The following is a 143,736-nucleotide window of genomic DNA, read 5'->3' as shown; positions in this document are numbered from 1 at the left end:
TTGAAACGTCAAAAGTATCGACCAACTTTAAGTCGCAGTTTGTTGACAATTTTCTACCTCTAAACATGTGAGGTTGGTGTTGAGTTGGGAAGTTTTTCAATTAATTTGCTAATTTAGGCCAACCACGGCTGTAAAATGACGGAAACCGACGACAAAAAGCCGCTTAACTTCCATCAGATGGAATTGGACGACCGGATACTGAAGGTAAGCTGGTTGGATCGTTCGGTGGTTTTTTTTTTTGTGCTGCAAACATAACCTCAACCATGGCGCTTTTGTTTACAGGGAATCGCCAAGCTGGGCTGGCTCTGTCCGACCTTAATCCAGGAGAAGGCCATTCCGCTACTGCTGGAAGGGAAGGACGTATTGGTGCGGGCGCGCACCGGTTCCGGCAAGACGGCAGCCTTTTCGATTCCGATCATCCAACAGATTCTGACGCGCAAAGTTGAGGCGAAGGAGCAGGAGACGACGGTGATCGTGTTGGCCCCGAGCCGGGACCTGTGCCTTCAGACCGCTAAAGTGATGGAAGCGCTTACGATCAAGTGTGGCCGGTTGGTTCGCTGCGTGGATTTGTCTGCCAAGGTGGACAAGGCGGCGCTGAAGCACATGCTGGCGGAACGTCCGGATGTGGTGGTTTCGACTCCGGCCAAGTTGCTGGCCCAGCTGCAGGAGGGAACGTTGAACGTGAAGGACAGTTTGAAGACGCTGATTGTGGACGAGGCGGATTTGATGTTTTCGTTTGGGTTCGAGAGTGACTTGAAAGCGGTGCTGGATTTTATGCCGAGTGTCCACCAGTCGGTGCTGGCCTCGGCCACGCTCGAGAAGGACGTGCTCGAGCTGAAGAAAATCATCCTGCACAATCCGGTGATTTTGAAGCTGGAGGAGCCGGAGATTGCACCGGCGTCACAGCTTGCTCATTTTCACATTTTGGCGGAGGAGGTGGACAAGGCGGCCGTTTTGTACACGCTCGTGAAACTGCAGCTGGTCAAAGGAAAGAGCATTATCTTTGTGGACTCGATCGACCGGTGTTACAAGTGAGTGCGGATGTTTGATGTTCAGAAGCATCTTATAATCCATTTATGATGAAACTACAAACTGTTCATTGATGCAGCATTCAACGTTTTCGCGAACGTTGATTGGCCGAAGCATGATACTGGACTAATCTTCTCTCTGACTTTTAATCTCTGTTGTATTTGAATGAAGTTTAATTCAAAGATCAGTTTATAACAACAATTCCGCTTATTTCAGACTCAAGCTCTTCCTCGAGCAGTTCAGCATACGTTCGTGCGTGCTAAACTCGGAACTTCCGGCGAAGATCCGGTGCCACACGGTGAGCCAATTCAACCAGGGCCTGTACGACATAATCGTGGCGTCGGACGAGTTGCACGTGCTCGATCCGGCCGTGAAGGAAAAGAAGGGCCAAAACAAAAAGAAGATGCTGAAGCAGATTGCCAAACAGAAGGAATCGGAAGCGGGAGTGGCGCGCGGAATCGACTTTCAGTTTGTGTCCAATGTGATCAACTTTGACTTCCCGAAGGACATCAACTCGTACATCCACCGGGCGGGACGGACTGCGCGCGGTAACAACACCGGCAGCGTGCTGTCCTTTGTGAGCGTCGCCGAAAAGGACATGATGGACAGCGTGGAAGACCATCTGAAGAGCGGCTACGAGCAGAGCGAAACGGTCATGAAGTATGTAGTTTGAGTTTTTCTCGGTTGAAATGTCTTGCTGACGATCATTCACAATGTTCTAGGAGTTACCAGTTCAAAATGGAAGAAGTTGAACCGTTCCGGTACAGAGCACGGGACGCGTGGCGAGCGGTGACCAAAATCTCCATTCGTGAGGCGCGAATCAAAGAAATCAAGACGGAAATGTTCAACTCTGAGAAGCTAAAGGTAAATTGTTGCTGTCTCAAATTATGAACTTGACTTCAACTCAAACCCATCTTCCCCAGAGCTTCTTCGAGGAAAACCCGCGCGATCTGCAGGCCCTGCGGCACGACCGCACCCTGCACACCGTCAAGATCCAGGAACATTTGGGCGACGTGCCCGAGTACATCGTGCCGGATTCGCTCAAGCACGTCACGGCCCTCACCACCAAGCGCAAGAAGGGCTACGTGCCCCGGAAACGACCCGCCGCCAGCGACAAGTCCAACAACCCGCTGATGGTCGAGGGAATCGACTACGGCAAGCAGAAGCGTGTTTGAGGTGGCAATAAAGAACAAAAAAAAAGTGTTTCATTCAACTCTAGTTTATTCTATCCCATCCCAAACCTCACACGAACCTGCTGGCAATGCCCAGCAGCTTCGTGTAATCGGCTCCCTTGGCCTGGGTCTTCTCCTTCAAAATGGTCCGCAAAATCGTCGGAATAGGCACGTGAATTCGCGTCCCCAGCGGCGTCCCATTATCGTCAATCAGCACGACGTTGTTGCTATCAAATTTGGGAATCTTTGGCTGCTGTTTCTGCTTGCATCCGACCAGAATGGCCTTTTTCTTTTGGCCCTTGATCGCCACCAGAACCTTATCGCCCACCTTGGCCACCATCTGCTTGTTGTACACGTGGATGCACTTGGGCGGTTTTCCCTCGGCCATGGCCCGTTTACCGATGTCGCTGTTGTCCACCACTCGTAACCGGGCCAGCTTGCGGATTTCGTTGCAGACGGCGCTCGTGTGGAACCGGCTCGACTGGGTTACATAATTGGAGATTGCCGGTGAACGCACCGACTGCAGAAGGTTCTTCAAGGACATTCTGTTTTCTACGGATAAATATGAATTAAATCAAGACCTTCATAATATATCATTATTTAATGCAAAATTTACTTTTTCGAGTTAATTTCCAATGAAAAAGTCTCTTTCAAAAAAGCATCACGTTTTTTGTTTTTAAATTTGAAACGTCAGGAATATCGATACACGACAAAATGGTAATCCAATATTTTACACGATTAATGTAAAAAATATAAACGCATACGTTTTAGGCAAAGCCTGTGAAGCAAGCTCAGTTGAACAAAATTTTTGAGAAAAAAAAAGGCAAATACGAGTTCGACCAGTAAAAAACCTAAAGCCCCAAGTAAATTTTAATTTAAAACGAGAAATAACACGATTAAAAACCTGGGTGCTGAATAATGGTTCGCAAAATGGCCTCAATTTTGAACTGTCAAAGTGGAACCAATTTACTGTTCGCCAAAGTAGGGAGTGTTGTTATCGATCATTAAAACTTAGTTTTTTTTTGCAAGAAAGAAAAATATGTGGCTTTTGAGGACCTGAAGTTGAAGTCGAGAAATCTTAGGAAAGTTGAAGGCGAGATTGTCCTTTTTGGATTATTAATGGAAGTTGTTTATGGAGTTGATGCGGTTGTATCCATACAGAAGCTGTCTTTATCGTTTGGTTCCGTTTGATTTACTGGTTTAGTGAAAATCTTCGCTGTTTGTTGGATCAGCTTCGCTCGAATTAGCGATGTCTATTTGCTGGATCAGGAAGAGCTGCAGGATTTCAAAATCAGCTAGGGAATTTATCTGCGACATCGCAGAATGACACTCTCGCCGCAGTTCTGCGTCACCCGTAAACATGAAAAACCTCTTCTAACCGATCGAAACTTGCAAACACACGCAATTTTCCAGCGAAAATGTCGAAAACTAGACAAAATAAAACACATACTACTGATTATAAAACAGCCAATTTATCAGTAAGAAAAAAGTCATGCTTATGCTTCCTACTTTGTAGATGTAAACAAAGGGGATCATTCGAAAATCACGTTACGAATTTCCGCTATTCATCACCCAGTTAAAAACCATTTCTGGAAGTAGGACTTTTTCTGTCAAGAAGGGTCGCGAAGTTATTTTTTTTAAATTAATTTTAAATTTAAAACTCTATTTTAAACCCATTGCGGTCGTAGAAAGAATCATTTTGCTCAGAAAAATAAGCTTTTAATTTAGGCTGTTGTACTAAAAAATACGTTGCATACAATCTTGCATCAAAAAATTCTCTGTAAAAATAGTCGCAGTTATTATTTTTTTAAATTAGTACCCATGTTTGCCCACATTTGGTAAAAAAAATACGTTTGAAAAGTTGAGAAAATTCCAGAAAATTCTCTATATTGCGCGTATTCCCGAAAAAGACACGCGGCATACCAGCCGTGAAACGACGCGCCGCACTTTCAGCAAATGCGCGCTGTCAAATCCCATACTGCGCGTTTTGTTTTTGTTGATCTTCTTCTTCAAATTGCATGGAATTGTTGCCGGGTATGTTTTTAATGCTCCAAAAGTGGAGAAAATCGTTGGCAACGTTGGCAACAGTGTCTGCGGCACATTCTGAAATAACGCGCGGCGTGTACCTTTGAGAGGAATGGACAATAATTTGCTTTTTTGAACTTTGTTGATACGACCCTTAATTGGAGCCTAACATTTCAAAAGGGCACACAACTTTTGTAAACAATAATGTATCCCTTTCACTCAAATGACAGTTTGCATAAGATGTGCGAGGGATACACTCTTGTTTAAAAATGTTTTGTGCCCTAATGAAATGGAAAGCAGGAATTGCTGATATATTGCCATGCAAAGATTTAAAAAAAATTCTGTGCAGCAACACAAGAAATGGGCGGCTAATCATTTTGACAGTTTGAACTATTTTGCTATTTCTCAAGCTTCAAGGAACTTTTTCTCAAAATTCAAGGTGGGAAACAATAGCTGGCCTCCCCAGCTACCGTTTATCATATTTGATTTTGGAAAATAGTTGCCTATTGCCTGAGAAATTGCATTTATTGCAGCTGCACACAAAGAAAAAATACTCTAAATTTAAAAAGATCGTTCGTTGGTTTGAAAGTTCGCGTTGGTGAATATTCGTAGAAAGCTCAAACTTTTTAATTTAAAAGTTAGAAAGTTGTTGATATTTCCATGCATTTCTGGAACAAAATCGTTGTATCGGTAAAAGTTTTTTGCTATTAATTTAAGAAGAAACTTTTTATGGCATGAATAAATAACATTTAACATTACAGTGATGATTTTCGAAAAATGTGATGGATTTTATTTTAATGTTTTAATATTAAAACAGTTGCTTCCGTTTTTTTTGTATTCAACGCATCTGCTTATGGTAGGCTAACTTCCGCGTCCAAGCTGAACCGATTCTTACGGTACGCCACCGGTCACGTCCGTGAGCCCCATGCTGAGCAGGTTACGGATGGACGTTTCGTTGGGCAGCAACATCGCGGCCTTCATCTTGGAGCGCGACAGCGTTGAAGAGAACAGGGTGGTCTCGTTGCCGGCCATCATCAGGACAGGCTTGGAGGAGTTGGCCATTGGTTGTTGATTCGGGAAGGGAAGTCGACGTTTTCCGGCTGGGAAGTAAAGCGCCTGAAGGGATAGTTCCCGATCACTTCGTCCTCCTTCGAGAATGACACAGATGTTCCAACTCGCCGTCAAAGTTCATCCCGCCGAAGCTGCGTTTGTGGGCGGTAGTTGCTGAAAGAGTTTGAAAGTAAATGAAATTGGTGAGACACTGAGCACATTCTCAATATGTACTCACCGGTATTCCAGGTAGATGTTCTTGATCAGGTTCGTCGGATCTCGCTCCAACCTCTGGAAGTAATCCGAGTACGTCAACTCCAGGACTTGCGGCTTTCGTACAGACGGTCCATCCAGAATTGGTGCAAACTGTTCTTCTGGATGTTTAGGTAATAATCGTCAAACATGTCCCGCAACGAGAAATGGACTGCGAACCCTCAGGACATCCCACACTGTCCCGTCATCACTTCCGGCACATATTGCTATAATGCTGCTGATGGTCGTAAACCGCCGGCACCGAGTGCAACATCCGCGCTGACCACCTCCGATTATGGCGCTTCTCGTCGTTTCTCTCTTCCGTCGGATCCTTCTCCTCACCGTTAAAATTTACTTTATCGTACTTGTTCGAAAAGCGGATGTAAATCTGCTTCAACTTCAATTTCGTCCACCTGGCCACCACCACCGAATACAATCGGTGCAAATCCACATCCCGACCTCCGATCTTCGGCAACCGCATAAACTGCGTCCTACAAAAACAAACAAAAATAATCACATACATACCATACCAATCAGCATAGCGCACCAGGTACGCGTGCTGTAGCAAAAAGACGCTTCCATCTTTCTCGGTCTTGGGCTGCTACTCTCCAATTTCCCAGGTTACAGATCTTCCGGATATCACCATTCACTTGATCTCCCCACCGTGCGCGCGGTTTCCCTGCTCTCCTGTCTGTACCGCCAGCTGGTTCGGCGCGGTCAAAAAGCAGTCTGACAGGCTGGTTCTCGTCCATTCGGGCGACATGGCCGGCCCACCTGAGCCTCCCGATCTTCGCCTGGGTGGCGATGGTCGGTTCTTCAAGAAACGCGTGCAGTTCGTGGTTCATGCGTCTTCGCCACAATCCGTCAGACACCTGCACTCCACCGTAGATCGTTCGTAGCACCTGCCGTTCGAAAACTCCAAGGGCACGTTCGTCCTCCTGCCGCATCGTCCAGGTCTCGTGGCCATAGAGGACTACCGGTCTAATCAGTGTTTTGTACATCGTCAGCTTCGTGCGGCGTTGCACTCGATCCGATGTGAGGGTCTTCCGTAATCCGAAGTAGGCACGATTCCCAGCAAAAATACGAGTCCGGATCTCTTTGCTGGTGTCGTTGTCGGCGGTTACCAGCGATCCCAAGTACACGAACTCGCTCACCTCCTCCAACTCATCACCATCCACAGTTAGAGGAGAGAGACTTGGGGGGCCGACATCCTTCGAACCCCTTCCTCTCATGTACTTCGTCTTCGTCGTATTCATGCCAAGTCCTACACGCCTTGCTTGTACCTTCAGTCGGGTGTATACATCCTTCACCGTCTCCAGGTTCCTTGCCACAATGTCGATGTCATCGGCAAAAGCAAGCAACTGGTAGGACCTGTTCATGATCGTGCCACTCGTGTCAATGCCCGCTCTTCGAATGATGCCCTCAAGAACGATGTTGAACAGCGAACAGGATAAGCCATCACCTTGCCGCAGCCCTCGACGTGATCCAAAGGGTTCCGCTAAATCCCCCGAAACACGCACGTGACACTTCACACCATCCAAGGTAGCCTTGATCAGCCGAATCAGTTTATCCGGAAATCCGTTCTCGTGCATTATCTGCCATAGCTGCTCGCGGTCGACTGTATCATAGGCTGCCTTGAAGTCGATGAAGATGTGATGTGTGGGCACGTTGTACTCACGACATTTCTCGAGGATCTGTCGGAGACAAAATATTTGGTCCGTGGTGGCGCGCGCGCCAGTGAAGCCAGCTTGGTAGGGCCCCACGAACCTCCATGCATGGGGTGACAGCTGACGGCAGAGGATCTGGGAGAGGATTTTGTAGGCCGCGTTAATAAGCGTGATGCCGCGGTAGTTTCCGCAGTCCAGCTTATCGCCCTTTTTGTAGATCGGGCACACGACACCATCCATCCATTCCTCCGGTAGCTTCTCCTCCTCCCAGATCTTGGAGATCACGCAGTGAAGCGCCCTCGCCAGTTTCTCTCCTCCATATTTGAAGAGCTCACCGGGTATCCGATCCTTGCCGGCAGCTCTGTTGTTCTTCAGCTTCCTGATCTCCCTCTTCACCGTCTCCAGATCAGGTGCTGGGAACTGTTCATCAGCTGCGGGCGCTCCAAGGTTGACTCCAACGCCGTCTCCGTCCGCTTCATCGCCGTTGAGGTGCTCGTTGAAGTACTGCTTCCACCTTTCCAACACATCGCTCTTGTTTACGATCAGGTTTCCACCGTTGTCCCTGCACACGTCGGCTCGCGGCACGAAGCCTTTGCGGGACCGGTTCACCTTCTCGTAAAACTTCCGCGTTTCGTTAGCTCGGAATAGCTGCTCCATTTCCGCGCAATCTCGGTCTTCTTGCTGGCGCTTCTTAAGCTTGAAGACCGCGACCTGCCGATTCCGAGCCTGCCTGTATCGTTCCACGTTCCCTCTCGTCGCCTTGTGCAGCTTCCTGTCGTAAGCTGCCTTCTTCTCGGCGGTAATCCGTTGGCACTCGTCGTCGTACCAATCGTTTCGGCTGACTCGGATCGCACTACCCAGTGTGGCTTCCGCTACACTGCCGATGGCTGAGCGAATACGGCTCCAACCATCTTCGAGCGAGGCTGCGCCAAGTTCCTCCTCACCTGGCAGATTCGCTTCCAGCTGCTGCGCGTAACCGAACCGAGCGTTCATGTCCCCAATGATGATCTTTACATCCTGCCGCGGACAGCCGTCGTACACCTCCTCCAGCGTCGCGTAGTATGCTTCCTTCTCATCGGTCTTTTCTTCGTGGGGGCAGTGCACGTTGATGATGCTGTAGTTGAAGAAACGGCCTCTTATCCTCAACTTACACATCCGCTCGCTGAACGCCGTGAAGCCGAACACGCGATCCTGCATCTTGCCCCCCACGATAAAGCCGGTACCCAGCTTCTTGTCCGTACCGCCGCTCAGAAAAAAACGGGAATTGGTCTGCCAACCTGGCCAGTCGAGCACCTGCTCCTCCTCCAAGCACACCTCCTGCAGTGCCACAACATCGAAGTTGCGAGGTTGCAACTCCTTCGCTAAGGCGAATTCGAAACCCAAGAAATTTAAAGACCTGCAGTTCCAAGAGCCGAGTCGCCAATCGGTGGTCTGCTTTTCTATGGGCTTCTGCCGTTTGTTCCGGATTTCTAGCCTTCTTGCCATTGCGATCCTCTTTTTCGGTAGGCAGCCTTATCAGGGCTGCGCTACCTAGTCTCGGGGTGGAGAACCACCTGGCCTTGTCCTTTTTCGAAAACCAACTTTCCCCCCGACCTCGTCCCGCACCTGCACCACCCACCTTCCGCTGCTGCTGTTTTGGCTCACAAAGGTGTCCGCGTCCGACTCCTGGCTGTGGCCGCGTCCGGATTTGTTTCGCTTCGTGGACAACTCACTCACCCTGTTTGAAAAATGTCGCACGTCGTACGAGTTGTCGCACGGTTTTGATTTTACCGTTACGATATCGATTGGTCGAAAGGACGACAAACGTACGACAAACACTCGACCTGCCCGACATTGTTTTTTCCATCGATTAACCTTCAATTCGACGTCGATTATCGTCGACGCAAACAGTTTGACAGTTCTCTTCAGTTGATCTTGTTCGGACTTGATTGCAACCGAGCCGAACCAGTTGTTGTTGGTTTTAGGCTTTGGGAGGATTTTGGACAGTTTAAAAGTAAGTTGTGTTCTAGGTTGAATTACTTTTTCTGCCGGAGTGGGCGAGCGACCGAATCAAAGTGTCTTATATTCCAGATTTCGATGTTCGTGGCGGTATAGGAGAGAGAGGAGGAGGACAGGAAATATGGTTTACTCGGCGGGCCATTCCAGAAGACGGGACGGGAAGGAACCAGTTTGCGATCGAGGAAGCGGTTGGTGAGTCATGTTTTAGAAACGATGACGGAGGTGTGCTGGAAGTGCGATTGGACGATCGAAATTAAAAATAGGATGAATGGAACATCGCAAATTCTAAACTTTTCAGTCCAATAATTCCAAACTGAAAAATTAAAAAATCTAAAATACTAAAGTTTAAAAAAACTTCAATGCTGATTTGATTTGATAATTGTAAAATTAAATTATAAAGTTTTTCTTTCTTATTTAAAATTCTAGCATTCCAGAACTTAAGAATGCAAGAATTTGAAAATTCTAAATTTAATTTCTTGATATTGTGCAAATTGTTAAAATTCTCAAATTTCTTGAATTTAAAATTCCTAATAACTAAATACTAAAATTTTACAATTCATAAATACAAAAAATCTAACATTATAAAGTTCTTAAATTCCTAAAACGTTAGTCGCCCGAGTTAGAATTTTGAATTCGAAAATTCTAAACATTATAAGTTCTAAAATTCCAAAATTGTAAATTCTAAAAATGCAAAAATACAAATAATTTATATTTTTAAATAAAAAATACAAATTCTAAAAATTAAAAAAAAAAATAAAATGAAAAAAAAAATACAAAGTGCAAAAATTATACAACATTAAAAAAATACAAAGTAATTTTTTTAAGTTTTAAAAATGTTATAGTTTATTATTTTTTTATATATTTTAAACTTTAAAAAATCTTTTATAAAATCTAAAAAATCTTAAATTTAAAAATTTTAAATTGGAGACAATCTACAATCTATGATTTTTGAAAATTTTCAAGGATTTTACAATGTTTTTAAAAAATGGACTATTTAAAACAGGAGTTATAAAAATATCACAAATTGAAATAAATGATTTTGGTATGAGGTACTCTAAAACTTTGAAATTCAGAAAATTTGAATTTTAGAGAATTTTAGAATTTTAGAATTTTAGAATTTAAGAATTTAAGAATTTAAGAATTTAAGAATTTAAGAATTTAAGAATTTAAGAATTTAAGAATTTAAGAATTTAAGAATTTAAGAATTTAAGAATTTAAGAATTTAAGAATTTAAGAATTTAAGAATTTAAGAATTTAAGAATTTAAGAATTTAAGAATTTAAGAATTTAAGAATTTAAGAATTTAAGAATTTAAGAATTTAAGAATTTAAGAATTTAAGAATTTAAGAATTTAAGAATTTAAGAATTTAAGAATTTAAGAATTTAAGAATTTTAGAATTTTAGAATTTTAGAATTTTAGAATTTTAGAACTTTAGAATTTAAGAATTTTAGAATTTTAGAATTTTAGAATTTTAGAATTTTAGAATTTTAGAATTTTAGAATATTTGAATTTTAGAATTTGATGATGATTTGATTGATGAGATTGGGTCATACAAAAATGCTGAAATTTGTAAACGTTTGATCATTATTTTTTTAAGCATTCTCAAATTTGGTACAATTTTTTAATAATGATTATATTTTCGGATTTTGAAACTACTTGCAATAATTTGAGTTTTATATGTTTTTAAATTAATATTTTTTAGATGTCTTCATTTATAATTGTTTTTAAATGTTTAAATTTTGATATTTCTAGATTACTTTTTCATAACAACCAATGCGCCATGGGTTTCCTATGTACATAGGACCTTTTGTAAAAGTAAGCGAGAATTTATAAATTTAGTTTTCCTTTTACGGTTCAAAAATAATAATAATAAAAATGAAATTTTATTGTCTTGAAATTATATTGTTATTATTTTTGAAATCAGAATTCAATTTATAAATTCTTGCCAATTGTTGACTGATGATATATTTTTCAGGCAACAAACATATTCCAATCTGATCCTGCCGGAAACGTGTCGTAGAACCCACGGAAGCAGCCACGTTTTCTCGGATTCGTACTCCGAGTCCGTTATCTCGTACTCCGGTAAACATCAATCCATCGGAGATCCAAGATTGGCGTCGCAGCCGGGTTTTGATCAGCTCGTCGAGGAGTAAAAGTCCAACACGACAAAGATGCTGCCACAGCCGCCTCAGAAGAACACCAACATCCAAGCCGGAAGCTGCGGTCAAGGCAAATCCCGAAGGAAGCCAAGTTGGAGAAGAATCAGCAAAACGTAAGTGAAATCAGGTGAACAAGTGAATATTTTTTGTAAATTTTTGACAGCTTGAATAAAAAAAAAACAATAAAAACAAAACAAACAGTTTTTCAACTGCAACATAACCTAAAAAACCGAAATGACAGCACACGACAATAGCACGACATTCTAAATAACAAAACCGTACGACGTCGGTCGAATGTCGTACGACAATGTCGTACAATTTCGATCATCGATCGCACGACAAATACGACATTTTGGTGCAAAAACGTATGACATTCGTGCGAAAGTCGCACGACATTGTCGTGCGACGTCGTTTGATTGCACGGACGACAAACGACGGACGTCTGACGGACTTTTCAGTCAGGGCACCACCGGCACTACCAAACTGTTTGTTTACATTTTGTACTTAGGCGTACATGCGAGGGGTGGTTCACTTCCACCTTGACCGAGCGATAAAGCTCCTTTTACAAGACCTTTCGGTATTCGTTCTTCTTATTTCGCCTTCTCTGACCTTTTCTTGTGCTAACGCGCGTTAGCTCGCCTTTTCTGTTCCCTTTGGTCACCTTTTCTCATCAAACTGCTCGATTTTTTTGACAACAAGAACTGTCAAGTGCAATTGACAGTTCTCGCTGTCAAATGATTCAAGCAGTTTGTTTGGATAGATTTTGTACCTTTTCACAACTGTATTTCGCGAAACGGATTCTTTTTCCGGAAAAAGCAACCTTTGCGCGAACCCTGACTGAAAAGTCCGTCGGACGTCCGTCGTTTGTCGTCCGTGCAATCGTACGACGTCGCTCGACAATGTCGTGCGACTTTCGCACGAATGTCATACGTTTTTGCACCAAAATGTCGTATTTGTCGTGCGATCGATGATCGAAATTGTACGACATTGTCGTACGACATTCGACCGACGTCGCACGGTTTTGTTATTTAGAATGTCGTGCTATTGTCGTGTGCTGTCATTTCGGATTTTTGGGTTATTTTGCAGTTGAAAAAACTGTTGTTTTGTTTTTATTGATTTTTTTTTATTCCAGCTGTCAAAATTTCACAAAAATATTTATTGTACACTTAATTTCACTTGCGTATCGCCGATTCTTCCCCAACTTGGCTTCCTTCTGGATTTGCCTTGACCGCAGCTTCCGGCTTGGGTGTTGGTGTTCTTCTGAGGCGGCCGTGGCTGCATCTTGGTCGTGTTGGACTTTTGTTCCTCGACGAGCTGATCAAAACCCGGATGCGACGCCTTGGCGACGATCTTGGATCTCCGACGGATTGATGTTTACCGGAGTACGAGGAAACGTGGGCTTTGTGGAGTACGAGTACGAAAAAAACGGGACTGCTTCCGTGGATTCTACGGAAGCCACGAGTGACCACACGGGAACGCATTCCGGTTTCCGGCAGAATCAGATTGTTGCCTGAAAAAAATATATCATCAATCAACAATTGGCAAGAATTTATAAATTAAATTCAGATTTCAATAATAATAATAATTATAAAATTTCAATTCAATAAAATTGCAAATAAGTTTTTTTGAACTATGAAAGAAAAACTAAATTTATGAACTTTCAAAATTTAAACATTTAAAAAAGAATTATAAATAATAGATGCCTAGATAGATGATAGATTTAAATTTAAGATTATTGCAATTAGTTTTGAAATCCGAGAATATTATTATTTGAAAATTGTACCTGATTTAAGAATGCTAAAAGAATCTCAAATTATAAAATTCAAAAATTGAAAAATTCAAAAATTCAGAAATTCAAAAATTTAAAAATTCAAAAATTCAAAAATTCAAAAATTCAAAAAATAAAAAATTCAAAAATTTTAAAATGCTAAAATGCTAAAATTCTAAAATTCTAAAATTCTAAAATTCCAAAATTCTAAAATTCTAAAATTCTAAAATTCTAAAATTCTAAAATTCTAAAATTCTAAAATTCTAAAATTCTAAAATTCTAAAATTCTAAAATTCTAAAATTCTAAAATTCTAAAATTCTAAAATTCTAAAATTCTAAAATTCTAAAATTCTAAAATTCTAAAATTCTAAAATTCTAAAATTCTAAAATTCTAAAATTCTAAAATTCTAAAATTCTAAAATTCTAAAATTCTAAAATTCTAAAATTCTAAAATTCTAAAATTCTAAAATTCTAAAATTCTAAAATTCTAAAATTCTAAAATTCTAAAGTTCTAAAATTCTAAAATTCTAAAATTCTAAAATTCTAAAATTCTAAAATTCTAAAATTCTAAAATTCTAAAATTCTAAAATTCTAAAATTCTAAAATTCTAAAATTCTAAAATTCTAAAATTCTAAAATTCTAAAATTCTGAAATTCTAAAATTCTAAAATTCTAAAATTCTAAAATTCTAAAATTCTAAAATTCTAAAATTCTAAAATTCTAAAATTCTAAAATCCTAAAATTCTAAAATTCTAAAATTCTAAAATACTAAAATTCTAAAATTTTAAAATTCTATAATTCTGAAATTCTTAAAAATTTTAAGTTCCGAAATTCGAAATTTTTGAAAATGAAAATTTTCTGAATTATAAAATTTTCGAATTTTAGGGTGCCTCAATACCAAAATCATTTATTTCAATTCGTGATATTTTTAAAATTTTGACTTTGTAAAATCCTTGAAAACTTTCAAAAGTTAGAAGATTTTTTTTACTATTTAAAAATTTTTAAAACTTTTAAATATAAAAAAAAAACAATTTTTCAAACTTAAAACAAAACTTGAACTTGTATTTTTTTTTAAATTTTGTAATATTTTTTTTTAATTTTAGTTTGTTAAAGTTTTTTAAATTTGTATTTTATTGAAAATTAAAAAAAAAATTAAGATCTAAAAAATCATTTATTTTTATTTTGAAAATTTTAAAGAACATATTAAGTTTTCAAATGCGTAATTAAAAAAAAAGATCTTTGAAATTTTAGAATTTAAAAATATAAATTATTTCAATTTTAGAATTTACAGAATTTACAATTTTTTAATTTTAGAACTCATAATTTTTTGAATATTAGAATTCAAAATTCCAACTCGTGCGTCCAACGTTTTGGGAATTCAAGAACTTTATAATGTTAGATTTTTTGTATTTATAAATTGAAGAATTTTAGTACTTAAGAATTAAGGAATTTTAGTGTTTAAGTTTTTGTCAATTAAAAAAAAATCTTATTTTTGAATTTCAAATTTTTTCAAAAATATTTGAAAACTTTGAGAATTTGAAGAATTAATAAATTCTAGAATTTAAGAAAAGAATACTAACAATTTGCACAATATCAAGAAATTCAATAAATTTAGAATTTTCGAATTCTCACATTTTTAAGTTCTGAAATGCTAGAATTTTACAACTTTACAATTTCAGCTTTTAAGTTTTTTAAAAATTTTAGTATTTTTAATTTTTTTATTTTTCAGTTTGGAATTATTGGATTGAAAAGTTGAGAATTTGTTTTGTTCCATTCATCCTATTTTTAATTTCGATCGTCCAATCGCACTTCCAGCACACCTCCATCGTTTCTAAAACATGACTCACCAGTTCCATTAGGTATGCGTCGCAACATCCCGCGGACGGTAAAACACCAAACACCAACCGCTTCCACGATCGCAAACTGGTTCCTTCCCGTCCCGTCTTCCGGAATGGCCCGCCGAGTAAACCATATTTCCCGTCCTCCTCCTCCTCCGCCACGAAGACCGAAATCTAGAATACAAGATTTGGTCACTCGCCCACTCCGGCCGGAACTTTCCGGCAGAAAAAGTAATTGAACCTAGTAAACAACTTACCTATTAACTGTCCAAAATCCTCCAAAAGCCTAAAAGCAACAACAACTGGTTCGACTCGGTTGCAATCAAGTCCGAACAAGATCAACAGAAGAGAACTGTCAAACTGTTTGCGTCGACGATAATCGACGTCGAATTGAAGGTAAATCGATTGAAAAAACCATGTCGAGCATGTCGAGTGTTTGTCGTCCGTTTGTCGTCCTTTCGACCAATCGATATCAAAACGGTAAAATCACAACCGTGCGACAACTCGTACGACGTGCGACATTTTTCAAACAGGGTACACAGATTCTGTGTACTCCTGGTTTTGGGCGATCTGCGTAAAATTCACACAGATCTGTGCTTTATGGATTTTGAGTGTGCATCAATGTTTGTTTTCTCCAAAACCTATATAACTTCAAATCAGAGTGTAGCCTTCCAACCTTTTGTACACCATCCTTGAACCCGCAGTTGTCAACGAGGAAGAAGCACCACAAAACCTGACGAAATTTACATCCAGTTGCTGCGGAGTGAACTTTTGCCAACAGAAAAGTGTCCGTAATTCGCACGCAATCAGCGAAACTTGTAGCGCAAACCCGTCATGGCAACCCTCAGCACACGAAATCTGTCGAAATTCGCCTCGCTCGTGCCGGCCCTTTCGAGAATCGTCCTCCGGTAAGTAGTTGCACCACCGAATGACGTAATTAACCTAGAAAATCGCACAGTCTGCTACTGCTCCAGTTGTGTTGACTTGGATTACGAAATTGTTATCTTCCTGCTCTCAAGGCCATCATCGGGGACGTGTTCCGTCAGCGGACGCCGATGGTTCTCGAGCGAAGAGGCGCCCAAAAATACCGAAGAACTCCCGGAAAGCGAACGTAAACTGGTCGGCGAAAATGTCGAGCTGAAGAAGGAGCTGGAGGCGGTCACCGCCAAGACGAAGGAACTTGACGTAGGTTACGGCCTTGAATAGGGTTGTTTTGGAATTAACCTTTATGTTTTGATTACGGCAGGATAAATACAAGCGCGCACTGGCCGACGGAGAAAACCTGCGGAGGCGGCTCACCAAGCAAATCGAGGACGCAAAACTGTTTGGCATCCAGGGCTTCTGCAAGGATCTGCTAGAGGTGGCCGATATTCTGGGACACGCGACGGAAGCCGTTCCGAAAGAGGAGATTTCCGACAGCAACCCGCACCTGAAGAACCTGTACGAGGGTCTGACGATGACCAAGGCGCAGCTGAACCAGGTCTTCAAACGGCACGGCCTGGAACAGGTCAACCCGTTGAACGAAAAGTTTAACCCAAATCTCCACGAGGCACTGTTTCAGCAGGAGGTGCAAAACGTCGAACCCAACACGGTGGTCGTGGTTAGCAAAATCGGGTACAAATTACACGAGCGTTGCATACGACCAGCCCTAGTGGGAGTTTCAAAGGGATAAATTAACGCTGAACAGCAGAATTGGTGTGCGCACATTTGCCGAGAACAACGCGGAGGGCGATTAGAGTTAGAACCGTTATTCACTAGATCAGCAGCACCGGCACCGTCGTCGTTAGCAAGCATCGCAAATCATTCCAAGTCCGTTGCTGGTCTGCAAAGAAGCAGCAGGGTGGAGAGCCGAAATCACACGAATATGATTGCATTTGTGATTAGATCGAATCATATCCATTGTTTTCGGAGAGGCTCTTCGGATTAGTATTCTTTTCGTTGCAATGGACCTGGAGTGACTTAATTCCAGTGACAAACTGTTACTTTTTTTTAGAGCTGGAACTACCCTCGATCGTAACGCCGACGATAGTGGTCGAATGTGTTGAGATGTGAAGAGCAAAACATAATAAGTTAAACTAATCGAAAGAGTGTGAAATTCTTATTTTGAGAACGATCCCTTTGTAATAGTTCTTTCAAATAACGCAACTTCTGTCGGTTTCACGTTTGCAAAAGTGACACGTTTATTATCTGTTCATAATTCGTGAGTTTAGAGCTGGATCCTTTGTTGTTGCCTGCAGCAAATCCTCTACTTTTAGTCAGCTGAATCATTTGCGTTAATTTGTGTTGATATTTCAAGTGGGTACACTGATTTATGCTAAATGTATTTACCACCTACCAGGGCAAACCGAGAAGGTACTTGAATCTTAAAAACAAAATATCAGGAAACAGTGTGCAAAAAGGTACACCAAATACGAAACTGAATCTTAGTGCAACTAGTTAAAGTCTAAAATCCTTGCTGGTACTGTTTCGTCTCGAGCTTGGCCGCTATGACCGTCAGCTGGCGCTTGGCCTCACACTCGGGGAAATTGTTCATGTCGTAGTACTGTGGCGCAATCTGCAGTAACCATTCCGCTAAAACGACAACAACAAAAAAGGACGGTCAAAACTTTCAAGCAATTTCCCAACAGATTAAACTTACGTTTCACGTCGGTGACGGTGCGAATGTAGTTTTTCGTGGTCAACACAAACTCGTTGTACATCACCCAGTTGGGTCGGTGGCCTAGACAGGTCGACGGGTGCAGCTGGACGATCTGGTTATCCTTGATCGTAACGTAGTGCTTCGTTTGCTCCAGGTAGGCAACCTGCAGGGAAAAGAACGGAAAATGGCACTCTTAGCTACTTACAATACTTTTTTTCAATTCAATTGGTTTTATTAGATTTTACTAGTTCTGCTCCAGGATGTTAAATTTGCAATTCAGAGATTTGGAGAACCTTTCAGCTGATCTCTTTTAGGGAAAATAATTTATGAGAAAAAAAACCCTAGATCTATGTTTGGCTTAAGCCTAATATTACAGTTGTTGACGGAGGAGCCTTTTCGACGTCGAGAAGGATCATGCCGGTCGACTTCCCCGCCAGGAAGCCGCGCTTCACAATCTCCGAGATACGGGCGAGATGGTGCACCGTTGAGTGCCCCAGCTTGAAGCCGAACTGCTCGTGTGGGATGGTTTGCTCCGTCTCCACACGCAACGAGTTCGAGCCGCTGAGTGGTGACGATGAGGACAACGAAGACGACTGCAGCACCAGCAGTAGCGGCGACGATGACGACCCTGCACGCGGGTCGAAGAAAGCAGAAACCAGCAAAACTGCGGCGAAGGAAAGAAGACCTCCGCCGATATTTGTCGTCGACACACTAGCCGATCATGTGGACGAGCTACTGGAGGGTCAAACCTACTGTTTGAAGATCGGTAAGAAGAATGTGCAAGTGATCACGTTGTTAAGAGCGAATTACGATAAAGTGTTGATGGTCCTCAAAACACACAACGTGAAATACTTCACATTCGATCCGGCTGAAACGGTGCCGGTTAAAATAGTCCTGCAAGGATACACGGACCGGCCAGTGGAGGACCTGGCTGGGCACCTTGCCGACGTTAACGTTCACCCCCGGGACATCAAGGTGCTCTCAAGAACGACTACGGTCACGGGTACTCACGTGCTGTACCTACTCTACTTCGATCGTGGTACCGTCAAGCTCCAGGATCTCCGACGGAAAAAAACGTTGGACGGTTTCTGGGTGACTTGGAGGTATTTCTCAAAGAATTCGACAGACGCAGCCCAATGCCACCGTTGCCAAAAATTCGGCCACGGCTCAAGAAATTGCAACCTCCCGCCGCGCTGCGTTAAGTGCGGTGAAATGCATTTCACGGAGAAGTGCAAACTTCCCCAGAAAGCGAGGCTGAGTGAAAGCGACGCTCAGCAGCACCGGTCGCGTGTCAAGTGCGCGAACTGCGATGGCAACCATACAGCGAACTTCCGCGGCTGTACCGCGCGTAAAGCATACCTCGAGGAGCAGGCTAAGAAAAAAAAGAAGCTTCCAGCGACCCGGCCGCCTCCAAGATTAAGCCCAACCATTCCTGTAGCTGGACAAGGCGCGGCAGATCGGATTACTCCAGCGATTCCTCCCGGCTGGGGAGGTTCCTACGCAAGCGTGACCGCGGCGAGCGGTACAGTTTCGGAACAAGCAGCTGTGTCCGGAGATGACCTATTCACTCTGCCAGAGTTTTTCGCCCTCGCGGGGGAAATGTTAACTCGTTTTCGTGCCTGCCGGAACAAGGCAGAACAGTTCATGGCTCTGGGAGAGCTCATGATCAAATACGTATACAACGGATAAGCTGCCTCGTGCAGCGCTGCTCTTCGGCGTCAACAGACAAAATCATACTGTGATCTAGATTTAAGTTTTCCTCTAACTATCCCCTTTCTATAGCAATCTTGTAGGTTTTTTTCTTGAACTTTTTTCTACTTGTGATTAGCCTTTAGAATAACCAATTGTGTCGAAAGACAAATTTATCAACACATAGCTGAAAGGACCTCCAAATCTCTATTAGGTTTAATTGTAAAGAAAATTGTGAATTGATTATTTACTTAATAAAAACTGAATTGAATTGAATTGAAATTTTAAATGCAGTTCGTACTTGATGATTTTCGCCACTCACAAAAATCAAAACACGAAATTTGTATTATTTTCGTCTCAAAATTTCTCGAATTTAAAATATGTCTCCGAAAGTACTCCAATATTATCAGTTTTTCTGTAATCTATGATGGTGACAAAAATAATATCATTTAAGAATTTTGCAGTTCTTTTTTCAAAAGGTTCTGAATTTAAAAATTTTGAAATGTAGGGATCTTCTAATTTAAGAATTTAAAAAAAATGAGAATTTAAGAATTCAAGAATTTAAGCATTTGAGGATGTATAATTTTTATGCTCTTGGTGGTTTTAATTTTCAATTTTTAGAATTTGAAAATTTTGACTCTTTAAATTTTTAAAATCTAAAAAAAATTTTTTAATTTCTGAAATTTCGAGCTTTGAGTATTGTTGCTTTCATTTTTGAATGTTTGATCTTTTATTATTCTCTAAGAATGCTGAAATTTAGAAAAAAAATCTTTCTGCGGGGTAGATTTTACTAAAATTCAAAGGCAAAGAGCCAGCATCAGTTACGTCCAATTAAGCTCATAATTGTGATTTGAGCACAGTACGGCCACCGAAAAAAGCCCCAATAATCATTTTTGTTACATCCTAATGTAAAACTTCGAGAAAAGTTTGAAATATGATTCAACAGATTAAAATTTTAATGGATCCTTTAGGCTGGTACAAGATTTTTTAAAAGTTTTTGTACCGATTCTTGTCGGCATCGCTGTTGTTCTTTAGCTTCCAGATCTCTCTTTTCATCGTCTTCAAAACTCCAAGATCGACTCCAACGATCAGATGGACTACAGACCAGAAAGGGGAACCCCGCCAACGTTCCGGAGCGGAGAAACTTGACTCACCTGCATGAAGAAGCCCTGCACCAGCGCCTTCCGGATGTTGAAGTAGTAGTTTGTGGTGTTAAAGTCGGTGCTCGTGCGCTTCAGGTTGAACCGGTCCATTATTCGGGCGAGCTGCTGGCGCACATTGTCGGCCGACTTGAGCGAGCGGAAGTTGATAAAGTTATCGTAGCACCAGCTCGGATCCTCATTGTCTGTTTTTTTTTCGGGGGAAGAAAGTGGAATATTCTTTTTGTAGATATCTGAAGATTGTTTTTGTTTACAACTGTGCGACTTACTCTGCTTGAAGGCATGGTACACGTTCAGGAGCGTCAAGTGGTCGCCGTCCAGGTGGGCGAACCGCTTCTTGGCATCGTCGGCGGCCTTTTTCATCTCGTTCGGGCGTACGAAACACTGCGGGACTAAACACAAGTAGGGTTTGGGAGGCACACCGCAATTAAAACCGCGCGCGTCCCATCAAATAGAGTTGCATTGTGGGCAATTTTTGGTTTAACCTAAGACTTTAATTGTTTAGTTCGCTTCGAATACGATCCGAGTCCCGCGCTTTGAATGTGTGATGTCGACATCGATGTGGAAGGATTCAAATCGTATTCGATCGAAACTAAGCATTGTTACGGCTACAATTTCCAGTTTCTCTCGCGCTTGCAAAGCAGAGAATCCTTTCAACATTCAATTGTTTTGTGAACACATGGGAAGGGGGAAGGGTGTAAAGGGACAAGGAGTGGCATTCTCACCCGATAACATGGCCGTGATAGAGAGGATCTCGTTGGAGCAGTTGTGCTGGCAGCTGGCGATCAACATCTTGGCAAGCTGCGGATCCAGCGGAAACTCGGCCATCACGGCGCCCAGGTCGGTCAGGTTTCCGTCGTCGTCCAGGGCGGCCAAGTAGTTCAGCAGCTCGAGTGCTCGCATCAGCGTTTCCGGTGCTGGTGGGTCCATAAAGTCAAAGTGCACCAAATCGTCGATTCCGAGTTTCTTCAGCTGCAAGACGACCGTTCCTTTTGAGGGGGGAAAAAAAGCATTTATTAGTATTTGTAGCAACTTGCTTCATGAAATCGAAACGAACCCAAATTGGACCGCAAAATTTCCGGGTACGTGTTGTCCTGCATCTCGGTTTTGTATGCTTTTTCCGTGTACAGCCGGAAACATTTTCCCGGTCGTGTTCGGCCAGCTCGACCAGCTCTTTGCTGCGCGCTGGCCTTACTTATAGGAGAAACTAGAAGCGATTCGACGCGGATTCGCGGGTTATAAACCTTTTGCTTGGAAAAGCCCGGATCAATCACGAACACTACTCCGTCGATGGTGAGAGATGTTTCGGCAATGTTGGTTGAAATGACCACCTTGCGCCCAACCGCTCCGTTCGGGCGCTTGGGAGGCGCCGGCTCGAAAATCTTTTGCTGCATGTTCGGCGGCAGAGACGAGTACAGCGGAATACATTTGAGCTCGCCAACCTCCGGACCGAGATTATCGATCTCTCGCTTGACACGCTTGCAAGCCTCTTCAATTTCCTCCTGACCGGTCAAGAACATTAGAATGTCGCCCTCGATGTCCTCGCACATGTGAATCTGGATCACCGTACGGATAGCGGCCTCCAAATAGTCCCGCTCCGGTTCCGGGGTGTAGAATATCTCGACCGGATGCGTTCGACCTGGCACGTTCATCAGCGGGGCATTGTCAAAGTACTGCTGGAACTTGCCAGCGTCCAGCGTGGCAGACATGATAACCAGCTTGAGATCCTTGCGCTGCCGGATAACCTCCTTCAGGACACCCATCAGCAGATCCGTGGCCAACGTACGCTCGTGAGCCTCGTCAAGCAAAATTACTTGATACGTCTCCAACATCGGATCGCTCATGCCCTCGCGGAGCAACATACCGTCCGTCATGTACCTAGAACGGAGTGAAAAAAACAATTTCAATTTATTACATTCTAGCCATCAAAGTATGCTGATTCCAAAAGCGATCGCAGCAAGCCGGGACAATAAATCCCCCCACGCACTCACTTGAGAATGGTCTTGGCCGACGAGCAATCCTCGAAACGGATGCTGTAACCGACTTCCATGCCCAGAATCACGTCCATTTCCTCGGAGACACGCTGCGCCACTGACATGGCCGCCACTCGACGGGGCTGCGTGCACGCGACTCCCTTCGAACCGCTGCACCGGGCAAAGTCAACACACCACTGGGGAATCTGGGTGGTCTTGCCGGAACCGGTCTCACCGACCAGCACGATGCACTGATGTTCCGACAGCAGCCGCATGAAGTCCGCGCGGTACTCAAACACGGGCAGTGTGATGCGCTTCTTGTACAGATTGTAGTAATTCTGCGTGTACGGAATCCCGTTAAGTGGATTCATCTTCCCCGAAGAACCTCCCGAACCGCCACTACCGGACGAACCGGAGCCGCCACTTTTGCTGGAGGATGCACCGGAATCCAGCATTCCCTTTTCCTCCCTAAAAAAAAAAACAAACACACACTGATGTCAAAACGAGGCAACAAAAACGCTCGTGGCCGCCATATTGGCTTCTTTCTTTCTCGACGCACGAATCATCCGCAGGAGCAAAAAACGCAGAATCCACCCACCTCAGCTTCTTGATGAAGGGATCCATCACTTCGATGCGGCGCTTGGACATCTTGGATCGGCAAACGATTGTCCGGCGTTTGGTTTGGAGCAAAAACTCAGGTGGCAGCAGGCCGCGATTTTTTTATGGAAACGTTGGCCGTGAATGCGCGCAGCACCACCTTTTCGCAAAACTTGAACTATAACCAAAAAAGAAGTTTGACGTTCGTGTTCGTGCACGACAGTGATGCACGCCTTTTTCGTTCTAGCCAAGTTAGGGATAATATTTGGACGACTGCAGCTGATGTTTTTTTTAATTTTCAACGGGAAGCTTGGTTACTCATTTCTGGATAAATCGAAACGATTTAATTTTTGAATCAACTTCGTGTAGGTACTGTCTAGAGGGCCTGGAGCTTATTAGAGAACGGACATCTCAAACCAAAAGTACCAATCGAAACACGAGAACTGTCAAACGGAGGTACCAATCGAGCATAAGACAAAGGATTTTGCTCGATTGGTACCTTCGTTTGACAGTTCTCGTGCTTCGATTGGTACTTTTGGTTTGAGATGTCCGTTCTCTAATAAGCTCCAGGCTCTCTAGTACTGTCGTGATCGGGGACTTTCTTTTATAATAAAAACACAGATATTTTGCAATTAACAAACAACACGTCTTATTCCACAGAAATTAACCACAAAACTGATTGGCAATCTTCATTCTCTCTTTCGCCGGCCGCGCGCATCTCGTTGTTTTCTCGCTCGTTGTTCTCTCTCGCAGCTCGCTAGCGCGCTCTCGCACTCAATCCACAATTAGCTAACAAGGCAATATTCATGAAGGTGCGCACTTTTTGTTGCGCTCTTAACTCTTATTTATGAATTATATCAATCTTATAATAAATACTCATTGAATAATTTATTACATATTCAATCCTGCAACCTATAATCCCTACAGGTACGTTTTTGTTGATGGACAAACTTGGCATCATCGTTCTCACGCACAACTAAAAAAAATATTTTTGACGTAGACTTACGTCTTTGTCGAAGGTACTGGGGTGTCATTCCTAAAAACCCGGGCCGAAGGCCCTGGATTACTGCGTCATCCGTCAAACGCTTATATCTCGGATTAGTTTTCAAAAAGCCGTAAGAGCCATTGTTAAACAAAGTCCTTTTTGCATCGGTATTCGACCTACTTACGAAAAACCAATATCAAAATGCTCGAGATTGTTCATCTACACGTCCTTCAAGTGCCCCAAACTTAAAATAAATGAAATTTTGTTTCATTTTCTAGAAAAACGAAAATTAGTGTCAGAGGTCACAATGGCTCTTACGGCTTTTTAAAAACTCACCCGAGATATCTTCCTTCCCTCTAATCGAATCGACACGATTTATGTTCCATTCGATTCGAAAATTATTCAGCAATTTGCTATAAAACTTTCATTGTTGGCAAAATAGTTTAACTATTGAAACAATTGAATGTTTTAAAATGTTTTCAAAATGCACAGATTTTGCAAGCAAAATGAGCGCTTCCCACTCACGGACGGGAATGTCAAGTACCTATTTTGAGGGGAAAATTATCCGAGCAACGCGACCGAGTGTCGGTCGCGAAAAGGAGGGGAAGTAGCGGGCCGAAAGGCTATATAAGAACGCGCGCCAGAGCCCATTCTATCATTCACGTCTCAGACGTCGGACCGGCAGCAGCAGCAGCAGCAGCAGGAAAGCTCAGCCCAGAGCAGCAGCAGCAGGAGAGACCAGAGCAGCAGCAGCAGGAGAGAGGGACCAGAACTGGAAAAGAAGCGCACATCGCCTTCTCGTCGTCACCGTCAGCCAGTTTCCTCTCGATGGCCTGACCGTTTGGATCTTTCGTGGTTGCCGTGGTTCGGAGTTGCCTCACTCCCCGTCCCTCGTCCCACCCGGGACGAGGCATCAACGAGATGAGGCGCACGCCTGCTGCCTTCCGCTGAAGAGCCTCTCGTGGGTCAAGCCGTGGTTGTGAAACAATAACTAGCTCGTCGCATTCGCGGCGAGCGCTTCTAAAAGAATTGCGTCGTGTCCAATTCCAAACTGTTGAAAGAGTTGCCCTCATCCCTCGTTCCACCCGGGACGAGGCAGCGAGCTACTTTCAATTTACTTTTCAGGAACAAATTTTAGTCTTCGGGGGCGACGGAATGCACAGCTTTCTGAGGCTGCTCTCGCCCCCAATGACCGGACCGTTTGGATCTTTCGTGGTAAGGGGTGAGGATTTCCCAACTCTTCGGAGTTGTCCACTCCCCGTCCCTTGTCCCACCGGGACGAGGCAGCAACAGGATGAGGCACGCGCCTACTGCCGTCTCACCAAATAGTTGCCTCTCGTGGGTCAAGCCGTGGTTGTGAAACAATCAGGAAGGGGGTGAAGACTTCCCAACTCTTCGGAGTTGCCTCGCTCCCCGTCTATCGTCCCACCCGTTATGAGTCGGTGAAATGCCTTTCAGGAACTAGTGTTGGTCTTCGGGGGTGACGGATTGCACAGCTTTCTGAACCCAAGGGAATGATGGAAAGAGAGGAATCACAAATCCGTATAAATAATTCAAGATTTTTCAGGTGTAAACCGAAAACGCGATAAAAAATTCAAGTGGAAGAATAAGGCTTTTAATTGCTTATTGAATTGTCGATGTACAGGACGCCGCACTGTTTAATGATTTTCTGACGTACATTCAATTTTGCAGTCCAAATCCAGTCATTGAATTGGAAAAATAAAATTATTTTTCAAATTTTCTTTTCTTGATTTGTGTGCACCTACGTCGAAGACCAAGATTGTTTACTTTTTGCTCTTTGGTCTGACAGTCTTGGTCTGACACATTTGGTCTGACAGCTTTATCATGGATTTTGCGGATTTTGGTCTGGTCTAGGCGAGGGATAGGACACAGCACCTTCCTGTCTGAACCCCTCTCTCTCCACCACATTATGCTACCAAACTTTCATTCGGTTCGCGAAAAAATCGTTTTTCGTTCATCTCTCCTCCATTCGATGTTTCCATTGTTTTTTAAATAAGGCTTTCTAGTCAAAGATTTGCCAACACATTCAAAGTATGGTTACATGGCATTTGCGGTCCGATTGAGTTGACTGGAGTGTGTAAGTTCTGTTATGTCGGGGGGTCCATTTCCCATTTACGATCTTATTCCGTTAATGTATTTCAAGTATCTAGCTTATTCTTCAAAATTAAGATATGGAAAACTCTATGTCCACATCTCAAAACTTTACGTAGTCTACGCCATTCCGGTTATGTTTGTGACCTAACTACTTTGACTTTTTTTTAATATTTTTTTACAACTTTATTTTGTATGATAAGGTGCAGGAATTGTTTCGAGAATGCTCTTCGAAAAACATGAACAAAAACATAATTTGATCAAGAAAAATATACCATTCCATTCAGCAGGAACTGTGAGGACCTCGGGTTTTCGTCACTTTTTCTTTATTTCACATTCACATTTACAACGTTTGTCATAGGTTTCATCCGCCATAGAAAAAATGATCACAAATAACACTTTTTATTCTCTTATTAGTCGATCACCTAACCTCTAAACTGTACTGAACAAACTGAGCGTAGCAATACGTGCAACAAAATATTCATGGTTTAATTAAACCATTTCTAAAACTGAAGAGTTTTAATCTAGGTTTTAATCTTATCTTCAGGAAGCCGTTGTGAATTAAAAACATTCTTGAACAAATCAACTTATTATTGGACAAGAAAATGCCGTTTTGGAAGTTGAAATAGTTAATTTGAACGCTAGTCAAGTTAATAATTAAAAAAAAAACACATTTACTGCCTCATTAGTTTTCATCCAATGATGGATTACGAATCAGCATAGACAAGACATTGCACAACACTAATTTTCTTCAATCCTCAGAAAAAAATCATAAACTAGGAACGACATGGTTCGACTGCCCTTGAATAATTTTAACCGCAAACAAATCACTTTTCGTTTTAAATGGTTTTCACAGAGATAACAACAATAATGGTAACGGAATTTTTATTTCATAATCTGTAAATTGACACAAAATGTCTCCTGCAACTGCGCTGCTGCTGCTGCTCCATGATTGAAATGTTGCTTTTGACAGCTAAAGTCCTACGGTTTTGGAACATACCACTGCTAGCACAATTGGTTTTAAGATGGTTTTATTTGTGTCACTAGAAGAATGCTTGAAAATCTTAATAAAACCAATAAATAAAACTTGTTCCGACAGTCTTGAAAACCTACTAGAAAAGTTTTCAAGATATCTTGAAAGAAAAGCGAGCATAGAACTTAATAGGATAATTCAAAGTTGTTATGAAATATGATAACATTTTCCAAAGCTTTAATAAAACTTGTGAAGAGTATAAGGCTTTCTAGGCCCAGTGAAAAAAATATAATTTAATTCAAAAATGACGAACTCCTCGTCACAGTGTCCTGATGCAAACAATGATCGAGCTGTAGCTGTCACAGCCCTGCGAAGTATGTTGGCTGACATATCGGGCAGCCAGTCAAAAAAACCAGCTAGAAGTCGCCTGACAAAAAACTTTTGATAGAAAGAGATAGGAAACCTGATGCAAACAAACGTCCAGCTGTCATGTAAACATACTTTGAATGTGTTGGTAAATTTGTGACTAGAAAGCCTTATTAGGCAAATCGTTTGTTACATGGGATGCCCAAACACAAGCTTTTATGGACTATGTCTGTACAGGAATTTATTCAGGGGACATTAAACTATAACTTGAAGCAAGGCGACCAAATTTGAATGACTTTAGTATGATTGTTACGTGAATTTCTGAAAAATACTCGAAAAATGCACTTTTTTCATTCAAACTCCGCGCGCAAGTTGTAAACCATTTTTGGGATTTTTATGTTGTATGAAAACATTGTTACTGACATCCTAATCTATCATTCTAGGGGTGAGCACCGAAGATTTGACAACTTTTCATTTTCTTGGGACGGCCTAGTGTAGTGTTTACGTATCGAGAAATTAAAAGTGCAACATGGAGTTAAATCATCTGTCAAGCTGCTGTGAAGTTTTCCATAACACTTGCGAAAGTTTCACTCCATGTTACCGGCTCACATCTCTCTTTTTAATTTCTCGATATTTACAAGCAATGTTAACTAAATTTCAGGTACTTTTTTGTTAAGTGTATGCATGCGTGTGTCTAAAAATGTACACTGTAACTGAAAATCACACTTTGCTGAGTTCGTTTTCGCACTTTTTCATACGATTTTTTCAGTAAAAGTGCGAAAACGAACTCAGCAAAGTGCGATTTTCAGTTACAGTGTACAAAAGAAAGCGTTACGTCGTGCTTGTTTGCTCCCTTGAAATTTACCCCTGTTTCGACTCAATTTCACACAACGTGCACAAAGAAACTCACTTTCTCGTGTTTGACAGACGTTTCGTGATGGTGCTGTAGCAGTGTGCGCATAAAATGGGCAACAAATAGCCTTTTTCTGCTCTTTTGCGGTGATATTTTGTTGAATAGTGCTGATTTTAAGTGAGTTTTGTTGAGTGAAAATGAAATTTAGTTTGCAGCATCTGCACGGAGTTTGATTTTCGCAGTCCAAAGATTTTCATTTTACTCGTTTTCTTCCGTCCGTCGTCGCCTACTGAAGTTGACGTTTGAAAGTCACGCGTGGGTGTATGGGTGCGTGTGCGTGCAAGCGAGACGGAACGATCAGTGTTTTGGTTTTGCGCGTACGTAAACAAACGAGTTGTGATTTTTTTTTTTTGCTGAATGATTTTTATCGCAGCGAAGCAGCTGCAACGGAACTTGAACACTTTTATCGCCATCATTCGCAATCGGAGCTCTCGCGAGGGTGCATGAAACGTATCTGTCGTCGTCGTTCGAGTCGAGTGTTCCGCGATGAGTTTCAGCAGCATCAGCTTGCCGGGGTTGGGTGAGTTGTTATCAACGGTTGCAGAGGAGCGATGTGAAATTTGAATTTATTTATTTATTTTTGCAGACTCCATGGAGCAAATTGTGTGCAGCCTGGAGCGGGGCACGCTGATCCAAAAGTTTTATCCGCGGCGCAAACCGGAAAAGAAAACGCTGATGCTGCGTCGGGAAACACGACAGGTGAGTGTGCTTCCCACGGTGCGGAACGCGAAACCGGATGTCTCTAATCGGATTTTTTTTCTCCGTCGACAGGTTACGTGGTCATCTCCGACTCAGAACAATCGGGCCAACTTTGAGGGCGCGCTGGAGTTGCGTGAAGTTAAGGAGATTCGCCTCGGCAAGGGATCCAAAGACTTTGAAAAGTGGCCAGAGGAAACGAAAAAGATAGAACTTCGCAAGTGCTTCGTCGTGTACTACGGGAGCGAGTTCAAGCTGCGGTCGCTGTCGGTGGTTGCGCTGTCCGAGAAAGAGTGCGAAATGTGGATCAAAGGGCTAAAGTACATGGTGGCCGATACGATCAATGCGCCGTACTGGCTTCAGGTGGAGCGATGGCTGCGCAAAGAATTCTACGCCATGGAGAATCCGTACGAAACGGTCACCCTGAAGGAGGTGAAATCGTTTCTGCCAAAGGTAAACTGCAAAGTGTCGACGGGGAAGCTCAACGAAATTTTCCACGAGGTAGACTGCCGGCGGCGTAACGTGCTCGGCTTCGACGACTTTACCCGGCTGTATCAAAAATTGATGACCGCGTCCAACACGATCCAGGATTACTTCGACGGGTCCATGCAGTATTCGAAAAATGGCCAGACCGTCACGCTAAAGGAGCTGCAAAAGTTCCTGACCGATGAACAGAACGACCAATCGGCACACGACGAAAAGGCCGTCGCCGGTCTGATCCGCGAGTACGTCCAGGACCCGGTCCGAGATGTGCAGGAACCTTATCTGAAAATTCAGGAGGTAAGAAAACGGACAAATCGATATCGTTATCAGTCGTTTAGTGGAATATTACCCGCGTTGAGTGCATAAAGCAATGCGTTTGTGTGTGTGTGTGTGCGTTAGTTAGAACAACCAATTTGCTCTCGATGCTTAATCAAAGTGCGTAATTAGTGCGTTGCTCAGTCAGGCAGCAACTCCATCGCCGTGCCAACTTATTACTGACAAATTAGAAAGTATAGTGCAAACTGGGGTCAAGGTGACGTGCATCGGAACTACTTCGAATCCCCAATGGGTTTTTTTTTTATTTTGCCTGCATCGTCTTTTCCCATAAGCTTGATTAATTTGTGGTACACTCCACGACGACGACGACTACGACGATGATGATGATGAAGTGTAGGAGTTGGACTCTCATTAGCAAAATGGCCTAATGTGGAAAGGGTTGATGTTTGCGCGCGTTTGTGTGTATGTTTGTACTAGACCTTCCATGGCGCTCTTGGCTTGATTGTTTCTGGTTCTTGCGGGTTCGGGTTTAAATAAACATAATGTTTCGCATAAATTAATATCGATTAGGAGGCACACGGATTGCTTGAAAATTTGGTTGTCTACCATTCTCATCTTTCGTAAACAACTACTTGAAAAAATTACTTGCTAAACTACCTTAGGAATGGAAAGACTCATGGTATCTCAAGAGAACTTCGGAACTATCAGCTTATCGATATACCAAGACACACGACGACCTACGGACGCCTATCGTAGAAAGTTCAATCACCCGACTATTTTGGAAAATTTTGACTTTCATGTGTGTAAATCTGTGTTTAGAGGTAGAATTTTGTGGCTTAGTTGGTAAGAAAACCTGAAATCGGCAAAGATAAATAAATATTTAAATATCACTTAAGTTGCCATAACTTGAGACAGGGTTGCCAATTCTACAAATTGTTGAACTTAATGGAAAGTTCTTACATATCCAACGACAGGGCGCAGGGCGGATGATAGATTGTGGTAGAGTTTTTTTTATAAATACAGAAAGGTACATAATATCGGCATCGCTTAATAAGTGGTCATAATTTGAGATAGAGAAATCAGATTTTTTAATTTCTAAAGTATTTCAATTACGTATTACGGATGATTTGGTGATGTAGTTTAAATTGTGTTCTGACCACTTTTCTGCACTGCCGTTCTACGCATATGTTCCATGTTCAATCGCGTTAATCTCTAGAACGGCAGAGTACATGTTTTAAAAATATTAATCTTGAGACAAGTCTTATCATACCAAATTGTGAAATAACTTAAAATCCTACCAATGTCACCCCGGTTTACGGTACGGCAAACTAAACTTAAAAATGTTATAAAGTCAGAATCATCCAAAAATGACATGGGGCAATTATGGGTAGAACGGCAGGGGAGGCGACATAAACTTTGAAAAATATTTGCAACGGCATAAACTGCTGTGAACATTACCTTTTAGTTTCTAAATATTTTTAAATGCATTTATTGTTTCGGGTTAGACAAATGTCATTTCGGTACAAATTATACATATTTTTTTAAACGGTTTAAAAGACTAAAAAAAAAACAATATTTTTGATTTCTGAGCAAAGTTCAAAAAATCTGAAATTCGAAAATTCAAAAATCAAAAAGCACACAATCTACCATTAGAGAGCTTGGAGCTTAATAGAGAACGGACATCTCAAGCCTGAAGTGCCGATCAAGGCGCGGGAGCTGTCAAGCGGAGGTGCCTATCAAGCAAAATCCTTTGTCTTTTGCTTGATTGGTACCTCCGTTTGACAGTTCTCGTTCTTCGATTGATGCTTTTGGTTTGAGATGCCCGTTCTCTAATAAGCACCAGGCTCTCTATCTACCATCTATATTCTGTTTAGTTTGTTTCACTGATTCTCTAACACGCCTTCTGTTTATTATCGTCCATTTGTTTTTGATTTTATTTTCTTGATTCTCTTATTTCTCAACGCTTTTCCACTCTATTTACTAATTGATGCTGAAACAAACTGCCTGTTTTCCCTTAATTTGGCAGGAATAATTCTAGAGTACTTTTTCAAAAGGTCCTATGTGCAAAAACCTCAATCTGAGAAATTTGATGATAAAGTTTTGGTGCACATTTTTAAATCCCATTCAAACACGTTTGGGTATTTTTCGATTCTGAAAACGCCCAAATGTGTCTAGAGTAATGCTTTTCAAGTGTACATCTCGGGATTATATAAAAGACAAGATTACGCTTAGTTCTGACGCAATTTGGTTCATACAACCTGTGAGTGCACATAGGACACGTTTCATAGAACAATTTTTGCACATAAGACATTGGCATTGGACTATATTCATGTGGCATTGCACATAAAACTTTAACAAATAAAATTTAAATCTCGATTTAAACAAAAACTAAATTTTTGTAATAATAATGTATTTCCAACCCTCTCGCAACGTGTAGGCATCAGCTGATGAAGAGCATGAAATATTTCAATGCCTCCAGCGCGTGAGAGGAGAGAGAAGCCGTTATTTACCAATGAGCGTTCTGTCAGATGGGTGGCGGGTAGGATAATTTACGATGCCAAATTAACCAATGCGCCAATATAAACAATCAATATTGTTTACTTTGGCGCATAGGATAATTTGACATGGTAAATTGTCTTATCCGCCTATCGAGCTGTGAGCGCACATAATACATTTTTAATCTTTCGTTTTGAAAGTTTTTGGCCCAAGTAGTGTAAACATATTATTTAACACTTATAAACAAGTGTTCCGATAGCCCCCCAGCAGCACTGCATGCGCACAACTTTTATGCCAAAGTGATTACCACGTCACGGATTATTACCATGTCCGATTATCACGTCACAGTCTCACGTACCCCCCTCTCCCTTGTCACACTTGCGACAACTCTCCACCCCCTTAGAGCGTGACGTACTTTATGGATGACGCCTACGGCCTAACGAAGGATGCAAGATGTTGATTCTGGAGCGGCCCTGAGAACCTTGCTCTTCGCCAAAGAATTATTCCGATCTCAGGGGGATCTCCGAACGGGTTCTACGGCTGTTGCTTGGCCGAGGGGTGAGGTCAGCTTGGGACTTGAAGAGCGCAAGTCGCACAAAACTGGAATCAATTGCGTTGATCGAGATGCTTATGCGGCGGTCCGAATCGCGCGCCTCGAAGTCATGTCCCCGAGCAAGTCCAGGATCTCATCCGAGTACTGGGTAAAGTGCTCGTATGAATCGAACGCCGCTAAACTGCCAGGGCCATGAACGAGTCGGTTAGGTTGCCGACTTGATACCGTTTGGGAGGAGTCTGGAAAAACGGAAAACATCGGGTCACAAAAAAACAGAGGCACAGAAGAAAAACACTCGTAACGTGCTGTTGGCAGTTCATCAGTGGGACTTTGCCGGACAGCTCCAGATGCTGCAGGCAGGCAAATCATAGGACGAGTACGCCCAATGGACGTAATCCAGCATTGCATTGCAGACTGCACGATAAGAAAGGTAGAAACGAGTAGTCGTAGAAAGGACGAAAGGTAGTCGTGCGGAATATCCAAGATGGAAACATCCGAAAAGATCAACCACTGCAGGTTTTCGTGCTCTTAGACAGACAGATGGACTTTATCTGGTTGTGACGTAGTTCTTAAGCTGGCTGATGAGCAGCTATTAGGACCTGTCGAGCGCGAAGAGTCACAAGCGATTCTTCAGCGAGGTAAGATCGCTCAGATTAGCAGCAATTCCTCCGTAAAACCAGTTCGTTTATGGCTGGCTGTGAGAAAAGATCATCACGACGACGAAGCCGCGACGCACTTGTCGTAGTGTCCATGCTGGAACTGAAAAACCACGGCGTAGTACTGACAGATCGTGCACGGCCGCCATTCGACCGCGTATTTCGTTACGGTGACGCTGCTCCAGCTGGACGATACCCTGCGTAGTCAGGAACAACACGTCGTGATCGGAGCGCTTCTGCAGAGCCTTTGTTACATACATGTAAATCGATAAAAAAAAAGTCAGAGGTTGGTGTGAGCACACACTTAATTTTATTAAAAAACTGTTATCAGGGCATTAAAATACACATTTTCATCTATTATCAAAACATATTTGAAGACATTTGGTTGTATCACTGCCGAAATATACACAGAAAAAAATATTCCTAATCATCTTTTAGTGGATTCAAAAAAAAATCTGTAATATGACATTTTGTGATTTTCTACATGTATGTAACCCCTTAACCGCCGCAACCTCTATGTTTCCGCCCACTCCGGTGGCCTCAGAAACACTAGTCTCAGCAGCTCGTGCATTTTTGGATTCTCGGACACGTTGTCCCAAGCGGCCCAGACGACCTGCATCTGCGTGCGTAATTATGAGTTTGCCGTTGGCGAAGTTGTTGATAGCCGATCCGCCCGGGTTCCGGCAATCTTAATGTACTCGACGTTCGTCTTGAGGTTCTCTGACAGACCATGACCACGAAGCGGATGGCGCGCTCTTTTTTAAGGTTTCTAGAAGCGTCCTCCGTACCACGTCCGCCGCCGCTTGGTTGGTCGTTGTCGGGGACCAGGTACCGTAAAGCAGTGCTGCGGGTGATGAAAAAGTAGTTTAAGGTTAAGGTTTATTAAATTTAACAGCATAACATTTCCTCCTGAAATGTGTTAACCGGTACCGTGGCCATCCGAAGTCGTCCCTGGCCAAAAGGTGGGATGTTTTCTGGCCTTCCGGATGTTTTTGGTCGGTTCCGTGGCCATCCGGATGGCTTCTCTGTGCAAGAGGGATGATGCTTTTGGCCATCCGGATGGCCACGGAACAGACAAAATCTATCCGGGCGGCCAAAAGCATCCTCCCTTTTGGACAGGGACACCTTCCAGATAGCCACGGAATCAAGAAAACCCATCCGGAAAGCCAAATAATGGCCACGGTACCGGCAAACCCAACCCGAAAGGCCAAACAAATATTCGCCCTCTTGCACAGGGACGCCTTTCGGAGCCGATCCCATGGTCCTGGAATCATCTTTGGGAATCACGGTAATTTTCCACCCTACTTACCGTATTTTTTTGTTGCCGCAATCCTTCGCCCTCCGACACTTTTCTTTAAAAACTCAGACAGTCCACAACAATGATCTGTCCGGGATCCTATCAACCAAAACAAAAACATATTTTATGCTGTTTTATGAGTTGTTTTGGTATGTCATGCTGGGAGTCGTATCCGCCAGATTCGGGAGAGAGAGCTCATTGGTTAAATTTTGCTCTTCTCTTTTGCTGTGTCAGGCATTGAAACATTTCATACTCTCTTACAGCTGACGTCTACACGTTAACCGGAACCTAGGCAAACATTATTTTTAAAAAGATATATGGATATAAAAATCTATCATTACTTTCTAATTATTCAATAAAATGCGTACATACGTCGTTATTATATTAGCGTATGTGCATAATGATTGAAATATATTTAAAATTGTACATAGGTCGATTTGTTATTGTCGTATGTGCATCATTTTACTGAATGCACATAGGACACTGAGAGGTAAAACGACGTAAATTATTTTGTATGAAAATTTAAGAGAATGCTCATAGGTTATTTTGCATTTCGCTAATAATTTTAAAAATTAAATGCTTAAAAGAAATCGGGTTTGAGGATAGTGTAGTTTCGGATATGCAGAACGTCATGCATTGTATAACTCAGTTTGTTTACTTTTGGCGCATAGGACCTTTTGAAAAAGTACTCTAGAATTTTTCATCTACCCTATAAATTGCCCTTATACAGTCTAAGCTGGTTTGTTGCCTCTATTTATTAACTATTGTTAATTTCTTTATCTACTTCATAAATTACTATCTTTCTTTTACTATTGATTCTTCAAATAGTATATTTCTCTCACTGTCCATTGTTTTCAAATCTTCACCCTTTTCTTTAAAACAAATGAAGTTCGAGCTCTTACTTAATTTATGAAATGATCAAAGAATTAACACAAATGTTACTATTGTACTTTTGGTAAACTTTTATAAAATGCTTAGGACCAAAACTTGTAACAAAACACCGCGACAAAAGAAATAGCAACATATAAACACGACTTAACACTAGGAAAGATTTCAGGAGAAAACAATACACAGTAAAATAGCAACTAGTTTTTGAATTCAAACTGAAAATAAAACAGTTTTTGCTTTTTTTTTTGAATTAAATATACTTTATTGAATCTTTCTTATAATAATTACATTTGGTTTACATAATAAGTGGTCAGCTGTGGCTCTTCAGCTTTAGTTTGCTTTTCGTGATTTAAACACTGTTCATTTTTATAACTTGGAAAGTATATGATTTATCATTTTTGTAACACTAGGTACAATGAAGAAAAAAAAATGTTAAGAAAACATAATCTAACCTAAAACTAACTTAAACTTACCATAAACTAAACCAATCCTTGAATCAAGGGGTATTCAGATATAGCACATTTTCCCCTGAATTTACAGTTTTTGCTTTAATGAAAGTTAATAGGTTGACTCATTCCCTTGTGGACCATCATTCAGTGAGGTACTCCTGGATTTTAGCTCCTGAAAAGTGCTTAAAAAGTGCAAAAATGCCTCAGGGCAAGAAAAAGAGGCGGTCCTCACCAGCAGGATCGGCAGATTTGAAGAAGCTAAAGAATGCCGAAGCGCTACCTGCAAAGCCAGGCAGTTTGAGCAAGGACGCTCAAAATTGTCTGCAAACCAGTTCGCTACCCTCCCTGTGGACGTGAGCGAGAAGGAAGAATTTGAACGACGGGAAAAGCTGCCACCCATTTTTGTGAAAACATCGTCATCGGATTCGGTGCGAAAGTGGCTGACCGGGTTTATCAAATCTGGTGCTTTACGAGCTTCCATTCGCTTGTGTGCTGATGGACTCAAAATTGTGCTACCTACCAGAAAGGATTACAACTACGTTCGGGATTTCCTGAACAACACAAAGATTGAATACTACAGCCATGACGATCCAGGTAAACGCCCCATGAAACAGGTCCTCCGTGGCTTGTACGACATGGATGTGAGTGTGCTGAAAGAAGAGCTCAAAACTCTTAAGTTGAACGTTATCGAAGTCTTCAAGATGACGAGACACAACAAGGACATCAAGTATCGTGATCAACTGTACCTGGTTCATCTCGAGAAAGGATCGACAACGCCGTCTGAGCTGAAAGCAGTTCGGGCAATTTTCAACATCATCGTCACTTGGGAACGTTATCGTCCAGTGCACCGTGACTTAACACAGTGTTCGAACTGCTTGCAGTTTGGACATGGTGGAAGGAACTGTTTCATCAAGAGTCGTTGTGCAATCTGCGGAGGTGAGCACAAAACTCAAGCTTGCGAAACAATCAACGAGAACACCGAAGCGAAATGCTTCAATTGCGGCGGCGACCATTCGACCAAGAATCGGAGCTGCCCAAAACGTGCTGAGTTTGTAAAATTCGGCAGCAAGCGACGACGAGGCACCAACCAAATCGTCGCAAAACAACGCCAACTTTCACGGACGTGGATTTTCCTGCTTTGGCGTCACCAGGAGCAGGATCTACTCGAGTGGTTCCAAATCTGCAGCCATTGCCGTTGAATCAGCGGCAAAAGTTGCAGAGAATACAACACCTCCTGGCTTCAGTCAGCAACCGAGGGCAAACCAACCAGCATCAACGGATGAAGGCAGTAGTGACCTGTTTTCACCACAAGAACTTCTGAACATTTTCATCGAGATGACAACAACACTGCGTGGATGCAAAACTCGTGCAGAACAAGTAAGAACTCTTGGAGCATTCATCTTAAAATACAGTTCGTAGTTTACTCGTTCTAGTGATTTTGAATAATTCAATGGATTTATTTTTTTAAGTTTTAGGTTAGGATTAGTTGTTAAAGTGATTTTTTTCTTTTTACCCAAATGTATTCAATTCAATGCAATAATGTAAAACAATTTGAAGGAAATAAATAAATGTGATCAGTTAATAATAAAACGAAAAATACAACAAAGATGAAGAGCATTAGGCCATACCACTTATCATGTAAAAGAAATATAATTATTATAAGAATGTTCAATAAAGACATATTTAATTTCAAAAAAAAAAAAAAAAAAAAGTTAATAGGCGCACTTTAAATGGTTAGGCGCTTATACTTTCATCAACCCCTACGTAATGTGCCACCCCCGGCCGAGTTAAAATGCGTAACCGGAAAAGAAGGTGTGCATGCCTGGCACGAACACTCAAAGCGTGTTCTAGCGTGTTGCTCGTACTGACTCAGAGCAAGGTTGAGATGTAGGTTTAAGGGCAGTGCGTGTTCGTCGGGAACCTAGTGCATAAGATCGGTCAAGGCCCGTTCTTACACTGAAAATTGCGAATTGCGAAGTTAAAATTTATGAAGGTCCAATGCTGACCTACGCTGCGGCGGTCTGGGGCAACTGCGCCAAATCGCACCGTAAGCGACTCCAGGTGAAGCAGAATAAGCTGCTCAAGATGGTGCACAACCTGGACCCGTGGTACCCGACCGACGATCTACACAAGCTGGCCGGCGTCGACACCGTTGACGCAAGCATCGAAAGGGCAACGAGAACCTTCAGGACTTCGTGTGGGATGTCAACGAATCCGCTCATCGAAGCACTCCTCCGCCAACAACTGTGATATTAGTTTTTAAGCCAAACATAGATCTAGGGTTTTTTTCTCAAAAATTATTTTCCCTAAAAGAACACCCAGTTAGCAAAATCTAAACGTAGAAATATGTATCCTCCCTGCAAAGGCTTATGAATTGATCTCAGTTGAAAGGTTCTCCAAATCTCTGAATTGCAAATGTAACATCCTGGAGCAGAACAGTTAAATTCTAATAAAAACACTATTGAATTGAAATTGAAATTTAAGAAGGTAAATAGAAACTAAAATGTGAACCATCTTTACAGTTTATCGACTACCTGTTTTCGCGCCAAAACGAGATATGGAACAAAGAGTGCGACACCGTCTACCAGGACATGAACCGACCCCTGTCGCACTACTGGATCTCTTCGTCGCACAACACCTACCTCACGGGGGACCAGTTTTCTAGCGAATCTTCCGTGGAAGCTTACGCACGTGCTTTGCGTATGGGATGCAGGTGCATCGAGCTGGACTGCTGGGACGGTCCGGACAATATGCCGTTGATCTTCCACGGGCACACGTTCACGACGAAGATTAAGTTTAAGGATGTTATCAAGACGATTAAGGAGCACGCGTTTGTCACGTCGGAATATCCGGTGATACTGTCGATTGAACAGAACTGCTCGCTGGCCCAGCAGCGCAAGATGGCGTACGCGATGCAGGACGTGTTTGGGGATATGCTGTTGACGCAGCAGGTTGAGAAGAATGAGATTCAACTGCCGACGCCGTTCCAGCTGCGCCGGAAGATTATATTGAAGCACAAGAAGCTGCCGGAAAATGGGGCCAAACTGCTGGTGGAGGGTGAGGGAACGGTGCCGAATGATGGAGCGCTGATCCGGGCCGACGAGAACGAGTTGGACATCCGGAACAGCGTGCGAAACGGTATTTTGTATTTGGAAGATCCGGTGGACAAGGTGTGGAATCCGCACTTTTTCGTGCTGACCCAGCACAAGCTGTTTTTCACCGACAGTCAGAGGTGAGTCGAATTGTGTCTAAATTTACGCCATTTTATGTGTTGCCTATAAAAAAAATGCTTGTCCTCCATCGGCAGAATCGAACGGGAAGACGTCCGGGACGACGAGTTTGAGACCAGTTTCTCGCGGCCGAAAGAAAGCGTAACGAACGATGAGTTGCACTTTGGGGAGAACTGGTTTCATGGAAAGTTGTCGGGAGGCCGCGAGGAGGCCGAATCTCTTCTGCGGCAGTACGCTCATCTTGGTGATGGAACGTTTCTCGTGCGGGAGAGTGTCACGTTTGTCGGGGATTACTGTCTGTCGTTCTGGCGCCAAGGAAAGCCCAATCATTGCAGGTGCTGTTTTGTGTCTTGTGATGTCTTTTGACGGGATGGCAGGGTGATGTTACAAGATTGCTTTCGTTTCGATTACAGAATTAAGCTCAAGCAAGACAAGGGCGTCACCAAGTTCTACCTGATGGAGAACAACCTATTCGACAGTTTGTACAGCCTGATTGTGCACTATCGCCAAAACCCCTTGAGAAGTTCGGTGAGTTACGGAAAACAACGCTATAAAGTAAGTTTTGTCAAATCTTGATTCTTTTTCGCAGGAATTCTACATTACGCTGAAGGAGCCGGTTCCACAACCCAACAAGCATGAGAGCAAAGAATGGTACCACCAGAACACGTCCCGCGAGCAGTCCGAAATCATTCTGCACCAGATGCAGAACGACGGTGCCTTCCTGGTGAGACCAAGCGACAAAGGACCGAACGCGTTTGTCATCTCGTTCAGGTTGGTGTGTTGAAATCCCACTTCAAAAGACAGTTTGAAAATTGCTTTTAATTTCAGGGCACACAAAAAGATCAAACACTGTCGCATCGAAGTGGAGGGGCGGCTGTACGGCGTCGGCGGCATGGAGTTCGAAAGCCTGATTGATCTCGTAAACTTTTACATGAAGCATCCGCTGTACAAAAAGGTCAAACTGATCCACCCGATACCGAAGGACATGCTCAAGCGAATCAACACCCTAAATGTAAGAGAAATCGCACTAATTTTCAACACCCAACTAACAATCACCCCTCCAACAGGGTCCGGAGGACAACGGCGCGTACAGCTACATGGATCCGTCGTGCATGGACGAGAAGGTCACGGTGAAGGCTCTCTACGACTACAAAGCCCAGCGGGATGACGAGTTGTCCTTCTGCAAGCATGCCATCATCACGAACGTCGACAAGAAGAGCAACGAGCTATGGTGGACGGGAGATTACGGCGGCAAGAAGCAGCACTACTTCCCGGCGAACTACGTGCAGGAGATTAGCACATGTGACGGGACGAGCGACGACAGCGGCGGCAGCGATTCGCTCATGCTGGGCAGTCTGCAGAAAGGTGGGTTTCATGATTGGGGTGGTCTTTTTATTTCACTGCAACAACACTTGCGTATCTTGGGTAGTCCTCAGGTTTGTAGTTGTCAATAAGGTTCTTTGAGAAATTGTGTTTTTTTGTATCTCCGAGCTATTTCTATTCGTGGCGATCTCTCCCGCCTGCTACCTCACCAGTTGGGGATCAAGCCATCGACCTTCCGCTTACAAAGTAAAATCCGTAAATATTAGTCCACACTGCATCGATTTACAAGCCGCGTACTACTCGATCAATCACGAATAGCTATGGAAGATCATGTAGGATAAACATGATCAGACCCAATCGAACCGTGCAAGCACTGATCATTTTTTCCATTACTTATTTTTATTAGGTCCTCTTAGGTGCTGCGAGGTGTTAGGACCGAGGATCGGTTGGCCAAGCGGGTATTACAGGTCTTGAATCTGGCGCTGTACTCGAAAAAATGCGCCACAGCTCAGCCAAACTGTAGAGCACCTCCCCGGCTTCCTCCTTCGTGGCTTCACTGTCTCGGGCGCCACTGATTCCTCCGGGTTGAGAGATCTGGGATCGATCGATTTTTCGTTCGGAACTGGAGGAATTTCGAATTAATCTTTGACGAACGTACACGCGGTTTTATTTCTACTGCCCGCTCCACCTTTTAGTACGGTATGCTGATCGGAAGGAACGCGGTCAAGAAATGTTGCTCGTTCTTTTCGTGACCCCCCCAAGAAAAGTTGACAGTTCGGTATGAGCGCGATTGACGGTGTGCGCGCTTGAGGTTGTTTCGAGGAAAAAATAGAAAGATTAAAAATATTCAAAAGTTAAAATTAAATAGATTATAAATGTTTATTCAAAAACTTTTAACAACAATTATAAACAAAATGAAGAAATCAATAATTGAACATTTCTTTAAAAAAAAACAGAAAATTAGAAATTCTTAAATTCTTAAACAAGAAAAACTATAATTAAAAAAATATGTAATTATGAAATAAGGAAATTAAAAAAATAAGAAATCAGCGAATTAGGAAATTTGGAAATTATGATATTAGCAAATTAGTAAAATAAAGAAAATTAGGAAATAAGGAAATTATAAAATAAGGAAACAAGGAAATTAAGAAATTAGGAAATAATAAAATTTTGAAATTATTGCGCCTTGCAGCAATTTCTAGAGTTTTGTGTCAATCGTGCTAGGCCTATATTTTTTCATCACACTGCTTTGCAGGACTGAGAACACCATCAAAACAAAACATGTGTACTACATCGACTTCTGACCACAATCTAGTCATCAAGCTGTGGTGGCCGAGGCAGATAAGTCATTGAGATGGTCTGTTAAAGGTTCCTGGATCGATTCTTGTGGTTGCCACTGTTAAGTTTTTTTGGTGGTTTATTTTTTTTTCTAATGAGTTCGAGGGCATAATTATATCGACTATCTCGAGCTATGTTCAATGAGTCAGTAAACGGTACCATTATTATCTCGACCCGAGGCCATGAATTGACTGAAAACCTGGCTAAAAACCAATGGATTGTAGACGAAAGAAGCCTTTTTTTTATTTTTCGGTAAAAACAGTACTAAATTCTCTTAACTATCGTATTTATGGTAGAACCGGGAAGAACATTTTTTTCGAAAGACTTTATTAGACAGGATTACATGTCCTACATACTGCCGTTCTACGCATAATTGTCCCATGTCAGTTTTGGTTGATTTTGACTTTATGACATTTCTAAGTTTAGTTTGATGTGTACTTTAAGAAAAACACATAAAATCTGGTACTTTGTTCGGAAACTCATGAAAAACAACACCAAGTCTGTTTGTCCCATCGTTAAACTTCTACGCATAATTGTCCCACCAAGTATTTTCTTACACGGAATCATTAGTTTTACTAAACATTATGTCTTGTTTACCTTTTGTAAAGCAAGATAATCACAAATAAAGGTGATAAACTGCTAACTGGGATGATTAGGGACACATAGGGCGAATAGGAACCCACGGGACAATTATGCGTAGAAACACAGAAATCGGTCGAAAAATTTCAATCGCGTTTTTCTCAGTTGCACTTTTTTGAACATGGGACAATTATGCGTAGAACGGCAGTATAGCATTGGTAAAAAGTTTGAACAAACTCCAGGGTAGCCAATGATAACAAATCGCCCTCTCCGACGGCGAAACTCCGGACATCTGTCTATCTCAGATTGATCCGCATGGGTAGCTTGAATCCCGGGCAGTTGCTTCTGCTCCGCCGTCTGTCACCTTCCCATCCCCTTCCCCAGGACCATAGAGGACGATAACTACTGGCATTCATCGCCATGAAGGGACCCCTCTTAGCAGCGCCGGATCAGCCGGATGTTGTACCGATCCAACAAGTAGTGAAGACGTTCGCTGGTTGTCCACCATCCGCCCAGCAAAAAGACAAAAATTCACGTAAGTCAAGATCCCGGCGCAACACCGCTGCATCCCGGTACCGAAGACCACGATTCCTCAGTCGAAACAAGACGTTGTCCCTCCACTTAGCCGGTCCAAACACTTTTTCGAGCTTTTTGAACTTCCAAAAATAAACAAATAAATAAACAGTCTGCCATAGCAACGGATATCGTCGTCATCACTGTGAAGAAAAATCACTGTGATGAAAAAATACTGTGATGAAAATAATTGCGCAAGACTCTAGTAAAGTGCAAAATGCGCAATAGGAAACTAGGAAATTAAGAAGTTAGGGAGTTAGGAAGTTAAGAAATTAGGAAATTAGGAGTTTAAGTTAGGAAGTTAAGGAAATTAGTAAATTTGGAAAATTAGGAAATTAGGAGTTTAGGAAGTTAAGGAAATTAGTAAATTTGGAAATACGGAAGTCAGGAAATTTGGATTTATTAAATAAGGCTGGTACAAATTGGATACAAGTGTTTAATTTTTTTTCCTGAATTCTTAAATTCCTAATTTCCTAAATTCCTAAATTCTTAAATTCTTAAATTCTTAAATTCTTAAATTCTTAAATTCTTAAATTCTTAAATTCTTAAATTCTTAAATTCTTAAATTCTTAAATTCTTAAATTCTTAAATTCTTAAATTCTTAAATTCTTAAATTCTTAAATTCTTAAATTCTTAAATTCTTAAATTCTTAAATTCTTAAATTCAAATTCTTAAATTCTTAAATTATTAAATTCTGAAATTCTTAAATTCTTAAATTCTTAAATTCTTAAATTCTTAAATTCTTAAATTCTTAAATTCTTAAATTCTTAAATTCTTAAATTCTTAAATTCTTAAATTCTTAAATTCTTAAATTCTTAAATTCTTAAATTCTTAAATTCTTAAATTCTTAAATTCTTAAATTCTTAAATTCTTAAATTCTTAAATTCTTAAATTCTTAAATTCTTAAATTCTTAAATTCTTAAATTCTTAAATTCTTAAATTCTTAAATTCTTAAATTCTTAAATTCTTAAATTCTTAAATTCTTAAATTCTTAAATTCTTAAATTCTTAAATTCTTAAATTCTTAAATTCTTAAATTCTTAAATTTTAAATTCTTAAATTCTTAAATTCTTAAATTCTTAAATTCTTAAATTCTTAAATTCTTAAATTCTTAAATTCTTAAATTCTTAAATTCTTAAATTCTTAAATTCTTAAATTCTTAAATTCTTAAATTCTTAAATTCTTAAATTCTTAAATTCTTAAATTCTTAAATTTTAAATTCTTAAATTCTTAAATTCTTAAATTCTTAAATTCTTAAATTCTTAAATTCTTAAATTCTTAAATTCTTAAATTCTTAAATTCTTAAATTCTTAAATTCTTAAATTCTTAAATTCTTAAATTCATAAATTCTTAATTTTTCATTCTAGATTTTCTTAATTTTTGAAGAAATGGAGTTTTTGATTGTTATAATTTCGAGGTTTTCTTAAATTTGTAATTACGAATTTCTATGTTTCAGATTTTTAAAACCTTTGACATTTCGACTTGTACATTCGTTCCGAGTTTTAACATTTTTGAGCGATTGAATTACAATTTTTTATAATTTATAATTTTTGTTGAAATTTTCTTTATTATTTAAAAAAAGTTATTTGAAATTTCTGAAATGTTTGATTTTTCATATTTTTGAACTTGTTGTTAGGTTGGATTTCAAAATTTCAGATTATTATTGTATTTTCAGTAAGAACATAGACATTTGTATGATTATTGTCAAGTTTAATTTCACTCTGATTTACTGCATTTTGGTCCCGCGAGTGTGGATCAATCGGACAGCGCAGGGGACTCGTAATATAGAGTACTGGTGGGTACTAGCAATAAATAGTTGGTGACACGATGGCCGACATCTATAAAGACAACTTCTTTTTTTTACTCCATTTCGACCAAAAAACTAAATCTGTTCTTTAAATTTCAATATTCTGCATTTTGAGATTCGGCGGGAATTTTAAATATTATTATATCCAATACAAAATTATTTAAACGTTTGTAGTTATCAGTTGCATTCAAAAAAGAAAATGGCAACTACGTCCTAAAATGAAGCTTAGATTGCTGATATTATTGTTTACAGCGATAAAGCTTATTTTTCTGAGTACAATGACCCTTTGAACGACCACAAAGAGTTTAAAATTGATTTTTAAATCAATTTTGAAAAATTAACCTCGCGGTCCTTCTTGACAGAAAAGTTCCTACTTGACAGCTCGTTACAAGGGGACCATAGTTGATCCATCGAAAAAAAGTTGTCTCGTCATTTTTTTTCGCTTAAAAATGAAAAAAAGTTATCAGAAATGGTTTTTGATCGTGTTTTTCACCGTTATACATAAAAATTGAAATAGGGCTTTAGTACCCAATTCTTTGATTTTTCATCAAAACATATTGCAAATAAGCACCGCGCGAAGAAACGTCAAACGCAATCTTTCCGTTTCTGTTACTTTTCAGCTGCGTACCGCTTAAGAAAAATCTTTTCGTGACCCTTTCCTTGACCGTTTCTTGGGCGTTTTTTTATATGGAGTTTTGCGTTCCTTCCGATCAGCATACCAGCCATTTACAGCGTCGTCTTCACAATCCTGTAAAAGGCCGTGGAGTTCTTTACCGCCAAAGGTGGTTGATTTTGTTTACCTGCCGACTGGCCGGGTGGTGGGACCGCCGGGACGTCTCCTCCTCCTGCTGGGCTGGCGTATTGTTGTTGTTTTTGTTTTCCGCTGAAGCAGATTCTGCTCTACTTTTCCTTCTCCGACGATAGCTCCGTTGACCTCAAGGGACTTCTTCCGCTTCCGATTTCCGCCTAAAGGCTAGTCGTCGTACCGGGCAACGTGGTGCAAACCCGTAATGCTATGCTAGTAAGGACTGCTCCTTTTCAATTACTACAATTAGAGTTCAAGAGTTTTTTATTATTATGTATATGGCTTTGACAAACTTAATTCCACCAGCTCTGAAGCAATAGATTTGTCATGATTCATACAACACGCTTCAACAACGTTATTCGTAAGAAAAAAAAATTACAAATGAATTAGAAAAATAGAAACAAATATTCGTTTTCTACAGGTTCCCTTGACGTGCACGGTGCCGTAGTGGAGCTTACGCGCGGTCCACACCAGGAGTTGGAGCGCATCCTACGCATTCAGAATCCCTCGATGCAAAACGTGTTCGAGATCGGGGTGCAAACCAAGGAGCAAGCCATCGATTGGTGTAACGCTATCAAGGAGGCCGCCCAGAATGCCAGCGCCCTCGAGGACGAACGTCGCAGGATGGAGCGCAACTCGCGGGTGGCGAAGGAGATGTCCGACATGATTATCTACTGCCGAAGTGTTCCCTTCAAGAACTTGGGCTGGGTGTTTTACGAGATGTCCAGTTTTCCAGAAACCAAAGCCGAAAAGTATTTCTTGCAGCAGGAAACGAGAATGTTCGTCCGGTACCATCGGAACCAGATCAGCCGGGTTTATCCGAAAGGACAACGCTTGGACTCGTCCAATTACCACCCGATAGCGCTGTGGAACACCGGATCTCAGATGATTGCGCTGAACTATCAAACGCCAGACAAGCCGATGCAGTTGAATCAGGCCAAGTTTAGGGACAACGGCGCTTGCGGGTACATTTTAAAGCCGGATTTTATGTTTAGAGACGAGTTCGATCCGAATGATCCAAACTGTCTGATTGGGGTTGATGAGAAGGTTATTAACATTCGCATCATCGGGGCGCGGCATCTCTGCAAAGGAGGTCGAAACATTGCGAGTCCGCTGGTCGAGGTAGAACTGCTGGGAGCTTCCTTTGACAACGGAGTCAAGCATCGAACCAGGGCAGTCGGTAAGTTGAGCGTCTGTACGTGGATAATTTCAGCAAACTTAATGATCTCTCTCTTGCAGCGGACAACGGCTTCAACCCGATTTGGAACGAGATTTGCGAGTTCAGAGTTATGAACCCTTACTTTGCCATGCTGCGCTTTGAAGTGCAGGACGAGGACATGTTTGGCGAGCCCAACTTTATCGGGCAAGCGGTGTATCCGGTAAGATTGGATCCTCTGACCATTAGACTTTCACTAACTAAACTTCTATCGCACAGATCAATGCGCTGCGAACCGGGTACCGAAGCGTTTGCCTGCGCAACAAGTACAGCGAGGAGATGGAGCTGGCAACCCTGCTTGTTCACATTAGTATTCGAACCAACGAACAGGTGAGTGAAGCGTAATCGCTTATTTGTTGCACATGACTACAAACGGTTTGTACTTTCACGCTGCTGCTGCAGAACGGAAACAATGGCGTTGTGGCGGCGGCGGCGACGTTCAGCTAGGGACAGCACCACCGCAAAACTACAGTCAATTTTGATAGAAAAAGTGAATACAGTCAGGTTTCATCAAACGGATTAATTTATAGAGCGACACACGCACACTTTTATTAAGTGATTGAAAAGACTTTACAACTGCAAAGTATTATTTATTGACAGAGATGCATTTTGATTACGACCAAAATGAACAAACAGAAGTTTTTAAGAGTGCCTAAAAGTAGTGAAACTAAAACTTTTTGGATCGAAAATAACGTATAGATATATTTTCCTAAGAGTGCGCGTATTTGTTAACTAAGTGGATATGATATGTGAGACTTGTTTTTCATATGTGTTTAGATGATCTTCCAGTGTGTTGTTGTTTCATGTTATAGTAAGATAACGAAATTTATCAAACCATTGACATTTTGTCAAGTAAATATACGGTTATTGTTTTACACGAAATAAATGAATTTTAAACCCTTAACATTCTGAGTTTTTCGTTGCTTTGTTTGATATTGTTCTTCTTAGATTTGTCGAGTCGATTCTGCGTTTTCAGGCGGATTGGCTGGTCGGAACAGCGCAGCAGATTTTATCAATGATGAGCTTAGACGGGACTCCAAACGAGGAAAATAATCGCTAGAAGTTTGCAATTGGTGATGTTCAAGGAGTTACGAAAGCGACCTATTACGCTGGCATGGCAAGTATTATTTTTGAAAAGATTATTATTGTTAAATAACATTTCCTGTACATAATAATTCATCCACTGCGTACTGCTTTATTCATCAGTGATATATCCCTTCCAAATCCGGATATCGTGGAGGCTTTATAGCTTCGTATAAACCAACTACCGCTCATTTTTTTTTGAAAATATTTATTTTTCCCTCCTAAGGTTTCCTTTTGTTTTACGTAAAACTTTACATCGCTTGTTTTATGTTTTCTTGTTTAATTTTTAGTATTTTAATTTGCATTTGTATTGTTTAGTTTATGTTTGTTTTTGGTAGTATTTGGCCTATTCTACCACCGCCTATCATTACATTTTGCCTATCTATTTTTTTTTTCATGTTTTTACAGTCACTTTTTCATTTTTTTGCTATAGAATGGCACCATTATCATTTGAATTGTAAAAAAAAATGCGTAGATGCCTAGTCTGGGACACTACAGAAATGACTGCATACTTCTTTTTAACATAAAATGTAGAAAATGTTGGAAAAAAAACACAGCCAAAGTTGACCCCTAAAAAAATCCTTTTTTTCAAAAATTGGCAAATTCACATAATGCTTTTTAAAGATCAAAAATTGGTTGAAAATGGATTTTGGCGATATTTTAAATCGAAGCCCGTCTAAAGGCGGGGTTGGGTTGTAGAGAGTTAAACTTTATAATGGCGTAAAAGCCATTGGTAAACAAAGCCCTTTTTGCATTGGTATTCGAACTATTTACGAAAAACCAAACCGTAGAAGTCCTAACCCCAATACATTTCAACTGTATCACCTTACCAAGAACACACAAGTGATTGACATATATGTTTATGACATATATGTTTGTGTAACATGCCATTAGAAGAAAGTCTTTTGGTCTAATACACTGAATGAAAGGCACATAGTAATGTCACATGTTTTACAGATGAATCTGCCCCATTCGACTTCGTATGCACGCAGAAAAATAAGGCATATTTGAATCAACAAAACGTTTTGTTGATTTGAAAATCGTGATTTTTGTTGAATCAACGCTAAACGTCAAAGCAGCTTTTTCAAAACAACAAAAGACTTTTGTGGAATTGAGAAAATCAAAGTTTGTTTCAACGCAAAATTGGCGTTGTTGCCTGCAAATTACCTAAAAATTTTATATTTTTGCACTGAAGGTAAGAGAAAACAAGAGGAAATCAATACAATTGGTTGAAATTAATGCGGATTAAAATTATTTTTCCAGCAAATCAGGTTCCGGTCACAGGTCGTCAGAGTAATCTGCTCCGGACAAAAGATTGCAAGCGGTATTTTTTTTCGAGAATCACCATGGACATCAAGGGCGGCCTACGTATCCGCCAGCTGCCGGATCGAGAAGTGTTTAATAGTCTTGGTCATTTTTATTCGGCCAGCTTGAACCCGTTTTTGTATGAGGTTGACCGTGACGTTACACCGGCCTAGCAGGGCGTAATTGTCGAGCACCTCGCAGGTTATGTATGGCACAGATCAGCACAACGCCGTCGGAACCTGGTCCGCATACTTCAAAGCAGCAGTGAATGTTTATTGTCAGTGAAATGTGTGATTTTATACAATTAATCCAAAAGATGTTTTGAATTAGAAAAATAAAATTTATTTATGTATGAAACCGTGGAATAATTTAATGTCAAAAAGTAAGAAAACCCCTCTCTTTGTTTTGCACATCCGAATAACATTATAAAACCATTTGATTTACACTACAAACTCATTTAACATTAATATGAAAAGCATTTCAAATTCACCAGCATCGTCACGTGAAGTTAACGTCTTTTGCTTTTGAACTAACCGCGTCGCGCAATGAAAATTTTCCAAGTCAAGTGATTTGCACATGACATTCATATGTAAAGTCGTATGGGGCCGATTTACGTGTGAAACATGTGATATTGCTGTGGGCCTTTCTTTCAGTGAAGTTTTGGCCGTATCGAGAAATTAAAAGTGAGAGTGTGTGTAACATGGAGTTAAACTTTCTGTGCAGTTGCTGTGAAGGTTCCCATGGCACTTTGAAAAATTTAACTCCATGTTGCACGCACACAGTCTCACTTTTAATTTCTCGATTGGCCTCATTATACACTGAAAGAAACCAGCATAGTAATCTCAAGTGATTTTTCACGTGAGAGTCTCCAAAAATCAAAACGATAAATTCTCGTGCTTTTCCCATGGCCCTCACATGTTTTACATTTCAAATGGATGTGAAAATAATTTAAAGCCAGCTGATCGTTAGCGAGAAAACTTCCACTCTTTTTTCGCATGAATTTCACTTCAGGTTCAAATGAATTTCACATCGATTGGCCCCATTCGACATTTCCTTTGATTTCGAAGTGAAAAATGTGTTTGGGGAAAAATTCTTCATTAGTAAGATGGCCACGGACGATGGTGGTGCAAAATTTGCACAAATTTCCTGAATTAGTTCAAATATTGTGGTTTGAATTTGAGCTTTAGCGATGGTGGTGAGAAAAAAGAAAGGAAACCGTTTGGTTTTACGAATTTAATGCAGATTAAGTTTTTTTTTAGAAGAGCAAATTTCGGCTAACGATCATACTTGGAATCTGCTTCTGATTTGGAGTTACAAGGTTGCAAGCGGAGCTCGGTTCCGACGGTGTTATACGGATCTATCAAAAGTGGCGCAAGTTTTGGCACACGTTATCATCGAGGCGCTCAAATATTATGCCCTGCTGGACCGGTGAACCGGTCAAGTCGTTTCGAGAGGGCTCAAGCTGGCCGAGCAAAAATGCCCCAAGACAATCAAGTATTTCTCGATCCGGCAGAAGGCCGATTCGTAGCCCATCCTTGATGTCCATTGTGAATCTCGAGAAGCTCCGCTTGCAACCTTTTAATCGGGCTTATGCTGGTCCACATTCTTCAACGCAGCGTAACAGTAAACGTGTTATATTATTGAAGTGAAATGTGTGTTGTTATGTTATACAAATATTTCAAAAATAAATTGATAAAAAAGTTGTATTTAAATGAATACTTTTATTGTTTTAAACACCTAAAAACCACTAGAAAATCATTTGTTTTCCAATAAAAATCATTCAAAATTTATGAGAGAAGCTTTCCAAATTCATGTGTGTCGTCAAATGAAGTTAACGTGTTTTTCATTTGAATTTACCATGTGTTGCTATGAAAATTGTGTATGTGATTTACACATGACATTCACATGCGAAGTCGAATGGGGCGGATTCATGTGGAAAACATGTGATGTTACTATGTGCCTTTCTTTCAGTGTTTGATTCGTCTTGGGATCCCATAAGTCGCTATTGAAATTGATAAGATTTAGTAAAGCATATCAAAAGTTATGCTTAAAAACTGCTACTTATAAATTTCACAATATGCCAAAAAGAGTGGTTTTTGCATGGAAACCTGCCATATTATATATTTTTAGAAAGGTTCTGAAATGTCCTTTCTTGTGGATTAAGAATTTTCATGATTTGATTTACCTATCTAAAATTACAAGCAGTTTAAAAAATGCTCTGAATTTACATAACCTCAATCCATTTCCCCACGGCAGTGAATGTACAATCTTTACAATAAGTCTATAGGCAGTCTTTATTTTTTTACTCATCACTTATTTTTATTAGGACCTCTTTGGTGCTGCGAATACTTTAGGAGCGATCCATAAACCATGTGGACTTTAAGGGGGTTGGAATCACTCTATAAATGAGAGGAAGGCACTAACCATTAAGTAACGTTTTTAAATAATATGGTCATGACACATTCTGCCGTGGGTGGGGTTTTTTTATCTTTGCGAAAATTGAACAATTTCGATCTACCCTGTTGCATTAAACGGGAAATTAATCCTATTAGGCTGGTATGCAGATCGGAAGGAAAGGGGTCAAGAAACAGCTTTACGAACAGCAGAACAAAGGAGAGGAAACGATTTCTTGGGGCTTTTCTTCACCCTCTCTGGCTTGCTTTCGCTGCCGCTGCTGCCCATTTGATTTTTTGTTCTTGACCGGTTCCTTCCGAAGTGCGTATCAGGTTTTACGCCTACTCGATTTGGAGGTTAGAAGGAGTGCACATGGACTTAGCACAGTTCGATGCGGTAGTCGATTTTGTTCGGAGAAATTCGTCGACAATGGACCATTTCCATTCGAGCAGTTTTTGCTTTTTTCTACAATGTAATCCTAATGGGAGAACTGTCATTTCTACCACTCGAATCCGGTGTTCCATTGACGAACACCATGTAAACAGTGCACACGAGCTGTCAAATGACGTCACGGTGTAAAACCTGATACCGCTATTACCCAGTCAAATCAATCCGAATTCTGAAACGGAATCTAATTAGAATCGTATACAATTTCGTTTCAGAATTCGGATTGATTTGACTGGGTAGGTTTTACAGCGTGACGTCACGAGCGCACACGCACACACATTTTTGCTGAGACACACGTGCAAAAATGTAAACAGTGCAGCCAAGCTGTCAAATTTCTAACCTAAAAGTGTAGTCGGCGTAAAACCTTATTATCAGGATATGATCAGCTTTGGAAAAATGGTTCCTATCCACCGGGGATATGTTGGGTTTTCGGAGGTGGTTTTGAGACAACCGGACCCTAAGATGACAGTTTTCGTGAGTTGGGCGTATTCACCGACAGATGGCAAGAGGGCCTCGTCGGAGCCCGCCCATCAAATACGCAACTCAAAATTTGCATAGGAAACTTTTTTTTCGTAACGGCTTTTGCGGCACGCTCACTTTAACTGTTGTAGACTAATATTTGAACGTGGCGTATCTCGTATCTCTAAACAAGTGGGCCTAAGATGGCGGCCTTCGATATTATCTAGCCAAACTTTTGAAAATCGCGAATAGTTTAAATAAATAAAGTTTTTGCCTTGTTTTGGTTTAAAACGACAAAGTATGCATTCTGGAATCATTTTCTTTAAAAACTAGTTTAGAGATACGCCACGTTCAAATCTTAGTCTAGAACAGTTGAAGTGAGCGTGCCGCAAAAGTCGTCATGAAAAAAAAGTTTCCTATGCTAATTTTGAGTTGCGTTTTTGATGGGCGGACTCCGACGAGGCCTACTTGTCATCTGTCGGTGAACACGCGCAACTCACGAAAACTGTCATCTTAGGGTGCGGTTGGGTACGCTCAGTTTGTATGGAAGCTGTCAACATGCTCCCGGGCTGTTTTGAGATGGTTTTTTTTTGCTGATTGAGGTGCTTGAAATCATGATATTATGGTTTATTGCATTTAATACTACACTTGAGTCTAATGTGGAGTTTATAAATCATTGAAAGTTTATTAAAGTTTATTTCAGAAGCCTGAAACTATGTACACTCAACCCCCGGTGGTTGGTCACTTTATCATTTGACACTTTTTTTAGTTTGTACCCCGTTGGTTTTTTTGCTACCCCGTTGGTTGGTCAAAGTCAAACTAAAAAGTGACGAACTGTCACTTTTTACACGGCGCTCACACACACTATCAAAACAACCGTTTGGTAGTGTGTGTGAACCCCGTGTAAAAGGGGTGTCAAACTAAAAAGTGACCCCGTTCGTTTAACGACAGTTGGTGTCAAACCATCGGGGTTTGAGTGTAGAATCTAATTATAACATCTATTTTTCCATTAAATTAAGTTTTTTTTCCACTGGTATACTTGCTAGGAGAATGTATCTCATATATCTGTGATCACCTTTCAGCTTTGCCGTGGTTATTTAAAAAAGTTTGTCTTTTGAATTTGTAAGCACACGCTCAGTATCTCAAACTGTGCTACCAACATCCTCTGTGGCCGACAGATTAAAGGGCATCTGTTTGAAACCACGAACTGCGCTTTCGTTGATTTGCCAGTGCCTAAATCAATTTTAGATCGGATATTAGACTAAAGCCATGAGCGGAGACGGGCGGAACTAAACGATAATCACTATTTGACGAGCTGTAAAATCTGCATCTGCACACCACAAACGTGCGAGCTGGGCTGGGGGTGTTGAAAATTTGATGGAAAGCAATCAATTTGAAGGAATCATTCTGCGGATCAAATATAGTTATAAAGTTGTAGGTTTACGGCGATTGCTACAAATTCTCCATGCATCATTTACTCGAATTCAGTTGACCACCGGCCGAGTGTGAGGTTTGCGGCATAGTTTCCTTTTTATTGCTAAACTGTGTTGAATCAATTTGGGGGTGCAGATGCAAAAAAAAAAAAAAAACCATTGCCTACCGGCTGGTGCGATGCTGCGGATAACCCAGCCAAACCAATCCAGTAGGGGAGAGATAAATAGCGTCGTCTGTCTGATGTTCTGGGCTGGACAGCGGTCAGACGGACAGACCAATGGAAGTTCATACATCAAACATAACACCTTTTTTGCCTCGTTCCACGTGCAGCCTTCTATATCTGAATGGTGGGCAGTTCGTCGTGCACAGTAGCAGTTAATTTATAACTTCCAGTTTCCATTGATTCGGGAGACAAAAGTCAACCGGGAGTTGGCCCACGCCGCCGGCCATTGTCCGTAGAAATTTGTCAAGCTTCGTTTATTGCCCTTTTTACGCCGCATTATTATTGGATCCTTCTCTCTTTTTTGCGGAATGTTTGCCACCATGCTTTGCGAAATTTTGTGCTGGCCAATCGTACAATGATCTACTATATACGGCTCGTTTCCGATTTTTGATGAATTATGTCGCCATCAAGAGTGTGGGCATCATCTTTTTGGATTTTCTGTCGGAAGTGGTTTGATCGATGAGCTGATCAGTTTTTATGCGTCTCAATTCATAGGTGGCACGTGGTACTGGATGAATAGATTTATTGGAGGAAAATTTATTGACTGTGAAATCGTTTTCATTTGTATGAAATCAACACCTTCGCCCACAAGACCGTGTCCAAATTCTCTGTCAGCTTTGACAAAATCTGATTTTAGCCGAACCTCTTTGGGTGAGTTTTTTCGATGTTCTACAGAATGTTTCGCACATTTTAAACTAATTTTCGGCAAAATGTCTAAAGTTGTTCAATTTTCATTGTTTTCATTATAAAATGGTTATTATGTCATTGCTACTTCTCTGAATAAAAAAATAATGCTGGGAAATATTTGGACTGCAAGTTAACGCGAAACATAAATAGGGGACAACTGGCATATTAGTTTACATTAATTTAAGGTAAAAACGATTCAAAATATTTGGAGATACGACAACACTAATTCAATACAAAGCATTTTTTTTTATTTGAGCCACCATGCGTCTACACCAGTGGTTCTCAACCTTTAATTCCCTCCTTGGATGATCTTCAAGAACTTCATTCCTCCCTTTTAATATCCAGATAATTGTTATCATTGTAAAAATTTCATAATTTTGGCATTAATGTTTGCAAAAAGATTGGGTCTCTTATTTAAGTACCTGGGCACGAATGATGTATTTTTTTATCAATCATCACAAAAAAACATGAGAAAGCTATCATTATTATTATTGTTTTTTATTTGACTGGGTAGTGTAAGCTCCAAAGGTAAAAAAAAGTACAGACAAAGATTTACATATTTTACAAAAACCAAAAATTACCAAATTCCCGCCCAGGGGGGAATTCCTCACTGGTTGAGAAACAATGGTCTACACGCATGAAAATACTTTTTTGTGAACTCATTACTGATTGTCGCTCGTGCATTTTGGGCTAATAAAAAAATGAAATAACAAGCCATGCTCTCTGAAATAGTAGTTAATGCAACAAGTTGCAAAAAGAGGATTTTTTCAGCACGAGTCGTACATTTATCCAACGAGGTTCACCGAGTTGGATAAATACGAAGAGTGCTGAAAAAATCAAGTTTTGCAACGAGTTCCATACAACATTTTTTGCAATTCCAAAAAACACACACTGAGTAAATTTTATGTCAAATTTTAATGTATTTTGTCAATAAATCGTTTAAATCAAAAAAAAATTGAACAGTGTTGCTTTTCGAAACAAGTGCTGAAAAGTTCAACTTTTCAGCACCCATTTGAGTGCTGAAAAGTAGAACATTTATTTTGAAAAGTATTGCTATTCGATTCTGTTATTTTTGGTCCAGAAAAGTAGGCTATTTTGTCGTTGACAGGAAATAAAAAAAATGAAAAAAAAAAACTTTTTGCGGTACTGTTTATATCAAAAAATTTCAAAAAATCAATAGATTTTAACAAACCCAAATATGCTCAAAATGATTCTAAACGCGAGGGCGCAAGCGCTGATATTGATGCCAGCTGATTGCACTTGACATTTCATTTAAACTTTGAGGTTTTTTTTTAAAAAAAGCCTCTTGATTTTTTGGAGCGAATTGGAAGGGAGAGGCGACAAACACTTTTAAAAATATTTTTACCAGTCTTATTAACTGGGAGGGACCGTGGTGTAGGGGTAAGCGTGGTTGTCTCTCATCCAGCCGGCCTGGATTCGATCCCAGAAGGTCCCGGTGGCATTTTTCAAGAGGAGATTTTTCTGATAACGCCTTCCGCCAGACGGGGAAGTAATTGTTGGCCCCCGGTCTAGCCTAGAGGTTAGGCTCCTTGGGGTGGAGCCTCTGGTAGGCAGTAACAATCCAAAGCTAAGGTGTAAAAAGAGGTTTGCAATTGCCTCAACAATCAAACCTTCGGACACCTAGTTTTGAAGTAGGAATCTCGCAATCGAGAACGCCAAGGCAATGCTGTAGAGCGAATAATTAGTTTTTTTTTATCTTATCAACTGGAAACTATTTTTTAAACTGCGGTGTCTTTGAAACTACGAAAATTATCGATATAATTGCTCAAAGGCCGGGCCAAACTTGAGGCTCAAATGAGCTTGCGGGCCAAATTTACAAAAATAAGGATGTTAAAAAAATAAATTACGTTATTGTAATGTAAAAGATCGGACATTTCTGTTATTTAAAAAAATGTCTTTTCAAAACAATAGAAACCACAAAATAACGAGTTTCTGTCGGTATTGTTGTTTCTGGTATTTAAAAAAAAGTTCTTACCCAAGTAACATTTTCAGTTTTGTACCTATCTTGAGGAGAGATTGAAGTTATCTTAGCTAAAAATGACCATAAAGCCATTTTATCTCCAGGACAACAATAAATCAGCATTAAACCTGAGTTAAGAGCAAAGTGGACTATTTTAGGAGGTTATCATGACCATTTATTAGGAGTCATCTAAAACTCATCAGCATAGACATTGATTTTAAAACACTCTGCAGGTGTATTTAATTGCTTAAATAAAACTTATGCTCAAGCTTCTTAAATTTATAACCGCACAGAAGAGGTTTTCAAGACTGAAATAAACTTTCATTAAAGATGTTTTCTCTCGTTGAAGATCAAATTGATTTGTCGAAGGGAAATCAGTTCTAATTATAATCTCGTTAAATTCAATAATTCTTTATGAAATAAATCACAAATGGCCAATGAAAAAAGATAAAATTATATTGATAACTATAAAATAATATCAAAATAATAAATTACTGTGACTTTACGCAGCCGTTCTAACTGAAAAATTCTTGCCATCAAAATTTCACTGATCAGTTTTCTTAGATACCTCGAAAAAATATGCATCGAAGGCATGAATCGTTCAAAATTGCATCGATTTTTTATTTTGATGGACCGATTAATTATTTTTTCTGAAAAATCAACATGGCTTCCATTTTTGGCCGTTGCTTTTTCGTGTTAATATGGCTGAACTCATAAAAACTATTCTCTCTTAGTCAAAGCAGTTATTAGGGCCATTTTTCTTAAGAAGCTCTTGTACAAGAAACTTTAAGAGCTTTGTTTCTTGCGAAGCTCTTGTTCAAGATTAGGCAAGAACATGTAGACTGCAGTGAGCTTTAAGGCTATTTTAACCAAGAGCAAAAGGCGTAGTACTGCGACCGTAGCGCATGCGAATTTTAGTTAGCAGGAGGTAGATCCAAAACGTTTTTTATGGTTATTTTTTCATCGTTGGATAAAAACAAAATACATTTTTTCATATTCTTTATTCATTTATTTGATTGGGATCATCATTAGTTTTCCTCGCATAAAGAATTTACCGTCGACACAACAACACTGATTTTAATAAACAACACTAGACCAACGTTAAAACACTAGCACTCCGCGACGAATTTATCCGCTTCTCGGAACGCCTTATCCAGCTTATCCTCGAAAGGCTCTGACGGACAAACGGATGGCCTAACTGATGATTTGTAGCTTGTCGATTCTGCGCGTCGGCTTCACGGTAGCTACGGAATCGGCGCCCATGATGATTCTCGTGTTACTCGATCAACACGTGCCGGAAAAAAACATCTACTGCCCATGCATGTCAATGGACCAAATCGGCATGTACTCGATCACCCTCGGATAGGTGTACTCCGTTACATCCGCGCTGGAGCCGGAAACGGGCGAAAAGTATCACTTGTTTACCGGGATCACAAATTTTGGTAAAAGTTTCTTTGACACTAAACCGACCGACTGTACAAAAATGTGATTTGACAGATCAAGTTCAAATAATCTGAAATATGCTTTCATAGAACAGAGTAGTTTTAATTTAGTTTCAAAGCAGTTTTGACAATGCTTAAAAGTCTTATAAATAACCTCTCTGGGATAGCTTTAAGAGAAACAATGAAGTGTGATATAAAACTATGTTCCATGCTCTTAAAGTATTCTTAAAGATATTTTTAAAACTTTCGTATCATAAACCCAGCAAGTTTTGATCAATGTTTTCATAAAACAGAAAAGCAAATTTCAAACTTTTTATAAAACCTGTTAAGAAGTAAAGGCATCAAATGATTTTAAATGCAAAGGAATGCATATTTAATTAATTTCAGCAGAATGGTATTAAACTTAATTTTTTCAAGTTTTTTGAAAATATATTTTTGCTCCTGGTTTTTCGATTCAATTTTTTAATAATGTTGGAGGGGTGGGTTGACCGACGAAAGCTTTGTAAAATATTTGCTGCAAACTTGATCCTCAGAATTCCACATTTTGTCTGCCTGAATCAGTTGATAGTCAATCAGATTGGTTATCTAACTGTAATGAGTTCGAATCCCTAAGGAAGTGCAATGTAAGTTTGAGGGTGACTTGCAAATTAATAAAGAAAACTTTTATTTTTGCAACTATTACAGAATTCTACCTACGTCAAACTTGAACGTCTTTTTGATATTTCTAAAAATGTTTGATGAAAGTTTTGACGACATTTACTAGTTTCACTCACATTGAAACGTGTGAAATTGTTTTAATTATAAAATATTTTAAACATATTATTTGTATCCGAGAGTGGGGATCAAAATAATGATAAATCATAAGTTTTTCTTTATTAACAAAAAAATAAAAAAGATTAGCATATAAAAGCTTAAAATAAACCATAATTTTGAAAAAGTAAAAAATTACAAGTGGTCAACGGGCCATTTTACATGATCATTCAAAATGGGTTCGCGGGCCACAAAATAGCACCTCGCGGGCCACTTTGGGCACCCCTGATTTAGAAGAATAGAATAATTTCCCCGTACCGTTAAATGTGCTCAAATCAAAGGCAAATCAATGTTATAACTCATCAGGCGGTAATTTCGGATTGAATAAATCTCACAGTGGTTTAAGTTATTGTCATTCATAAGTATTATAATTTATTGTTAAATAATCTTGTTATTTTCATGTGTACTCATAAGTTAAAATAAAACTTTAAATCATTTTCATTTTATTTATTTTTCCTGTTTCCATACTAAAAAAATATAATGTTTTGTCATTTCGTTCGAATACTACATCTTGTCCTCTCGCAATTCTACTCACTTAAATCGATTGAAAACCAAAGAAAAATAATAATTCATTTGAAACGTAATTTCATACTATCAACTGGAAACTGAATCATAATGTACATTTATAACAATGCAAATTCCTACACCTCGTTTCCTCATGTGTTTCCTTGTTGCTACTGTTTGCTCGCATTCAACGCTGCTGTTAAAATTCAAATTTAATACAAAATATGTTCTTCCGCGCGCGCATGCATGGCGAGTTATGGCAGCCGTTCGAAATTACTGAAGAAACATCCGAGGCGATAGTCAATAAAGTAGTGGTTTTTGCAATTTGTTGCTGCTATACTGAAAAGCTGGAGTGGCTATTCCTCTGATCTGACCTGCTATGGACTTTCTGCGCTAGTTAATACATACAATACTTAACTTACTATATAGTAGGATATAAATGATGAAAAGATGTGTTGCTTTGTACAAATGAAAAGAAAAACGAATTACACCGGCTCACGAATCGACAATTACAACTTTATACAATGATACAGCACAGTTACAGGTTCGCGTTAACTGAACAAATCTTAACCAAATGACTTATTTCTTAATGTCTAGTGGAATGTTGAAGATAAGAATTAGAGTTTTTTTTTTCATTTAAATTCGCCAGATTGATTTTCAGCTCGATACAATTAGGGCAATAATTTTGGACTACCAACGAGGCTGTTCAAAGTTTGCGTCTAAATCAATAGAAGAAACGGAGCGCGCAAGAGTATTAAACCATTTGTTTTTGTTCTTTGAATCGTCTTCCCTTCGTTTTGGCAGTAATGTTTAACATAAACAACATACTATCATCGTTATCTTCCAAACTTTGTGCTCGAGAAAGATCGTGCTATTGTGTTTGTTTCTTGCTATTTTGGCTTTTTGTGTGTTTGTTAAAATTAGTGTGTAATACTTGATTTTTGTCGACTTTTATATGGGATTTTTTTTTTAAACTGGTTTTGCAAAACATTCATGTATTTTTTGTTTCCTTCTTCTACAGGGGTGATTTTGTGTTTATTTGAAACGTAGCTTATTTTTTGAATTTCTGTGGGGGGTTTGCTATTATTCTTTAATTTTTTTTCACGTGCGGCAATAACTAATACGCTCCCAGGAGCTTTAGTGAGATTCGTATTTATTTGAGATTTATGCCTGCGTTTGTTTTTTTTTGTTGTGTAAATTGTGTGGTGTTAAATGCTGTTTTTTTTGTTCTATGCAGTGGGCTTACGTCGGTTAGTTAAGAGTTAGTTTCAATGCTATTGTCCTGTGGATAATGATCCGTTATTCCGGTATTGTAAATATCGTTTTCCAAACGTGGTTTCTAGTTGTTTTTTGTTAAATACACAGCAAACTGTTAAGTCAACTTTTTTTGTGCTTGTTTAATTGCTTCAGCTTTTGAGGTCACAAATTAAATATATTTTTTTAGAAAATTAAATCAATTTATTTGAAAGTTTTGTTTTAAATAAAATATGCAATGATTTCAATCAAAAATTGTTCATAAGCTTACAAGTTGAAATTTCAAAATTGTCAAACTGCATAAAAATTGCAACATTTCCAAAAAAAAAATTGTCGAATTTGGAGACACCTGTTTGAGAAAAATGTTTACTGAAATCAACAAAAAGTACAACATTCCTTTATTTTAGGAATATTGCCTCTTTTCCATATTTAGTAATTGGGGGGTTCGAATCCCGGGGCGGACGCAAAAAATTCTAAGTGTAAATATAGGTATTCGGTGCCCTCTCCCCGTGCCCATACCTTCACACTTAGGAGACCCGGGAGGCGGAGTCTTGTCGCAAAAAGAACGATACACGCCTGTGGATCCGTTGACGAAACCGCAAGGTTTAAGAGGGCCACATTATAAGGTGTTACGTCGATTCCGTCCGGGTTTCGAATTACTAAATAAGGAAAAGAGGCAAAAAATTTTGAATAGAGGAATTTGATACTTTTTTTTGTCTTGTGTTATTTTCTAACACATTTTTAAATGGGTTTAGTTGGTGTAAAGTTGATCAAAGTATGCTAAAACATTCCAAATTTTACCAAGAATTCATATTACTCCTTAAAGATTAAATCGTCATTCTGAAGAAATGAACCTCATTCGGAGAGATTTGAAAAAATCCAACTAAAGTGATATTTAGGTATATCAACTGTTTATGTGAAAGCAACATTTCAAATTGAACACACAAAAAATACAGGGCAGAAAATTTTCTGAGAGAATCATAGCCCCAAGCTGAGAGAATAATGTTGCATTTACGGAAACAGAGAATAAAGCTCGAGATGGTCGAGAGAACCATGTCATCGAGTTCATTTACAAAATTGGTCGACTACGGGAATCGAACCAGGGATCCCCAACATAATATCTCAATGACTCAACCGGCTCGGCCATCACAGCTTTGTGACTAAAGAGTGGTCACTTGTTGGAGGTTTGTTGTTTTAATTAACGAATGAACACATTTGTTGTGTTGGTGTGCATTATTCTCTCGAGTTTAGCATTAATCTCTCAATAAGATTTGAGAGAACTAGTCCCTCGACTCTGTACTTTGGGTGTAGCAATTTACGCATGTCAGAAGTATTCTAAAGATGCTTCAAATTGTTCAAAACAAGGTATATGTTTTGAACAAACAACAGAATAATTGGGAATTAAAATCCGAAATCACACTATTGCTGTTTTATTCACAAAGTGTTTCTTTAAGATGTAAGTAAGGATGATGGTTGTAATTTGCAATCCATTCACACTTTCTGAATTCACTGGGAAGGATTAATGTTCGAAATAGAATGCTAATTTCGCTTGTTGGATAGTGGATAGAACATGCAAACCTTTGAACGTTTCTAAAAAATCCTAATAAATAATTCCACAATTCCTATGACCTGATGCGATGCACGCGTTTGCGTTCCTCTGACTATTTATTATGAAGTTGTACAAATATACACCGATTAAGGCATCTAAAAGCTCTCAGCGATTCCTAATCTTCATTTAGATTACTTTTGTTGTTGTAATGCAAAGTATGTGTCTATGTCTACGCATTTACTTGCGGTGGCGGCGGCAGCTTGTTCTCGCGATGCAACACTTAAATGTTTTTGTTTTGTTGTAGTTTTACATTCTCACATACACTCAAACTATTCGCTTAATTCTGTGTGTGTGTGTGTTTTTTGTTCGTTTATTCAACGTTCCAACTCGTGGGGGGGTCATACGTGTAATACTTGTCACTGATTTTTGTTATGTTCTAGCAAATACATTGATGAATAATGTGTGTGTGTGTGTTTTGGCAATTGTTTATTTCCCTATTACTGTGTGTGAGTGTGTGTTTATATGCTTCGAACAAACGTCTAGCGGGCTTTGATGCTTAGTTCCAAATTACATTCTAATAAAGCTTTCCCGGGGCTATAACAATCTAATACAAAAGTGCCTCATCTCTTGTGGCTTGGACGCGCAGTGCCCATGCCGGGGAGATGAACAGAGAGATAAGAGACGGAGGTGGGGTTGGGTGAGGTGTATCGCGGGGGTGATCCAGGGAAACGTGTGTGTCGAGGAGAGGAGATTCCCTGCCTAATGTCGGTCGGAAGTTCCGGTAGAGAGAAGTGTGTTTGTGTGGTTTGTCCATCCCCAATATGGCGGTCAAGATGGCGGCGGCATTATCTAAAACGCGGGATAACGATGATGTCTAATGTTGGCGGCGTTGACGTTAGCGTTGAACCCTTTCTTGTTGGCCTTGCCAGGGCCAAGGCGTTTGGGCGTCTTGATTTGCTTCTTGGTGCTGGCCATTTTCGTTGGTTTTGGCGTGGACGTAGAAGTGTGTACCTCATTGCTCATCTGAGTGGTTCTTTGTGGTGGCGCTGGTGATGGCACCCACGTTGCTGCCGGCCACGTTACGGGCCGCGATTGTCGACCGTTGGCGTTGTTTGGCGATCCTTTGCGACGTTGCCCATGCTTGTGACGATGGGCATGGGTTGTGCCGCTGGCTTGGGTCGTCGTCGTCAGATTGTTGTGACCAAACTCAAAAGATGCATTCATCCGCTGGAAATTGTAACACTTTTCATCGATGTGGCGCCTCATTTTGTAGTTGATTTGTTTACCGCTGCCGATAAAACCGAGATATTTTGTCTGACTGATGACTGACTGGAAGCGGAAGTATCCGAGAGTGGTTAGAGTTTCGTAAAAGTGGCAGCGGGATCGGTTCACAATGTTGCCTTTGACTTTCTGAAAAGATACCAAGCACACAACACAAAAACAACATTATTCTACATGAATTGTTCCAGGACAAACGACAAAATTAGGCCCAACTATCTGGTCGTCCGTCTACCTGAGGCGTGACCTTGGCAGCATCCAGTTCTTCCAACATTCCGGACTCATTTACCGCCAACGCACGCACGATGTGTGTGTCGTAATCAGTCGTGCCCTTTTGGGCACCTCTATCTATTACAAAAGATTAAAACACAAACTGGTAGGCCGTTGAGCGGGAGTCCGGATTGAGATTTATGACTTTGTTCGTCAGAAAAAAAGAGATGATTGTTCTGTGCTCCGAATTTAGAGGAACGAGCCCGGCGGACCAGCATGTTGCGTGTCACTCCCGCTGGGGCATAGATTGTTTTTCTGCTTGCGCAAATTTCACAAACGCCCCGAAATTCTCAGGTAAACGGACCGACGACGAGACGGTGACACCTTTTTGGTCGAGATTTACGGATTCTTACCATGCCTTTGATTTTCCAGTTTTTGTCGAAGCATAAGTACATATCGGTTTCTTGGCAGCGAATGGCTACTCCTAAAGTAAAATTTTTCTTCGGCAGTAGGAGTGCCTCTGTGGTGAAAGTTTCTGGAAAGAGAGGGAGGAGATAAGAATATCGATTAGTATTAACGATCGAGTAATTAAAGATAATCTACTTGAAATTGATATGATATGTCATGTCACTCTTGTGTATGTCAAGAATTCAAATTATCAATAAATCAATTTTCCGAAATTGTAATTTTTAATTTATCTATCTTAACAATTTAAACATAATGCATATTTTGAGGCATTTAAATTAAATTTCTAAATAAGTAATCTATACGAAAGGCTACCAACTCTTGCTGAGTAAAAATCCGTACACTTTGCCGATATGACACCATGGTGTAACAAAAACTGTCAATGAATTATATATATTAGGGTGGGTACGTTTTTCAAAAAGTTCTCGGATCAAGTTTTAGTATGGTTCCCCTTGTAGGGCATGCCCATAGGGACTTTCATGCCAAATATTAGCTCATTTGGTTGTAAACTGGCTGCGCGCATCAGGGTTAAAGTTTACATGGGAATTACTATGGGAAATTGGAACTTTTTGTTCAAACGCTTCTACAGGTCTGGGAAAATCACGCGCCAACTTCTGGTATGGTCAGGCCTATGGGAATGGTCTGGAGAACACTTTTCCCGAAGAGAGCATATGGATTCGTTGTCTCTAGACCTGGCGCATCGGCAAACAATCCGATGTCTCGGAATCAACGGTTTACCCTCAAAGGCATAAAATTTTCCTTAGCATGCTATGAAAGCTTGATGAACACCGCGACGCCATACGTCAGGCAGCTAACACGTGGGTGAGAAACGGCTGGAATATTTAATAGCAAACCTTCTTTTAACTAGAACATGATCATTTCGAGTAATCCTGATATTATTTAGTCGAATTCAGAATTTTTGCAGAGCAAATTTGTATTTTTTGGCAAATATTTCAACCACGTGGTAGCTGCCTGACGTATGGCGTCGCGGTGTTCATCAAGCTTTCATAGCATGCTAAGGAAAATTTTATGCCTTTTGAGGGAAAACCGTTGATTCCGGAGACATCGGATTGTTTGCCGATGCGCCAGGTCTAGAGACAACGAATCCATATGCTCTCTTCGGGAAAAGTGTTCTCCAGACCATTCCCCATAGGCCTGACCATACCAGAAGTTGGCGCGTGATTTTCCCAGACCTGTAGAAGCGTTTGAACAAAAAGTTCCAATTTCCCATAGTAATTCCCATGTAAACTTTAACCCTGATGCGCGCAGCCAGTTTACAACCAAATGAGCTAATATTTGGCATGAAAGTTCCTATGGGCATGCCCTACAAGGGGAACCATACTAAAACTTGATCCGAGAACTTTTTGAAAAACGTACCCACCCTAATATATATAGATAAAATAATTTAATAAATTTGAGAATAAAAGTTTTAAAACTGTGTCGTTTTTACAGCTAACAAATTTCAAAAATGCTTTCAGAGTGCTTATGACTTGCACGTTTAAAAGTATTCATAAAATAAACCGTGATTTGAATCAAATCATTATGTTCTTCATTTTTTTTTTGCTAAACGTTTAAAAGTTTACGAAAGGTCAAGTTTGCTTTTACGAATAATATCGTTCTTAGTGTTTTCACGAACACTTTTCCAGAGTTTTTTTTATTGAAAAGGTCCTATAACATGTGAAACACAACAGTTTATAGGACCTTTAAAAAAAACTCTAGATTTGTTAATTCAAATGTTCAAATGTTTTCACAAGTTTTAGAAAGCCTTTGGAAATGGATGAATATATTTAGTAAAGAATTTCAAAAAAAAAATTAAGAAGGTCCTGTCAACATATGAAAGACAATAGTTCAAAAACTCTAGAATTATTGATAATCAAATTTGAATTGAGGAACCCCCGGAAAACTCTCCCTTTTTAAATCAAACTCACAGAAAAATAAAAATTAAAAATTCCCTACAAAAATTCCGGTCTGTTAAAATTCCGCGAAGAGGTTCAAAAATCCGTATGGTAAGGAAAAAATCCGTACAGTTGGTAGCCTTATCTATACGATACTTCCAATTTCCACATTTCAGCATAGCTTTGGTGTCTACCCGTAGCTGCTACTTCGTTATTGACCAGGACCCCCAAACATTGCTGCGTGGACCACAGATGAAAATTAGGAACCAATCATCAAAGGTCCCTTCGTGCTGATCAATACCGACGCCGGCCACGACCAGTGGTAAGACACGGGGAAGTGGATGGGAATGACAACAAAGTATCACATGAGTTTTGAGGGGTTAGTAAGATGGGTCAGGGTTCACTGTGGTAGGTGATGCGACCATAAGCAATTTGTTTATCGGTTGAAATTAAAAGTTAGGCAGCCGGCTGCGGAAAGATAGCTATCTAGAGATTTAAATAACCGTGATTCTCCAGAAATTCTTCGTCGGCGCGCTTCCGATCAACGGTGATGTAGGAGGGGCTTCATTCATTAAAATGATTTTATATCATAAGCCTTAAAACATATTCGTCGGCGAGCCTTCTGATCATCGATGATATAGAAAGGACTTAATTCAGCAGTACGACTTGCTTGTCTAAAAAAATAATAATAATTCGGATCGTCTATATAAAGAGAACAACAAAAAAACTCATAGGACAACGAACGCGTGCACTAAAAAAATGAAAAAGAAGAAGAAGAATATCAAAAACCCCATGAACACAAACAGCGACACAAAAGAGATGAAAATAACACGAAAAAAAAACAGGTCTGCGCGTCCTCACAGGCACTGCACTATTGATCAATAATCTATATGATATTAAACAAATTTTCCAAATTTTTCAATTAAACCACAGCCAATATCTATTTACTGTTGTTTAATTAAAGCTTTTTATTTTCTAATTTTACATTGTGATAGAAACCCCACAGCTTCTCAAAAGCCACGACCAAGTTCAGCATCGACATCCTCCAGCCAGCCCGGTGTGACCTCCGGAGGGCAATAGAACCTGCCAATGTCAAACTCCTTGACGCCGCGGCGCTGCTGCTGCATCTTCTGGTGGGGTAGTCTCTTGACTATGCGATTAGAAGTGTAATTAAAGGATGAGAGCTTTTAAGTCAATCGCCCAAGCGATCGGTGTGGAGCGAACATTATGGCGACTCACAGAGATGGGAAAATGAAAAAATATCCTTTTGTTTTTGATTTCACGAAAAGGGCTTTCTATTATTTGACCAACATAATTCAAACGTTAAAATTGTACGATTTAAACTTAAATTATCAAACAATAATTTAACAACCGCAAATACCATCACTGCCGATAACAATGGACGACGAAGACGATGATGATGATGTGCAAGGCCAAGAGGAAGTTAAACTCAAGCTCGTTGTGTATTCATATAACGGAACGTTAAGACGTTGCATAGATGGAACAACACCACGTGAGCCGATAGGGACCAAATAAAAAAAATAGGGCTAGAGGTGAGACATTTATCTGCAATTACTGTCAAATAGCAGCCGTGTCTTCCTGGCATCGATAACAATGTTTTAAAGGCAGTAGAATAAAGATGTAAACGTGGAATTTTGATACATTTACACATTTTGTGTGAAGGCTCGTCCTCGGGATTGCATGTGCATGATTATTCTGGTTTTAAAAAGTTTTGACATTGAAATAATAAAAATAAGAGCACACAATGTTTGGCTGACCATTCTGTGCATTGTCCCGAAGTTTGGTTGAATTTGGTTGCCGGAATCCAGAGTTATAATTTCACATGTTTATGGTAGTCGACCTCAAACGCGTTCCGATCTGAAATCCCATTGGCCAGTTGTCGCACTCACATCAATTTCCAGGGTGTGTCAAGATAGCACGACAAGATTGAAACATCTTTCAAATGAAAATAGTTGTTGGGGCCGAAATGATGTGTGACCCTTAAGGACCCAATTCTGCACTCGCGTTGCACAAGGCAAGAGAATAGATTCTCTTGCTCTTTAGAATTGCACACGGCCCCAAGAAGATCTCTCTATTGTATCCCTAATCCCTATTGTGCTGGATAGACGCCCCTGGTCTATAAAACCCCGACCGAACCATGTAAACTCCCTCTTTCTGCAATAAAACGCCACGTTGGCAACTGATCGTGACCCCGCTCGACCTGATCGCTATCCACCATCCGGAAGTAAGTATACAGTCCACTCCCTTGTCCTGAGGACAAGCCCCGGCTGTCGAGGAGGTGTCTGGCGCAGACATTATTGGTCCTTCGAGCCGGATTCATTCCGGCGGCCTCGAAGCGAACTTCCGCTCTTCACGAGCACTGGACTGGCGCGGTGTGGAGCTCCTGTGCGAGCCGCCGTCGCTCCCGCGAGGCCTGTGGTTGCCCCACCCCGGTGGATATCGATCCGGTGTCGACCGGAAGTACATAGTGAAAGTGAAAAGAACTAGAAGTGTTGCGTTTACGGTCTGACGAGGTCGTAGACGAATCAAGTGCCGGTCTATCCCGGATGTTTCCTTGCTAGTGAGAGTGATAAGTGAATCGGATTCATTCCGAAAGCCCCCGAAGCTCATCGGAGCATTCGGAAGAGCACGTGGTTGCTGCAAGTGTTGGACGGTGAAGCGTGGCCGTACCGGATTCATTCCGGACTCCCCAGAAGCCCCGAAGGTCGTTCGGAAGAGCACGGTGGTGAGCTTTGGTGAGCCACCGTCGCTAGTGAATAGTGGAAAAAGAAAAGTGAACCAGGCTTGCTGTTGTGTTCCTGAATCGGAGTGGACCGTTTCGCGTTTTCCCAGGTTTCTCGATAAAACCTGAAGCACGTTGTCGACCCACGCGACGTTAGCACGTGTAGCTCTGCGTGAACAGTGTATGGACAAAAAGTGAGCGAAAAAAGTGATTCCTGAACAAGCGTTGATGAACGAAGAACGAAAAAGTGTGCGACGGCCGCCATTGCTGCGCGGACAGCGTGGTGCGGCCAGCTGAAAGTGTGTGGTTCCTGAGCAGTATCCGACCCGATGCGCGCGGTGCAGAAGCCGCCATTTTGTAGCCGCCATCGCTGAGCAAGCACGTGGCGTCTCTACTGCTGACACGATCAACCAAGCGGGCTGGAAATCCGGCCAGCAGTTCCTGTCCAAGTCCAAGTCCTTAAGGTAAGGACCCTTCGGCTGTACGCTCCCGCTTGCCGTTTCTCGGATTTGGCGTCAAAACCCGCACGAGCACGTGGCTGACATTGCTGGCCAGCCACAGATGGTTTGTAAGTTGGGTTGGAGCGTCTAAGGTGAGTAAAACAAACGATTTGTGTGTTTGGAGCTACCGATCGAAAGATGTCGCAGCTACGAGAGCTGTCGACGCTCGTGCGCGTCACTAGAGCTTCCATCTTAATTATTGAACGTTTTGTGGACGCATTCAATTTTAATCTTGATTGCGAGAAAGTTCCGTTCCGTATTCAACGGCTGGACGAACTTGTGAAGCGCCACATGGCAGCATTAGTCGATCTTGAGCTATCGACAGACGACACGCAAACACGGGAAGAATACGCCAACCAGAGAGTGGACATGGAGGATCGCTACAATCGGCTGCGTGACTTCTTGGTGTCACATGGGCCGACTACACCTGATCCGGCCGCTGCGCTCTGTCCGCCCCCTGTTTCTATCCCCAGAGGTTGTTCTGTGTGCTCTCAATCCCATCGCACAACTGTGTGCGTACAGTATCTACGCTTGCCGTACGATCAAAAGCTCGAAACTATCCTTCAGAAGAATCTTTGCCGGAACTGTCTGTCGGCCAGCCACCCCACTCGTGGCTGCTCCTCGAATCCCTGCTGGCGATGCAGACAGAAACACCACGTCTCGTTGCATCCTCCCTCCCCTGATGATCGACCACCTCTGACGTGGTCACGAAAGAATGCCGTCTCGCAACCCTCGGAAAGAACTCTCACCCCACTCACACAAACAGAAGCCCTCACCCTCACACCAACCCTCGAACACAACCACCTCAGCCGGCAGTCCCTTGGGAAATTCATCTTGTCCCACTGAGCGCTGCATCTAGAGCTTCCCTGTCGGAAGCTGTGGAGTTAGACTTCGCCTCGCCCCTTCCTGCCAAGGTCGAGGTTTACGGGCCTAAAAGAAAGGCCAAACTGCCCCAAGGTTCATCCTTCCCATATCGGATCGCGGTCGATCTGCATGTCGTATCGCTACAAAGCATACTCACTGAAGCGCAGCTGCGGCGCAGTCTGCGCTGTTGCTTAAGTTTCACTGGCGGCGGTCTCCTTGACTGGCTGCTTCGGATACAGTACACTTTTGGCCCTGTACTCCTCGGAACTCGTAAGTCTGAGTTACACGCGCTCGGCACTACTGGCAAGCTCTCTCAGCTCACTCCCCTGGCTGGCAGCGCGGTGAACACTCTGGCTCACTCGTGCTCACTGAATCGGCAGCGATCCGGTTCAAGCGCTCTGCGTCTCCCAAGCACAGCTCGCTTGAGGATAACGTCGGAACTCGCAAGCTGGACGTCCACGCAATGCTCGCTGGCGTCACTCCCCGGATTTCATCAAGCTCAAACTCGCATTTCTTGGACGATACTCGCCGCTGTCGAGTTCACCCTGAATTGACTCAGCTGCTCGCTGAAGCGACCTGGCGTTCCACCCCAACCTCTCCGTACCTGGCGGCAAAGGATTTCTCACCGGCTTGGAGCGTGGTTCAAGCTCAGTGCTGGCTCGAGGTCGACCGGCCAGTCGACAGAGGTGCACTCCCGTTGGTGGCCGGCGCGGTCAACCGACAAGCGCCCGGAAGCAAAAGCTGTTTCTCCTGGCAAACCGTTTTTCCCGGAAGCTGACACTGGCGTCAGCTCACAGTTCCTGCTGCACGCAGGCCCCCGTTTGTAAGCAATCCCCGTAACATGGCACGGAAGGAGTTTGATACGAACCGTCGTGACGCCCACCCGATCTCAAGCGCAAAACCTCCTCTCTCCGCCGAACCGTCGGCACCAAGTTCAACGTAGACAACGTTACACACCGTACCGTAGCTGCAGTACGGGCGCTGAAGCATCACCTCCGCCGAGCCATCGGCACAGAAGCTTTCACCTATGAAGCCATGCAGACGGTGCTCTGCCAATCAAAAGCTGTCTCAACTCGCGGCCGCTGACGGCCGTTCCGGAGAACCCCAACGATGTGACTGCTATCCCAACCGGACATTTCCTGGTCGGCTCCGCTCTACAAGTGATCCCTGAGCCCGACCTCTCCGGTGTCCCTACCAACCGGCTATCGCTGTGGCAAGCGATTCAGCGGAAGAACCAGCAATACTGGAAGCTGTGGGCAACAAACGCACCGAGGACCTGTACCGGCAAGCTGGTCATCCTGAAAGAAGACAATCTTCCCCCCTTTGTTGGAGCATGTGCCGCTCAACCGCAGTTCGTCCTGGTCCGGACGGACTGGTGCGGGTCGTGAGCGTCAAGGTTCCGTCGGGTGCTGTCTACTCCAACCCTGAAGACGACGAGTCGCCCAGCGAGTCGGCGAACTCCGAAGACAAGAAGTGATGTGCTAGCAAGTAAGGAGTGTAGTTTAGTTTAAATGGAATCGGGATTCCATTGGTGGCCGGTATGTTGGGGCCGAAATGATGTGTGACCCTTAAGGACCCAATTCTGCACTCGTGTTGCACAAGGCAAGAGAATAGATTCTCTTGCTCTTTAGAATTGCACACGGCCCCAAGAAGATCTCTATTGTATCCCTAATCCCTATTGTGCTGGATAGACGCCCCTGGTCTATAAACCCCGACCGAACCATGTAAACTCCCTCTTTCTGCAATAAAACGCCACGTTGGCAACTGATCGTGACCCCGCTCGACCTGATCGCTATCCACCATCCGGAAGTAAGTATACAGTCCACTCCCTTGTCCTGAGGACAAGCCCCGGCTGTCGAGGAGGTGTCTGGCGCAGACAATAGTCAAGGCACAAAATCCGAATATTTCGATTTTCATGAACAGATTTGGGTTCAGCGACCTGAAATTAGTTAAATTTGATCGGTGTTGTTTAAAAATTCCTAAATATTCTTCCATCGCTTTATTGGACGCCATCTTGGATGACACGCTCCTGGGTCACCGTGACCAATTTTAATGGTCATATTCGGGTTCAGCGACCCCAAATTAGTTAAAATCTACTCGTCAACAGCCTTTATAGTATGATATTGTTGACTTCTCTATATAGCCGCCATATTGGCCGCCATCTTGAACATCTTGTTTCCCTTAAGGAATCCAGCTTTATGACCGCGAAATTCGGACTCATCAGGGTTGATTTAGTCTATATCCATCATAACATGAGTTGCATTGTTAATTTGATTTTGGTTAACCGCGGAAAATTTTCTTGAAATCTTTCGGACTATCAAAAATCCAAGCAAAAAAAAAATTCCAATCAAAAATGCTCTAGAAGTGACAACAATGCACAGGATTTGAATCGCATTTTGGGGATCTGTGAAGTGGTGGTGAGGTGAGGGATTCTGAGCTGCAAAAAAATGTGTTATTAGCTCAATATGGTCCAAAATCGACGTGCAACAAGTTAGCGCGGCAGTGACGAAATAGTTGATTTTGCTCGAAAAATTAATAACAAGGAAAGTTAAACATTGATTTCCAGAGTTTTTACAAAATCCCATGGTATTTCGTACTATTATTAAATTTAGTGTTTTTAAATGTTTCTATTGAGTTTGATGTTTTCAAAATGTATTTTTGTTGATGTTTTCAAAATATATTTTTGACGTTGCAAAACACACACACACATTTTACAACGCAATCAATTGCGGTTTTCCACCAATTCGATTGGAACGGAAAAGGGAAAAATTCATTTTCCTTCAATATCCTTATTCATATATTCGACTTTTGCTAATCTGATCCGCTTTCAACGTGCACTGTCATGCTTCTTGCCGTGTATGATTTGATGTGCTCTGAGAAGGGTGAATTCATCGATTCAATCGAATTGCAAAGGTAACGTTTATGCAATGCCTTATCCAGAATTGATTATGTTCTGTTGAAGGTTTTGAAACAGAAATGATTTAGGAAGAGATGTTGAATGCAGAATGCTGAGTTTGTTTAAAATTATAAGGTTACGAGGTATCAAAGAGCAGAGTGGTCAATTGCGAACATAACACACACGTTTACCAACTCTTCAGGGGGCGGAAATAGTGCTGTCAAATGGCAATCGTTCCGTCCAATTCCCGCACAAGTGACTGCAAACAGCCAGCAGAGAGAGAAAAAAAAGTCCAACTGGTGCTCTTGAATTCAAATTTGACTAAGGCCTGACGACATTGAACGAACGCGCGCAAAATATAAGGCAATGGTTCGATTTTGCATTCACTGAGAAAGATGATATTTGCAGCGTGGTGGGAGTGGAGCATGTCGACAAAACGGCTCAGTGCAATAATAACATCTGAAAGCATTAAAAGCTCCCTCCTGCGCGGCACTTCATTTATTCCAGCTGTATTTATGGATTTCAGTTCTCGATTTAATTGAATTTAATTTTTATAAAGACCAACAGAGCGCCGGGCATAATCGCACAAGATATGTGTACGCGTACGTGAGACGCTAATAAATATATCTCGCGATTGGGTATACGACAGGCATCATGCTGGAAAAAAGCGGCGGGAATTCTTTTTAATTATGCAAAGTACAAATCACTGCTCGAGTGGTTGGCATCCTTTTTTCGAGCTCGATCAGTTACATGGGATTTTTCATGTATGGTATTCCTTAAGCGGAAGTGAATGAGGAGAAATTCCATTATTTGCAAATCGATGACTTAATTATCAAAGTAAAATTGATTCAAGTCGCACAAAATTGAACCGGCATTCCGGCATAGGTGCAGCCTTCGAGATATCATTCACCATTAACGCGTATCATAAATGGCAAATTTGCTGAGCAGAGCAGCACCCCCCTTGCCATACGCAACATGACCAACTTTATTAATTAATACCATTTACGGCGAATCTCCCCATTCCCTCCGCGGTACTTCGCCGTCGTCTTCTTCTCGATTGTACCCCCATTTAGTAATATGAATTATTACATCAGCAATTCAGGGGGCATTGCAAATATTTTCTTAACGTAAATGGATTTCACGCAATTTTACATGAAATAAAACTGCCGCTGAAGCTCTGCAACTGACCACATGGACACATCTGCAAAAATGTCATCGCTCTGGCTGCCTGGTTGATGGCCGGCTCGAGATCAATCCGGTCCGCGGGGTCTCTTGCATCCCCCTCCGTAGCAAGCCATGAACCCATCCCGAGGCGTAATCAATTTCGGCTTCAGGTTTCTCCCCCCATTAGCAACGCATGATAGTGTGACTGCTGTTGCTGCTGCTTGCTGGGGGGTTAGCTGTTCAAAGAACAATGTTTGAGACAGGGGTTGTCAAACGAGTGACTGAAAGAATGCGGGAGTTTTTTTACATAATCTGAATAAGAATAATATCAAAATTTCAACCCATTTAAAACACCCTTTGCACCGCAAACAGGTTGCATAATCAACTTTTCAGCCCCCTTTTTTGATTTCTGCAATAACCCTGGAGGGTTTTTTTTATTTATATAGGACAAAATTTTTAATTTTAAAATATCTCACAAGTAGTAGTTTCAACTAATCAGGCTCAAATTTTGGGGACACCATTCTACAGGATACACGTCTGTCATAATAGTGGCTTTGGTTATGGACGCTCCGTTGAAAAGTTATTCATTAATGTTTGATTCTGGGATGTAAAAGTAAATTATGGACAAAAATTACTTTTTCGCTCGTAGACTGCCATTATAACACCAAAACTAACACTTCTTTAGATTTTTCCGACTATTCATACGGAATGAGTTGGGCTATAATGTCCCTTCATTAGGTTTGGCCAAAATTAAGAATATACTCAGAATCCAGGGCTGTCTCATTGTTCCCCACTCCTTTCAGACCATGGGTAATAATGAGACACTTTGATTTTTATTAAATAAACTCACCAAAATTTATTTAAATCTTTCAAAACATGAATTGAAAGTGACTTTTGGCATATTTATTGAGTTTTAACTTCATTTAACAAACAATATAAAGTTATTTGGCAAAATATATGGATTTTACAAAATTTAAATACTTTTCAGTACAACTTTTGTTAATTAAAGTTCCAAGTTGGTAAAATTGCTTTAAAATAATTAAGGCAAGTTACCTGCAACGGAACAATGCAATAACATGACGTTTAACTAGAAAATTATTAATTTTCGTTGAGTGTCTCATTGTTCCCCAGCCCAGCTGTCTCATTGATCCTGCCAAGTGTGTCTACAATGAGACAGTTGAATAACTCGGGCTATCAATCCCATATTTTGGTCAATGTTAGAACACATTAAAAGAAAGTAAATGCAACAAAAAGCTCATTAAAACATGCATGATGATAAAAATACAAAAATCGTTGAATGTTAAAAACCAAAAATGTCTCATTGATGACTACTAGGGTGCCCAGAATATGAGACTTTTTTCAAAACCTCGCTCCACAAGCTGAATATTGTTCCTTGAGCTATTTTAGGACTCTGGGCCAAATATGAACAAAATCGGTCATCGTTTACCCATTGATACTCGGAGGTGAAGTTTGTATGGGTTAGTCTCATCCAATTTCGCTCAAAATTTACACAGATGCTTAAAATACCCCAAAAAAACCCGTTTTCCGCTTGTGGAGCAGGGGGTCATTTTTTCTGGGCACCCTAATGACTACCTTACCCTACCTTTTTTTGTTTCGTCGTGATCAACGACGATCAACTTTTCAAACATTGTTACACTCTAAAAAATAATCCTACAAAGTTAGAAAAACCACAAAATTTCAAAATGAGAAATTTTGTTCCAGGTTATTTCAGATTCGTAAAGTATACTTAATTTCTTATAAAATGACATGTGCCATTTTTTTTACAGTTTAGTAACGAAAAAAGGCAGAGTTTTTGAGAATTTGTTTGTTTTTTTTTATGAAGAATATGTTTTTTTTTTGAAATTCAGAATACGCCATCAAATCGGAAGTAAGGTCTGACTTAAAAAACCAATTAACATAAAATTTCCAAAACTTCGCCATTGTCAGCACAATCTGTCTGAGATTTCAAGCTGCAAAGTTTTGAAAAACACGTATTTTTTATTGTTCAAAAATTGAAAGTGTCGTATCGCCCCTTCTTAACACGATATCGAACAACAGAGATCAGATTCGCAATCAAGGACAAAAATTACCTCTAAGGACAAAGTTTCACGCAAATCGAAGAGGGGTCGGGGCAACTGCTGTTTGAGTTGAGTTGGCGGAGTTGGCAATTCACCGTTTGCCGTGTCAAACATTGGAATAATCTTGTAAAGTATTACTTTACGATACAAATGCTGAAAAGTTTAATTTTATAGCACTCATTTTAGCGCTAAGGCCAATCTAAATAGAATAAAATAAAAAAAAAACAAAAAAGAGTTTAAATCGGAAAGAAAGGCTTCAGCAAATGAATAGTATATAAACCACATTTCTTGGGACATTCTTAGCTATCAAGTAAACACAAATCACAGAAAGTGTGACGTTACGTTGCCGGAATACCATTGTGGAACTCCCACCCTGTTGTACGCGGTGTACTGTAGTAGAGTTATCCAACACATTATATGGATATTGGAGAGGCGGTAAAGTCATTCTAATTACGCCCCTAAACGTGACAAAAAGGTAAACATGGAGTCACCATTACCACCTTGGTCAAGCAAGCGCTTCTTCGGAGCAATGAAATGTTTTCAATAGCGACAAATGACGACGACGACGACGTCGGCGACGAAATGTTAGAACTCACGAAGTTTTTCTTTCGCAGTACGAATCGATTGGTTGCGAGAAAAATGTTCTTAATCTATACGATGATGGTAATGTGTGGTGTTCCAAGATTTACGATACAACTTTGAAGCGAGATTTCCAACTTGAGATGTATAGACAAAGTGCGATATCGATCACATTGGGGTCGACTTTGTTTCGAAACGTTGGCAAAGCCTATCGGAATCTGCTAAAGATGGATGCAACGGGTGTACCCATGGGAGGGTCTCATGATCTAATTTTAAAATCATTGTAAGAAATCATGCTGCAAAAATACGCTTATCTGGTTCGGCTGATCTAGCACTAGTGCACACATAAATCGAACTCGTTCCGATCATGGGCACGACAAAACAAGAAATTCAGAAAAATAAGATTATTTATCGAACCCGAACATGTGGACCCCCACTTTTGGATGTCTCTTAAAGCGAGGGGCCGTGTCAAGTCGGCATGTTGTCGGCGGTGTCACATTAATGCATACATGAGCATTTCTTTTTCGGAAGGGCTGTGAAGACCCTGGTGCGACTCTTCTCATCCGAACGCGCGTGCACGACCGACGACGACGATGGACGAGGACTATTCAAATTCTGCCCAATGCAGCAGGGCAGCGGCTGTGGCGGCGGCGGCGTCCCAATCAAGATGGAAATTTACGACCGTAGGTGGAGGAGTGATGAATTTAGGATGGATTATTTGGGTTTCTTGACAGGTCTTGCCAACATCTACTTTGTCTTTCGCTCTTTTGTTGATCCACAAGCGGTGTACCGCGAGCCGGTACACTCAGTTGCATTGAAGAAGCCCTAAAACACTTTCAATTTTCACCCAAAGACACGCAACACCCAACCGACACGAAAAGCTACCTGTGTAAAATTGGGAATAGGACAATATTTTTTGGCATCACGTTGGCGAACATAGTTTGATAACATAAAGTTCAGTCAGTGATTAACCAGAGTTCAACAGAGCGAAATCAAATTGAAACAATTTGATAAAATAATTTAGTACAAATTTTGTTTCATTTTTTTACTCTTGCTCGTTTCGAGGAGGTGGCAAAAGAAATTCATCACATAATAAATTAAAAAAAAATATCAAAATATCAAAATATCAATAATAATGATTTTTTCCCAAATGTTTTTCAAACGACAAGAACTTGAAATATAATTTGTATTGCTCGAATAAAATAATGGGGCTTCAATGCAACTGAGTGTACTGAATTGTAAATATGGGAACGATCTCCGATAGCTTCCTGGATGTCCATTATTGAACTTGTATGGAGTGTTCCTACTTCGCGGTTGTTGTCTCGTCATACTGTTTACCATGGTGCATAATTAATGCGCCATAATATTATAATTCAATTTGCTGCACACCCTGCACTCATAAATCAAAATCATGATACTTTGTAAAGTGGTTGGACCAAGGGGACACATATAAATCATGCGTATAATTTCGGACAATCAAGTTACTACAGCGGTCAAACAATGGGTTCAAATATTGAACCAAAATTGATGAATGATTAATGACAACTTTTTTATCTACGTCTTCTTCCAATGAAAAACTAACGAATCCACACACAGGGAACCCGCTGCTCAAGCCCGTAAAACGGAATAATGTATTTAAATGTATTCAATATTTTAATATCGCCTGGTATGTAAAAGATGGCGCCAAAATAAATAAAAAAGATAAATAAAAATTTCCCCTTCCGAGATGCGTTCTGAGGCCTGGGCCACACAACCGTTCGGTGTTGGACCAAATGCGTGCGCGCTCACTCGCCAAGTCAGGCCAAGTCTCACCTGGCCAAGTCATCGGTAAACACGTGCTCTACAGGTTGAACTCCCGAGCCCGAGCGACACATAGCACACCGAGTTTGAATATTCATAGACTACCTTGGCTATGAACCAGCTAAGATTTGTGTGTGATGATCGATCTTCTTTCTCACTCTCTCAACCCCCCCCCCTCGCCCCCCCCCCTCCCGGTTCGTCATTTCGCGTTAAATCGTGGCTTCCTTCATTTACATCTTTTTCAATAAAATAGGTGATAATGAAACCATTATTACGCTATCATCTCTCGCTCCTCGAGCAGCGATGATGCACTGGACTCCTGGCCCTGATGTACGACCGTGTGTGCTTGAGGGTGCGTCTAGAAAACAGGTTCGACATTCCACACTGATCCAGACCGGTTTTGGGAAAACTCGGTTCTACTAAATATACTAGCAGCGACAAACGGACACTATACAGCACTATCCATAACGATCCTCTACACTGTACTGGGGATTGCACAATTATCTGACAAAAGTTATCGCTTGTCATTTTTTTTAGGGATCTACTAAAGAAGATCACTCAATGTTTTCAAAATTGCAGAAACTATTTTTGAGTGCGATTACTGGTTAACGTAGTGCCCTTGAATATAAACTATAAATATTCGTATTGAAAAAAAAGTGCAAATAATTATCAAGTGTAATCCTGAAGAATAACTTAGTTTTAGAACTCCATGGCATTCTGATGTATTGATCACAACAGCGGCCAGGCCTGTTGCATACAGTTTACTGCAGATATGATTCATGAATTGAATTGCTGTATTTCCACTAATGATAAGGACTGAAGATGTCTACCTGATACCGATCCTGAAACAATGACTGGAGTTTTTTTTTTGAAAAGGTTCAATAAACCAAATTTTCAGTTTTTGCTTTTTGGGTGTTTTTCAATACCCCTGACTCAAGGCGTTTTCAAAAACACCCAAAAAGCAAAAACTAGAAATTTGGTTTATCGGACCTATTAAAAAAAAAAAAAAATCCAAATGTTAAAATTAAGAATAAATCGGAAACAAAAAATAACTTGATACAATCCTGTTCGATTTTTTCTGTGACCAGTCGTCACATGTAATGGAATTTTAAAAGCTCGTCCAACGAGTAGCAAATCAGACGATCAGGATCGCATAGAACGCACGCCAACCAGCTGATAATCATCTCCATCTCTACTATCGCGCGCTTCGAATCTCGGCACCAAACGTGCAATACCGGTGGTGGTGAGCAATGAAAAGTCCAGTCAGATTAAGCCACCACACGTTCCAACGATATAACGTTCCGCGTGAGGGAGATAAGATCATACATTAATTCACATAGCCAATAAATTAAACAATTAGCATCAATTTGCAGATTATCGTTTGTTGCTGTTGTTGTTTGCTTTAAATATGGTTGAGCCGGATAATACTGAGGATATTGATAGCGGAGAGCCATAAAACCAGAACTTGACTCTTTTGTCTTCGAACACTTTACCGACCTTCATCAGATTTAAATCTCATAATATGCTTTAAATAGCACGTGTTTCATTAATCTGCCGTATCTCCGGCTCAATGTCTCGTATTTTTAAAAATGCCGCTCTCAATCCGCACTTTTTTAATTGGAACATAATTTACCTTGCAGGCGCTGGGATTTCGAATAGCGCAGATAACAATCAGCAATATCAATTTCAACATAATTAATTTGTACATCGAACATCATCATTAAGACCCACTGATCTCTCGGAGGCTCCTGGCGACGCGGAATGCACATGGCACACGCGGCTCAGCTGCTCCTGATTGGGTTACACTTTAATTTGCGCCATCATCGACCTGCGACGACAACATCTCGACGCATGGAACGAAACGTCGAAAGGAAGAGGCGTCAAGTCTGCCGGTCTTCGTCGTCTTCGCGGAACGTTGATCGACCAGCCAGCAGGGGCCTCATTTCGCGAACCAAACACAATCGATGCGCTTTCATCTGGCTACCGGAAATTACGTAATTTCCCGTAAGATCTACTTTTAATTATCCTTCTAGTTCCACACTTTATTGCACTCTGCTCCGTGAGCTGGCTCTGATGGCGACGACAACAGCTGTGACGGCGGCGGAGCTGAACAGCCGTGCTTACAATGTCTAGTCTGGTTTGATAATGGAAATGTGGAAAATAGTAAGGAGTTCAATGTTTTTTTTTTCCCTAGCATACCTGTTTATTATTTATATATTTATAAAATTCCAAAGCCTTTTAAAGAGCCTGAATTTTTAATTTTTTGTGATTTTTTTTTTGAAAAAATGGTTTTAGGGGGACTGTTTAAAACCACATTCAAACTAAAAGGGAGGAAGGTTTCAGACTTTTGTACCAATTTGTGATAGGGGATCCGAGAGGTTTCGGTCAGACCAATTTACCTGTATAAAAAAGAATAAAAAGAAAGCAATACAATAAAGTTCTTCAATAATTTGACAAAAGGTAGTCATCTTATTGGCAAAAAGTTATCACATTGTCTTAGTTCAACAAGTTCGACAACAACAAAAGCATATGAATTAATGTAAAGCCCACAAAAATATCGCAAAAGTATCGATTTGCTTAAAAGAACTTAAAAAAACATCATAGACATATTTGAGAAGAAAGAATTCGCCATGTTTCAACAAAATTTGGAAATACTCGCAAAAATAATACAAAAAAGTTTTTTTTTAAAGAATGTATAACGAATAAAAACTAGTATTTACAATAAATCTCACTAACCAATTTGAATAAAACTATTAAAACAAAACAAATGATTAGTTTTGACGGAAAAGTAAATCCATAAAAATATTCCTATTTCTCATTAAACTATTGAATGAACAGTATTCATAGAGCCGCTAATATTTGAAAGAATGAAAAAAAGTACAGAAATTGTTTTGCCACCTTCGATTAATTATCCTTTTAACCTGTGGCATTCGACTTTTTGTCCTTTCGATTAGTCCAACTGCCGTTCTTCACATAACACTGACCTACTAAAAATGACAAAAATGACTGCGCAAGCTTAACTCGAGGGGAAGGCGGTTCGTAGCTCTTGCATTCAACTCAAAATTGCATGCAATATGTAGGAGAACCAAACAGCACTAATTCTCCATACAAACTTTGGAGAACAACCATTCGGCACTGTCTAAATATTTTTGAAAAAATCAAAGTGTACGTGTTTCTGGTGACCCCTGATCTAAAATGTGTATATTGTGGAATGCACTCAATAAAAAAAAGTTTATTGAAATTTATGTTTTGAATTCAAATTTATTCATTAAAATTTATGAATGCCACCAAGTTGAATCCAATAAGTGACTGATGAATGGGAGTTCCGTTTACGCCTTGCAAATATGCCAGAGGCGTATTCAAACAACAATATACTTTATGAAGGTCATCGTGCCGCTCTTGTAACGTCATTCTTTCGGGGGCCTTTCTTCCTCCCCTCAATAGCTTGGCCTGGGGCAAATAAAATATAACTAACAATTACAACTCGTCGACAGCGAGCAGATTTCCAATGTCATTCATAAATATTCATATGTGATCATCGTTCTAGTTCCACACAAAACACACAATCCTTCCACGCGTTTTCCCTCTTGGCGTCGTCGTCGTCGTCGTCATCGTCAGTAAGTCAGACTTTGGAATAATGCAGGACCCGGTGTGTGTGTGCTACTCGTGTTGACTCAATTCACTTAGAAGAGCCCCCTCGAGCAGTCATTTTAATAAATGATACATCACAACTTGGGACAACGACAGCGATGCTGTAGGTTATCGCCACCGGGACCAAATAAAAAGGAAAAGGGCACTCTCCACAAGAATTGCCACCCATCTTGTGTTGCCTCCGGTCTGTTGGCGTCACGTGAATCATATTCCAGAGGAGGGGCAAAGCAAACATGCAAAGTACCATCAAAACTATGTTCAAAATCAATTCGATTCGAGTTGATAATCTATAAATGTCTCATATATCACAGATTTTATTGGAATTTACTTAGGAAGCACATTGTATGCATTCTTGGCCCCTTGTGAACCTATAAAAAGAGAATCAGAGTCTTGCCTACGTCCTGGGAGAGACGACGACCGAAGGCTGCCCCGGGGACAGTCTGCGTGCGGCGTTTTTTTTATATTTTTCGTTGGAAAAAATTGAGATGATATGATAGCGCTGCGAGCTTCGTCTTATGTGGTTCTTTTTCACAAATTCCAATAGAATAATTCGTTGCAGACCATTAGCTGATGCATTGGCTTGGTTGAATCTGAAGAAACTGTCTCATAACACTGTTCAACAGAAAAAAATCTGTATTTTTCTTAGACCACAGATTCTTTTGAAAAAAAGGGCATATGAACACCAAAATAACAAATTTAGTGGATGTCATTTATTAAAAGCACACACACATTGTTCATTTCACTTATTTAAGGACTTCAAACCAATTGTAAACATTCTATGTATCTTATTTAAATTGAGGTACTATTTTAAAAAAATAAATAAGCTGCCCTAATTCGCCTTTGTGTCCCCATCTGCTCCAGATGACTGTATTATGCACTACTGAATCTGAGTCAAAATCTTGTCGCACTGTGTAATGAGTCACCTCAGCGCGCGCGCCTCTTTGAGAATGATCCCCGGCTTATGTTCCCGGTCTATATTGGACCGATAGAGCTAACCCCTATTGGCCGATACGGAGCGTTTCGGGTCGTCAGGTTTGTTCAAGCCGGCCTAACCGGTACTCCGGTACGACGTCGCCGACACGCACGCGGCAAAAGCACTTTGCGCCATGATTGGAAAGCGATACGTGGTGTGGGAAATCCAACTTGCTTTTCTACCCCCAACCGACAACCGGTGAACATGCTTAATGTATGCACATTTATGTAAGATATGTACAGGCACAAACACAGAACCGTCGTGGATGCCTATAGGTTCGTTCCCTAGCTCTATTACCAAGGCAACGCGCGCGCCGGGAATTTGACGGTTTGGTGAATTAGACTCGTCGTCGTCGATGCCAACTGCGCGACGTAAAGCTGGTTGGGCTTGTTGAGTACGAGAAAAGATAGCGCAGGAACGCCTACAAGCGGAAAATAAACACCAATTAAAACGCGTTTTATTTTGTAAAATCCATCCCACTTTTCGCATTTTCGCGAATGGCAGTGAAGGACAGCGCACCGAGTGCGCAAAGTGAGAAAGCACGAGAGAAAGATGGGGGCACCGCGACTACGAGCTGATGCGCGAGTTGCTGTCTCCCTAGCCATGAGGGAGTTGTTGCGTCGTAAAGTCGAAAGTTGAAAATGCAGACTAGCGTGAATCTCGGTGCGCACAACGACAAGTTGGAGAGAAAACAAGGTAAACATTGCAAAAAAAAACATACTTTCCACCCAGCTGTGCTGCGCGCACGAAACAAACGGACAATACTGGATACTGGACGGACGATCATCCAAGTAGCCGCTTTGACGACCGCGCGACCCAGTGCGGTAGGCCCACCGAGCTGCTGCTGACTGCAGTTTGCTGGCAGGAGGTCAGGCCAACTTCGCGGATCAGTCTGTCAGACGACCGGAGCGCGGACTACTACGTGATTGCGCGCGAACTTTCAGGAACGACGAAAGTGCATGACGAGTGCATTTGCACGCGCGCGGCGTGAAATTTCTTGGGAAAATTGAACGCAAAACGTGCACACGTCAAAATATGCGCCGAGGCTCGCCAACACGTATGCGGTAGTCGCGGGATTAATTAAACATTGGAAAAGAGCGCAAGAGCTCCTGTCAAGGGAAACATGAGATAAAGGTGACGGAGTTCTCACGAGCGGTCAAGCAGGGGAAAATAATAACAATTATTAATATTGGTACCATATGGAAGCTGTTGGGGTCTCATAAAACATAAAACGTTGTATTCGTATCTGGATGGATTTTAAAAATCTGCTTGTTTGTTACCTTACATTAGGCAGAAACTATTCAAACGCATTTTCTTGTTTAAAATCTATTCCAATTGTAACAGTGCCACCATTTGAACACATGCATCACACATGCATCAAGATAGCACAACCATAAGGCATTATAAAGCGTTTGTATCTTTCCAGCAGAATTGGCTCATTTTTGTGTTTTCACTTAAAAATGCATGAAGAATCATACCGGTTCGTCGCTTATCTGAATTGCAGAGAGCCTGGACGATAGTTTTGTCGGATTAAGCTTCATTTTATTCAGATATAACAATCTAAGCGATCAAAATATTTGGACTGGTCTAAAGATTCAACTGAATTGATACGTGTTCATTCAGAAGTGTGCAAGTTAATCCCTAGGTGTGAATGTATAACACAAGTTATCAAAGCACATAAAATAAATCGAAAGAACACCCAAAATAAGCTTTCAGTCTGTAACTGCTGCTGCTGCTGCTGTTAAAGCTAAACCGTTCCGGTTGACGGACAATAAGCAGCGAAGAAGATTATGGCCGGGTCCGTCAAATCCTGGAAATGAGATTATATCGGATTATCAGGACGATAAAATCTTGAAGTATTTTTTATGAGTCGCATAAAATCCTCTCTCGATCGTCGCTCACCCAGCCGTCGTCGTCGTCGTCGTCGTGCGCTCGCTGAAGTTCATGAAGTGAGCTTAAAAATTTAATTGCCACCGGGGTGTTCGGCCTGACGACGACGACGACGATGCAAGATCAAAGGTTTCCGTTAAACGTATTCAGTGCATCGTAACGTTCTTGCAAACATGCTCGTTCAGCCTTATCGCACAAATCATCGCATTAGCTTTCGTACTAACCTAGTTGAACTGGGTAGAATGGAGGTCTTGTTTGACATTTTTAAATGTGTGTTCAACCCCTTTTCCATGTCAATTTAGTGGGAAAATAAAACTTAAACTGACGTAACACTGCAGGAGAAATATGCGATTGTGGGCCTTTTATCTAAAATGCTGGCCGTTACATAAAAGATGAATGAAAATGTTACTTTCGATTGCGGCGTTGATTTGTGGTATGCAAAGTCGTAGGTGGATCTCTTCTCTGTTGACTTGTGTCGGACACGTTAAGTGCATTTTCTTCGCTCTCTCTACCTTAAAAAAAAAGTCAGCGACAAAATAGACGATGGCAAGCTCGAAAATATCTTAATTCCGTTGGGCGGCATGTTCGATATCTCGTGATCCTCAAAGAAAGTGTTAAACATTTTAATTGCCAGTTTGTCTTGTCAAACACCCGTGATGGACGTTGAAGGCAGAAAGAGAGAAAAGTGTGTAGGTGAGAACGTACGAGCCATTATCTGGCTATAATCTGGTTATAATTGGTCATGGGTTACCTTTTTCCACTGAACCAAATCTAATGCTAGGGTTTCCGTTACGATGGAATAAGGGGCCTGTAATCTGATGAGCAGATTTTTTGTTTCATGTCGAAGGATCGCTACAAAAATAGTGAAACTTGGTGAAACCTAGCAATTTTTTAAACAAAAATTTATTTAGTTTTGAATTTAAGAAAAGTGGATCACACATAATTTTTACTTTATAGCTATTAATCTGATAGATTTTTTTAAACATTGGACCCAGAATACGTAAACATTAGATTTGTTTCAACGGTAATAAGTTCTTGGCTGATTACTTTTTGTTTGTTCATGCTTACTAAAATTACTTTATTCAGACTTTGTGAGAAAAGTCAAACACTACAGTTAAAAATATCGACCTCAGGTATACCCCCTGATTCGATTCCTTATGCTAAAATAAGTAACTGTGCCAATTTTCAGTTAAATCGGTTAAGGTTTAAGGGTCGCTATAGATCTTTAAAGTTTGTGAAAACACATCTTTTCATACAAAAACGTCTTTTTTAAATCTCTAATAACTCATCAGGGTTAACTCGAATTATTTTGTGATCTTCGAGTTGTTTTTTTTTATAAAATTTTACATAAGAATTCCACACATGACACATGACACCTTTTGGAGGAATTTGGTTTTGTATGCGAAAAAAAACGAAGTTGACTTTATAGCTGTCAGCCACTATTGCTAGTACCAACCACTAGTGTCTTCCTTTTATCTACAAGGACTTCGCCGCCCTGGGCTCCTAAGTGTTTGAGTACGGCACGGAGCGATGGCGCCGGATACCCATATTTACACTTAGAATTTTAGAGCGCCCGCCGCGGGATTCGAACCAGCAACCCCTGGATTGTGAGTCCAGTCCAGGTCCGATTGATCCACACGGGCGGGACGTTGTATGCATTTCCCCATATTTTTTAGCAAATTTTCCCATGCAAACTTCAACTACCAATAGGGTATTTTAACCATTAGTGGACCCCCTAGTAGAGCCGAAGCACATTTTTCACAAATTTTCAATTTTTTAAGCACTTTTTCATAACCTTTTGTACAAAACAATGAAAAATTAAGTTTTTTGAACAATTTTGACTATTTGTTTCATCAGTTTATTTGTTTTTGAGCAGAAAAATAGCCATTTGAAAAAAAAAGTTTTTTTTTTCCTGTTATGGACCCCCTTTTCCTATAGTGGACCCGGGTCCATAATCCGATTGTGGACCCGGGTCCACTATAGGCAAACTGTTATTTTTATACCAAATTTAACCGATATTTGATGTTTTGATGCATGGTGTAGGTCTAATGATAGATATAATGAATAAAAGATGGATTTTGCTCACTTTTCATCATAAAAAAAATATGTTTTGTTAACAAATTTGGCTTTAAACAACAACAAAAAACCTAACAGACATTTAAACACATTTATTTCCGAAAATGATCAGAGAAAACGTTTCAAAAACCATTGTAAACATAAAAATAATTTAAAAAAGTAATTTTGATGCAATTTTTTTTCATATTGATTGCATAAATGGTTGACCGAAACTAAAGAATAGATTTGTTTACAGTAGCTGATAAAACCACGCATGTTTATTTAAAAAATGTTTTGTTCTTGATTTATTACTATAAAATATAATTTCAAACTGCAATTATGATGCATCATTTATGTTTAATTGACTAATTATAATTTTCTAAGGCTTCAGCATTTTTGGTACTTTTAACATGAAACAGCTATATTTATACTCACAATGGAAAAAATATGCGTTTAGGTTGATAACAACAATCATTTATTCGTTTTCGTTTTCGTTTTACGGAGCAAGGTGGGGGACACGGCCTCAAGTCAGTCCAAGTCCGGTTTCTTGTGGAAAAAAAGGGTAGTGGCCGAACTAGTATTGCATACCAAATGAACACCACCGGAAGATATAGGGGATCGGGAGGGGGGAGGTGAAAGAAAATTAGTGTTGATGTGAGTAGTAAGAACTTGGATGATTTGAGCAGTTACGGTAATCTAAGTTTAACACTGAATAAAGAAAATCTGAAATTGTGATTCAAAGTAAGAAGGCCGGAATAAATTAAATTATTAGTTAATTAAATAAGAAAATGTAACTAATCGGAGATCTATACAAAAGAAACCTATGATGTATTCCAAATTTAAAGGAAATAAAAATACTAGAGAAAAAAGATGAAAACTAACTGCCGACCTGTCACGTCCGTCAATAGTCTTGTCGTACATTACAACTAGAAACAGATCTGCCAATGAAATGTTACACTTCGTTCAAATCAACTAATCATTTAAGTCCAATTATTCATCTACGGAAAACTATCTAACTTTAATCAACAACCTAAACTAAACTGTCTGAAAGTAAATTTAATCTCAAATCCCCGAATGTTTTATTATAACGCCAAATAAGGTAAAGGATCTTGTTTTTAAACCAGTCTTGCCGCTTCCAAAACCAATAAACATAAATGAACAGTTCATAAGTTGAACACTAGTAATTAAGACGACTATTTCATGCCATTCATTTCATTAGGGCATAGAGCTTTGCAAACAAGAGTGCATCTCTATTATACCTTATGTAAACTGTCATTTGAGTGAAGGAGACACACTCCTGTTCACAAAACCCATGCGCCCTTTTGAAATGTTAGGCTCCATTTGATCGTCAAGGCTCCAGTAGACCCTCGATTCGCAACAATGGTCGATACAACCATAATCCGAAAACCGTTAGTTCAACAGATTAACGAATTTTGTCCGATATCATCGCACTATTGATTGACCGAGACTCTATGGAAATTTTGACATATCAAAATGCCACGTAATAATATTTTTTTAAATAAATTTCAAAATCTATTCTATCCTACAATGCCTAGAAGAGGCCTCTGTTTCTGTTGTGAGTAAGCGCTGGTTTCAGAGTTCATTTTTCAATTTAAAAGGGTGGGAGACAACTAATTTGCTTCATGAACTCCTACTCGGCCTTGGGACCACCTCTTAAGACACTGATGTCTCCTAGCTAGGAATTAAACCTAGACACAGCGTCGAGGCCCGCTTCGCATGGCAAAAATGTTGGCTGGGGGGAAGTGATATTATCACGAAATTTTATTTTAAAGCCAACATTGCTAACGGCGTCGAGGTCCTTACTCATGCCCAAGGTGATAACAACAATCATTTATTGTATGTTTAAGAGAATTTTTTGTTAGATACACAGTTTTCTTCATTTTTGAAGGTTTAATTTACAGGGGTCCACTTTTGGAAAAGTTTGGATTTTCGTTGTCCTATATTGGACCCCCCTAATTTTTGCTCGAAAATGAGCAGTTTTTCGCTTTATTTCAGTAAAGTTCCTTAAACTTACATTATTTCGACTTGCTGAAGTTAAATAATCAGTCAAAAAATGATTGGATAGTTAATTCAATCATAAAATATAAAAGCTGTTTTGTTGTGAAAATGCTAGTGGCCATGGCTGATTTCAGATGTCGAACTCGAAACACTTATTTTGGTGAAAACATTGATTTAAATGATGCTGAACATGCCAAATAAAAGATTTGTAGACAACAACACGTTTGAAATTGTGATTTTGTTGATTTTTTCATCAAAAACCCTTCAGAGGGTCCACTATAGGAAAGGGGTCCACTAATGGATAACGTACCCTAGTAACCCTTAAACCTCAACCGATTTGACTCAAAATTGGTACAGTTATTTATTCATACCTAAAGATTCGAGGCAGGGGGTATCTCGTAAGGTTTTCCAAAAATGTCAATTTTTCTTATCACCCTAATGTACAACTATTCCCCCCCCCCTTCCTGGACAATTGTTCATACCACTTTATCACCACATCTGAAACCCGGATTGTTCCGACGGAGGCGCTGCTTCTTCAAAGCCTGCAGAACTGTTACATGCTCATGAAGGACACGGGCGGCTTGGATACTATCAGCGCATTAGCCTACATTTTCCAGGAATTCCAACCATATCTATAGGTAACCTGCTATTAAACTCCACCGTGGTAGAATCGTGTAGACCAACACCCATTTCAGCAGCACTTATCAAAAATGAAAATGCAATAAATCAAAAAGGCAGGTGATTGAACAGCTTTTCAATTAAACTCCGACCTGCTCACGAGTAAAAGTGGGGAAAAATCGATCCCACAATGAATTTATTGAATTGCATCTGCACGCACCCAACGGAATGCTTATTTTTTGTGGCAGGGCAAAGGGAAGGAAAACACATGTAGAAACGACGAGCTCCGCAGCTCTTTTCCCGTATTCTTCCGCCGCTAATCGGGCTTACCGTCCTGCAGGAGCCTTTTTATACTTTGTTTTATTTCAATTTAGTGAGATCTGCCCGGCTGCCACCATCATCCACACCACATTGCCTGGCGAATGCCACCACCATCGAGACTCCCATCAGGTTGTGAGGGCGCGCGAGCGGGTTTCATTTTAATTTATCATTAAGGTCATTAAATTAATTGAAACTGCTTCCACTAATCGTTTCATTTCGAACGGATGTTTTACGTTATGTAGTCTCGCTCGGGATGTGTAGAATAGATATGCTTTACCGCGCGCGTTTTCCTTAAGGCGAGACCGCGCAGACCGTTTTGTGGCGACATTTCACTGCACACACCATATATATTCCGGGGGTTTATGACGGTCTGACCCTCCGGCCTCCGGATGGCTTCCCGAAACAGAAGAAGAGAATTAAGACGTTCCCTTGGTCGGATTGGCCGTGATGTTGGACAATAGAACCGTGGCATGTCCTTCCTGAATATGGCCCCATTCTAGCGGGTTCCAGCAGCTGCTCATAATTGATATTAGGTCAGATGACTAACAATTATCTCGCCGCGTAGATCTCACGGGTGGTTTTTAGCTGGGATCGTAAATTATCGCCAGAGAAAGAGAGCATATGTTGGGTTGCTCTTGGTGGTGATAATCTTTTTAGTGTTTTCTAGCGTGAACGGTTTTCCCTCAAAACGAAATAATTAACGTTATTAATAAAAATGGTCGGAGTGCACGGTTTTGACCTTGATATTAGTAAGGTTTATAGAGATCAAATAGGCTGACAGCGTAATTCGTCATTTATAAATAATTAGTCCATTTAACTTGTTCTTTTGGGATGTTCGATGAAATGGTAGCATTTAAAGATCTCAGTGGAGTAGATTTCTCAGGGGACATCGACTTAAATTTTAAAAGAAAGCCGTTTGTACATTTTAATGAGACTTTTATTCTTAGACGAGTCTTGTTTTCACGAACATTGTATAGGTATTTAGGTAATTCTCTACCAACTCATGTGTTTAAAACTTACACTTGCATCTGCGATCCTGCGAGTTTCCTATTGTAGACCAGGCTTTAGAAATTTGGTGTCAAAGGGACTTTTATTTAAAATTGAACGCACGATTCGATAGCGTGCAAAATAAAAAAAACTAAATTAATCCACCTATGTGGTTGGAGCCTTCACTACAACAATGGCTGTACACAAGTTTCATCTATTTTTTAGATCCGGCTTCGAAAAAGTACATCGATATCACTTAAGTGGCCATATCTCGAGACAGGGTTGCCAGATCTTCAATGTTTTGGACTCGATGGAAAGGTCTTTTGATAACCTAACCAACGATGGGTCGGATGATGGACCCGGACATAGTTTACATACAGTTAAGTGAGATCCAAATATATGTGAAAACACATTTTTATACATAACTTTTGAACTACTTATCGAAACTTCAATCTGTATAAAACTCGATCTATGGGACCCTAAACCAAGTCGAATGCAACAAGTTCGGGTCAAATCGGTTCAGCCAGTGCCGAGAAACATGAGCTAGTTTGTTGGTCACATACATACATACACACACACATACACACACACATACACACAGACATTTGTTCAGTTTTCGATTCTGAGTCGATATGTATACATGAAGGTGGGTCTACGACGTTTTTATACGAAGTTCATTTTTAGAGCAGGATTATAGCCATACCTCAGTGAGGAAGGCAAAATATTTTAATTGAAAAAGAAACGCTAAAAAAATTTTAAAAACTCTGCCATTTTCTGTCAATCAACTGTAAATTTTTTTGGAACATGGCATTTTACGGGAAATTTAATGTACTTTTGCTACAATTCGCGTCCAATTTTAACATAAAAGTCCCTTTGACGAAAACGGACCTCGGATTCGTGATCAGGGACAAAAGTTACATCATAGGACAGAGTTTCACGCAAATCGAAGGGGGGTCGGGGCAACCTCTGTGTGAGTTGGCGGAGAATTACCCATTTCTATTCAATTTATTTGAGTTAAAGTCTAAGTGATCTAGTTTCAATCTAAGTTTCAACAAAACTAAAATAGTAAAAAGCTTAAAATGAAATATGAAAAACATACATAGATCGATTCATCGAACTTTCCCAAAAACCTCAACTATCTTGAATCCATTTGTTCTCTCCTACTAACCGTTTTCGATGCCGCGATAATTGGAACAAATGCTTCGGCGACATTCAATAATAGAGCCTTCATCAATCATTGACCAGCTTCTCCATCAGTACCACATTCGTGTAGGATGTTGTTGGCCAGAAAAAAGGTCATCTGTAGTGACAGTACGACTTTTGATATCAAAACTGTAGTGGACGAATCATAAATTGTGTCCCCGTTATCGCCCTTTTTGTTCATAATGGTGCGTTGAACACCTAGACTATATACGTTCAGAACAGTCGAGGCAAAACGCCATCACCACAAGGTTATTTATTACAAGAAATAGAAACATCACCGCAGCAGCAGCTCAGCCTCCGCAGAGATTAAGTCATATAACCTTTTCTAGACGCGATGGAAGCATGCGCTTCTATTGTACTACCGATAGCCACCTTTCAACGGGCTGCAAGTCAGCAAAAAAAAAAAAAAAAAAAATGCGAGACAAGCGTTCATGAAAAGAAGGAAAATTTACACCCAACGTCATCATCCCATAAACAAATTGACTGACTGACGACTGTTACCTTCTTGGCCGTAGCCGCAGACACATTCTTTGGTCAGAGGCTCTGAGCTGTCCGCGTGTACATTATTATTATTATTATTATTATTATTATTCCAAAAGGGCACATCTTCTCTAGCCCCGGCAGCAACGGCCTTACTCTCATCATTTTTGCCTTCCTCACTGAGGTAAGGCTATAATCCTGCTCTAAAAATGAACTTTTTATCAAAAGCTCAAAGACCCACCTTCATGTATACATATCGACTCAGAATCGAAAACTGAACAAATGTCTGTGTGTGTGTATGTGTGTGTGTATGTGTGTGTGTATGTGTGTGTGTATGTATGTATGTGACCAAAATTCTCACTGAGTTTTCTCAGCACTGGCTGAACCGATTTTGATCAAACCGGTTGCATTCGACTTGGTTCATGGTCCCATACATCGCTATTGAATTGTTTGAAGTTTCGATAACTAGTTCAAAAGTTATGTATAAAAATGTGTTTTCACATATATCCGGATCTCATTTATATGCATGTAAACGATGTCCGGATCCATCATCCGACCCATCGTTGGTTAGGTGATCGAGAGACCTTTCCAACAAGTCCACAACATTGAAGATCTGGCAACCCTGTCTCGAGTTATGACCACTTAAGTGATATTTATGTACTTTTTTGAAGCCGGATCTCACTTAAATGTATGTAAACGTTGTCCGGATCAATCATTCGACCCATTGTTGGTTAGGTAATTGAGAGACCTTTCCAACGAGTCCACAACATTGAAGATCTGGCAACCCTGTCTCGAGTTATGACCACTTAAGTGATATTTATGTACTTTTTTGAAGCCGGATCTCACTTAAATGTATGAAAACGATGTCCGGATCCATCATCCAATCCATCGTTGGTTAGGTAATCGAAAGACCTTTCCAACAAGTCCACAACATTGAAGATCTGGCAACCCTGTCTCGAGTTATGACCACTTAAGTGATATTTATGTACTTTTTTGAAGCCGGATCTCACTTAAATGTATGTAAACGTTGTCCGGATCAATCATTCGACCCATTGTTGGTTAGGTAATCGAGAGACCTTTCCAACAAGTCCACAACATTGAAGATCTGGCAACCCTGTCTCGAGTTATGACCACTTAAATGATATTTATGTACTTTTTTGAAGCCGGATCTCACTTAAATGTATGTAAACGTTGTCCGGATCCATCATTCGATCCATCGTTGGTTAGGTAATCGAGAGACCTTTCCAACAAGTCCACAACATTGAAGATCTGGCAACCCTGTCTCGAGTTATAACCACTTAAGTAAAATTTATGTACTTTTTTGAAGCCGGATCTCACTTAAATGTATGAAAACTATGTCCAGATCCATCATTCGACCCATCGTTGGTTAGGTGATCAAGAGACCTTTCCAACGAGTCCACAACATTGAAGATCTGGCAACCCTGTCTCGAGTTATAACCACTTAAGTGATATTTATGTACTTTTTTGAAGCCGGATCTCACTTAAATGTATGTAAACGTTGTCCGGATCCATCATTCGACCCATCGTTGGTTAGGTTATCGAGAGACCTTTCCAACAAGTCCACAACATTGAAGATCTGGCAACCCTGTCTCGAGTTATGACCACTTAAGTGATATTTATGTACTTTTTTGAAGCCGGATCTCACTTAAATGTATGTAAATGTTGTCCGGATCCATCATTCGACCAACCGTTGGTTAGGTAATCGAGAGACCTTTCCAACAAGTCCACAACATTGAAGATCTGGCAACCCTGTCTCGAGTTATGACCACTTAAATGATATTTATGTACTTTTTTGAAGCCGGATCTCACTTAAATGTATGTAAACGTTGTCCGGATCCATCATTCGATCCATCGTTGGTTAGGTAATCGAGAGACCTTTCCAACAAGTCCACAACATTGAAGATCTGGCAACCCTGTCTCGAGTTATAACCACTTAAGTAAAATTTATGTACTTTTTTGAAGCCGGATCTCACTTAAATGTATGAAAACTATGTCCAGATCCATCATCCAACCCATCGTTGGTTAGGTGATCAAGAGACCTTTCCAACGAGTCCACAACATTGAAGATCTGGCAACCCTGTCTCGAGTTATAACCACTTAAGTGATATTTATGTACTTTTTTGAAGCCGGATCTCACTTAAATGTATGTAAACGTTGTCCGGATCCATCATTCGACCCATCGTTGGTTAGGTTATCAAGAGACCTTTCCAACGAGTCCACAACATTGAAGATCTGGCAACCCTGTCTCGAGTTATGACCACTTAAGTGATATTTATGTACTTTTTTGAAGCCGGATCTCACTTAAATGTATGTAAACGTTGTCCGGATCCATCATTCGACCCATCGTTGGTTAGGTAATTGTCTGCCTGTGTGGATCAATCGGACCGCGCACTGGACTCACAATCCAGAGGTCGCCGGTTCGAATCCCGGGGCGGACGCAAAAAATTCTAAGTGTAAATATAGGTATTCGGTGCCCTCTCCCCGTGCCCATACCTTCACACTTAGGAGACCCGGGAGGCGGAGTCTTGTCGCAAAAAGAACGATACACGCCTGTGGATCCGTTGACGAAACCGCAAGGTTTAAGAGGGCCACATTATAAGGTGTTACGTCGATTCCGTTTTTGGTTAGGTAATCGAAAGACCTTTCCAACAAGTCCACAACATTGAAGATCTGGCAACCCTGTCTCGAGTTATGACCACTTAAGTGATATTTATGTACTTTTTTGAAGCCGGATCTCACTTAAATGTATGAAAACGATGTCCGGATCCATCATCCAACCCATTGTTGGTTAGGTGATCGAGAGACCTTTCCAACAAGTCCACAACATTGAAGATCTGGCAACCCTGTCTCGAGTTATGACCACTTAAGTGATATTTATGTACTTTTTTGAAGCCGGATCTCACTTAAATGTATGTAAACGTTGTCCGGATCCATCATTCGACCCATCGTTGGTTAGGTTATCAAGAGACCTTTCCAACAAGTCCACAACATTGAAGATCTGGCAACCCTGTCTCGAGTTATGACCACTTAAGTGATATTTATGTACTTTTTTGCCGGATCTCACTTAAATGTATGTAAACGTTGTCCGGATCCATCATTCGACCCATCGTTGGTTAGGTAATCGAGAGACCTTTCCAACAAGTCCACAACATTGAAGATCTGGCAACCCTGTCTCGAGTTATGACCACTTAAGTGATATTTATGTACTTTTTTGAAGCCGGATCTCACTTAAATGTATGAAAACGATGTCCGGATCCATCATCCGACCCATCGTTGGTTAGGTAATCGAGAGACCTTTCCAACGAGTCCACAACATTGATGATCTGGCAACCATGTTTCGAGTGATGACCACTTTAGTTATATCTGTGTACTTATTTTTCTGGATCTAAAAAAAAATAGCTAGCAAACCACTTATATTCAATATGAGGAAGGCATCAACCACATAGGTGGATTAAGTTAGTTTTTTAAATTAATCATACTTAAACTGACAGTTAAGCCCCTATGGAAAACTAATGGCTCAAGGGAAAAGAGCAATTTATCGACGCAGTGAATATGCCATTTGGCACCTGAGGGAATAGTTTCCTTTACCAACGGTGCATCGCCATTGCTCCCTGTACAAACGAGATTGCTTCCGAGAGAGGTGGTGAAAGCGATTTTCCACATTATAATTCAATTTGCCTGGCAAATTCTCGCCGGGCTTTGTTTTTTGTTTCGTTTCCACACCGTAGCAGATATCTTCTTTGGTGTTCCGGCCTAAACACCGGCTGTCGCAGAAGGATTTTATGATTTTTTGCCCTTTTTTGTTTTTTTTTCGGGTTCGAGTTTGCCACCTTTCAGTAATCCCCTTTGTCATTCCCGCTTTACCTGGGCATCAAGAGTGATCTATCGGTTTAGAGTTCCTTCTGTCAACTTCCTGCTTTTCGCTATTTTTTCACTACCAACTAGTGATCTAGTGATCAAAATATTAGATACATTCTGTACTTTCACAAGATACGTGATTAGTCCCAAAAAGAAGAGTTAAGGGAAGTAGCGACTGATTTATTTTTTGTATCTTCTTTTAAAAATAATAGACACAATGTGTGGCAGCAGGAAACGAGGAGAGAGTAATATGCGAAAGAGCAGCCGCATTGTCAAAGGGAAATGCTGGCCTTTGTTACCGCAGCGTTTTGTCCAAATAAAACAAATTATAAATTATTCATAGAAATGGGATTATGAAGCGTTCGTCGTTCTGTGCTGTGGCTTAAAACTTTAATCCCTTTCTCCACCCGTTACATTTTGGCTGAATGGGCTTTGATGATGTCTACATTCGACCAACTCGCACTTTGCCGGAATTTGCATCCGATTCTGAGCCCAAATAGACTGGGGTTATTTAGAGAGAAAGAAAGATCACCTGGGATCACTGGAAGTGGCTTAAAAATCAATTGTATCGAATGCCTGCCAGGTAGGTCGACGAGTTTGATTCGAAATGCGACATATTTTGTCCAACATTCTCGATTTCAGTCCTGAATTCTTTGGTATTGGCAACGAATAGATTCATAAGATAGTCAGATTGAATTGGACAGATGTTTAAATTTTGACCTAATTTTGCAATACTGAAAAAATCGAATTTTGCACACCACAAGTGAGTAGTTTCACGTAGGAATTGCAAAAAGTTAGTTTTTTGTTCTATAAAACTTAATAAAACTCTTTAGTCGCGATATTTTAACACGTAACTGTATGCGTTTTTCATTTTCCCCAGATGTATGTAAAAACTGGGACAAGCATCAACATCAAAGATAAAAAAAGTTAGGCGAGCATGGTTAGCAACAATTTCTCAGATGTAGTTTGTCATGGACGATTTTCAAAATCATACAGATACCAAATAAGCGTGTTTATATCAAAAATAATGTGTATAATACAATATAATGATAGTTTTTTTCCCTTAATAAATACAACAGCGTGAACAACGAAAGTTTGAGGCTAATCTTGTTCAATCAAGTCAATTGAACAAAAAAATAATTTAAAAAAACACTGCCGCTCAGAAAAATCAATACTTCAATTCAAACTCTAAAACGAAAATAAACACCGTATCGAACTAATACAGATGGGTAATTCTCTACCAACTCACACGAAATCGGGAAAAGTTGCCCCGACCCCTCTTCGATTTGCGTGAAACTTTGTCCTAAGGGGTAACTTTTGTCCCTGATCACGAATCCGAGGTCCGTTTTTTGATATCTCGTGACGGAGGGGCGGTACGACTTCCATTTTGAACATGCGAAAAAGATGTGTTTTTCAACAATTTGCAGCCTGAAACGGTGATGAGATAGAAATTTGGTGTCAAAGGGACTTTTATGTAAAATTAGACGCCCGATTTGATGGCGTACTCAGAATTCCGAAAACGTATTTTTCATCGAAAAACACTAAAAAGTTTTAAAATTCTCCCATTTTCCGTTACTCGACTGTAAAAATTTTGGAACATGTCATTTTATGGAAATTTAATGTACTTTTCGAATCTACATTGTCCCAGAAGGGTCATTTTTCATTTAGAACAAAATTTTTCATTTTAAAATTTCGTGTTTTTCTAACTTTGCAGGGTTATTTTTAGAGTGTAACAATGTTCTACAAAGTTGTAGAGCAGACAATTACAAAAATTTTGATGTATAGACATAAGGGGTTTGCTTATAAACATCACGAGTTATCGCGATTTTACGAAAAAAAGTTTTGAAAAAGTTAATTTTTGCGTTTCTCTTTGTTTCGTCGTCCGTGTTCTGTCGCGGGTGACCATGAATGGCCATGATCGATGACGACCAACTTTTTCAAAACTTTTTTCGTAAAATCGCGATAACTCGTGATGGTTATAAGCAAACCCTTATGTCTATACATCAAAATTTTTGTAATTGTCTGCTCTACAACTTTGTAGAACATTGTTACACTCTAAAAATAACCCTGCAAAGTTAGAAAAACACGAAATTTTAAAATGAAAAATTTTGTTCTAAATGAAAAATGACCCTTCTGGGACAATGTAGATTCGAAAAGTACATTAAATTTCCCATAAAATGACATGTTCCAAAATTTTACAGTCGAGTAACGGAAAATGGGAGAATTTTTAAAACTTTTTTAGTGTTTTTTCGATAAAAATACGTTTATTCGAATTCTGAGTACGCCATCAAATCGGGCGTCTAATTTTACACAAAAGTCCCTTTGACACCAAATTTCTATCTCATCACCGTTTCAGGCTGCAAATTATTGAAAAACACCTCTTTTCACATGTTCAAAAATGGAAGGGGTCGTACCGCCCCTCCGTCACGAGATATCAAAAAACGGACCTCGGATTCGTGATCAGGGACAAAAGTTACCCCTTAGGACAAAGTTTCACGCAAATCGAAGAGGGGTCGGGGCAACTGCTGTGTGAGTTGGCGGAGAATTACCCAGATATTTCTATCCTATTTGAACAAGCGCCACCACCTTCACTTAAATGCTTAAATGAAAAGAAAAACGGTTATATTTGATCATCTTGCATTCCGGGGAATTTTTCGAACAATCGAAAACAAAATATTATTGTGTGTGCTCCTTCTTCTGCTCGAGAGGCCCCCTCTGGAGTAGCGCGGAAAGCCCTTTATTGAATTGTATATTGAAAAGTTTCCTCCTCCTAGGACTCTTACAAAATAGCATATCATCGTCGCGATTGATCCTACCCGGTGTGTGTGTGTGTGGTGTGTGGCAACATTGAGCAGGTTATCGCCGTGTAAAGTGGTGGTCATGGATCAACACGAACCCGTACAAAAGCAAATAAGTTTCAGGATAACGCGAAGGAATTGTTTCGATAGGGTGGTTCACAAAAGACTCGCTTAAATTTTTGAGATTTGTGGTTAGTTTATATGTTTTAACTGTGTTTTAAAGCTGCAATAAGTTTTGATAAATTATTACATTGTTGTAATTTTATAAATAAGCAGAAAAATTAGAATTAAAAAAAACCTTGCGATGCTAATAATTATGATGGTTTAAAATATTAAAAAATAATTTGGTAGAACTCAATGAGGGTAGAAATATCAGAGTTGTTTACCCCCAACAACGGTTTTTGTATAGTCGAAGTTGTAGTTCAGCTCAAGTTCGGTTAAAGTTTAATATTTGTGTTTGATCGTTTAGCAAAACGATGTTTTCCTAGTAATTGTTTTGACGAGAGAGCTGAAAGCGACGAAGGAAAAACATATATATGGGACGAAAGAGCAAAAAACGAGTCGGAGTTCTTTAGAGCGATCTTGAACCATGAAAAAGCCGCCAAAACCAACGGCTCCGGTGGGATCATTTGCCAATTACGTAGTATTTTCCTAAGTCTAAGGAAAAAAAGATTTTATGAAATTAATCATGTTAATTTTTCATCCAAGTTAAAATTAAAAATAAGGCTTGATTAAAAATAAATTGAGTATACTATCAGCACACAAACATCCGCTTGATGAATAAGATACGACATTTATGGACGGTTCCAGACCGATTGACCGCCTGCATCGGCTCAAGTGGAGTCGAGGTAGGTGTTTGTCGATGATGTACGGTACAGGTCGTCGTGTTTGTTTATGGCATTCCATTCAACCAGCCAGCGAGCGCTTACAATCAGCTGAAATAGGTAGAAAACAAATATCGTGCAGTTTTATTTACGAAGTTGGAAAAGGCTCGCACAGGTTGAGCTATAATAATAAAAGACCAAATAGGCTTTGATAAGTCGCCGATTGCTTAGTGCGATATGATGTGCGATACCTGCGGCAGGCTCGTCCCCTCATCGAAGAGATGAGATGTTCGAAACATGAAAGATGCTGAGCTGATGAGATGCAATGGACTCCAGGGCAGGTTGCGGGAATCTTGGGAAACGGTAATTTATTTGGCAGTGAGGTCGATTCTATGCTTTCCAAGGGTTAATGGAGCCTAATGCAATAAAGTGCTACATAGATATATAGTAACAAAGGTTTGCACCGTCATCTTGATCCTCCTCATCGTCAGAGTTGCATCCAAGACTTGGCTCGAAAGCGCACATGCACCTCCACCTCACAAACGACTGGCACACGCTGTATCAGGAACGTTGATCAAAGCTCGGCACAATTTAACCTCTTAATTTTCTTCACTCATTCCAAAAGATCATCACAGATCATGTTATCTCATATTTTCCCCCTTTCCACTCCCTTGCATTCTACTCCCGCCTGTGTGAGAATTTTGCTAGCGATATTGGTATAGGGAGGTAGTCAGCTGGCTTAACTTTACCAGCACGCGGCATCTTTGATAAAACATGTGAATTGGTAAAATTTAAGAGGAGGTTCCGAATCTTGCAGATTGGCCAATCTCGAACGCCTACTAATTATGGTATATGGAGCTTGAATACCTCGAATTGATTGTGAAATCTGTACAACAGGTAAAGAAAAGAAAATCATACTGATATGATTTTGAGGAAGCTTTTTTAAGGAGCATCGATTTCAATGCATTGTTCATTATGATGGTAAGGGCTGAGCTGAATGAATGAATGAATAAATCTCATACCCGCCGGCGGCTTGGTCCAGTTCACAGGTGTTCGCTTAATCAAACAGTTCGTCATCTTATGTTCAGTAAAACGACCGGGGTAGTACCCTACAACGTATTTAGTGAAGTTTGCGTTGTTTGTCTTCAGTGATGTGGATGTATGTTAGAATATGTGTTCGAGTTTTTGACATAGAAAAGGAACGTGCTCACCGGTGTTCAAACCCCGAAATGTTTATCCTTGAAATCTGTGCACCAGACCAGTTTCCAGCAGCCAATCTTCAGTTCTTCAGCTTGCGATCTTCAAAGATTGCTTAAACAATGCTTGACTGTCCGCAGCTGCAAGTTCTGTCCATGATCATTGAAAGTGAGCTTGACAGGATCCACAGGAGCGATTCTCCTCATGATCGCTTCATAAATTCAGCCGTCCTGTTACGATCATGAAGGAGCCTGGTCCGGTGGTGTGGAAGGAGTCACGCATTTTTATACGGATGGCATCTGTTTGAAAAATCGAGCTTCACCACAGGATCCACAGGAACCACCAAGTAATCTCCGCAAATTCCGAAACCACTGGTCATATCCAAAAATGTTCGCGTTGATTTCAAATACTGTTGAAAAACTATTCTTTCTAAAAACTGATCGAAAAACGACCGCAGAAAAAACACGTCTCAGAGGATTTTCTTGTGATATGATCTTATAATACCCAAGAGATTTTTTTACATCAAACTTTTATAACCGTCAACTGGGGCGAATCGGGACAATAGTCTGGATTGGGACAACAGTTCCTTCGAAGTGTCCTTATGATGGTAAGGGCTGAGCTGTAAGTTTACTTGACTTGTTTAAACCACCCACAACAAGCGGTTCGTCGCTTTTCATACAATCCAAAAAATGCATGCAAAATGTGGGAGTAGCGAACAGCACTAATTCTCCATACAAACTTTGGAGAAAAACCATTCGGCCCTGTCTGAATATTTTTGAAAAATTCAAAGTGCATGTGTTTCTAGGGACCTCAACCTTCATGCTTCCCCTCGAGTTGAGCCTGCGCAGAAATTTTGTTGGACGGTGTAATCAAACATACTTTATGTGTTTTCCAGGTTGCCTAGTTCAAACTGCATTGAGAATAAAAATTAACCATAAATCCATAATCTTTAAATAAAAATAACTTCAACAGCAGCATCAAATGCATGCTTTGTGAATAAAAATTAACGGCTTAAAAATTATGCGGGAAATGTCTTTACAGCAGTACCGGAGAAGCTCCTGGGAAGAAAATCCCATGTCTCCTTTAAAACAGTCTTTACCTTTGTCACGCATTGGAGAAGGGAGTCAATGTGTTGAGCAATGCTGTTAATCGTTGAAATCAACGGCGTTTATATCATCGATGTCGTTGATCGTTGATTTAAACGTAATCGTAATCGCAGCCATCGTTGATTAATTCGTCAACGTCAACGGAGTCGTTGATTTAAACGGCGTTGATCAACGCGTTGACTATCGATAATCAACGGCGTTCTTTTATAGTTTTCTAGAGTTTTTTGAGGAAAGAACGATTTTTTCATTAATGTATTGATTGGGAAACATTCTTAAATAGATGTGACATGGTTGTTCGGGGATCCGGGTGTACCAAGATGACCGAAGTGACCGGATTTTAAACGTAATTTAAGGGCTAGCTAATTACTGGTCACTTCCATCTCCACTTTGGTCCAACCAGGATTTTTCTTATGTAAGTAACACCGAGGACGGACTATTGGGAACCGAGATATGGTCGGATTAACACCGGAATTATTGTTCCGGCGGGTTCAGTAAGAGTCTCGCGAGGCTAAATAACGACTGAATTTGTTTTTCTATGATACAATACCAAATTTCACCCATGTTCCAGAACCCAGATTGAGATCGGCCAAGATGTCAAACTTCATAACAGACCGGAGTAGCTTCCTGCTAGTATTCAAAGAGTAAACAAAATATTTATGACCTACTGCGATCGGTTTTCGGCACCACACGGAAGATTTATCTCTTGGGGTTGCTATCGAAACTCATTGATCACCCACAGTAGGCTACTCCGGTCTGTCATGAAGTTTGACATCTTGGAGAATCTCAATCTGGGTTCTGGAACATGGGTCATGTGGTTAATTCAGTATTGCATCACAGAAAAACAAATTCTGTCGTTATTTATTCACGCGAGACTCTCACTGAACCGGTCGGAACAATAATTACGGTATTAATCCGACCATTTCTCGGTTCTCAATTGTCCATCCTCGGTGTCATTTATATAAGAAAAATCCTGGAAGGACTAGGGAACCAAAGTGGAGATGGAAGTGACCAGCAATTAGCTAGGGTTTAAATTACGTTTAATATCCGGTCACTTCGGTCCTCTTGGTAAACCCGGATCGCCGAACAACCATGTCAAATCTATTTAAGAATGTTTCCCAATCAATACATCTTTGAAAAAATCGTTCTTTCCTCAAAAAACTCTAGAAAACTAAAAAAGAACTCCGTTAATCAACGCGTTGATTATCAATAATCAACGCGTTGATCAACGCCGTTTAAATCAACGACTCCGTTGACGTTGACGATTAAATCAACGATGGCTGCGATTACGATTACGTTTAAATCAACGATCAACGACATCGATGACGTTGATTCAACGATTAACAGCATTGGTGTTGAGAATCTGTTCTGGTATTTCTAAGCAACCTGAGCTAATGAAATTACCACATACACATGGCGATACCTAGTCTTCAATTTTAGTGATTCGACAGTTTGCCCATCTCAAACATGTAATATTAAATAACTTATTTGAAAAACTTGTTTGATACATAATGTATGTGGTTAATTTATTAATTTATTATTTTCTTAAAAGTCAGCCTAAACATAATTTACGTTGATTGAAAACATCTGACGTGAAGGAGTTTGATTCAATAAAAAAAACATATGAAGAAATCGGCTTATGCAACCGGCGAGGTAAAACCGAGTCGATTTGAAAAATATCCAAGTACATGATAATAAAATGTGATAGGCTTGTTCTCCCACCTACTCCTATGTGAAATCTGGCCATAAATTGTAAGTCCTACATGTTTATTCATCAAGTTACAAGTCTCTGGAACCACGCGCCGTAAATCAGCGGCACGTGTGCACTAATAGCAAGCAGATAATAAATTAATTGATGCGCTTCATTTCGCTGCCGCGCCAACAACATTACTTAAGCGGGCGCTGAGCGGGTGATAATTGCGCTAACAGGTGGCAACGATGACATCTGGATCCCTCACATCACAGCACGGCTCTTGAGTTTTGATTGCTCCCGTGTGTTTTACCTTTTTCTCGCCATCAATTTGAGAAATAATCTATTTATACTGCTGCAGAGCCGCAACATTAGCGTTAATTTATTCGATATCTAGATCACTAGTCAGGAGCTCCCCCTGGCGAACCTCGTGATGGATGCTCCTCATCGGGCGGCATGCCGCGGCGCGTAAAGTGTTTTATTGCGGCAGTGATACGAAAACATATGAAAACAAACAAACACTTTCTGGCGCGTAGCAGCAGCAGCAGCATGCCATGCCGTTGACGAAGACTATGACTTGCACAAGAAGAGTTACTGGTTGCACAAGCAAATAGTAGGCACAGTATCGGGTTCGTTCTGTCCCGTGGCAGATCCCATGGCCTCCCTGATGTATAACATAATTAGTTCCAATACTTTGATTGGAATACAGCCGAGGGGATGCGCTCACGCAACGCCTGCCTTGTGGACAGAGAGCATTCCGGGTGGTGAGGCAAGGAAGATACGCTACACCAAATCGCGTGAGGAAATTGGCACAGACTAAAAACGAAAATCGAGGAGAGAGAGCAAACAAAAAAAAAAAAAAACAACCAAAACCGATGCATCTGTGTGTGGTGGATTTTCGGAAACCTCCCAGAAGTGCAGATTCTCGAAATTGCAGACATTTCATTAGACACCAGACCATCCTTCAGCCTGCCAACCAATGGAAGTCGTCGGCACACACAAAACAACACAAATCCGTCGCAGCACGCGATGGTGTGTGTTTTTTTTATGGTCACACGCACAACACTTGGCACTTTCGAACTAAATGACTTAATGTTTTAACACCATTCCATTATCGTCATCGGTGTTCTGCTGCCCCTGTTCGCAAGAGTGTCTTATTTGCCAAAGCATAGCATGCTGAGAGAAGCGGGAATACAATTTTGATCGTTCATAAAGCACGATTTATTTGAGAAACACTCAAGTTATGTAAGCTTGATCAAAAATTAACTAACAGAATAAGACAATACTACAATGTATGTGATTTGATGGTCACTTTGTTTGCCATTGATCTTGCGTTCGGGTGTAGCTACAAACGTTTTATTTCCTCTCCCTCCAAAAGTATACAGAATCATTTAAAAATAACCAATTGAAACGCAAACAGCCCATGAATTAGCATGTTACTTGAACTTCTTATCATTCATTGTTCCATTATCAGAAGAGCGATATGTGTAGGATGTCATTCATTTCGCGTCAGTTTTGAGTTTGATTGTTCCGCGTATTATGAATGACCAGTGCCGGTATGCGTGGGTGGGTGATGGGTTCGCAATGTCACAAGTCAATGAAAATTGGTTCCAAAAAGGTGTGTGTTTGTTTTTTGATGGGTACTCACGTGGACGACCACTTTGTCCGTTGTCGTCTGCAAAGACAGTGCCATTTTTTGCTGCTATCCGAACAAACTTTGATGAGCAAGCCGATTGAAGATACATGTATTCGGGTGTTGCTCCCGCAATCATCACCACCTGAAATAGATAAATGAGAGATGGGAGCTACTTGAAAATTTGCTTCAAACGGGTTTTCTTATAAATGTTTTTCTATGTATGGGAAATATTGAATAAGCTATGGAATTTTGTCATAAGTGAGCACCGATGGCCTGCCTTGATCAACTGAGTGTGCGACTATAGAGAATCGGTGAGCGACAAGTGATTGCTCTTACGTGAGTTTATTGGTGATGAGTACATTTTGAAAAGAACCCAATAGCGAATCAACCACTAACATACTTTTTTTAATATTCGTTTTACGTATTCCAAATTCCAAAGTAATCGGACCACCCCAAAGATCCTTTCTAAGCCCTGTTACAATAATTATACAAATTAATGACCGTGCGGCGGCTTATTTCGAAAATCAGTCCAATTTAAGTGTCCCATAATGTAAGCAACCGATCAAATCGCTCAACAGCCAGCTTAATTAACACACTTACTTATAGAGTTAAATGGCACTAATTAAATGGTACGCACTCTGCACTCAAAGACCACAACATTTGCATGTGAGGTAATACACTCAATTAAAGAGCAGCAGTGATCACTGATTGGAACGGAATTTTGCAATCGTCAATATACCTACACTCGATCGGTCAAATGGGCTATAGGGGGAAACCTTACTGTTTGAGAGAGACACCATCACGATCGCACCCAAGCCGCGCTAGTGAAGTGTTTGCCAGACTTTGTGTCCGGGGATAGCCTCTGATAAAACATTCAGCAGTGCCAACGCGGTGTTCGATCTGGTGAATACTTATTTAATTGACGAACTGTAATTTCTGGGGTTAATCGCAGTAGAAAGAAGTAATTATTGAATTGAAAGACGAAAGTTTGGATTTTTTTTTGTATATTTCTCTTAATAAAATTGTTAGAACAAAGTGGTCCAATTTCATGTACACAGTTTCTTTGGATCTAAAGAGAAAGCAGAAACTAGGAACATGCTGATTATTTCCAGTACGAATTCTTTTTCACTTTTCAACATGATCACTTTGGATGAGTGACAGTAACTGATACACAGACAGTTTAATTTTTGACGACGAGTTGAGCTCCAATTGGTTTCCAATATGGCCCTAGGTTACCTTTGCCATGTACCAACCGGGTAGTGTATGAATTTTTAAACGCAGATTGACATTTTAAGTACACATATTACACAAAGGCCGAGTTTAGTGCGGTGAGAAATTTTCCCAAACTGAACGCCGGCGGCATTTTCTGCTCCACCCTAGCAGAAAAGTAGGAACGTGTTGAATTTGATTAGCAAATAAATCATCAATTTAATGAATAAGAAAACACATAAAACCGTATTTCAGTACTCGCGCGCGCATCCAGCCTGGAACTGATCGATTGTGGCGCCGAAGTTAAAGCTTGACAAATAACGATTTACATATTTGATTTTTCTACCCATCATAAAGCTGGTACTTTTAGCGCGACATGAGCCGTATTTTGCCTCTTCTTGGAAGGTAGGTAGGTTGCTAAGTCACCACCTTTTTGTTGGTTTGCCAATATTTGCAAATATGTGAGAAACAAAACACGAGAATTCCATTGTAGCAGCTCTTGAACATGTTCTTGCGAATAGTTTAAATTGTTGTTGAATTGAATTTTGTATGTTCACAGAAAAAAAGTTGAATATTACCTCTTTTTTGAGTAATATTACATAAAAAATGTGTAAAAATGTGAACCTGATGAATATTCATCAAAAACTAATGAAAATTCATCATTTTCTGGGCTAAAATTCATAATTTTTTTAGCCACAAAATCTGTCACTATTTCCTGATGAATATTACCATCATTTTTTTTTGTCTGTGTAAACTATTGTCCCAAACGAACACTAAAAAACGTGTAAAATGCTTAGAATGCAAATTTATATTCATGAGAAATCAGCTTATTTGAAATCTTAATTTGGAATAGCAACAAAATGTAAATCGTTTGTTCGGAATTCGAGTCTTGAATTTGATTTTGAAATCTATAGGAATCTACAAGAGAAGCGACAAGACAATCAACTACAATCTATCGTTTTTCTCGGTAGATGTCTCTATCCCCCACCAATCAAGGATTGGGATCTCTTAGAAACATCTGCAAGAGACACCACATCAAAATTGGGACTCCGATTGCAGAGACATATGAGTCGTAGGAATCCTGATTCCTGATTGGATGGGGATAGAGTAAGGCTACCAACTCTTGCTGAGCAAAAATCCGTACACTTTGCCGATATGACACCATGGTGTAACAAAAACTGTCAATAAACTATTAAGATAAATTAAATTTAATAAATTAAAATATAAAACTGTGTCGTTTTTACAGCTAACAAATTTCACAAAATGCTCACAAATCAGAGTGGCAGTGCGTGGCCGAATGGTTACGCTGTCCGCTTTGTAAGCGGATGATTCTGGGTTCGATTCCCATCTGCTGCAACCTTCCATCGGTAAAACGTCGGTCCCGGCCTTGGTTGTTGTTTGGCCGTTAAGTCATTCCAGGTGTAGGAGTCGTCTCCATGCCATAAGTACAAACAACACACCAAACCAAGCCTACTCCGGTGGAATCGCTGGCGGCGGTTGGACTCGTAATCCAAAGGTCGTCAGTTCAAACACTGGGGTGGAAGGTTCCTTGGAGTAAAAGAGGTTTGGGTGCTCTCCCCATTCAAGCCTTCGGACTCCTAGGTTCGAGCAGAAACTTGCAATAGAGACCACAAAAGACCCGTGGGTCGTTAATGTGGATGGTTTGTTTTGTTTTGTTTTCTTTTTTTATCAGAGTGCTTATGACTTGCACGTTTAAAAGTACCGTAAACTGGGGTCAATCGGGACACATGGGGCGAATTGGGACAGCAGTTTTAACCATGTTGGAGCACAATATTTTGTTTTTTTTTCTGGTTGGTTTCGGTTAGAACAGACTCAGGCCAACAAAATGTGTACATCCATTTCCAAATTTAAAAGCTTTAAGTGCTCTAGAAACTGCTGTCCCTATTCAGACTGTAGTCCCGATTCACCCCAGATTACGGTATTCATAAAATAAACCGTGATTTGTATAAAATCATTATGTTCTTAATTTTTTGTTCAACGTTCAAAAGTTTACGAAATGTCAAGTTTGCTTTTACGAATAATATCGTTCTAAGTGTTTTCACGAACACTCTTCCAGAGTTTTTTTTTATTGAAAAGGTCCTATAACATGTGAAACACAACAGTTTATAGGACCTTTAAAAAAACTCTAGATTTGTTAATTCAAATTCACAAATGTTTTCACAAGTTTTAGAAAGCCTTTGGAAATGGATAAATATATTTAGTAAGGAATTTCTAAAAGAACAATTCTAGAGTTTTTTTTAAAGGTCCTATCAACATTTTAAAGACAATAGTTCAAAAATTCTAGAATTATTGATAATCAAGTTTGAGTTGAGGAAACCCCAGAAAACTATCCCTTTTTAAATCAAACTCACAGAAAAATAAAAATTTCTAGTTAACAAAAGCTTCGACCAAATCAAAAAGCAATTCAATGATTCAAAATTCCGTACAAATCCGTATCATGCGTAAAATTCCCTACAAAAATTCCGGCCTGTCAAAAATCCGCGAAGAGGTTCGAAAATCCGTATGGTAAGGAAAAAATCCGAACAGTTGGTAGCCTTAGGATAGAGACATCTACCAAGAATTTCACGAGCAATGTCTTTTGGTTGGCATCTCCTACCAATCATACGAACTCTGACGCGAGTCTTGACGCATCTCTCTACGGATTCCTAGGATTTCTAAGATGTCTCTACATTCGGGGCATTCAATTTACATTGGTCGAAGCATTTTTCAGTAGCATGTAAAAACAAGATTATCTTATTTGTCACAAAATCATGTTGACTGAGGGCAGCGAATTACCAAGAAGAAGAAGGTTAAAGCTGCCAGGAATAAATGAATTAACAACAACAACATGTTGACTGAAATATTGCATAACATTGTTGAGTCTTCTATTTAAACGAAGATTTGTCAATATTTAAGCATATTTTCGCACTAAAACAAAACGTTTTGAATCTTTAAAAATAGATTCGGACAGAAAAATTAACTCTACCGTGATTTTTAATTACATCACCTGTTTCGTTGTGATCTTCCAGAAATCCACCAGCTTCGTAAATCATCGATCAACTGCGATACGCAGTGTAATCATGTTCAATCTACTTGGGGAAGTTCACCACTGGTCCCAGCAGCAGCGGTTCCCGAGAACCATCAGCGATGAATAAACTAAGTTCTGCTACAACCCCTGACTAAAAGACCTGGTCCAGTACCTAAATCATCTGCAAGCCCACCAGGAACCAAGGAAGTCTCGCCGTTCGTGTTCGGTTCATGCGAAATGAGAAGGAACGAGATGTGTGAAATATAACAGTTACATACTTTATTTTTGTTTGTCCTCAGTCGTGTGTACACTTTGGCCGTCCCTGGTTGGGTTGTGGGCAAGATATTTTTGAAAGAGGAGGAACGCAACGTCGAGTCAAGCGACGAAGTTGAACGAGCCCATATTGTACACAAAAACTCAAATTTCGTTTCATAAGTTATAACTTGTTTCTGCTGCTGCCTTTTTGTGATGAAATTCTTGATTCTGTTTATTTTTAATAATTTTAAAGTTTTTATATAAAACAGACCACTAGATATTTCCGTGTCGGCATGCATGTCCAACATTGAACCGATTTGAGTAGGGATTTTTCTGTCGAGTATTACTACTCGACAAATCCTTACGTGGCCAACTAACATCCTCGCAGCTTTATGTTTGCTAGTAGATTATTTAACAGAAATAAAAAAAAACGGAATAATCGGAACCTTATTTGTTTTCGAACATTTTTGTGGACGTTAAAGTTGATAGTAATTCATGAAGTCATTTTTGGAATCACCTAGAAAATGTTTTGAATAATTTCAAAGCTACACGTACGTCAATCAACCCGCATGACGCAAAACAAACGATCAAGCGTGCTTCAATCGATTTTTTTGCTAATTTTCAATGCACAACACATTTGTTCCCGCGGGATACGAAACTAGACCTCACGGTGGGCCATCTTCACATTTAATTTTGGATATAAATAACGTGAACGTCGGTTCTTTTCCTTTTGAATAAAGTTGTCATCGATATGGACCCACTATGTTCACACAGCTTGAGCGCGCCGCGCGTGAAACTTATCGAACGGTAGCGTGAATTTAATTTTGCATAATTCATTTCGCATTCTCAAACATTTATCATTCATGTTTGAATGCCCATCTCAACGGGGTATAATTGAAAAACTGCGGTAAACACTTTCGGGCTCTAGTTCGTTTCTTCCCAGCAGAAGAATACAGCACGAAGGTTGGAACTGGGATCTTCCCATGACCGGTACACGCGCGCTCGCGCACGCCGTTGGCCGTTGTTCCTTGATTAATATTATTTATTATCGCGCGCGGTATTTGTCAATGATGGTGGAGGAATTTCTCATATAAAATAATAAAACTGTTTAGGTGCTATACTGCTTGATTCACGAACCTGGGAGATGGTGTTGTCTTTGCACACCCAAACGAAAGACTTGCGACACACAATAATCTGATGATTTTTCCAGCAGGACAGTTCATCAGCACAGCGTTACAAAGCGTCGGAAACGGAAAGCGAAAACGAAGAAGTTAAAATAACAAGCAATTTGTATCGAGAAATTAAAAGTGAGAGTGTGTGCGTGCAACATGGAGTTAAACTTTTCAAAGTGCCATGGTAATCTAAAATTTCTCGTTCGGGTGTATCTTTTTGTAAGTTTCTATTTAGGGTCGTCAAATCCGGAGACTTTGATATGAACTGATCCTGCTTTACACCTATGTATGTGAGTTGAATGTATCGTAACTCAATTAAAATCAAGAATGTTAAACTTGTACTAACTGTTGAGCGTGATCATTGAACTTGATCGCGAAGAATTCCTTCCATATCGTACTCTGGCTAGTGGGCACCCAGGGACGACGATGCCAGATCAGCAGCACAACACTGCCGTCCAGTCATCTAACAAATCAGTCTCCCTCTGAAAGCTCGAAACAAAGTGTGGCGAAAAATGCACGAACATGCACTTTCACAATGACGACTGGGCCGAGTTGCTGCACTCAACTCGGACCTTATTTTTTGTTCAACGTGGCGCGGTGCAACGGAATGATGAAACATTACTCCGAATGTTTGCATTAAATATGCTTGCGCTTATAAGTGTTCAAATAACTGTTAAACAGGAAGTTCGAGCTTATCCATTTGATGTCATGTGCACTCTACTACGGTCAGCAGTGTGGTGTGTGGATAGCTTTCGTAGCTTGGAAAATGGGTTTGTTTAAACGCACACACTCACACAAACACACAACCGATGGATGATCAATCTGAAAAGTTCGAAGTTTGTTATTATATTGCGCGTCTCAACTCGGTTTGAAGAGACTTGTTATCTCGGAATGGACGATACCCACTATATAGTAGGTACTGTTATCTGACGTGAACCACAAACAGTCAAGTGGCTCGAGCAGCACACGCAGCAGCTCAAGAAATCAGGTTCCATCATCGCGCAAATGCGAGAGATTTCCGAGGCGCTATCTGCGCTCCAACTTCACCCAAAGTTAATTAATCGGAAGCACTTCAAAGTTGTTCCTCCTGGTGTCATCACTCGCCAGCCAAGCAAATATATTGGCTGAAAAGAGTACATACTTGATGTTTCTACATTATCAGCGCTCGCCCGCCCGAGATAAGGGGGACGAAACACGACTTCCTGCAATAGTGATCGTGTAATGGATACCTGCGAAGCGGGCTGGTCAAAAAATCACGTGAACTGGTCAATTACTTGCCTGCTGATATTTTGGGGAATTTCCCATCATTGTACCACTGTGGTATTGATCAAATTTGAACTTGAATGTCATATCGTCATATCACTAACTTTTCCTTCTATGATTTTTTCTTCAAATTTTATCATTTACCACAATTTTCTCGGACCTAAGCAGCATCTAGCGAGCATCTATGCATGTCTGCTCAACGTGAAGACTCCCATCATTGCCATGATTTTCCGTTCAATGATATAAATTTTGCGTCGCTATCAATATTTTAATAAAATTCCTTCTACAAGTTGTTCAGAACTGTGCCCTACACATGCTGATTCCTCTTGGTAACGATTATCCCATTCCTTGCCAAGTTATGGAAATCGTCATTAATCAATGATTACCAACTAGGACGTCAATGATTGTACCACAAAATTAATACGCATTTTAGAGTGATGACAAATTTTCTTCAAAAATGATTAACGAGTTCACCTTAACTGTCGACTAATGATAAACTTCACTACCAGAGGGCCATAGCAAGAGAGTACAGCGACATGGACTCTCCAGTTAATTTTCAAAAGGTCCTTTGCACCAGTTGTAAACAGTAAACAGTTGGTAGCTTGGCAATTTACCTAAATTGTTGATTGTTGTAATAAATTATGATCCTAAACATCGCTAATGCGAAATAGAATTTTAAAATGAGTGCGGCCAAAATGGCGATGATAAAGCATTAACATTCCAACGCCCAAGGCTCCAAAAAAGTTGGATCGTTCCAACTTTTTTTTTCGCGTGTAAAAAAAAATCGCCCAAAATTCCGCCAAAAATCGCAGAAATTACAGATTTGTCCAAATCAAGTTCTGCAAAATTTTAGGATCATCTAGATATTCTTACAAATCACTGGAAACAAGAATCGTACCGATTGGTTGAGTAATGCCCGAGAACCAGCGAGTTGGAGTTTCTGTTCCACCCTTTTTGGGAGGCTTGGGCATCCGTGTAAGTTAGACATGCGATGGGCGTTCCAGTGTTAAAAATGCATTTTTTGATTTATTAGGCAATTCAAATTTGACTTAAAATTAAAGAAAAAAAACACGAACATATTTTTTGTCCATGATTCGATTATCTGAAGATAAAAAAAAAACCTTCAGATAATCAAACTTCGGATAATCGAGTCTGGACTGTATTTTAATTAGATGTTTACTAAGATTGAAAGTAAAGTTTTAAGAAATTGACAAATCTGTCAACAGTTGAGTTATCCCAATTTCTAATTATGTCCAAATCAATTATGTTACAAATTGACAAATTGATTGAAAGGTGATTTAATGATTATTTCAATGAGACTAAAAATTAAAAAAAAGCTGGATACCAAACATGTTCTACTGTTGTAACCATAGTTCAGTTAGCACTTGCAAAAGAAATATGGTACCTTGCCTTAAGGATCCAAGCTCTCCTGTACTTGCTACAAGTTGAGCTGTCCATTGAAAGTCCGTTTAATACCCACCACACGACGAACAACAACTGGCAGTGTGCACTCACACCGTGTGTAGTAGTAAATCACCATTCGAATTCCGCGCCAAGGTGGCTCTTGGGATCAACAATTGGAATTTAATCAACAACGATATGATGTCAACTCTATGAAATGTATTGGCATGGGTTCGCCCCCGACGACCAGACTCTCAGCTCGAATGAAAACACAGTTCGAACAGCTGATGGTACCGGTACAGATAAAGGCTTATCCAGAGCGGCCCGAATAGATTGTCATTACCGGATTCCTGAGCTTTATCAGGCAATAAAAATACCTTAAGATTTAATCTGCCGAATTCTTTGCTGGCGTGTTGTTCCATTACGGCAAATCCATGTGGTTCGATTGTGTATCGCTTCCTGGAATGTGGGTAAGGCAGTTTAAATCAGTCAAGGTAGTAATTTACCGGAACCCCTAATGGCGGGATGAGAAAAAATTTCTAGCTCAAATGCTAGGGAATTTTGCTGCCGGAACAAGGCTCCTTGTAATAAAAGCCCAAGAATGGGAATCCCGCGTGCTTTACCGATCAGCATGGCGCGGCTTCGCGGTGTGAAAATCGCAAGTGATAATTTGATAGCGAGAGTAACAGAAGGCGCGAAAATTATCATCATTTCTGGCCCAACATCAAGTACCCGCGTCATGTACTGAGCTGACGACTGCTACTTCTTTCAGCAGCAGCATACACACGGCCAATATACGGAATACGGGAAGCATTCGGCACCATCAGTTACAACAACGCGCACAAGTACCACTTATGCGCTCAGTTATCGTGATAATGCTTCCTCATAAATTCACGTAAATGATCATTTTTGGTGTATATCCTGGAGCGAAAATTGCAGCTGAGATAAACACGTTCTGATTTCGATAGCAAGTTTTTTTTTCTGAAAAGCACAACTTGAGATCATATCAGATAGCTGCCGGAAGCTCAATGGTGCTGCGTGCACAGTTAATTTCAAAATCATTTACTTTGATATTTTAATCAACTTAATTTATGGGTATATTTTGTTATTACACATTAACAATACATTTATTTATTGAACATGGTTTTATTATTGAAAAATAAGCTGAGTAACTCTGGTAGCCCTATTCGGCGGCAATGTGCCCATTTCACACATGCCAAGAAGCATTTTCCCCCAAAGTCCAAAGATGGAGTTCGCTGCTCACCACGTGTAAGACAGATCGTTGATTCGCCGCTTCAACTGCATCAGATAAGTATAAAACACGCGTCGCTTAGCCGCAAGCGATTGCAGAAGGCGCGATTCATCCAATTTATACGGCAACGGCTGACTTGGGCATTCCCACGTTTTTTCTTCATTTCGTAGGGAGCCATGGTAAATCGGGAGCATATCATCCACACCTTCTCGACCACGTTGCAAGGATACAAGGATCATGTGCGCCAAAACAGCTGCTGGCTTTTGGAGTATAGTTTCCTCTTCATTTGATCAAATTATAAAATAAAGACCGCATCAAATTTCATCTTCTGATGTGTGTGCGGTGCGTTAAACGGATGACCCACGAGCGCGAATTGTGCCTTTCTTTGGGCCAGATGCCGCACATTTTGATAAGTGAAGGTTACCTTATGCAAATTAAAGCCCTGTTTAGCCAAATGAGCGAAGCTGCGCGGTATTTTGTGAGGCTCTCGGGGTAGGTTTTGGGTTTCAATCTCATTCCCATCTTGTTAAGAGGCGTGATGTGGTGTTTTTAGCGCTCTGTTTTTGTTTTTTTTTTTCTCTCTCTCGCACTCTGGCATATATAAAGATGTTGATGACGATGATAATGAAGCGACGTCGCCCCTGAGCTTGATAATGATGATAACTGGCATCAGATTGGACGGCGGGTCGGGTCGGAACAGGACATTTAAAAGAGATGAAATTTGCCGCTATCTGCCGTCACCGACCGGCAGGAGTGAAGGTTATCGCCTCTGGTCTCTGCGCGGCTGAAAGATATCGTTTACCCCGACATTTTAGCAGAGAGAAAGAGAGACAGAGCGATTGGCCCCAAATTACATGCATTTAAATGGAAATCTACTCTTTTTAGGAGGATAATTTATTTATTGCAACTTCACAGAAGATGATGGAGTTGTTTTGGAGAATTGAAAGCAGGAATTAACTCGTGAATAATAGCCTAATTTGATCATGCATAATTATTCTTTGGGTTTTAAAAGCTGTTTTGAGATAACTTTTTGTTATTGCTCCAAAAATCCGAGCGCTTGTTTGCTTTACTTTGTTGCTGGAGATATCTTAATGGCCACCCAGGTGAATAATTCCGGTAACATCTTGGCTGCTTATGATTCATCCAAGATGAAACCAGTTCTGGTTTATGTTCTCTACCTTTTTTATCGCTAGATATTTTGAGAGAATTGGAGATTTTAAACATGATAGTACTGACATCTTTTTCCTTTTCATAATTATTTTTAAAACTTTCGTTTTTGTACTTTCTTAGCGCATGTGAACTTATTTATATGCGCTAGTTACAAAATAGCACGAGGACGTTCACCACTGACGCGGCCATGAACTTGCATTGTAGTACTGCACGGGTCGATTCAATTACCCGATAAAAAAATTACATCCTTACCTTAATGAAGCAATTTATTGGGAGAGAAATTGAGTGCAACACTAAGTACCAAACGTAATCGAGTGCAGTTCACATGGCAGATAGATACGAGCTCTGGAAGGTTCCCACTGAACCAAACCGAGAGTATGGAAACTCCCAGCGCAGTAGTGAAATGAATCCAATTAATTGCAGATTTGCTCCATCAACTTAATAAGTCGACACAATATGTATTAAACCGGAATAGAATCATTTTGCGCAAGAAGAATTCGTTGGGCAGCGTGTTACGTGTTGAGACGCCATGAAACGAGAGAAGCAACAGGAATTTGCGCCGAGTTGGAGGGGAAAGATAAAAAAGGGATTAATAATAAACAACAAATGTATGATATCAGCTCAAGCTGGCCATCGGTCGACGGTCGACGTGCTGCTGTTGTTGCTGTTGCTTATCGTAACGCAAAATACGACACAGTTTAGGCTCAGCCAGACACTTGTTCGATGCGCCACAGTCTGTTGGCGCTCTGTTCTAACGCCCCAAACCTCTAGCAGTCAGTGTTGCACCCCCACCCAGCTCATATTCTTTAGATTAATAAATTGTAGCTTATACGTGGCGCAGCAATAGATATGCCAAGCTCAGTAATAACGAGGATCATTGGCTGTAATTAGTATCTGGCGCCTGTCATACTGAGTGCCTTTGGTAAACGGCGTTTGACTGCGAACCATGTAATCAGGGCCTAACAGCCACGGCAGCAGTCCAGTCGCAATTGACTTGTGCCGGGAGCCGTGATGAAATGCTTGTTGGCGGCAAATAAAGCCGATTCAAGACGAATTTCAGAGTCACATTCTTGCTGACTGGCTCACTATTTAAAATTTCCATCTCAAGCGAAATAGTACTGTAGGACTAATAAGATGCAATCATCCCTAAAAGACTTATGATGTTTCAGAATCTTGCTGTGTACAACCATATTCCTATGAACCTTCATCAACCCAGAAGAACTTGGACTTGATTTTGAATTTGCATTTACAGTATACTACTGATCCCAAAGCTTTACTGAGAATCACATATTTGTCTCATATCTTAATCTTCTAAAAAATAAGCTGTTAGTCAGTGTATCCTCAAATTGTTTTGTTTCTCAAACTTGTAACAATAGGACAAGCATGCCTCCATCGTTCAATATAGAGTATCTCTCACTATACAGCTCATGACCTAATCAGCTCGGTAGTCGGCTCGGCTAACAGACAATGTGATTTTGCTGTGATTCACGACTGTTTTGAATCTGAGAACCAGTCAGCCTACCAGACGGTAGCCTTTTTCCTGCTACTCTTGGTCTTTGCCTAGAAATTGAACGAAAGCGTTCCATTACTAGTTTACGGGCCTGATTTGAATACAAATTTTTCGGCGGAATGAAGCTCTCTGCCATTGTCTTTGCTGTGTGACCTCGCACACAATGCTACACGTACGCGCTTTCGTGATGACTTGAGAGTTGCGACGTTTTTTTTTGATATTGAGTAAATTCAAAGCAAATATTTTTTTAAATTTTAATGGTTTAGGTAGATCCAAAAAAATCTTGTAAAACATTATGTGAAAAAGCATGAGGTTCCATCGTTCGATTACATCTTCTAAATTGCTTTTCAACCGATATCTAGTGATAAAATGCTTATTTTTTATAAGGCGAAATTCTACTAATTCTACTAACGAACGAGAAACTCCCCTATTTAACGTAAAGGTTAAGTAACATTCCCTGTTTTCACTCCTGTACTGTACGTACTTGAAAATTTGGCATCAGACATTATAAATGACAAATTATTTTTTTCGAGAAAAAACGCTTATTGGTTTTGTGAGCAAATTTTTTTGAAGGCGTAATTTACCATTATTCGTTTGATTTTTCGCCACAACTAAACACTTATTTAGTGAAGTTCAATGTTCAGAATTTGCATTGGACCATCCTTTGAAAATCTCGATTTTGTGCATAACGTATAATAGCCGTTTTTCAAAAATGGACAGTGTTCTTAGTCTTGCGTAGCCTCTAAACCACGAAAAGAGTATTTTACAGTCGTTACTTCCATAGTCGAAAGAAATAGTTCACCGCAAATGGACCAGAAGCCTGCAAACATAACTCACCATCAGGAGGCACAAAATCTCGGCATAGACGGTAAGCTGTGGTAACCTGTTAATGAAAAGGAGAAAAAGCAAGTCGGTTAGTTCATCTTGAATGGTAGCAGAAAAGAATAAAAAAAAACGATTTCGATATTAACCCGCCGTCTGCATGTGGTTTGTGACTTAGTCTCACATTTACTGTTTTGCAATAATGTAGTGGTTAGATACCTGTGGTTGAGCAGTTTTTTTTAAAGAAGAAGTTTGTAATAGTGAATAAATAGTTGATAACAAACAATAACAAACAACTTGTTTTCTTCAAAAACAAGTTGCAAAGTTGCATTACCATAACTGTTGGTTAGCTCAGAACAGTTCAGATTGAACTTGACCAAGAACTAGTGGCTTGATTGCAAAAAAAATCACTCTGTTTAGTAAACATTCAATCTTAATCTAGAACTAATGTCAATATCAACCTTACTCCTGTTGTTCCACCCTGCTTGATGATGTTTACAGGGAAAAAGTGTACAATAAATTCAGTACAACAAATTTGAACGCGCTGACAACGTGCAAATGCACATGTGATTTTCAACGTGTTTTGTGATGGTGGTGGCAATGGGGCTGATGCTCCCCATCGCGTGATACGCGATACGGTGATATGTAAGCTAGACAGAGCAAAAGAGCAGGAAATCTGATAGCGTTAATCAGCAGTGACCTCTGAACCTGTCCCTATGAGCCGGTTAAGCTCAAAATCTGTTGGGATAGCACTCCAACTCCCCTCTGATGTGTTATGTTCTCACTAATGTCTGATTAAGGTTAAAATAAAAAGTGCAAATATTTTACCCACTTTTTAACTACTTTTCAACGTGTCGATCAAAACTGGTTCCTGGCCAGCCTCTTGCCAACCCAAACCGCATACATATTGCATCAGAGTGTAGTGCCACCAAAGTGTGTGTGTGTGTGTGTGTGTTTGTAAGGAGAGTACAGGCAGTGCTCGTGTTTCAACGAGAGTTGTGCGGTGATGTCGTACATGGCAGTCTCAGCAGTGTTGGGAAGTCGGGTTCATAAAATACTTTACGAGCCACACACGGCAGCGTCCGAGGCTGAGCAATAAGGGTCACATAATTAGTGCAAAGTAAACATAACATTGACCAGCAGGCAGCGTAAGGGCACACACGGCTACAGAGCACGCTTGGCGAATACTTTCTAGCCATGTTTGAATGGAACGGAATCTGATGCCGAACAGCATATCTGGTTGTCAAAAAGATCGCTATCTGTTTGAAATGTACAAGTGCGAGATACATTACCACCTGTTTGTAGCAATGATTAGTTGTGTTACATTTTATTAAAAAGGCCACATCAGGAGCTGAAGAGATTCGCTTTCTGTGGATTTGTTTGCACTGCTAAGCAGTTAAAAGAGAATAGAATAACTATAAATAAATTTAATATAATTGTGTTTCTTTTAATACAATTTTCTAAAGTAAAATGTAAATTTTCGTTATGCCGTTTTACCCTTCAAAGGATGTTGGTGTTGCAAAAATTATAAAGATAACCGGGAAGGAAATCAACAGTTAGGGACCATCCATAAACCACGTGGACATTTTTTTGAAATCTCACCCCCCCCCCCCGTGAACAATTCCATACAACCCCCTAATGTGTTTACATGATTTATGGTTGAATCCGATTTCAGAGCTAAATGTTACGTATTTTCTCACTTGAAAACTAAGCGAAATATCTCCATAGTCAAATAACATAGGTCGATGACTTAATATAACTTCAATCTCGCAAAAATGGATAATGCTATTGGGGTATAGTATAACACAACTCAACATTTTTGAAGTTGATGTAAATAAACGCGTCAGTTTCGCCAAGGCCCTGTCAAAAAGTTAAATTGGAAATTTTTGATATAAATGCTACACACCAATTTCTATTTACTGAATTCAGTTAAATTTACTGAAATCCACTTTCCCGAAATTTTCAGTAAATTAATACATGCTGAAACTTCAGCTCTATTCCAATTTTAACTGAAGTTCAGCGAAAAACTAACTGAAGATTTCAGTAGTGCACTTTTCAGTAAATATTAACTGAAAACGAAAATCAGAATTAATCTAAGGGGTGCGCATGGTTGTTTATAAAAGGAAGCGCATGGTGACTTGTGATGAATCTATAGCATGTATACTAAGGTGCCCAGAATATGGGACTTTTTCTCAAAACCTTGCTCCACAAGCTGATTATTGTTTCTTGAGCTATTTTAGGACTCTGGGCCAAATATGAGCAAAATCAGTTAACATTTACCCATTGATTATCGAAGGTGAAGTTTGTATGGGAAAACCCGAATAAATGTATGGAAAACCCAATTTTCTTACGGTTTGGTCTGCAGGGTGCGCTACTTCCTTCCAAACAATCCCAAAACTGAGATTATTATTGAAAATTTAATGCTCTACAACTTTGTAGAACATCACTGGCGTGCCCAGCTCTTTGAGGAAGGTGGGGCAATAATATGGAAGTTTTGAAAAATACGTCATTTGTGGACACCCCCTGACCAAATGTAGAACAAATTTCTGAGGATGGTGGGGCAGTTGCCCCATGTTGCCCCACCCTGTGCACGCTAGTGTAGAACATACCAAAGCTTTGAAACTCGATCTTGAAAAGTTATTAGTGATTTAAAATTGTAATTTTTGTATGAAAAACTTTTTTTTAACAACTTTTGGCTCGAGTAACAATCGGTTAATCTCAACCAATTGTGCTCAAAATTTGCACATTTGTGCTTATAATAACACAAAAAACCGTTTCCGCTTATGATGCAGGGGGTCATTTTTTCTGGGCACCCTAATGTATACCCAAAATTTATAATTTCATTTAGTGGCATTGATTTCACTAAAATTAAATTCTGATCTCATACCTTGACAAAACAGAAGCGTTTACTGACAAATTTACAAAATTTCGAGTTTTGTAATCCATCAATTAAGTAAATATTCTGTATAAATCAGTGGTTCTCAACCTGTATTGATCCATTCCCCCCTTGGCTGAATTTCAGGAACATCATTCCCCCCCCAACTAATTGCACAAATGTCATATTTTTGGTATTAATGTTTGCATAAACTTTAAATTTTTCACAACATTTCATTTTTTCTTCACTCGCAACAATTTACACATACTTGCAGCATTTTTAAAATGCATTTTCATTATCTGTTCATATTTAATGGAATGCAAAAGCTCCCGAAAAATCTTTTTATTATAATCTTTTTATAAATGTTCCTGTATGTTGCAATATTATAAACACTAACAGTTTCAGTTTTTATCAATCACAGACAGAAATCATGACTGATATTTTATTTAAAGAAAAAGACAAAATAGACTTCATATAATTTTTACAAAAACTAATATTTGATGCTCGATTATTTTTCAAAGTAATGGAATTTTGCCCAAAACGATGCAAAAACTCCCAGGAATTAATTTGAATAATGTTCGAAAAAACGAATCAACGCAAAACTTCACAAATATATTTTATAAAAAGCTTCCCAGTTGAAAAAACTAAACTTAACAAAACCAAAGCAAAATTGACATAAAATAAAAATATTTTCAAAACATTCTCATTTTGAAAATAATGGACGAAAACGGCTTTCCCGGGAAGCTGATAAGACTGACCAGAATGACGATGGATGGTGCTAGGTGTTGTGTGAAGATATCGGGTGCGGAATCGGACTCGTTTCCTTCACTCGGGGGGCTTCGGCAAGGCGATGGGATTTCTTGCCTCTGTTTCAATGTGGTACTGGAAGGTGTTATGAGACGAGCGGGCTTCAATATGCGGGGCACGATCTTCAGCAAGTCCAACCAATTCATCTGCTACGCCGACGATATGGACATTGTTGGCAGAACGCTCAAGGCGGTTGCTGATGCGTACACCGGCTTGAAGCGGGAAGCAGAAAAGGTTGGGCTAAGGGTGAATGTGGCGAAGACAATGTACCTGCTGGCAGGAGGAACCGAGTCCCTTAGGGCTCGCATTGGACCGTGCGTTACGATCGACGGCGACGAATTCGAGGTGGTAGAGGAGTTTGTATACCTCGGATCGTTGGTGACGTCGGACAACAGCTGCAGCAGGGAAATTCGGAGACGCATCATCGCTGGAAGTCGTGCCTATTTCGGTCTCCACAAGAGCCTAAGGTCCCGGAAATTCTCCTACATACGAAGTGTTCCATCTACAAGTCGCTGATAAGACCGGTCGTCCTCTACGGGCACGAGACGTGGACAATGCTCGAGGAGGATCTACGAGCGCTAAGCGTATTCGAACGTCGAGTGCTCAGGACCATCTTCGGCGGCGTATTTGGGAACGACGGATGGCGGCGGAGAATGAACCACGAGCTTGCGCAGCTCTACAACGAACCAAGCATCCGGAAGGTCGCGAAGGCTGGACGGTTGCAGTGGGCGGGTCATGTTGCTAAGATGCCGGAGCGACCCGAGCAATTGAGCCAGCGGAACCAGAGGATCAACCCTGCGAAATTGGTGTTTGTGTCGGAGCCGGTAGGAACAAGACGTAGGGGGGTGCAACGCGCGAGGTGGGTGGACCAAGTGGAGAACGATTTGGAGAGAGTGGGTGCCCCGCAAAACTGGAGACAAGCAGCCATGGACCGAGCTTGTTGGCGGAGAATCGTGCAGCAGGCCAAGCTAATGGTGTAGCGCCAACAAAAGTAAGTAAGTAAGTCTCATTTTGAAAGGAAATGAAATTTAGCTTGAATTTATTTAAAAAAATATTAGTAAAGCTAATTTTTGAAATTTATAACAAAATATGCTCATGTTTAAAATAATGTTATTATTTATAAAATTATTTATGAAATTCCATTCTTTAAAAATTGCTCATGTTTGAGAGAATGCAAATATAAAAAAAATGATGGTATTATTCAGAACAATTTGAAGGAGTAAACTTTTTTGAATTATAGGTTTTGTTAGCTATATTTTTGAAACATCTGCAAAGATAAAATAAAATAAAAATTGCTGTTGTATTTTATCACAGAAATTCCCATATATTTAAAATATATTTTGAACTTCACAGGTTATTGAAATACAACCAAAGATCTATATTTTTTACAAAAACGCATTGGTTTTCTATTACATCGTCATTCCCCCCCCAAGAACGGCCAAATTCCTCCCCAGGGGGGAATTCCTCACCGGTTGAGAAACACTGGTATAAATAGTAAAAAAAACTAGGTTAAAAATTTGCTTACATTCATCAAACACTACAATTTAACCTAAAAAATATACAGCTAGTCCCCAAGATTGAGCTCATCGCGAGACTGTGCAAGGTGCAACCGAAGACAAGCGCCTACTATGACCGAAAGACGAAAGCGTAACCAAAACTAAAGAGGTGCATCCGGACATATCGTATCACCAATAGTAGGTACACCACGCCACAGTAGGCTTGTGATGAGTTGACCAAGCAGCCAAGGTAAGAAAGAAAGATAGATATAAAAATGCAGATATGGATCTTTTTTCTCGGTAGTGATCCAACACCAAAACGAAACCGTCATGTAGCCGTGTTGTTGCAGGAGGCCTCTACGATGTACCCCCCATGTCAGTGTTATTTATCCTCGGTCACTATTATCTATTTACTTTCCAACGGCATGTCCCCGATCAAATTCAACCGGACAATCAAGTTGCATTTTAGATGCGGGGTATGCTTTCATAAGAAATCGATATATTTCGTTTTGTTACATGATATACCTTTCCCAGCCGTCCCATGCAGCCCGAGGATGATACTAAACTGGTGGTAAAGTGGCCACGGTCAACGAGCTATATGGTCGTGTGTGCAGGTGCTTTCTTCCTGCCCAGCCACAAGTTCGACATAGTAGGCCTGAAATCTCGATTTTCAAAGAATAACTAGCATTGATTTTTAAATTTAACTGCAATTGACTTCTAGCTGTCAACATCGAGAATGAGAAAAAATGTTTTACAGAATGATTCAAAATGAAATATTTTTTCTTGAAGCCCAGCTATGGAAGAAAATCAGGGTAAAATATCTAAAAACAAAAGGAACGTATTTTTGGACTAAATGGAATCAGAGAGAACGTCCAGAAAGGGATTTTTGGAGCTAGAAAGAATATCGAGGAAAGAAAAGTATCGAAGCAGGGACTGAAGAAACCATCAAAAGATGGAGAAATATTGAGAAAGTGAAGATTGACAATTATACTTTTGAGAATATTTGGAGTATTTTTTGTGAAAATATAAAAAAAATGTGAAAGGGTTCATTTTTTCGAACTAACAAATACACCTGAGATCTTGAAATAAGGAGAATGTATTCAATGGTAATCCAAATCTAGGTGATATCAATCGGTAATCAATTCGCACCGGCCAGTCGGACATTTTCTAATGTGCTAACCAACACCTTCGAACTCTCCAGATAACTCGCTGCTTGGGAACCGATGAATGAAAAATTTATTATTCCCTTGGGGTGGGCGCTATCAGAATCATCTGATATTGCAACGTGTCATAAATTTTGATTGCAACAAAAAGTATGAACCAAAACACGCAGTTAATTGTGATTTAAAATGTTAGGAACGGTGTTTGGGATCGATAATTTCACTAATTTTATTGGTATTGTAGAATAAATAATTGGGTAATTCAATGCTCCACGAGTTCGACCACACTCTAGAGTGGGTGTTTACGAGGTTGTCTTATCATCATCAAGCTTTGTTGTATTTCCCAAAAACGAAAATACATGTGAAATAAAGTCACATGCAGTCCCAGCAGGGTGCCACCTGCGTGGTACGTTTTTATTAATTTCGTTAACAAACCTATAGAGCACAAGAGCCAGAGCGCTGAACAACAAGCTCCAGATTTTCGAACAAACTGGTTGTCGCCGCCACGAGTCGCTCTTTACTACAAAAAAAAGGACCTCAACGTGCCACACGGCAGTGCCCATGAGCTTTTTTTTGATGGTATGAAACTTAATCCGACACAATACGAAAATAAACACGAGCATTCATTCATCGGCAGCCGCAGTGGCCGGCGCAGTACAACGGCACCCATCAGGGACTCTTCGATATGTCATGGGTTTATAGCAGTCACTCATTGAAGCGTTAAAACAGTCCGCCACCTTCACCTGAGTGTGCACAGTAAAAAAGGGGACTCCAAATCAAAAATTGTGTTAGTAGGGGAAGGTGGGGCAAGACGACCATATGGGGCAAGAGGAACAATTGCTCGTACGGCAGTAATTTTTACAATTTTGATTATTTCCAGTATGAGGAATTGTTGCTAGCAATGCAAATAGCTGATTCTACTACCACATAACCGCCAAAACGACGTAAACGCCACGGGGCATAAGATTTAGTGAAGTTTTTCAAAACCTTTGTTTTCTTATAATATTTGGAAAGTGCAAAATAAGGCTTAGGGTTTGCTTTAAGGCACATTTTATCAAAATGCTATTTTCCTAGATCAGTAGTGTCCCTACCAATGACATGCACCTATTACGAAGTATGATTTAACTTTTGGTTATTTTTGTTGAGAGCTTTTAAAAATCTTGTTCAGGTGGGGCAAGTGTACCATATGGATTTTTAGTATGGAAAAAATACGAATTGCTGCAACAACATATTTTATTGGGAAATAAATACTTGATAGTGCTTAAAACTGATTAACAATTGTTAAAAAAATGTCCATAAAAAATTAAGTGATATTATGATAATTTACTATTTATCATCTAAGTAATTTTTTTTCGTAAAAACGATAAAATTCTTAGTAAAATATTATTATTTAATCTAAAAATGGAAGAAACCTTTCAAATACATTCTAATCTGATGTATCTAAGTGATAACAGTTCAATTGTTAGCAAATTAACATGTTTTTTCATGCATTGTTCCTCTTGCCCCAACGGGTTGTTCGTCTTGCCCCACTAGTTGAGTAGAACGTACGGAAAATCAAAAATTCTAAAATCAATTTTTTATATTAAATAACTGAATTTTTTAAAAACTGTTTCTTACAAAGTCTTAGTCAAGACCTAGAAAAAATGATTATAATAAAATCCGATAGATTTTTTAATTTTATAATGGGTTATAACGAGCATTTCCTTAGCTTGTTACACTTGCCCCACTTTCCCCTACTCCGTAAGAAATTTGTGAAACTTTGTCATATCCGACCAACTTACACTCAAAACAGCTCAACTTTATACCTTCCCCTTTTAACTGGGAGTTTTAAAGTGACAGCAGTATGTTTACATCCACGCTGACAAAGTGAGGTACATTTCCGTTATTTCAGTGTAAAGTTGGATATTTTTTTTTCACTGTGCAACACTGTTGCTGCTGCTGAAGAAGGCAACCCAAGGAGAGAAAGAGATGCGCCTCAAAACCAAAAAACCAATGAAATGCAACCACCAAAGTTTGTAATAAATAATTTATGAATGAACACAGCGGTGCTTTTTTATAAAGGCAGCAGAGATTATGATATTTGATACTTTTCGATTTGTTCACGTCTTTTACGTGCGAGCATTGTCTCCCGCCCTTTCGGAAACTGCTGGCCATACGCGGCCAACGACAACGCCGCGTGAAAATTCAAGGTGTAAAAATGATTGACGTAAAGCTCGGGGATCCGGTTTTAGGCGTTTGTTTTTGGAATTTGGAAATTGGACTGCGCTGCAGCTACACACAGCTCTGATTGGCGGGCTTATTAAGAATCTCGTTGAGTTGAGGTTGGACCGCGCTGCTGCTGATTGATAACTGTATGCTTTGTAAAGCGCGTGGGAGCAACTTGGTAACATATAAATCATACACACGATATGTATCTGGAGCCGGTGCATTCCATGTGGTTCTTGTAAGACTACATGGCACGTTGACAAGTGTCGGTATGCGGTTTGGAGGGTTTTAATTATCTCTGTTAGATAATAAACTGATGTGGCTTTTATAACTCTTTTGAGCACTAATTGTAAAACATATTCTGAAAAGCTTAAAGTCACAACTTATCATTATTATACATGTAAAAAGTACATGCAAATGGTTATATGCAGTATAAGTTACATATAAGACTATAAATTCACTTGACAAATGAACTTATGTTTGGCTGAAAAAAACTTTGTCCGAATTTGTTTAATTCAGTTCAGTTTCGGGTTTCGAAAAAATAGTTAACCGATTCTTAGCGAAGCTACACCAAAATGTCACTTTTTTCAATTTTCAATGTGATTTTTTATATGAAAAATTTCATTTTAATTATGATCTAATAATTGCAATATGCTTTAAATGCGTTTTCTTATCTGAAATGCCAAAAATATTGACCAAATAAGGTGTGCAAGTCATTGAATGGGAGAGGAGTTTTTTCATAAATCTGCTCCTTTCGTTGTCCCGTCACGAAAAGAAATGGCTGGCAAAAACTCAAATCTCAACCAAATCTTTCAGTTCAAGGAGCAAAAGTTTCATTTTTCAATTTGTGATAATGTGTAGAAGAGCAAAAGTTTTAAAAAATCAATCTGGCAAAACTGTGTCGATTTTTTTGATGTGCCTTTTAAAATTCCAGTTTTACGATGTTGTCCCGTCCCGCTACATTTTCATTTCAGGAGAAGCACAGGTATAATATTGTTCATTATGCATGTCATTTCTATGTTGGAAAATCAATTATCTTTTCAAATATGTAATAACATTGGGGGGTTTCTTCTTTAATTGTGCCACTACAGCCAAAACGCTGAAAAAAAATTTTTGAAAAGGAGCCGAAGAATCGGTCAGTTGTGCTTTCCCCTCTTTTATAGGTTGCAAATTGTTAATATTTTTAAAAGTTTAGCATTATCACTAGGACTCCGAAATAAGTTGTTAAATTATCTAAGATCATTTCTTAATACAGCTCAGACTCGACTGTCCGAATTCCTCGCAAAAAATCTACAAGATGACCACGAAACCATTTTATTTCGTTGTCTTATTTGAGGTCGTCAATCTCAAATGTGACCCCAATTATTCTCCCAAGTGATCTGGGAATGTGTTACCCAAGACAGTGGCCAATATGCCGGTGGTGTAATATTGAGAGCATTCATTCGGTATTGTAGCTGGCAACCAACCACTCGATTTTGTCTAATTTTAGGTTGCGGAACTCATAAAAAGTGACCAACCACCGATGATAAGTGTAATCAGCTTAGTTTTAGCAGTTTTGATTCTCCAGAAATTATGAGAAAAATCCTATAGTCGCTCCACACTGACTTCGTGACTAATTTAGACTACACCCAAAACTGGCAGCGCTAGTCCGAGAGAATGATGGTCTCGAGTTGAGAGAATAGTGGTACCATTCACGGACGCAGAGAACACAGCTCGAGATGGGCGATAGAACTATTCTCTCGAGGTTCATTTGCAAAAAAAGTTCATCCGTCAAACAAAAAAACCAAAAGTGTCGACAACGGGAATCGAACCAGAGACCTTTGACAAACCAATCCAATGACTTAGCTGCCTCGGCCACCACAGCTTGGTGACCAAGGAGAAGTCAGAAGTCGATGTATGACACTTGTTGGAGATATATTGATTCAACTAACGAATGAACTCATTTGTTATGATGGTGTGAGTTGGTACCATTATTCTATCGATTTTGGCACTGAGCCCTCAATAAATTTTGAGAGAAAGATTATCTCGATTCTGAATTTTGGGTGTAGTAAACTATAAAGTTCGAATTTAAATACGCACGAACACACTTCTCACTGCAATCTTGGAACAGCTTAGATAAATCCATCGCTAACCTTTTTTAGGCCAGCAGACAGAACTGTCGCACCACTAACATTCCCTCACGTGTGTGAGAACAACGGTGAGATCAAACGCGAAGCTGCAGCTTCAGAGCGACATTTCACATTTCCTCCTCGTCATGAGCATCGCGTTCTGCGCTCAATGCAAAGTCGTAAAACGAATTGGAGGAACAACAAACACAATGGTTTCGTAAAAACGTAAACTTAACAATGACCACAATGTGCTGAAGAAAAATAAACCGTACTATTTTGCTTGCAAGATTAGGATGGTTGAAGGATTTTATTTTATGGGATTTTAAAGGGTTTAAAGAGTACTTAGTATGTGTTTGAAAGTTATTTAACTTTAATCCATTCGTTTGGTATCATCATAGGAGACACACATACGCTAGATAAAGCATGAAATGTTTTGCTTTGCGGCAACCATCAATAAAACTTGAAGCTGGTCAAACTGCCAATATAAATAAACAGTAGCTCTCCAAAGTTGTCCGCCTTGCCTCGAAACTTCCCTTCAACAACGAGCTCTAAGCGCACGCTGCCTGGGCGCTTAATAAAAAGGTTAAGCTGGAGCCAAGTGCTCACATGCATGTCTCCAGCAACCGGATTTTGTTTCAACTTATCAACCGATTTGTCATACTCATTATGTCCCCTGATAAGAGTGAGAAAGAGAGAGAGACCACTCAAAAGACGCCGTACTCGACGAGCTTTGGGGCACGGCTTATTCAATGCCGTGCAAAATATTTCATTAGTTCTGGTCGTAGCGAATTCCCGCGCCCTGGCCAACTGGCACTGGTCCTTGCCAGGCCGGATGACGTTTGTTGCGAGGGAACTGGTGCAAGTGCATGGGACTTTTTTTCTCCCTTCATTTTCATTTTAATTTTATTGCACAAACCTGACCTAACACAACGAGTCTACGGGAAATTTTCTTCCGTCCGTCACGCAATTGCAAACTCACAATTTTCGACTCCACGGGGCCTAAGGTTCTCCTAACCCCAAAAGCAGTGTTGGCGTTTTGTCAAGGCCCATAACAATCATTTGAGTCAAATTAAGAGGACAGAAATTTATTCCCAGCAATTATCACAAAGTGCAGAAAAAATGCAATCAGGTTCTTATCTTCCAATGGCTGTAGTAAACATGGAAAATGTCTAAATCAGATAAACGTTTTTACACATGCCGATTGGCACCATAACAATGATAATCGGAATGCTTGTATTGATTTGGAATGTGAACTGGAAAATAATCATATCGTCATACTGATTTTTACAGGAAAACCATGCTCAAAACATTTAGGTAACGTAAACGTTGAATATCAAGATGATATACAGTCCTGACTCGATTATTCGAATTTCAACATCATATTCGAGTTCGCATTTAATTTTCAAAATTTCATACACGTCATTTTGGCCGCCATCTTGGATATAAAAAATTTAAATTACTTTAGCATAGCTTGGGGGTCATACTTGAAACTCGACTCGACAATCAAAAATCAGATAACGAAAAAAAAATGTTTTTTTCTATCCGATTAAAATAATGGTCAAATTGGAAAAAAAATCGAATTCATCGAAATAATTTTCACGAATTTTGAGTTTCTGTTGGGTAACACACATCACAACAATACGCTAAAAAAACAAACAACTTTGTTTCACCAAGTCGTGACGCGACAAAACAGGACTAGCAATTTGTTTTGTTCCCTTCTAAATCATTCAAGACTCGTCGGATTAAAATCATAACTCGCCCCATTACTAATGATCCGTCAGTGTGAAGTGTGAACTTTCTGACTCACCCTATCCTGAGTGCAGAGGAACTAAATCCAAACAGAACAATTGCGCCACTAGACATGCACCAACCACTCCGCGGGTGAATTCGGGTGCGATGTAATAGACCAAATGAAAAAAAAATCACGGAGCACGTGGTGCATGTTACCCCCTTATAGGCCGTGAGCAGAAACGGCAACAACAAAAAAGGGACAGACTCTTCTCCTTCCGTTATTCGACCGACCGAATAAAAATCATATCCGTCCCAGACTGACTATGGGCAATAATTGGAAGTTGTGTGCTACCCTCGGTGCTGCTGCTGCTAAAAACATTGTTTATTTATACCCACCGCACAGATCGCTTACCCTCTAGGAAGAGAGCTATACGTAATATAAAAAAATAAATGACAAGGAGTGAAAGCAACGCTGGTTCATGCAAACCTATGCGGTGTGAGGGCACATCACATCATAACTACCATCGGAGCAATAAAGTGTCTATTCAGAATGATACCGAGGCAACGCGGTGGGGTTAAAATGTTTCGGAATAGCCGGAATAGCAAAGTGTTAACGAGTTACAAGATAATGAATTACATACCAATCAAATCAATCAACAACAAGAAACGTTAATAAACATTTAAAGCAATTCAACTCATTAAGAAAACTGTTTGATTTCTAAACGGGGATACAGTTGAGTTACACATTTGTTCTAAAGGGTATCACAAAGTTCAAGGCAAGTTTTGCATGTTTCGTGAAAAATATCCTTTTTAAGTTATGTCGATGCCTTTTTGCGATTCACGTTTAGGTTATACGGATGAACATCAACATCGCAATTGAGCGCTTTATTTCTAAAAATGAATTTTGGTACAACTTTTAAAGGCGGTCGAGAAAATAAACGACAAAAACTTTGTATACCATTTGTACCAGCCTAAGGGAAGCTAAAATAAGGGGGTGCGCATGGTTGCTTACAGAAATGTCTTTGAAAATACTTTGAAGTCAAAAACTTTTTCTCGTTAAAATTAAAGTAAAGATGTGCAAATTGAACTTTTTGGTCTTTTTTTTAATGGTTAACTTATGATACCTTATGATTTCGCTACACATTACCAAACAAAAAATATGAAAATTTTGATAGCGAAAAAAATTGTTCAAATGTTAAATTTAATTGTTCATCAAAATAAAAAATAAAAGCAAATATGACGAATTATTGGCTGCTATTAAAAAGCCCTCGCCTTTCTTCTGTTGTTATTTTATTTATTTCTAAGTTTGTACGTTATAAGCTGAATTATTTTGCCGACGGTAATCTGTTGTGCATTTTCAGTATGATTCTTCTGCTTTTTTTATGCATATTAAACACCAATTTAAGTTTATCATCAAGATATTACAAGATTTTTCCCAAGAACATGTTTCCTAACCGTTCCTAGTCCCCTTGAATTGCTCATCAAATCCGGAAGGACAAATTTAACAAACAAAACCACCCTTTCCAGCCCACTGTGGTTTCTATTTCCCTCCCCGAACCAACCATTCTTCGGTTCGTTCTATTGTGAAAGAATTTACACCGCTCGATAAATTTACCCTCTCTTTCTCTTCGTGCTTTAATTCAAATTTCATCGAGGGTATTAATTACTTTCGCCGCCGCCGTCGTCGTCGCCTGCTTTGGTACCTATACTGCTGGTGTTGGTATCCTTGTTGCGATAACACACATCGCTCGCTAGGCAAAAAACCAAAGCAAGCCCGGTCTGACAGGCAGGGAACGTCTGTATTTTCAATGTAATGAAACGTAGCGCGGGGACAGACTTTCTTTCGACTCACACGTTTCATTCTCTAGGATTATTTACCACACTTTCAATAAAGAACGTTTTCATAGAAATATTGCAGAAAAGAGGGCTTCACGCGGATGAGTACGCACTCGAAGCAATAAGTGTGTGTGTGTGTGTGTGTTTGAGAGATACTTACATCGTATTTATTTGGCCTCATTGTACCTTTTTATTTTTTATTAATAAAATGTCACATTCGTTAATGCTACTAAACTGATAGCCACCGATCCAGATTGCGGGAGTTGTTTCCGAGCAAATTGATACACACATATAAAAATCTTTTATAAACACCACTTCAAATATAATAGATAGAAATTGATTGCGAAAGAATTTGAGGCTTTTTTTCGAAATGCGCCAGCAGCTCTTTTTTCCTTTCTTCTGGGTTGATTTTTTCTTCTGTTATCGCAATTTTCCTACTGGCACTTCAACTCTATATAATGCAGCAGACCGCGGCGCATGACAAAGTTGATTAATTGATTCCTGCGCGAGATTGTTCTTTATTCACACTACTAGCATTGATTCATCAGCATCATCGCCCTGGATGTGCTGAGTGCTCCAAGGACTCAACTCTTAGATGACTTTGTCGGTTATACAACCGATTTGTAAATATTTTTCTTCCTAAACAAAATTGTTTTCACTTTACACTGAACTTGGATTGTTAACTCTTCAAGTCGTCGAACTTTTATTTTCCTATTTTTTTTCTCCTTTTATTTTAGCTTCACTCTGCCATCAGCATCGGTCACTAAAAACAGTTGCTTGTGTTTTTCACCTAGAAACTCATCATCGTCTGTACACATTATATCTGCTTATCATTCACTTGATTAGATTTCCAATATTTTCCTCGTGTGCTGAATAAGGATCCACTTTGCCACAATTGCTCTTGGGATAATTGTAAAGCGACAAGCAATTATTTCGGTTGCGATCGAATCTTCATATTCACATGTGTGGGCCAAGATAAACCCGCCAGAGAGACAGCAGGAAATTAAACCTTTACGCGCTCACGTGTACACACTTAAAGCCCGCAGTTTGAAACTTAAAAATAAATCGTTATCAGATTTAGATGGTTGATTATTTCGCCCGATTAACGAACGAGGCGCGAACCATCACCACCACCGTCGCCGCAACTCTCAAAACTCTTCCAAACACGGATTCCGCGTGCCACCCCTTCTACACAACCTCACAAAGGTGTAACCAGCAGATCGTACGAGAGTGGCCCAATTACGGTCCTTCACGGTCGGTCCCGTAACGCCTATCCTTACTGGCGGCGGGTGTTTCGAACTGTCCACAAGAATCCTCACCCGCACCACACACCGGATTACTTTTTTCTAGCGCCGAACGAACGAAGCAGAGATGTTCACCCTACGAGGCGTAAAACACTACTAAACGCTTGCCAGCAGCAGATACGATGCTCGACGTCGCAGTTGTTGCTGTTGTTTTACGATAGGTGTACGGTCAAACGCGCGATGCCAGTATCCGACGGATTGACTGTGCTTGTGACGGTCGCGCGACAAATCCGGAGTCGCACGCGGATGTTGCGTGACACGCTAGGAAGACACGGTGACATTCCCAAGGGATGAACGACGGAAATCTACGGCATTCCAAAATAGTCTCTACAGCAATGACGCGTCTCTCGGAGTAAACCGGATCTCGCCAATCGTTCTGGCGCAATTCAATTTCCCTGTCCCTGTGATGCTGTTGCTGCTGCGTTGCTTGCTTTCGCTCACCATAGATAAGGGTTTTCCCGCGTGCATCCTGTTTATTCATCGTCGTAATTGCGTTGCCATATGGTTTTTGAGTGTTGAAATATGTTGCATGGTTAATTTGCATACGCTTAGCACATGTCAGGATTATATTTGAACGGTAGTCTGACAAGTAGTTCCTAAACACTTTCATCCAACCCCCAAACACAACACAGCATGTTTCAGGATAAACGTTGTATTGTAGTGTACAACACATGGAAATCGGTTGAGCTGACTACCAAACATGTCCGTGCGACAAATTGGTGTTGCGAGTTCATATTTTTAAAACTGTGCTTCATTTACGTTCAACTTCCGCGCCGATAATCACGTGTTTCGCGAAGAAAACATTGGCATTTTGCAGATATTTTTTCCGTGTAGAAGCGTTCTATTGTAATTAATTTCGTTCGAAAATTATTTTATTAACAGGCTCATCAAGCCTTGCTCATTTTTTTTTTCATTTAGTGATGTAAGTTTAAATTCATTCATGTAGTATTCTATGTTTGTTTGTTAAGCCTTGAAAATGATATTAGATACCAATATCGAAACTTCGGGCATACGAAAAGTGCGTTTTTCTTGCTACTGTGAATGCTTATGTTCCTTAAGTCGCCAGCAGTTTCTTGTATGAATTATTTATGGCTTAAGGGGCGAATTGGGACAGGAATTTTTTGATCGATTTGGTGTCATCGGCAAAATTGTAGGTATGGATACGGACTACACAGAAAATAATTATACACAGTAAAACAAATTTTAGTGGTTTTTTACTTAACTTTTTGTCACTAATACTTGATTTGCAAAAAAACTCTACTTTTTTTTATATATATATATGTTTCAGAGAACATCAACTTTTCAGAAATTTCCAGGTTGTGTAAAAAATCTTTGACCAGGTTATGAATTTTTTAATCAATACTGATTTTTTTCAAAAGATCGAAATATTGGTCGCAAAACTTTTTCTAGATGTAAAATCGAATTTGCAATCAAAAAGTACTTTAGTGAAATTTTGATAAGAGGCACCGTTTTCAAGTTAAAGCCATTTTTAGGTAACTTTTTTGAAAATAGTCGCAGTTTTTCATTGTTTGCCCACCTTTGAAAAAAATATTTTTTGAAAGCTGAGAAAATTCTCTGATTTTTGCTTTTTTGGACTTTGCTAAGATACACTTAAAATCAATCAATCAAAGATTGGCCCATCACTAGGCTAAATTCAAAATTTGAGCTCATTCTGACCGAGGGAACCCCTCCCTCTAATCGCTTGAAGTTTGTAGGGGAAAAATCATTAAATTGAATGGCGAAAAGCAACTGTATTACTTTTTTACCTGTGGAGGGTGCCATAGTTATTCGATTCTTACCATAACCTTCATAAAATATAAAAAAAAAACTTTCTTCAAGACATCATATTTTTAGGATTTTTTGCTGAAAAGTTATTTGCTTCCGAAAATGATCATTTTTGGGCGACCGACTCTTAAGGGCTACCTAGAAGCAATTATATTTTACGTGCTTGCTCATTTTGAGCCAAATCGGTTAAGGTAAGTTAGTTTTTATCGTTGAAGCAAACCGCAAAAATGCATGGGAAAGTGTAAAAATTTGTCGGATCAATGTCAAGTCATTGTACATATGAATATGTAAAATTTTATGACAAACAATTTTTTTTTCAAGAATGCAAAGCGAACCGAGTTAAAAGCGATTTAAAAAAGACGTTTTTGAATGAAAAGATGAAATGATAACGATCTGTAGCGACCCTTAACCCGGTTTCACAGGGTCGCTACAGGGTCACAGTTATTGTTGTACTCATATTTACCTAAGTAATCGATTCGGGGGTATTCCTGAGGTCTATATTTTTATTGTCACCCTAGTGCTCACTTGCCTGGCTGTCTGCCTGGCAGTGCAGCTGTTTTGCACAAAAATGGCTTGTTTTGGGAGCTAGCGAGGAAAGTCCTAAAAATAATATAATAATAAAATTATAAAATATTGACTTGATGACAGTTGTTCTAAATTTAATGAAGGTTCTACATCTGAGAAATGGTAAGAATCGTATAACTATGGCGCCCTTCAAACGTACTATTGTTGTTAATTAATTTATTTTCGGCAGCTTTAACCCCTCGGTCATTCGCTGCCCAATTGAAACGTACTAGCTGTACTAATAATTATATTTTGTTTTATCTAAGCTTATTTTACGAAGAAGGCTTTTTGTGTCACTTACTGATACTTTGGTACTTAGGCGCCAACCCGTTCTTAACACTCATTATCGTTATCAATGAACTCGCATTGGTGGGCTTTTTACACTCACGATTGATTATGATTTGATTTGATTGGTGTCTTTCCCGCTTCACGTTCCCTGGTTACATTGGCCAACGACAACAAAGTCGGTGCGAACGACGTTTGATAACAAACACAGCATGGTCCTAAGGTGTAATTTTTTACAATTCTGACACCGCCTCGGGGAACGGGGAACGAGTCCCAGCGATTTATCAGCCCCGGGTTATTCTGAGCCATGCCGGTAAAAAAAACTATACGAAGGTAACGGCGGACCACTTTCCATTGAAATAATAAACTAATCTTATCAGCTGTCTATGTACCGATCGTGATAATTTGAGAAACAAAAAAAGGGGCCAACTTTTTCTACCAAAACAAGCTGATTGCACGGGAATACGATTCTTTTACCGATTGTTAAAAACAGGAAGTACAGAGCACTGCTATAAGCGACAATTACGCATTGATTTCTCTAACATCAATCGAATTACACTTTTGGGGAAAACCGATTATTTTTATTTTATCATAAAAATTACTATTGACGTCCAAATAATGAACCGCCAGTCTAATTTTACTTCGCCAACAAGGCGCCATATGCGTAAATGGTGTATGCCGATTTACTTTATCTGTGCCATTATGTCTTATCGTCAAAATATTTCTTCGAATAGACAAAAGTCTCGATGAAAATCGGCGGGTGGCTTCGCGGATAAGACTGAAAAACCTACCGTTATTAATATTAAAAGTGGGTCTGACGGTTTTGACCTTACTCTCAAAAATCTAGGCAGGGAAATTTAAAAAAAGTGCGGTTTTCACCTATGCAGTATCTTCAGTTATCTCAGCGAGTATCTAAAATCAATGTTCCAATTAATTCCAAATTCAAGCAACTACACAACTCGTCGTTTTGAAAGCAATTCTTTTTGTTATTTCCCGTTACGATCTGTAAGCAATGCACAATTCAATGCACAAATATTCAAGTAATTAAATTTATCTAGAGCTGACAAAACTAATTTCGAGTATATATTGGTTGGCTCTATTGCAATAAGCCAGGCGACTCCATGGAGAAGAAGAGAATTGTAAAGGAGGCTCTTGATTTCTCAGCATAATAAAAACATTAAGGTGTCTCCGTGTAAGCACGGGAGCAAGCAGCAGTCAAGTGCTCAGTGCTCTATCGTTTTTTCGATTTTTTTCGCCGTAATTTACCGTGATTATCCGCGAGTTTGCTCCTACAGCATGCCAAAGGCCGGCCGTGGCCGTGGCAGTTCGAGTGCAGCCTCGAAAAACCCGCGAAGTTCGTCTACCGGCCGTGTGCAAAAAGGTAAACATACCAACGCCGTGTCGGCTGCCATCGCGCAGGGGAGCGTGAGCGCAGAAGGCATCGACAAAAAGTTACTACATCCCGGGTATGTTCCGAGATCACCAGTGCGAACCCGTTCCAGTACTTCCGGTGCCACGACCAGTGGCACATCAACATCCGCCAACATCCCCATCAGGAACGAGTCCCAGATGCTGAGCGACGACGAAGATAACAACAACAACAACACCGACGGTAGCAGCACTACCGACGACGACGACGACGACGATGGTCGTGCACGGAAGAAAGTGTCGACGATTAAAAAAAAAAAACAATTATCCGACGGAACGAAGACCACCACCAATTGATGTTGACGATGTAGACGAGTTGCTGGAAGGCCTCGGATATTGTCTGAAAATCGGTAAGTCGGCAGTGCAAGTGATCACACTGAATAAAAAGAATTTTGACCTGGTGTTTGAAGAGTTGAAGCGTAGCAACTTCAACTTCTACACATTCAACCCCAAGAAGCTCCCTGTTAAGGTCGTCCTGCAGGGTTACCAAGACCGTTCAGTCTTCGCCCTGAAGAAGTACCTTTCGGACGCCGGAATAAAACCGTGGGAGATAAAAGTGCTTTCGCGCAAGACAACAGTAACAGGAACACACACACTGTACCTGCAATGCCACCGTTGCCATAAATTCGGCCACGGCCCGCGGAGCTGCAACCTCCGGCCCCGCTGCGTGAAGTGCGGTGAGTCACACCTCTCGGAGGCGTGCGCACTGCCACGAAAGGCGGACCTGGGGGAAAACGCAGAACAAACCAAGCCGCGCGGAGTCTGCGATCAGCAGAGAAGCGAGTCAGACGTGCGTCCCTCACAAACCAAAAAAGTGCAAAAAATGCCTCACGGCAAGAAAAAGAGGCGGTCCTCACCAGCAGGATCGGTAGATTTGAAGAAGCTAAAGAATGCCGAAGCGCTACCTGCAAAGCCAGGCAGTTTGAGCAAGGACGCTCAAAAATTGTCTGGAAACCAGTTTTCTACCCTCCCTGTGGACGTGAGCGAGAAGGAAGAATTTGAACGACGGGAAAAGCTGCCACCCATTTTTGTGAAAACATCGTCATCGGATTCGGTACGAGAGTGGCTGACCGGGTTTATCAAATCTGGTGCTTTACGAGCTTCCATTCGCTTGTGTGCTGATGGACTCAAAATTCTGCTACCTACCAGAAAGGATTACAACTACGTTCGGGATTTTCTGAACAACACAAAGATTGAATACTACAGCCATGACGATCCAGGTAAACGCCCCATGAAACAGGTCCTCCGAGGCCTGTATGACATGGATGTGAGTGTGCTGAAAGAAGAGCTCAAAACTCTTAAGTTGAACGTGATCGAAGTCTTCAAGATGACGAGACACAACAAGGACATCAAGTATCGTGATTAACTGTACCTGGTTCATCTCGAGAAAGGATCGACAACGCCGTCTGAGCTGAAAGCAGTTCGGGCAATTTTCAACATCATCGTGTCTTGGGAACGTTATCGTCCAGTGCACCGTGACGTGACGCAATGTTCGAACTGTTTGCAGTTTGGACATGGTGGAAGGAACTGTTTCATCAAGAGTCGTTGTGCAACCTGCGGAGGTGAGCACAAAACACAAGCTTGCGAAACAATCAACGAGAACATCGAAGCGAAATGCTTCAATTGCGGCGGCGACCATTCGACCAAGAATCGAAGCTGCCCAAAACGTGCTGAGTTTGTAAAAATTCGGCAGCAAGCGACGACGAGGCACCAACCAAATCGTCGCAAAACACCACCAGCATACACAGACGTGGATTTTCCTGCTTTGGCGTCACCAGGACCAGGATCTACTCGAGTGGTTCCAAATCTGCAGCCATTGCCGTTGAATCAGCGGCAAAGAGGTGCAGAGCATACAACACCTCCAGGCTTCAGTCAGCAACCGAGGGAAAACCAACCAACATCAACGGGTGAAGGCAGTAGTGACCTGTTTTCACCACAAGAACTTATGAACATTTTCATCGAGATGACAACAACTCTGCGTGGGTGCAAAACTCACCAGGAACAAGTAAGAACTCTTGGAGCATTCATCTTAAAATACAGTTCGTAGTTTACTCGTTCTAGTGATTTTGAATATTTCAATGGATTTATTTTTTTAGTTTTAGGTTAGGATTAGCTGTTAAAGATTTTTTTTCTTTTTACCCAAATGTATTCAATTCAATGCAATAATGTAAAACAATTTGAAGCAAATAAATAAATGTGATCAGTTAATAATAAAACGAAAAATACAACAAAGATGAAGAGCATCAGGCCATACCACTTATCATGTAAAAGAAATGTAATTATTATAAGAAAGTTCAATAAAGACATATTTAATTTCAAAAAAAAAAACCGAGCCGCGCGTAAAGTGTGCGAACTGTGACGGCAACCATACCGGTAACTACCGCGGATGCGTTGCGTGCAAGTCCTACCTCGAGGAGTAGGAAAAGAGGAAGAAGAAAGCTGCAGCGTCCCACCCTCCTCAGCGAATTACGAGTGCAGCCGTTCCTGCAGCTGGACAGCGTACGGTTCCAGCGGATAATTCAGCGTTCCCTCCTGGTTGGGGCCGTTCGTTCGCCAGCGTGGTCGCTGCCGGTAGCGGCAATGCGGCTCAGCAAGAAGTCACCGGGGAAGATCTATTCACCCTGCCAGAGTTCTTTGCTCTCGCGGGGAGATGTTGACGCGGTTTCGGAGCTGCCGGAATAAGGCGGAACAATTTCTGGCCCTTAGGGAGGTGATGATCAAGTACATCTATAATTTAATTCTATAATTTTCTGTGATCTAGTATTAAGCTTTCTCTTTATCTATCCTGTTCGCATTCCACTTTCTGTAAGTTTTTTGAAAACTTTTTCTTACTCTTGTCTATCCAATAGTTATAAGCAATAATGCTTCGATTGAACTACGATGTAACACACAGCTGAAAGGAACTCCAAAACCCTGGTATGTACCTAAATGAACAAATTGTAACTTGATTATTCACAAATAAACCCGAATTGAATTGAATTGAAAAAACATAAAGGTGCTGAATAGAAATGATTATAAATGGTTAATTCTCCGCCAACTCACACAGCAGTTGCCCCGACCCCACTTCGATTTGCGCGAATCTTTGTCCTAAGGGGTAACTTTTGTCCCTGATCACGAATCCGAATCCGGTCCGTTAAATGATATCTCGTGGCGGAGTGGCGGTAAGACCCCTTTTATTTTTGAACATGCTAAATAAGAGGTGTTTTTGAATAATTTGCAGCCTGAAACGGTGATGAGGTAGAAGTTTTGTGCCAAAGGGACTTCAATGAAAATTTGTACGCCCGATTTGATGGCGTACTCAAAATTCCGATAAAAACGTATTTTTCATCGAAAAAAACAATAAAAAAGCTTTAAAAGTTCTTCCATTTTCCGTTTCCATACTGATTCCATTCCCAAGTAACATTTTTTTCCAGGAGTTCTACAAGAGCTCTTCAAGATAGCTACAGCATAGCAGTTTGTACCGCAGTAGGATAAAATTCTCTTCAAAACTTCTTCAGGAGTTTGGAAGAGTACTTGAAGAGAGTTTTATCCTACCGCGGTCCAAACTGCTATGCTGTAGCTATCTTTAAGAGCTCTTGTAGAACTCCTGGAAAAAAATGTTAATTGGGTTTTCCATAATAAATAACACATATTTTTTCGCATGTTCAAAAATGGCAGGGGTCGTACCGTCCCTCCGTCACGACATATCAAAAAACGGACCTCGGAGGATTCGTGATCAGGGACAAAAGTGACCCCTAAGGGCAAAGTTCCACGCAAATCGAAGAGGGGTCGGGGCAACTTTCCGCGATTTCGTGTGAGTTGGTAGAGAATTACCCAAAAACAGAACTTGACGAAAAAATCAACAGACAAAATTAATTTCCAATATGTAGAGTTATAACGTACCGTAAAACGGGGTGACTTTGATAGCCGGGGTGACTTTGATAGGTTTGAGATTTTTTCGCAATATGAAGATTAGAAATTAAATACGTACGGAATGGTAAGGAATCATTCTGGCCGTGGTAGAGAAGTGTTTAATGTACAGTATGTAAAAAAAGTATTTACACCCCTTGGGCACTATGCACATTTTGTGATGAAACATGTAAAAAAATTAAAGTTTGACAGGAACCTAGTACTACGTTTTGTTCAGAAACTCATGCCAAACATTTTGCTACAAAAAGCTCATGAAAAGATGATTTCTATAAAAAGTTATATAACAAATACTATTACGAAAATAAAAAGGTGCAAAAAAGTTTGTACACCTTTCGAAAATTAACATAAATAATGTTATTTGTTGACAAATCACCATAAATCCAGTCTCCAACTCCAAATAGGCATCCTTGACTGATTCAAAATAATTTGGATTGAATATAAAGTTTACTAACTACTTAGTATAAGTTTATATAACTCTGGAAATTTATATAAAACTTATCTAAAATTAATTTGCAAACTTTTAATTCAACTAAATGTCAATATATTACCATAGAATTGCTAAATAAACATTTTTGAGTATAACACCGTTTTGGGGTATTTGTATCGATAGAATAGATTTTTCGTTGGAATTTCGTACCAACTCGGAATTACGTCGTAGGAAAATCCGCCGGCATCCGAACCGGTCCACGATTCACAAGTCAACCTATGTGGAATCGGAAAGGGCATAAAATTTCCGATCTTTGATACCCATACATCTAGGTTTTCT

General features: G+C 40.3%; 7 protein-coding genes and 2 long non-coding RNA genes across 13 annotated transcripts; 3 read left to right on the top strand and 6 right to left on the bottom strand.

Moving 5' to 3' along the window:
- The first annotated feature begins 19 nt into the window (after positions 1-19).
- On the top strand, positions 20-2,242 carry LOC6039944 (probable ATP-dependent RNA helicase DDX56). Its single transcript, XM_001849387.2, has 5 exons — positions 20-204; positions 283-1,031; positions 1,246-1,689; positions 1,752-1,893; positions 1,953-2,242. The coding sequence occupies exons 1-5, from the start codon at positions 136-138 to the stop codon at positions 2,202-2,204; spliced, it is 1,656 nt and encodes a 551-aa protein (XP_001849439.1). The 5' UTR covers positions 20-135; the 3' UTR covers positions 2,205-2,242.
- Positions 2,233-2,923, bottom strand: LOC6039945 (39S ribosomal protein L14, mitochondrial). 2 transcript variants are annotated; one of them, XM_001849388.2, is made up of 2 exons: positions 2,818-2,923; positions 2,233-2,753 (listed from the first exon to the last, which is right to left on the bottom strand). In XM_001849388.2, exon 2 carries the CDS (start codon positions 2,743-2,745, stop codon positions 2,272-2,274), a length of 474 nt encoding a protein of 157 aa, XP_001849440.1. In that variant the 5' UTR covers positions 2,746-2,753; positions 2,818-2,923; the 3' UTR covers positions 2,233-2,271. The 2 variants fall into 2 exon arrangements, with proteins under 2 accessions (XP_001849440.1, XP_038109751.1); XM_038253823.1 differs by having other exon boundaries at positions 2,233-2,746.
- Positions 2,924-4,990: 2,067 nt separating this feature from the next.
- On the bottom strand, positions 4,991-5,813 carry LOC119768017. Its single transcript, XR_005277856.1, has 2 exons — positions 5,515-5,813; positions 4,991-5,450 (listed from the first exon to the last, which is right to left on the bottom strand). It is a non-coding gene; the product is annotated as an uncharacterized LOC119768017 (long non-coding RNA).
- A 6,642-nt stretch (positions 5,814-12,455) lies between these two features.
- On the bottom strand, positions 12,456-15,351 carry LOC119767215. Its single transcript, XM_038255287.1, has 3 exons — positions 15,215-15,351; positions 14,967-15,131; positions 12,456-12,862 (listed from the first exon to the last, which is right to left on the bottom strand). The coding sequence occupies exons 2-3, from the start codon at positions 14,992-14,994 to the stop codon at positions 12,525-12,527; spliced, it is 366 nt and encodes a 121-aa protein (XP_038111215.1). The 5' UTR covers positions 14,995-15,131; positions 15,215-15,351; the 3' UTR covers positions 12,456-12,524.
- Positions 15,352-15,636: 285 nt separating this feature from the next.
- Positions 15,637-17,036, top strand: LOC6039946 (grpE protein homolog, mitochondrial). Its single transcript, XM_001849389.2, has 3 exons — positions 15,637-15,865; positions 15,977-16,142; positions 16,204-17,036. Exons 1-3 carry the CDS (start codon positions 15,792-15,794, stop codon positions 16,627-16,629), a joined length of 666 nt encoding a protein of 221 aa, XP_001849441.1. The 5' UTR covers positions 15,637-15,791; the 3' UTR covers positions 16,630-17,036.
- Positions 17,037-17,112: 76 nt separating this feature from the next.
- On the bottom strand, positions 17,113-23,239 carry LOC6039947 (putative pre-mRNA-splicing factor ATP-dependent RNA helicase PRP1). The gene is made up of 8 exons (XM_001849390.2): positions 23,016-23,239; positions 22,436-22,885; positions 21,502-22,322; positions 21,170-21,433; positions 20,714-20,836; positions 20,439-20,629; positions 17,596-17,758; positions 17,113-17,528 (listed from the first exon to the last, which is right to left on the bottom strand). Exons 1-8 carry the CDS (start codon positions 23,063-23,065, stop codon positions 17,401-17,403), a joined length of 2,190 nt encoding a protein of 729 aa, XP_001849442.1. The 5' UTR covers positions 23,066-23,239; the 3' UTR covers positions 17,113-17,400.
- A 5,116-nt stretch (positions 23,240-28,355) lies between these two features.
- On the top strand, positions 28,356-47,931 carry LOC6039948 (1-phosphatidylinositol 4,5-bisphosphate phosphodiesterase gamma-1). 4 transcript variants are annotated; one of them, XM_038252202.1, is made up of 15 exons: positions 28,356-28,480; positions 28,599-28,680; positions 28,742-28,883; positions 28,950-29,062; positions 29,135-29,839; positions 38,680-39,389; positions 39,465-39,722; positions 39,801-39,915; positions 39,977-40,158; positions 40,216-40,399; positions 40,455-40,752; positions 46,233-46,991; positions 47,051-47,190; positions 47,247-47,357; positions 47,430-47,931. In XM_038252202.1, exons 3-15 carry the CDS (start codon positions 28,850-28,852, stop codon positions 47,472-47,474), a joined length of 3,654 nt encoding a protein of 1,217 aa, XP_038108130.1. In that variant the 5' UTR covers positions 28,356-28,480; positions 28,599-28,680; positions 28,742-28,849; the 3' UTR covers positions 47,475-47,931. The 4 variants fall into 4 exon arrangements, with proteins under 4 accessions (XP_038108130.1, XP_038108128.1, XP_038108129.1 ...); XM_038252200.1 differs by having other exon boundaries at positions 28,737-28,883; XM_038252201.1 differs by lacking the exon at positions 28,599-28,680 and having other exon boundaries at positions 28,737-28,883.
- Positions 33,962-34,937, bottom strand: LOC119766727. The gene is made up of 2 exons (XR_005277080.1): positions 34,833-34,937; positions 33,962-34,367 (listed from the first exon to the last, which is right to left on the bottom strand). It is a non-coding gene; the product is annotated as an uncharacterized LOC119766727 (long non-coding RNA).
- A 13,769-nt stretch (positions 47,932-61,700) lies between the features above and the next one.
- LOC119767183 lies at positions 61,701-135,081 on the bottom strand. Its single transcript, XM_038255123.1, has 5 exons — positions 133,856-135,081; positions 119,493-119,538; positions 106,408-106,537; positions 64,501-64,622; positions 61,701-64,009 (listed from the first exon to the last, which is right to left on the bottom strand). Coding segments are annotated over exons 1-5 (861 nt in total). The 5' UTR covers positions 133,858-135,081; the 3' UTR covers positions 61,701-63,448.
- Positions 135,082-143,736: the final 8,655 nt, after the last annotated feature.

Source organism: Culex quinquefasciatus, chromosome 2, assembly GCF_015732765.1.
Source record: "Culex quinquefasciatus strain JHB chromosome 2, VPISU_Cqui_1.0_pri_paternal, whole genome shotgun sequence".
NCBI lineage: Eukaryota > Metazoa > Arthropoda > Insecta > Diptera > Culicidae > Culex > Culex quinquefasciatus.
Note: the sequence above shows the minus strand (reverse complement) of the source record. Positions and strands in the feature narration are given on the sequence as shown.

What these genes read in the sequence shown, in the direction of transcription:
- LOC6039944 (XM_001849387.2), top strand. Translation starts at nt 136, where the DNA reads ATGACGGAAACCGACGACAAAAAGCCGCTTAACTTCCATCAGATGGAA. An exon ending in TCGATCGACCGGTGTTACAA is followed by an intron (nt 1,032 to 1,245) that starts GTGAGTGCGGAT and finishes CGCTTATTTCAG; the next exon opens with ACTCAAGCTCTTCCTCGAGC. An exon ending in CAGAGCGAAACGGTCATGAA is followed by an intron (nt 1,690 to 1,751) that starts GTATGTAGTTTG and finishes ACAATGTTCTAG; the next exon opens with GAGTTACCAGTTCAAAATGG.
- LOC6039945 (XM_001849388.2), bottom strand. Translation starts at nt 2,745, where the DNA reads ATGTCCTTGAAGAACCTTCTGCAGTCGGTGCGTTCACCGGCAATCTCC.
- LOC119767215 (XM_038255287.1), bottom strand. Translation starts at nt 14,994, where the DNA reads ATGTTGCGACGCATACCTAATGGAACTG. An exon ending in ACGCATACCTAATGGAACTG is followed by an intron (nt 12,863 to 14,966) that starts GTGAGTCATGTT and finishes TATTTTTTTCAG; the next exon opens with GCAACAATCTGATTCTGCCG.
- LOC6039946 (XM_001849389.2), top strand. Translation starts at nt 15,792, where the DNA reads ATGGCAACCCTCAGCACACGAAATCTGTCGAAATTCGCCTCGCTCGTG. An exon ending in CTTTCGAGAATCGTCCTCCG is followed by an intron (nt 15,866 to 15,976) that starts GTAAGTAGTTGC and finishes CCTGCTCTCAAG; the next exon opens with GCCATCATCGGGGACGTGTT. An exon ending in CCAAGACGAAGGAACTTGAC is followed by an intron (nt 16,143 to 16,203) that starts GTAGGTTACGGC and finishes TGATTACGGCAG; the next exon opens with GATAAATACAAGCGCGCACT.
- LOC6039947 (XM_001849390.2), bottom strand. Translation starts at nt 23,065, where the DNA reads ATGTCCAAGCGCCGCATCGAAGTGATGGATCCCTTCATCAAGAAGCTG. An exon ending in TATCACGGCCATGTTATCGG is followed by an intron (nt 20,837 to 21,169) that starts GTGAGAATGCCA and finishes ACTTGTGTTTAG; the next exon opens with TCCCGCAGTGTTTCGTACGC. An exon ending in TGCAGGGCTTCTTCATGCAG is followed by an intron (nt 17,759 to 20,438) that starts GTGAGTCAAGTT and finishes TTTTCCCTGCAG; the next exon opens with GTTGCCTACCTGGAGCAAAC.
- LOC6039948 (XM_038252201.1), top strand. Translation starts at nt 28,850, where the DNA reads ATGAGTTTCAGCAGCATCAGCTTGCCGGGGTTGG. An exon ending in CATCAGCTTGCCGGGGTTGG is followed by an intron (nt 28,884 to 28,949) that starts GTGAGTTGTTAT and finishes TTATTTTTGCAG; the next exon opens with ACTCCATGGAGCAAATTGTG. An exon ending in GGAAAGCCCAATCATTGCAG is followed by an intron (nt 39,723 to 39,800) that starts GTGCTGTTTTGT and finishes TTTCGATTACAG; the next exon opens with AATTAAGCTCAAGCAAGACA.
- LOC119767183 (XM_038255123.1), bottom strand. An exon ending in AGATTTTGTGCCTCCTGATG is followed by an intron (nt 106,538 to 119,492) that starts GTGAGTTATGTT and finishes TATCTATTTCAG; the next exon opens with GTGGTGATGATTGCGGGAGC. An exon ending in CGGACAAAGTGGTCGTCCAC is followed by an intron (nt 64,623 to 106,407) that starts GTGAGTACCCAT and finishes CTCTCTTTCCAG; the next exon opens with AAACTTTCACCACAGAGGCA.